General features: G+C 40.2%; 1 protein-coding gene across 3 annotated transcripts; it reads right to left on the reverse strand.

Annotated features, from left to right (window-relative positions):
* Nucleotides 1–6183: 6183 nt before the first annotated feature.
* LOC126249054 (protein-associating with the carboxyl-terminal domain of ezrin) lies at nt 6184–118000 on the reverse strand. Of its 3 annotated transcripts, none has more exons than XM_049950688.1 (11): nt 117432–118000; nt 117130–117344; nt 116866–117051; nt 116699–116790; nt 111043–111212; nt 77367–77556; nt 75456–75595; nt 58488–58663; nt 25031–25171; nt 23294–23452; nt 6184–6623 (listed from the first exon to the last, which is right to left on the reverse strand). In XM_049950688.1, the coding sequence occupies exons 2-11, from the start codon at nt 117316–117318 to the stop codon at nt 6252–6254; spliced, it is 1815 nt and encodes a 604-aa protein (XP_049806645.1). In that variant the 5' UTR covers nt 117319–117344; nt 117432–118000; the 3' UTR covers nt 6184–6251. The 3 variants fall into 3 exon arrangements, with proteins under 3 accessions (XP_049806645.1, XP_049806644.1, XP_049806643.1); XM_049950687.1 differs by having other exon boundaries at nt 117637–117999; XM_049950686.1 differs by having other exon boundaries at nt 117130–117999.
* Between the last annotated feature and the right edge of the window lie 26179 nt (nt 118001–144179).

Raw genomic sequence — 144179 nt, forward strand, 5'->3', positions numbered from 1 at the left:
CATTCATCTACTGGATTGTGCCTTGCTGAAACAGAAGCCCCCAACAAGGATGATTTGCAGGGCTAACTGGGTGCTGTTCAGCCAGTTGGCTTTCTTTGAACACCGTGCCAGCGCCCAGGAATAGGTGGACCACATCACGCACGTTATCCATCTTGTCGCTTACATTTCTATACCACAGTCTTTCAATCCTCTTAGGAGTTGACCTGTACCTTGGTGGACAGAAGAGTGCCGTTCAGCCATCCCGGCCAGATGTGTGGCTCTTCAAAAGTTTAAATGCCGCCCGACAGGAGACAACCTCAATGCCTTTCGAGTCGTGAGAACCGATGTTTGATGCTTCATTAAGAAGAGCAAAAAAAACGGTCATGGCAAGTGTTCCTGGACTCCATTAACCATTCCACTTATTCTATAAAAGTATGGGAAGCCATCAGGAGGATTTCCGGTAAACGCAGGCATTCACCAATACCGGCAATTCTGAAACAGGAGTCTCTAAATGCCCAGACACACCACTGCTCAGAGGCTGGCTGAACATTTTGCAAAAACTACTACCGACGCGAGCCAGGATCTGGCATTTCATCATTACCGTGCAACTGTAGAGAGGAGCAAGTTGGACTTCAGAGCCAACTGTTCTGAGGCCTACAAAGTTCCTTTCTCCATGTGGGAGCTAGAATCTGCACTGTCTGAGACTCACGATACTGCACTTGACCACGACCAAATCCAGTACTTCGTGCTTCGACATTTGCCAGTGGTGCCAAAGGAAATCCTCCTCAAATGTTTTAATCTGATATGGCAGACAAGCAACTTCCCCAGATCATGGAGGGAGGCAGTTCTGATACCTCTCCTGAAACTGGGAAAGGACCAACCGTCATCTGTCTGGTTGTTAGAGACCAGACAACTCCTTAACCGCTCTCAGAGTGGATTTCGGACCTGACCCTGCTAGAAGCGGCTATTCAGCAGTCCTTCCTACGGAACCATCAATGTATCAGCGTATTCGGAACCACCACTGTATCAGCGTATTCTTCGACATCAGTAAGGCGTACAATACTACTTGGAGATACTGCATTCTCACACAACTGCATCAATGGGGTTTTTGTGGCCACCTCCCCATCTTCGTATGGTCCTGTCTCCAAAGTTATTTGGAACCTGAGTTAGTACCTCACTCTCAGATCATTTGGAGCAGGAGAATTAGAGTCCCTCATGGCAGTGTTTTAAGTGTTACCCTATTTGCCATAGCCATAAACAGTATCACATCTACGGTAAGGAGCCCTCTACAGTACTGCTTACTTGTGAACAATTTTGCTGTTTCCTGTTACCCCTCCAGTGTTGCAACAGCAAGCTGTCAGCTGCAACTCAGCTGGTGGTGGTTAGAGGTTAGAGTGGGCTGCAAAGACTGGTTTTCTGTGGATAAGTGTGAGAGTGTTCATGTTAATCATTCCAGTTTTTTTTTTTTTTTTTTTTTTTTTTTTTTTTTTTTTTTTTTTTTTTTTCCTGGCTTGCATATGGGGGACACCATCCCACATTTTCGAGACCCAGTGTGGTTTCTGGGCCTTATTTTTTACTCTAAATTATTGTGGTTGCCACACCTGAGAGATCTGAAAACCAGAACCCTCAAGGCACTGAATATCTTAAAAGTGCCTTAGCCACAGGTCTTGGGGAGTGGACAGGGTACTTATGCTCCAGTTTTATAGGCCTTTTGTGCATTCATGGCTGGATTATGGGTGCACAGTGTACGGATCAGTGAGGCCTTCGTATTTGAAGATCATTGACACTGTCCACCATGAGGGGATTTGGCTAGCCATAGGTGCTTATAGGACCCAGCCTCTGTGCTGAGGCCAGAGAACTGCCACTTACCACCCGGCAGCAGCTCGTCATGGTGCATCAGGCATGTAAGATACCTGCAGCTCCGACTTTACCCAAACACCATATTGTTGCTTGTTTATTAGGAAGATAATAAACTCTCTCAAGAATAAAAGCTCACATGGAATTGATGGCATTTCCAGCAGAATAATAAAAGCTCGTTCCCAACAGATAAGTGGGATTCTTAGCCACATATGTAATAGCTCTCTGAAGCAGGGTATTTTCCCAGAGAGACAAAAGTATGCCATTGTTAAATCACTGCATAAAAAAGGGGAAACGTGTGACGTCAACAACTACCGCCCAATCTCTCTTCTGCCTGCCTTATCCAAAATTCTTGAAAAAGTGCTGTATTGTAGAGTAGCTTCACACCTTTGTAAAAATAAAGTTTTAACAAAATGTCAGCTTGGTTTCCAGACAGGTTTTTCAACGGAAAATGTTATATATACTTTCACTAAGGAAATATTTAATGCTCTGAGTAACCGGAAGTCACCCATTGGGATTTTTTGTGATCTGTCAAGGGCTTTTGATTGCATAAATCATGGAATACTTCTAGATAAGATCAAGTACTGTGGTATGAATGGGACAGCACTCAAATGGTTTAAATCGTACCTAACTGGAAGAGTGTAGAATGTTTAAGCAGTTCATATAATATGCAAAAAACTGGTGATTTCTCAAACTGGGGAACAATCAAGAATGGGGTGCCGCAAGGTTCGGTATTGGATCCTCCGCTGTTCTTAATATATATTAATTAATGACTTGCCATTCTATATTCTTGAAGATGCAAAGCTGGTACTTTTTGCCGATACAGCTATCACACCCAACAGACAAGAATTAACTGGTGAAATTGTAAACGGTGTTTTTCAGAAAATCATTAAGTGGTTCTCTGCAAATGGGCTCACATTAAACTTTGACAAAACACAGTACATACAGTTCCACACAGTAAATGGAAAGACGCCATTAATAAATATAGACTTCGGTCAGAAATCGGTAGCTAAGGTAGAATATTCAAAATTTCTAGGTGTATGCATTGGTGAGGGGTTGAACTGGAAAAAACATAACAAAGATTTGCTGAAATGTTTGAGTTCAGCTACTTATGCTATTAGGATCATTGCAAATTTTGGCGAATACATCTCAGTAAATTAGCTTACCATGCCTATTTTCATTCTCTGCTTTCGTATGGCATCATATTCTGAGGTAACTCATCATTGAGTAAAAGTGTGTTCATTGCACAGAAGCGTGTAATCAGAATAATTGCTGGAGCTCGTCCAAGATCATCCTGCACACACTTATTTAAAGAGCTAGAGATCTTCACTGTAGCCTCACAATATATATATATATATATATACACTCAAGGTTAAATCTAACTTTGGCACAGAAGGGGATATATTAAGCTGCCACAAAAGTCTTTGGTCACTTACCTAATAGCATCAAAAGTCTGACAGATAGCCATGTAGCATTTAAAAGGAAATCAAAAGAATTTCTTAATGGCAACTCCTCCTACTCATTAGATGAATTTTTGGATATAGTAAGCAGGTAATTTCCACAAAAAAAATAAAAATAAAAAAAATTAAAAATATTAAGTGTAATGTAGTATTTTGTGTAATGTAATATTTTGTATGGACACCTTTTATTAACCTGACACGTTCCACATCATTACAAAGTGTTGTATTCATGATCTATGGAACAAGTACTAATCTAATCTCACCTCTGGAATGCCTTTTGTTCAACCGTCCATGAGCCACACTGCCATTTGGAATCCACGTGCAGCACGTGCTCAAGTCACTCGGTGTTGAGCAAGTGCAACCCCAAACCCAGGATTTTAACTGTCTACTACCCTGGTTACTGCTGAGGCCCAGTGTCATTTTACATTTCATGCAGTACAGGAGGGATTGCACTCTTGCTTGTTTTTAATTCGACATTTACAGACATTTTACAAGTGCACTGCAACTATGTAGCTGTCTTTACAGGCGGGTCTAGTTCTTAAAGTGCTAAATTTCTTGTCTGAGCGCCTTTAATTTCTCAAACATTTGTACCCAGCAGATAAAGTCATCCAGAATACCCAGAATGCCCTGCTCCAACTAAAATAACTTGGAAATGAGGTGTCTTTCTGCCAGGTACCTGGGCACATGGGAATTGTGGGGAACAAAAGGGAGGATCATGCTCCCAAGGAACTGTGTCACGATCCTCAGGTATTTCAGTGTGCCATCTCCCTGCGTGCTGTCACTTCGCTGTTTAGGTAAAAGATCATGTGTTGATGTGAAGATGAGTGGCTGGAAGTGACTGACAACAAGCTCCGTGTAGTAAAGCCCACAACTCAGCCACGACATACTTCCAGCAACGACAAAGGGACGAGGTCCTTCTTACTCATCTTCACATAGGCCACAGTCCCATGACTGATGGATCCTTACTCTGACAAGAGGACCCTCCAATGTGTAGTGCTTGTTGTGTGCAGATCACTGTGCGCCACATTTTATTGGACTGCATTTTATTTGCCAACGAGAACTGTGGCGGGTTTGCAGACAGATCTGCCCCTTATTTTAAGCAATATTCCAACAAATGTGGTTAAAGTTTGAAAGTTTTGCGAATTGTCCATTTTTAACAAGATTTTTGGGAGATGTTTTTACTGTGTAAACAGGGTGACTGGTTCATCCAAGTTTTTTTTGTAAGTGTCAGCCAGTCACATTTCCCTGTGTTTTCTCTTAGCTCTTCTGTGTGGTAGTTTTATGTATAGCTACTTTCTCTCCTAATTGGTTTTAGAGCGTGTGACACTGAGTGACTGTATAGTCATTTCAAGTGCATGAGTGTACAACAATTTTGTTTATCTCCACATTCGTTTCTTTTGATAAATGCAAGGGCATTTTGATGACCTCGCTGTTGGGTACGCCTGAGGGAGATGTTTACTCTTGAAGTTGTGAGAATGCTTGTTCCATGAAGAGTCGAGAAATATGTAAATTCCTCCCACAAATATCTTCTGAAATGACTGCAACAGTAAAATCAGAGAATTCAAGCTCATAAAAGCAGTCAGTCTTCCAACAGACCAGACATGAATGCAACAGGAAACAGTGAAATGATAGTGGTAACACCACACACCATATGGTGGGTCATGCTGTATAATTTAGTTGTACTACTTGTATCGCTTCTTGTTGATTGAGTTGTTGCTGCACAATGACACTGCAAATATGATTGGCCTCATTGCTGTTAACTCAATTTTTATGCCATTAATCCCAATTCTGTACATTACTTTTTGTGATTCATCTTCAGTCAATAATTACTGAAATACCAAGAAATGGGAGGAAAACAGAACACACTGATCACAGTAGATAGTAGGTAACACAGTGGTTTCAGTCAATGGACATACCACAAGGCTGAAAATAAAAGAGAGCTTGAGGTTTGGCATTCTGTCTAGAGTGTGGTCATTAGAGGTAGTGCAATAGGTGGATTTGAATCCAAAGCCTCCCCATAATGTGTCCACTGAATCAGCTAACCTGCCACCTTGCTTGGTCACAAATGAGGCTACAGCCTTATGCATTTCTTTTGGGACTTGAGAGGCAACATTACACAAGTGGATGTGGGATGGTTTTTATTTACATTCACCATCAAAACTGAAGCTATTATATAGTATCTGTACAAGTTCTGGCAATTTACATGTGACCAAATAGTCACAACACCACCTAAATAAGTTGGAACTATACTAACTTTTGTGCTTAGTCTTAATCTTCTGACCTCTGCAATAACAGCACATTACAGATGTATTAATTGGCATAATTATACTGATATTACCATCTTCAATGCACCATGAACTATCCTCTTCACTAGACTGTTCTTGCACCGTAACTACAAATCCAATACCTTATAATGTTGGAGACTTTTCTTAAGATTATTTCAAAATTTTGTTTAAATTCACAGTACGCTAATCACAGAACGACATTTAACTTTTTTGAAGTAATGATGTGTTTTTATCTCTGTTTAACAGATGTAGTTCACACCTTTAAGAAAGACATACATTCACTTAATAATAAGGCACTGGATCACTTTTGGCTGTTTACAGACACTTATTAATGCACTGCCTGGAACACTTCATAAAATAATTAAAGAAAATGTTGACACAACATTCTCACAATAAGCAGTAGTTCTCTCAAATCCAATTTCTTTGTTTTAGCTATGTTGTTCAAAAATATGATTTTCATATATCTCAAATTCACACAAGGAAGTTGTTATTACATTGCCAAACAATTAGGAAATACTATCATGTCTTAACACAAGCAACCACTTCTGCAATTAACAAATCATACGCACACTTTATGAATTTTTTTAAACAAATGGCAGTCATTACATCTGGAGGGTTTATTTGTAGCACAACATACATTTACAAAACTATGTTTTCATCTGTTTTGTAACTAAGTCACAATTGTATTTTCTAGGTCATCTTTGTGACTTTCATTGTTGTCCCAGTCAACTATGTCATCACCCCAACCATCACTTTCGGCCAACCACTTATCATGCTCTGAAGTATCAACAGCAAAGAGCCTGGAAGTAATCCCATGAGTCTGTACACCATGTTCAATGTCCTGATCTATCTGTGCAACTGGTGGCTTCGATATTACTGGTTCCATATCCTGGAAATAGTTGAATTCATCTTGACTGCTGGTAGGAGCACTTTTAATATCCAGGAACGAGATATCATGTAATGTCTGTGATGGTTTCTCTTGATGCCTAGTGGATGGCTTTGGTTTCTCTTCTAATACAGAATCTGGAACATTACTCTCTCCCTGAAACAAAATATTTCAGTCTTATCAACATAGTGCACAATCTCTTCATCTTAGATTACATTTAAATGCAAAAATAACCCATAATGAAGGGTAGTTGGCCAAGTACAAAGAGAAAATGTAATTGAATCTTTATCAGTAAACAGTACAGAGTTAATGTGATTCATCAATTTAGGGTAATTATTAAATCCATAAAACGCTTCAAAAAATCTGTACATACAATCGTCAAGTACAATGTAACATATGGTACAGTATGTGAATGTTTATAAATGTTCTGGGTGTGTCTACACTTCTTCACACAGCACACATCTAATCAGACCAATTCTGCTCACATTCGACCCCGCAGTGACAGTGTGAACTGCTGCAAAGCGGTGTAGCAAATCTTCAAAGTTCTATGGTCGACGTGGAATATAAATGCTATCCTTGATGTAATCCCACAAAGGAAAAATAATTCAAAGCATCAAGTTCAGGAATGACAGTGGCCACTGGAGTAGTGCCAGATCAACAGCCTCAACATGACTTATCCAGCAATGATTTTCATTTTCTAGCTTCAGTGTGCGTATTGTCGTATTTTCACGTGCCGTCGCGGGACAGACATTCTACCAATTATTTAGCGTGGCGTTTGATGAAATATTTTCATCAAATTATGGCGAGCATTCTTTTTAACATTTAATTCGGACATTTATAGTTGCATCAGCGCATTAGACTCTGAACTGCTCTGTTAGTTAGGTTGAAAGGATACTTGTGTTTTACCAGTGAATTTGAGAATATACTCAACTATTTTGGAAAATCATGTTTGATTATACATTCCGGACAATCTCCTGATTCCTCAGAGCTACAAGCTGCAGCTATAATAGATTTCTCAGGTGAAGTGGGCACTAGGAACTCTTTTTACAAGCTTCACGTTTTGTTAAATCGCTTTCTGGGGGCTAACACGTAAATAGAGAGCCAGTGTTGAGAACGGCGAAAGACAGCTTTAACAATATTCTAATAGCCAGAAACTGATTCAGCAAATGCAAACTTTTATATAGCAGCAATCAATATTTCCCCTCTTCTAACTCGCCGCCCCACATATGGTGCATCGGCCGGGAAATAAACTAAGTGAAAGTGATTTGTAACTATTCGGATTCGCGAGTGAAATGCGACATGCAGCTGAGTAATAGAACAGTGAAAGTGTTACGTGTGCATGTGGACGACGCAATTGGATTAACAACGCATCTGGATTGACGGAGCTGGCACTGAGTCTAGAGGTGCTGCCGGCATCGCGAGTAGCCAGTTTCGCCGCACCGCAGTCATCAGCCGCAGCAGCCGGAGCCGAGCCTGTAGTTACGGGCCACGCAAACACTCATCAGCCGTCGGAGTGCCGTCTGCAGTTCAACGTGCCACGTCGCATCAGTAATCCTGGTACGCCGCGCCGACATCGTCGTGCAGAAGGAACTAAGTTAAGTGAAAAGCTGTTAAAAATTTTACTAACCTGCACTAAAAGACTGTCGCGATGGAACCGCCAAAAGAAACCGAGTTTAAACTTAAATTAGAACCTATGTCTGTTGAGGGAAATGTAAATCCAGACAACGGTTCAAGTGTAAATATGCATGAAAGTAATAATGTTAAAGTAAAATATGAAGTATTGTCTCCTGACAGTAGTGTGGGAAGGGGCAATGGTTCAATAATAGAGACCCCTGTAGTAAAGAAGAAAGTAGAAATTGTAAATTTATTGGATGATAGTTTCTCTGATGAATTAAAAATGAAACAGTCATCAGAGATAGTAGAATTTAAACAGGAGAAGTTAGATATGACTAATCAATCTGAAGTTTCATTTAGTTTTAATGATTCTGGTATTGGAGCTAGTTTTTCGTCACCTGAGTGTGATAAAAAGCCAGCTAATAAGCAACCCAAAGATGCTGGGGCTGTTGATCTAAATGTTATATTACAAGCAATAGCTGCCAGTAATGCTCAAATGACTGCTGATTTAAAATCTGATATAATTGAGGTAAATAACAGGATTGTGGCCAGCCAAACAAATTTTAATAAACGGTTTGAGGCAATGGACAATAAATTAGAATCCAATAATGCGGAATTAAAGTCTGAGATTATGGCCAGCCAAACTAATTTTAATAAACGATTGGAGGTAATGGACGATACCTTCAAGGCTGGTTGCAATAAGTTGAAAGAGGATCTAGACAGTTTGAATCATAAAATTGATTACAATCATGAGGATATTAAGAAAAAGGTTGCTCAACAATTTTCTGAGATGTATAAAACAGTAAAATCCGAAGTTGCTGAGGTTCGCAAAGACTTCCAAATGGAAGATGCGAAGCTGGAGCACAAGTTAACAGAAAAGATCGAGGCGGAGTCTGAACTGTGCTCAGATAGGTTTAAAGATGTTAATATAAAAGTAAACATATGTCAAGCTGACATAGATGCAATCAAAACTGATACTACTCATATTGTACAAAGAGTAGATAATGTGGAAATGAAAGTAGAAAATATCAGTGCTAACCTTGAGAGTAAAGTAGCTTCAGTAGCTTCTGGTAATGGTAGTGTACAACAATTTGTAGCTGCAAACGCCGCTTTTATCGGGTGTCGGCAGTTCTTGCGGTTCGATCCAGATAAAAATATCCACCCGCTAGATTTCTGGAACGATTTTGAAGATGTGATTCCACCAACTTGGTCTGAACGAGAGAAAATCTCATTTATTAGAAGCCATTTAGCAGGTGACGCCATGCGTTGGTCAGCTGATATTATGTTGAAGTGTAAAACATTAGCGGAGTTTAAAACAGCTTTCATTAATGAGTATTGGTCTAGTAATAAGCAAAATGAAGTGTTGAGAGAATTTTGGAGTGGAAAACGCTTCAATGCAGGCAAGGAATCCATTAAAGAGTTTGCTAGGTCATGGATTTCACGTTTGTCACATTTGGACGAAAAGCTGAAACCTGAAATGATAATACTGGGTCTTGAAGCCAAACTGCCATGGTATTGGCAAACTAGAATTATATCAGCCCCTAGAGACAATCTGGATCGTTTCATTGAATATTTGGAACGTGTAGAACGTGTTGCTGCCAATGAGGAGCAAGCACGTAATAACAGAAATGCTAATAACAATAGTAGTAATTTTAGGAACGAGCAAAATGGCAATGTAAACATCAGAACAGTAGGTGTTCGCCATCCTAAGGGAGGTAGAAATTTGGGAAATAATTATCAGAACCAACAATGGCGTCCAAGGGATAATAATTTTGTTCCAAACAGAAATATGCATGTAAACAACAGTACGGAAAGTAATGTTATGCCAGCTAACTATAATGAAACTAAAGGAAACAGCAGTAGGCCGAGGCAGGAAAACTAGTTCCCGTCTATGAGGACACTGGCGCTCACCAGGCGGTTACTTTTCCTAAGCCAGTAGTTAAGGGAATTGGTAAGACAGATCAGAATACTCAAACCGAACATGTGGATGAAGAGTTGGTAGCACCTAAGGATACAACAGAAATATTAGATCACTCACAGTATTTGATAGATACCGTGTTAGAGACGCTTTCTAAGTGGGAAGAGAAAGAGAAGGCGCAGCTGTGTAATGATAGGGAAGAGCTACAAAATATTGAATTGTCAGGTGAAGAAGCAGAAGAAATTCACGCTTATATTTACGATGAAGATGATGTGCTCTTATCTAAAGTGCCTGTGCAGGATGTTGATAATGTACTAATAGATTTAGGACAGAAGATAAGTGGGAATGTAGAGGGTAGGCTGTTGGGGGTCGATGAACCCGGTAGCTGTGACCAGTTGTCACTTGAGAAGCAAACCGACGATAATGGTGAAAGTGGTTTAGCTGTAACTAATGTTATGCCCGGTCTGGAGGCGCAGAATCGCTCAGACTACAGTAATTTGGGTCATGTTCAGCAAACTAAATGTAATGAAGTCGTGCGGTGTTTCGATTTGAAATTAATAGACCGACTGGAAAAGGCAGCTGAAAATGTAATTCAGGAAACCCCTACACACTGTGACCTAAATGTAATGAAGACAGATGTCGATCACTTTAGTTGGAGACAAATCCAAAAGGAACTATTAGATGAATTTGAGGAACCACCTGTACAACCTAGAATAAGCCACCCTATAATAATAGTGAATATATTGGGTATCAATGTGCGTTGTCTCTTAGACAGTGGAAGTGAGGTGAGTGCAATATCTCAGTCCTTCTTTGATGCATTACCTGGTAAAGACCAGCTTACAGTAATGAGGGTATCAGGACTAAGAATAATTGGTGCTACTGGCAAGGTGTCAAAAACAGTAAAGCAAGAAGCTTTACTGCCCTTTAACATTAATGGTAATTTAATTGATCATCCATGTTTAATTGTAAACGATCTCAGTATTGAGGTTTTAATTGGCATAGATTTCTTGTCAAAATATCAGAGTGTTGTTGACTTTGAAAGAAGCCAGTTAAAAATGGTCTTGCCAATAACCGGAGTAATTATAGTACCTTTTAGTGATAAACATGTAGTAACTGATGATGTAACTTGGGAGCTGCCTATACGAGTTCTGAAAAATAGGAGGTATTGGGACGAAAGTGTTAATCTTAGTAACAGTAAGCTGAACACAGAAGAAGAAGAAGAAGAAGAAGAAGAAGAAGAAGAAGGAGCAATTATTGTGGACAAAATAGAAGCTAAATTGCAGGAAATCGATAAGATTTCAGACGATCAAAAGGAAGAACTGAGACAGGTTCTAAAAAGGCATCATAAGGTATTTTCAGATCGACCTGGCATAGTCAAAGGTTATGAATGTCAGTTAAAGGTGAAACCCGGCCAAGTGTTTTTCAGGAAGCCATACCAAATACATGTAGCTAGGAAGGAGGCAGTTCGAAAGGAAATACAGAGAATGCTGGAGTGGGGTGTAATTGAAAAAGCTGACAGTGAGTACAATAATCCTCTTGTAGTTGTACCAAAAAGAGACGGGAGTGTCAGATTGGTCTTGGACGCTCGTTGGTTGAATGAAATAGTGGTTAGGGAAAGTGATAGACCGCAGAACATGGACGAGTTATTGCAAAAATTCCGGGGAGTAAAATTCTTAACTTCTATGGACATCATGTGTGGATATTGGAATTTGCCACTGGCGGAAAGTTCAAGGAAGTACACAGCTTTCTTGTACGAAGGAGTTTGTTACCAATACCGTGTGGTACCTTTCGGACTTAATATCTCTGTTTGTGCTTTCGTACGTGTGATGTGCCATGTTTTAGGACCAGCGTTAAGTAATAAAATAACAGTCTACGTAGATGATCTGTTAATAGCAACTCCTACTTGGGAAGAACACATAGCCTTATTAGAGGAAGTGTTAGAGGCTATTGAGAGAGGTGGCATGAAACTAAAGATTGAAAAGACAGAGTGCGTTAAAGAGGAAATAGGTTTCTTGGGATATAGGATAAGTGGAAAAGGTATTCTGCCTGACCCAGGAAAGCTAGCAGTCATTGAAAAATTTGAGGCTCCCAGAAACAAGAAGCAGTTGAGATCGATGTTCGGTCTTTTCGGCTTCTATAGGCGTTTTGTTAGTGATCAGGCTTTTAATGCTCCCTGTCTTCACCTCCTGCTGAAAAAGAATACCCCTTGGGTTTGGACAGCAGAATGTCAACAGGCGTTTGAGGTGCTTAAACAATCTTTAATTAATAGTCCAATTTTATATCATCCTGATTTTGAAAAACCATTCTGCATGTCTGTTGATGCTAGTGGCTATGGTATAGCTGTGGAGATATTCCAAGTAGAAATAGAAAACGAACAAGAAGTGCACAAGACTATAGCTTTCGCAAGTCGATCGTTACAGGCAACAGAGAGAAATTATGGCATCTCAGAACTGGAAGCATTAGCAATTGTATTTGGGGTACAAAAGTTTGAACAGTATCTATTAGGTCACAAGATAATTGTTTACAGTGACCACAAGGCATTGACCTTTTTAAAGACCTGTAAGTTGAGGAATTCTCGCTTGGTAAGATGGTCATTATATCTCCAGCAGTTTGACCTTGAGGTTAGATATATTCAAGGGAAAGACAATCTGGTAGCTGATGGGTTATCTAGAAGTGCGGAGCTCTGTGATGACGCGGGAATTACAGCAACAGACCTAAATGAAGTTCGAATGTTTGCATTGCACGAAGTAAAGGAAGAAAGTGCCTTAAAGAGAGTGATTAAGAACTTGAGACGTGAACAGAATGCAGATGACCAACTGAAATTAGTGAAGAGCTATTTAGGAAATGCGAACTATCCTAAGGTTTCGCAATACTATTGTCTGCATAAGGGTATTCTGTTTAGAAGAAGAAAGGTAGGTGCTTCTGAGTGGAAGCTGTGCTTTCCCTCACAACATGTAGACTTACTAATCGACTATGTACACCTGAGGTATGGGCACTACGGGGCAAAGAAGTGCATTGCAAAATTACAAGAGAGGGTTGTGTTTGACAACATGTACCGCCGGGTGGCCAAGCGCCTAGCATCTTGTGTAGTGTCCCCAAAAGTCCGTGCTGCTAACACCAGAATACAAGGAGATATGCATTCAGTAGAGCCAACTGAAACCCTAGAATTACTGGCCTGTGATTTGTTTGGCCCTCTTCCTGTTTCGAGAGGTGGTTGCACCCATGTTTTTGTTGTTGCGGATGGATTCAGTAAATATGTTAAGCTATACCCAATTAAAAGAGCAAATGCAAAAACATTAGTTGAAAAGTTGGAAAAAGATTTCTTCGTGAACGCTGGCGTTCCGAAGAATTTGCTGTCAGACAATGGGCCTCAATTTACTTGAGTGAACGTATTATGAGGGAATTGAATAAGCTTTGCAGAACTTATTGTGCTCGGAAACACTCAAGTTGGGCAGAGCACATTAAGTATTTTGAGAATGTAATTAACAACTTAAGACATGATGCCACTGGTTTTGCACCTTGCGAATTGATGTTTGGCCAAGAACCGCACAATGTAATTGCAGATATGGTAGAATTCCCTATTCTAACGCAAATATCCACAGACGAGAAGAAACTAAAGGCTAGGGCAAATATGAGAAAAAGAGCGTTGGAAAGGAAGAAGCGTCATGACGCAAAAGCTGTACCTACTAGCTTTGAAATAGGTCAATTAGTTCTTGTCAAAACCAAAGAAAAATCAAAGAAGGTAAATGCAGAAACAAAGAAATTCATGTTCGTATACCAAGGACCTTTCAGGATCATAGGAAAACCACATGCCAATGCGTATAGGCTAGAGTACCCTAAAAGTAAGAAACTATTAGGTCTCAGGAACGTGATCGACCTAAAGAAATTCATAGGTAGTGAATGAATGCTGTAGGGAGGAGGTTGTTCTGTAACCTCTACATAGTGTGGCAGCTGTGCAGTCCCAGCTGTGTGAGATCTTCTTTCCCTTTCAGGTCTCACTCATTCTTCATCTTTTCTGTCCACAACCATTTCGACCTCTTCTTTACAACATTAAATTTTCCGGTATGGCTATCAAGCCATCAATTATGTAACCATTCTATCTACCGATTAGTGAAACAAAATACCTGATGTGACAAACCTAATAGTGACAAACAATAGAGAAGTATGACGTAATTAAGAATAAAAATGTATTTGAGTAACAATTATGTATAGTACCCTGGTAATATTGTAAGTACAAAGTGTTGTTGTATTGGAAATGGTCCCACAATAATAATTTAAGAAAGATGTACAAATTCATGTACAAGCAGGATCTGAAGTGGTAGTGAAATCTAGTGTATGCATTAGAACTAACTAATAAATAGTAAGAAAGAGATTGCTTAGTGTTACAGGAAAATTATGCAGATAAGTTGTAAGATTAAACTCACCTGGTGTAGCAAGGAAAGACAGTGTAATAGAATTGAGCAGTGTTTGTGGTTGAGACGTGAAGGACACGTCCCTGAAGTATTTATAAGGTTGGAGCTGGCCATTATTTTGGTGTAGTGTGTGACAAGATACACCTACACGTATTGAGGTTATGAGTTGGAGGCGTGAATGCGGCCATAGGTACCCTTATGTTAGATGAGACAGAGCAGCTCATGGTGTCCTATAGGTTTAAGGAAATTAGCATTACGCACGTCCATAATTACTTGATGCATTTTAGTGGTAGGTCTGAGAGAGACTACCTGTGGTTTCAGCGTCCGATCGAGTGGAAATGGATTGCCATGTGAGCAAACTAATCAGCTGCAATATACTATGAATATGAAATAAATGTGCTATCCTATGCTTTAAATGTTAATACAGTGAGTGTCAAATAAGTTCATACACTAGCAAAGTAAATAAGTAACATAATGGCAGACGTAAAACATTATTTTAGCTCAGCGTAAATACACTTCAAAGTAAGTAAGTAAGTACCTAATTGCAGATGTGGAACTGACAACAGCAGAGGACCAATAAGTGGATTTTGTAGACAACTAAACGTAGTGTGTTTTGAACACTCACAACTGTACTATTACCAAAAGTTACTCACATGTACAAAGAAGCCGAGAAAACAACCACTAATCATACTCATACTATCTCTAAGAATAAGGTAATCAAAGATGAGTCAGCTAAGTGAATAAAATACAGATTTGTCAGGAATGTACCGAGCATTGGTTCAGTGTTCCGGCCCAGAAATAATAAATTCAGATTGAATAAGATTTATGATTATATGCCTTGAGCATAATTTTTCTCTAGTACGTGACTAACGGCGTTTTCAGCCATTTGTTTACCGATTTTATGACAATTAAGTAACCGCACGAGCAATACTGAAAAAGTTCTGTTAACTTTGTTCCAGCCAAATATTGAAGGATAAAATGTATATATCCCCATTTCATTGTGACCCACCCTTAGATGTTAAGTGAACAGAGTCTGAGGCACTCTTTTTGTTTTTGTTCTACAGGACAAACCAGATAATGGCAGCCTGGTAGCTGCGTGAAAGCGTGGAGTGACTTGGACACAACTCACAGTGACCCCTCCTCTTTCCCCATGCAATTTAGAGAGATCGAGAAGGACGCACACCATAGCAACTTTCCCTCCTCTACTCTTGTGAATGGAAGTGTAGGACGCCAGCCAAAGCGGCTACAACCACGTGTGTAAAAATTATGTGTGAACTTTCTTTCAGGTTTAGAAAAGACTGCTAAGAGATAATCATCTGTTTATGTATCATGTTATTTTCTTTGAATTTGTGTATGTAAAAATGTATTTAATGTATTTAATGGATCTAAGATTTTCATAATTTTTCAATTTGCATGTGTTTGTTTGTCTAAGGCAATATGTATGCCAAAATATTTCATTGACTTTGCTTAAAAATTTGAGTAATGACATTGTTTAAAAGGCAGTGAACATGCCCACAATTTAAATAATTAATGTAGGTAATCAGTTTTCTTTTAATGTTTCTATATGTTTACATTCCAATTTTGATTTTTCATAGGGAGTTAAACTGTACTCTTGCTTCCCTTTTTGTAATTAATTTTTTTTTAAATTCATTAACATTCATAAAAAAAAAATTTTATGTAGAGGGTGATGTAGGGAAGCAGCCTACTCACGCTGTAGTAAATTCACATCAGTTTCCATTGTGTGCCAGCCAGTCTGCTGTTAACTAGCTCTGACGTCATAAATGTTGCGCAATACTTTAATAATCAAGCAAATAACATAAAACTTTTCTGGCATGTCAGAAATAATACTAGATTAATATGTGTTAAATATCAGTTCGATAACTTCAGCCATTTCCGAAATTTGGACGTTTTTCTGAAAAAATCATTGGCGCAACAGAAAAGAGCTAGAGACTTCAAAATTTATATTTAGATTCATCTTTCATAATGATTTAATAAAAACAGTACTTTGGATTTCACAGATTAAGATTTTAGTGGAGATTCATGATTTTGTGGTTTTCGTCTCAAAACTGAAGGAAGCAAGATAGATTAAGTAGGCTAGTAATTAAGGCTAGGATGTTTAGATTTAAATAGGTTGGAGGTCCGCTATGACTAGGAAGATGTGTGAAGTTTCTTTTGAATACCTATAAAATTATAGCGATAGCGGATCTCAAAAGGGACAGTTCAGAGCTCATCTGCTGCGTGCAGTGCAATTAAATTAATTCTCTCGCCCACAATACCCAACTTAGCCACGTCAAAATTTTATTATCAATACTTAACTGCGTGCTGAATGCACAGTTAAATTAAGAGCTTCATCGGCCATCAGCAAGAGAAGCTAGAATTTATTATGTAACTTGAAGTGGTGCGTTACTAGCCCAGCGGCTAGTCGGGACAGCCGATTTGATCAGGCGTTCCCTCAGCCGTCCGCACCGCGGCTTTATATAAAAGAGCGCTGCGCGAGGAAGCAAGGCCCAGTTCTCTCCAGATGCTGAATGACACGCCATCTGTGTCGGCAGCCGCGTCGCGTCGGTATCACTGCTGCTAACAGCCTCGGATGCCGTATTTAGTTACTCTTGATGCGCGTAACCATGAAATCATTTCAAGTGATTTTCATTTTCTAGCTTCAGTGTGCGTATTGTATTTTCACGTGCCGTCGCGGGACAGACATTCTACCAATTATTTAGCGTGGCGTTTGATGAAATATTTTCATCAAATTATGGCGAGCATTCTTTTTAACATTTAATTCGGACATTTATAGTTGCATCAGCGCATTAGACTCTGAACTACTCTGTTAGTTAGGTTGAAAGGATACTTGTGTTTTACCAGTGAATTTGAGAATATACTCAACTATTTTGGAAGATCGTGTTTGATTATAAATTCCGGACAATCTCCTGATTCCTCAGAGCTACAAGCTGCAGCTATAATAGATTTCTCAGGTGAAGTGGGCACTAGGAACTCTTTTTACAAGCTTCACGTTTTGTTAAATCGCTTTCTGGGGGCTAACACGTAAATAGAGAGCCAGTGTTGAGAACGGCGAAAGACAGCTTTAACAATATTCTAATAGCCAGAAGCTGATTCAGCAAATGCAAACTTTTATATAGCAGCAATCAATATTTCCCCTCTTCTAACTCGCCGCCCCACACCACCAACAAGCAACAGTACCTCCATTACGACAGCTGCCACCCATTCCACATCAAACGGTCCCTTCCCTACAGCCTAGGTCTTCGTGGCAAATGAATCTGTTCCAGTCCGGAATCCCTGAAGCATTACACCAACAACCTGACAACAGCTTTCGCATCCCGCAACTACCCTCCCGACCTGGTACAGAAGCAAATAACCATAGCCACTTCCTCATCCTCTCAAACCCAGAACCTCCCACAGAAGAACCACAAAAGTGCCCCACTTGTAACAGGATACTTTCCGGGACTGTATCAGATTCTGAATGTGGCTCTCCAGCAGGGATACGACTTCCTCAAATCCTGCCCTGAAATGAGATCCATCCTTCATAAAATCCTCCCCACTCCACCAAGAGTGTCTTTCCGCCGTCCACCTAACCTTCGTAACCTCTTAGTTCATCCCTATGAAATCCCCAAACCACCTTCCCTACCCTCTGGCTCCTACCCTTGTAACCGCCCCCGGTGTAAAACCTGTCCCATGCACCCTCCCACCACCACCTACTCCAGTCCTGTAACCCGGAAGGTGTACACGATCAAAGGCAGAGCCACGTGTGAAAGCACCCACGTGATCTACCAACTGACCTGCCTACACTGTGACACATTCTATGTGGGAATGACCAGCAACAAACTGTCCATTCGCATGAATGGACACAGGCAGACAGTGTTTGTTGGTAATGAGGATCACCCTGTGGCTAAACATGCCTTGGTGCACGGCCAGCACATCTTGGCACAGTGTTACACCGTCCGGGTTATCTGGATACTTCCCACTAACACCAACCCATCCGAACTCCGGAGATGGGAACTTGCTCTTCAATATATCCTCTCTTTCTGTTATCCACCAGGCCTCAATCTCCGCTAATTTCAAGTTGCCGCCACTCATACCTCACCTGTCATTCAACATCTTTGCCTCTGCATTTCTGCCTCTACTGACATCTCTGCCCAAACTCTCTGTCTTTAAATATGTCTGCTTGTGTCTGTATATGTGTGGATGGATATGTGTGTGTGTGTGTGTGTGTGTGTGTGTGTGTGTGTGTGTGTGTGTGTGTGTGTGGGCATCTGGAGATCGCGCGCGCAAGTGTATACCCGTCCTTTTTTCCCCCTAAGGTAAGTCTTTCCGCTCCCGGGATTGGAATGACTCCTTACCCTCTCCCTTAAAACCCACATCCTTTCGTCTTTCCCTCTCCTTCCTCTCTTTCCTGATATATATAATCCAACAAAGTACATAGAAATTCCATATGCTACATCTTCGAGTGTAGTAGCCTTTCAAATATTCGTAGCAACAGAAATAAATTTCTTTACACAAAAATACCAACAATGCACAAGGCTTTAGGATTGTTGCACGAGTTGATATGCTGGGGCTCATTAAGATTTCACATAGCGGCACCTATTGCTTCGTGGAGTTTTGTGAAGAACTTTCATTAAGGTGCCAAATTCAAGAGGGGAGTTATTTCTTTTGCGGAACAAAGTTCTAATCATGCTGCAGGTTTGCAATATGGGATTGATGAGAGCAACGTCAGGCGATGGTGACTGCAGAGACACAAATTATTTGAATGTTCAAGTAGCAGGAAAGCATTTAGTGGGCCAAAGTGTGACCAATATCATGCACTAGAAGTGATTTTAAATGAATTTGTTAAGGAATAGCGTCAGAAATTCCTGCCCGTGAATCCCGAAATTTTAAACATTAAGGCACATGAAATTGCCAGCGAGCAAAAAATCGAAAATTTTAAGGCTAGTCGCAGCTGGATTGATCTGTTTATGAAGTTCTGGGCTTTTTCACTTCGGAGGTGAACTTCAGTTGCACAGAAGCTGCCGAAAAATTATGAAGAAAAACTTGTGGAATTTCAGCGCTTCATAATTAGGCAGCGCACAGAAAAGCATAGGAAATGCTGACCAAACTCCTAGTGTTTCTAAAACAGTAATTGTATGAGCAAATGAAACTGGGTGGTTTTTGGAGGACATGGTGCTGGAATGGATTGGGCGTGTGTGGAATCTTTGTCCTGGCACAATGCTTGGTTTACGCAGTCTGTTGGTATTAGATGGGTACGCAGGTCATACAACACCTGTAGTAAAATGAAAATTAGAGGAAAGCAAAACGGACTTGGCAGTAATTCCAGGTGGGATGACTTCAATTCTGAAACCACTTGATGTCTGTCTGAATAAACCATTAAAGGGCAAGCTTAAATGCATGTACACAGACTGGCTTTCGAAAAGCGACAGACAACTGACACCAACAGGACGTGTAAAACGTGCAAGTTCGTCAAAAGTGCATCAATGGTTTTATGATGCATGGAAGTGTGTTCCAAATCAGACTGTGCAACAAGCATTTAAAAAAATGTTAGATATCCAATGCACTAGATAGTATGGAGGACGATGCTCTGTATGAAGAAATGAGCAACAAAGTATCGAGTGATAGCAATTCAGAATCATGACTGAGATTTTAAACATTTCATATAAGATATATTACAAACCTAATAAAATTTTGTTTTAAATTTCATTGTTTAATTTCTAAGTGATTTTCATTCTTATTTTATAAGTGTTGCACAGGATAGAAAAGTGTGGAGAGCTGCATCAAACCAGTCTACGGACTGAAGACAACAACACACACTGCATTTGAACTAATCACTAAAAATCTACTACAAAAATCCGACTGGCAAGGCTGTTTGTGATGTATGTCAACATGGCCAACTCTACGTTCTGAATTTTTTCCTACTTGTGACAAGAGACAGTTGCTAATAGGAACTTTTATGAATCGTGAATCGCATGCCGTATTCTCTTCACTATAAGAATAATACGAATGTAAACATTATGCCACGTATTCTTTCGTGTTTACTGCTATCTCATTTAAATTCTGTCTGCCTAATAAACTACGAAACTAGAGTGAGATAACAGCAAATGCGGAAGAATATACATATCATGTCATGTTTATATTCGTATTATTCTTATACTGAATAGTGATACAGTCAAAAATGAAGCACGAGAACTGACTAGATTTTTAAATCTAAGATGACTAATTTCTGTGCAGAATGTAATGTACTAAAGCGGCATCTGCAAAGATTTTCAAACGGAGAAACATTTTCGCTAAACTCTCGTTCAGAACATCTATCATAAGCAGTCTATTATTTGGTTTTTGTTGATCATTATCACAGAAAGCAGCAGTGTAAGTAACAACAAATAGCAGTCTCTTGTCATTGTTTCACTAATGAGACAATTCCTCTCTTTTTTTTTATTGTAAGCAGCAGTAGCACGCACAAAAGTAAGCCATACCGCAAGCAGCGACAGGTCGTAAACACTCATTGTCAGAATGTGACAAACAACGCATGACAAGGTACGATAGTGCATTTTCAGTTTAGAGTGATGTAAACACATATAACAAAGAGAATGGCACTTATCACATCAAAGCAAAATAAGCAATCGATTCAAACCAGACAAAGCACGTGAAAAAGGAAGGGTACCCGTATAAATACAGACGAAGCACCTGATGCATAACAATGGCTACCTGGTAAAGCTTAAATGCTAAGCTTACGACTTGAACCAAACTACTGTAGCTGTATCTTCATCCATTCGACCTAAATTGTGTCTCACGCTACAATGGACTAGCTTTGTTTCGATTTGGAGGTGCGGTCTAAAACTGCCCTTTCCCCTTGAGAAGCAACTGATGCATAACAATGGCTACCTGGTAAAGCTTAAATGCTACGCTTACGACTTGAACCAAACTACTGTAGCTGTATCTTCATCCATTCGACCTAAATTGTGTCTCACGCTACAATGGACTAGCTTTGTTTCGATTTGGAGGTGCGGTCTAAAACTGCCCTTTCCCCTTGAGAAGCAACTGATGCATAACAATGGCTACCTGGTAAAGCTTAAATGCTACGCTTACGACTTGAACCAAACTACTGTAGCTGTATCTTCATCCATTCGACCTAAATTGTGTCTCATGCTACAATGGACTAGCTTTGTTTCGATTTGGAGGTGCGGTCCAAAACTGCCCTTTCCCCTTGAATTTCGAGTCTCAAATTTCAGGTGAGGCTTAGATTTGGGAAGTTTTTCCCCTTGACTTTGAGTCTTATTTTTCAGGTGTGGCTTAGATTCAAGTGCAGCTTAGATTCAAGTAAATACGGTATGTTATTATATAACATGTATGTACATAATTAATGTGGTGTCACCGCCAGACACCACACTTGCTAGGTGGTAGCTTAAATCGGCCGCGGTCCATTAGTACATGTCGGACCCGCGTGTCGCCACTGTCAGGATCGCAGACCGAGCGCCACCACAAGGCAGGTCTCGAGAGACGTACTAGCACTCGCCCCAGTTGTACGACGACGTTGCTAGCGACTACACTGACGAAGCCTTTCTCTCATTTGCCGAGAGACAGTTAGAATAGCCTTCAGCTAAGTTAATGGCTACGACCTAGCAAGGCGTCATTTGTACCATTGCATGTATCATCAAGAATGCTGTATACCAAAGGACGATATAAAAGTTAAGTGTTCTAGTAGCTACGTTCTTTTATCACATTCATTACGAATCCTGTTCCAGACTTAACGCCAGACGGCGTGAGTTGACGCATGCCCTTTCGGCTACTTCACTGTGGACTGGCTGCCTTAACAGTCCACTACAATTAAAACAAAATGTCATGGATATCAACAGCATTTTTATGACAGGCCTGTAAAGTTTCTCCTTATCATGTGTACAAAACATAACAATGAAAGTTACAAATAAAACCTAAAAAACATAGCTGGCAGTGCTGTTATTTCGAATCTTCACATAAAGTAGCTCATGAACAGACAGAAAAACATTTTCATAGCTCATAATTAAGTATACATTTTTCATTATTTCTTTATCATCAAACATCAAGCTTAATGAATGAGATTTAAGAGAAAATTTAAGTATAATCACAGCCTGCAGTTGATATTATTAAAGGAAATTACTTAGGATGTGGTAGAAATAGCTCCCACGTTTTCAGAGGCTGCTGACAAATTGTGGAGGTCAATAAAGTAATGAAAAAAGAACACAAAAATTTCTTTTATTTACCAGGAGTAACACATACAATTCTTATTATAGGCAATTTTAATACAAACATTGCCCAAGGGGCCTTCATTGTTAATGTATGCAGCAACAAACAAAACTTTTGATACATATTGTCAACATCCACTCTGAAGACCCCTTGCACATGTCCAATGTACAACAAGTATTTAGTCCTTACTTTAAGAAATGGTGTTACAGCAATTTTGACCTAAGATCATGATTGACCATTGTTTTGTGTGCAGCGCCCAACTGAATTAATCTGCAGTGAACTTTTAGTGCAATATATGACTGTCATTGTATGCATTTCTCATAATTAATTCTCAGTTTTGAGTTAAATGTTCCTTGGTCACATGACCTGTCAGCATGTTGATATTACTAACACAGCCAGTAGTTTTTCTTAGACAAAAACAATTTCAGTGAAGTAACAAATTCTTCCAACATGAAAATAGAGACTGAATATTTGCAGTACTAATAGCTAAGTATGAAAATATTATCTATATACGTAGCAATAAATTGAGGAAAATGAGTTAGTAAGTTATATATGAGATATGGATAAATAAAATAACTTACAACCCTCATCCCTACACACACACACACACACACACACACACACACACACACACACTGCAAGAGCACAGTATAACTTACATTGTTTTCCCAGTCAGACCAAACAGCAGTTTCCTCATCTGAAGAGCTATGATCTTCTCCACCGTCAGGGGAAGGTCTCTCAGAAAGCTGCACATCACAGCTAGTAATACCATTTGGATCACACTGTAGCTGTGTGGCTCTGGACTGATGCCCCACAACCTGTGTAAATTAAAAGATAATGCAACCAGGTTCACTTCACACCCACACTATCCACCCTTTTCTTAGAACAAATAGTTCAAGCTTAAGCAAATGTAAATCATCATTCCTTTAGAATATGCATAATGTAAAATTGTACTTTACCTATTTTAAATATCACCAGAGAAACTGTACATAATTCCTCATTTTTATAGATCTGAAGGCTTGTATTACACATTTCATGGGCTGAAGGTGGTGGTATCCCACCATTCAGTAATACTGATGTGTAAAAATATAGTTAAAAATTCTTGTAAAGGATTTTTGGCTTTTGGCTTCTGCATCCAAATAGCCTGCAAAAGAATAATATACAGAAGATTTCTTTCTTCTTTTTTATTTGGGAAGGACCTCATCAACCAAAAGTTTGTTTCACAAGCCTTTTCCATCTCTTTCTGTCTAATGTGTCCTAGTACCTTAGAACCAAGGAACATGTACATGTGTCTGCTATCCATAGTTGCTTCAGATACCAGTAGAGTGCCACCAACCTCAACAAGAAATTGTGCGGCAGCCTCTACCAAATGCTTTATATCCTCCACTTAGCTTTGGGTTGTGCTTATTGTTTTCTTATTCTGAAATAAGTGAAGAGACTGTTCTGGCAAATAACAGGATTCAAGTATGATTCCCACAACACCAGAAATGACTAGCAATTCCTATTACGATGTGAGAGTCCTGCTTTCAAAGAACCATAATACATGGGTGTAGGGTGCCTGCCCTATGAGAGGTGGCAGATATTATTCTCCCTCAGATCTCTGGTCTGAGTTCTCATTTGTTTATGCTTCTGGCCAACTGCCTCTTTATGGTGTCCGCACCATAGCAACTAGAAAAAAAAATCTATCAATATGTTTTGAATGTCTCAAGAATCTTCCTGTAGAGCATGAATAGAGTTATTTATGGTTCTATTTCTACTCTAAATACCTTGTCAGTTCTATCTGTAGTGTTGTCACATGTGAGTCACATGGCTACAAATGCCAACAAAAGGTCACTGCACTATGTCAATCAGAGCTTTGATGTTACAGATTCAAAATCAGTATTCCACAGATTCTGCAATTATCACAATGGATAGAAAAGAAAAAAAAAGTGTCAAGAAAACTTATATAACATCAGGAACAACCTTAAATCAGAGAAGCACACTGTTTTACAGAGGGAAAATGCTGATTTCTTCTTCTTATTATTATTAACAAAAATATTCATTTTCTTGCAGCTTAATTAGAGCCAAAAGAAGAAAATAAGCAAAGAACGTCTCAGAAAAAACTTTGTTGACAGTTTTTCAAAAGCAATCATTCCAATCAAAAACCTCTTATTATACAGAATAAAAAGTATTTATTCTCTTTCAACAGTATTTTTAAGTTTCTAATATTGTTACCAGGGCAATGATTATGTGGTGATGTCCACTTAAAACCGGCGAAACCCATTATAAAATCAAATTGAGTGTGGCTTGAAGTCATTTTATCTGTATATTATACAATAAATTTTCTCTGTTCAACTTTTATAAAAGATTTTAACCAACTTCAACATTAGTGCTAACACATGTTGATGTATACACACCAGTGGCCGACCATCAGTAAACAGCCGGGCCCGTTTTCCTCCTATGACAGCTGCTGCACCCAGTACAGGAACCAATTCAGCAAGTGCACAAAGTGTTGCCGTTACTAATAGGTCATTTGTATCCTTTATTCCTACCAACAACTGAAAAATTATAATTTAATTCACTTACAGTATGAGGACAAGAGTATTAAATTATACACTTATGAAATTTGTTATTAACAATCCGAACGAATTCAAAAGTAATAGCAGTGTACACGGCTACAACACTAGGAGAAAGGATGATCTTTACTACTCAAGGTTAGATTTAACTTTGGCTCACAAGGGGGTAAATTATGCTGCCACAAAAATCTTTTGTCACTTACCTAACAGCATCGAAAGTCTGACAGATAGCCATATAGCATTTAAAAGGAAATTAAAAGAATTTCTTAATGGCAACTCCTTCTACTCATTAGATGAATTTTTGGATATAGTAAGCGGGTAATTTCCCCACACACACAAAAAAATATTAAAAATATTAAGTGTCATGTAATGTTTTCTGTAATGTAATATCTTGTATAGACACTTTTTATTAACCTGACACTTTCCACATCATTACGAAGTGTTGTATTCATGATCTATGGAACAAGTACTAATCTAATCTAATCACACAATATTAATACAATAAAAATTTGAATTGTAAGAGAATCATTTTGGATTGTTCTCTACTCTACAAACAATTTATAGATACAATTGGGAAGGTGAAAAATCTAAGAATTTAGAGCTAGTGACCATATGGTTATGAACACTCATTTATAGACATGGATAATTATTATGAAATATGACTTTTCTCCCTACACACTTCTGTAAAAGAACACAATAATCAAAAAACAACTTTAAATTTGAACTTAATTGTTCTAACTCAGGCAGTAACAGGTATCCAATTTCTGTAAATGCAATATATTTCTCTAAAATTTATCACACTTAGCACCTTACAGACTGCACAGGCTGACATAGAAGCTGAGATACCACCAGTACTACATACAGCACTATTTATCAGTTCATACCTCATTTCCCTAATGATGCACAAGTCTTCCATAAACAGAACACATAAATCATGCAGATAAACAGCACTGCATGCTGATAACTACAAAAATTAGCTCCCAGTTTCATACAGGTGGGGTGCCTTTACCAGTAAAGTAATAGTTCAAATGCAAACAAGTTTAAAACAAAGTAAAACACATTCTGTTTGTAAGGAAAGATTGCACAGCAGGTTTCTCATTCAGAAGCATGTACCAGCAGGTGTCAGAATAAATAGTGGCAGGATTTTGGTCTACTGAGACTGTGTCCGATGCTCGCATTGATCAGGATCCCATTTCTGACACCTTCAGGGTGAGGGCCACGACCTTGTCTTCAACGTCTCCATGACATTATCTTTACACAAGAAAACACCAGACCAAATGTTGCCCACAATGCTCTGGCCAGCATGCCCTCTACATATTTCACCCATTGAAAATGTGCTGTTATGGATTGTTAGGAGACTGGCACACCACCACTCACCAACCACTACAAAAAATGATATCTGGTATACATTTGAAATAGCACAGAATGATGTATCAGACTTCAAAGCTCAGTTCAACTCAGCACACAACAATGTTAGAGTCAATGTTGCTACCAGAGGTGGCAGCTCTTGTATGCAAAACTATGCACCCAATACATCCCCAAATAACCAAAAAAATTTATTGTTTATCCTTCCTACTAAACTACATACACGTAATAAGTAACATCATGTTATTCACTATTCTTCCTGGTGTTGCAATTTTAATGGGCAGCAATGTAGAAGTATGTTCACTTTCGAACTGCTCCAACAGGCAGCAAGAGTCTATCTCTCACATCAGTTTCTCCCTATTTCTGTCAAAGTGAGATCCTTTAACTTTAAACTCATAGGTATATCTACTATCCAGGAGCTTCCTTCACTCTTTCCTCTCAATTTTCAACAACACTTTCCCCTTATTCTTTCTCTTCCTCTCCTGCCATCTACTTAATTAACATTGTGTTAACTGGAGACGGAGTAGGAGCAGCTACTCATTTTGGGTGATGATTCATCCTGTCGCATGCCAGAAGTAATTTCTGGGAATCGTACATTCATCCCACTGCTATGAGTAGATGCATTAATGCGTGTGTGTGGCTTTGTTTGCCTGTGTCCACTTACACTAAAAAAAAACCTGCAAGCTCAGGAGGTAGTAAAGTTCTTGTGCTGTTACTTGTGACTGTGTGTTGCACATCAATTATCAGTAGATGAGTTGTGCCTCTCCTTACTATGACTAATGCTTTCTATCCTGTAACAAAAGCTAAAGTATAGTAACAACATGGAAATCAGACTGTAACCTTGAAATATATTAGTCTTATTGAAGCCCCACCTAATTAGGTATGCCGATACATATTTATACTCTACTTTCACCACATCACAGACTAACTGCAGTAGTCCTTGAGAAAAATTTCTATAATCCCTTCTTTACCAGACTGTTAATCTTTTTGCTCATGAAATAATGCAACTGACAAAGTAACACACTTCTTTAACAATGTTATATCTACAAAAGTTTTACTTCCTAAAACAGTTTGCACACAGTTTTCTTGATGAAAATTCAGTATAATATTCTCTAGTATAATGCCACGCTTTGGTGATAATATACTTTGTAAATCACAGTGTGGACATGAAATAGGTTGCTCACATGAAAATGCCATTTACACTTTCACTCATAAAGCACTTAATGTTTTAAAAAAAACAGGACTACATTAGGCTTTTTTTACTTGTTCAAAGCACCTGACAATGAATCACATCTGTTTGTCAAACAGAGGCTTTCATAGCATTTGTGATTTACCAGAAGACTGATTCACATTGAAACTGGTAAGTGAAATGAAGAAAGCTGCACTAATTATATCACCTAATGTAGACAGGAAAACGTTCTGACTAAGCTGAAAAGAGATGGATGGCTTTAGTTTCAGGGATGGAACAGCATGATAAACAACCCCCATTTCTCAAAGTAGTGGGATGAATGTACTTAAAATGGACTAAATACCTACCAGACCTATTATTAAATTGTCACCAGAATGAATCTCTCAGTCTGCAGAATAAAACACTGTGCTGGACTAGGACTCTAAACTGGAACCTTGCCATTTGTGGGGTAGTATTCTTATTAACCGAGGTATTAACTCTTAAGCTCATGAAATAACCACGGTGTTCCAGTTCTGTCAACACCTTTCTCCTACTATCCTAAGTTCACAGAAACTGAGCTAGCTCTACTAAAAGAAAGAACATTGCAGAGAAATGGCTTAGCTGTAACCTAGGGATTATTTGCAGAATGAATCTTTGACTTTGCAACAGAGAGGAAATTCCCATATGCTTTTAAACATAACTCAATAAAACCCCTACCAAGGAAAGGCATTCTAAACATCCCTCCAATAGTAAATCAATACCTATTCTTGCAGCATTGTCAAAGATACTTTTGTACAATGAATAAATGCTTGTGGATGAGTGAGACATTTACTATCATTCAATCAGGTTTTCAGAAACATCACTGTGCAACAACTGATACATAAAACAAAACTTGCTCTGGGTTGATAAAAAGCACTGTATGTGCCACTCAACTTCAGTAAGTCTTTCAACATTATCAATTTGAACATAATAACTGTAAAATTAAAACTTAATGATTCTCTATTATGGGTTATAATAGTATCCACATTTAGCAGGTTTTCATCATAACATAAGGAAAATAATACAAACATCACTATAGAGGGACAAAACAATAGTGCGCCTCAAGGCAAAATAAAGCAGAGAAAATCAAAACAGTAACTCACTTCACTTATTTTCGAATCCTGCTAACTACAAAACAGTGTTACAGAAGAAATAAATGGAAGAACACAAAAAAGATAATATGTTATTTTGCTTTACTGGAAGTATTAAAAAGCAAACTTATTTCAAAAAGTTCAGAGATTTGCATACAAAACTCTTATCATAAGTGCTCTGTCATAAGTTTACGAGACATGGACATCGACACTGACAAAATCAGAAGGAGCATCTACACCTACATCTACATGATTACTCTGCAATTCACATTTAAGTGCTTGGCAGAGGGTTCATCGAACAACAATCATACTATCTCTCTACCATTCCACTCCCGAACAGCGCGCGGGAAAAACAAACACCTAAACCTTTCTGTTCGAGCTCTGATTTCTCGTATTTTATTTTGATGATCATTCCTACCTATGTAGGTTGGGCTCAACAAAATATTTTCGCATTCAGAAGAGGAAGCTGGTGACTTAAATTTCATAAATAGATCTGGCTGCGACAAAAAACTTCCATCCCAACTTGTGTATCATATCTGCCACTCTCTCTCCCCTATTACGTGATAATACAATACGAGCTGCCCTTTAAGAATCTTTAAAAGGAAAATTTTGAGGAGGATACTTGGCAGGATTCAAGTTAAGAACGCAGTGGACTGGAGAATATTAACAAACAAAGAAATATTATGCCCTACACTGAAGTGCTAAAGAAACTGGTATAGGCATGCATATTCAAATATAGAAATATGTAAACAGGCAGACTACAGTGCTGTGGTTGGCAACACCTATATAAGACACCAAGTGTCTGGTGCAGTTGTTAGATTGGTTACTGCTTCTACAACGGCAGGTTATCAAGATTTAAGCGAGTTTGAACATGGTGTTATGGTAGACGCACGAGGGATAGGACACACCATCTCCAAGGTAATGATGAAGTTCAGATTTTCCTGATTTTCACAAGAGTACCGTGAATATCAGGAATCTGGTAAAACAACAAATCTCTGACATCGCTGTGGTCAGAAAAAGATCCTCCAAGAACAAGACCAATGATGACTGAATAAAATTCGTTCAGTGTGACAGAAGTGCAACCCTTCCACAAATTGCTCTGCAGATTTCAATACTGGGCCATCAACAACTGTCAGCATGTGAAACATTCACTGAAATAACATTGATATGGGCTTTCGTGTACCCTCGACGACTGCACGATACAAAGCTTTATGCCTCACCTGGGCCTATCAACACTGCAATTGGACTGTTGACTGGAAACGTGTTGCCTTATCACACGAGTCTTGTTTCAAATTGTATTGAGAGGATGGACGTGTATGGGTATGGAGACCACCTCATGAATCCACGGACCCTGCATGTCCGCAAGGGACTGTTCAAGCTGGTGGAGGCTCTGTAATGATGTGGGGCATGTGCAATTGGAGTGATATGGGACCCCTGATATGTCTAGATATGACTAACAGGTGACACATACATACACATCCTGTTAGATCATCTGCCCCCATTCATGTCCATTGTGGATTCTGACGGACTTGGGCAATTCCAGCAGGACAATGTGACACCCAAGTCCAGAATTGCTACAGAGTGGCTCTAGAAACACTCTTCTGAGTTTTAACACTTCTGCTGGCCCCTAACTCCCTGGACATGAACATTATTGAGCACAGCTGGGCTGCACTGCAACATGCTGTTCAGAAAAGATCTTCACCCCCTCATATTCTTACAAATTTATGGACAGCCCTGCAGGATTCATAGTTTCAATTCCCCCCAGCACTAATGTAGACATTAGTTGAGTCCATGCCATGTCGTGTCCAACACTTCTGTGTGCTCGTGGGGGGGCCTACAAGATATAAGACAGGTGTATCAGTTTCTTTGGCTCTTCAGTGTATATGGATAACCAGACATTCTCTATAAAATTAAAGCTAGGAGATTTCATTGAATTGGATATGCACTTTGAGCTCCATGGAGAAAGGACAAAGGACAACCGATCAAGTATGTACAGAATATCCTCAAGGAAAAAGATCTCTTGGAAGACCAAGACTATACTACTATGACAACAAAAGAGAAGATGTGAAAATATTACATATGGTGAATTGGTAAATTAAATGCCAAGCAAAAGCTGGCAGAGCATTGTGACATTAGTAGCAAATAGTTTTCATAGCTTGTGAAACTTGCAGCTGCTAATAATAATAATAATAATAATAATAATAATAATAATAATAAGGCCCGGGAAAAGAATAGGCCTCCGGTATGTTCTGCCAGTCGTAAAAGGCGACGAAAAGAACAAACCACTAATAGGGCTAACCCCCCTTTAGTGTGATTAGTTGGTTCAGGACAGAACTAAAGAAGCCTCGGACAAGCGCCGTCATGGTCGGGGACGACGCTTGAACCCTATGCCCGCCCACAATGGTAACGACACTGCTAGCCAACTGGAAAATGATTTAAATCCAAATAGAGGTGTTTTGCAGGATATGCTTCCTGCAACCACCCTAGAAGGAAAACAAAGACAGAGGATGAGATGGTCAGATGAAGTTAATCGACACCTCATGTTCTGTTATTACCAAGCAACAAACCTAGGAACCAACACAACTGGATACAGATCACAAGTATACACAACATTTATTACCAGATACCCAGAATTAAAATTTTTAACAGAACAACGACTAGCTGATCAGATCCGTGTAATAATCAAAAATAACAGGATACCCCAGTCAGAATTAGAAAACATCAAACAACAAGTACAACAAATACTGGAACAAAATAATGTGCAATCAGAAGAAGAAGAAAATACAGTAATGGACTCAAACATCCCAGAGCAAACAAACAAAGAACAACACGCACCAATTAAACAATCAGAGGAAAACGAAATCTTAAGACAGCCACCAGAACAAGCACAAATAGAACACGAAGTGACACACATGTTAGATATAAAAGAAAAATTTCAGCTGACATATATAGAATACAAAGACACAAATACAGACATAAGACCATTCTTGCATAGACCACCAAATAACCCACAAGTCGAAACAACAATAAAAACTATCAACACAATCATACACAACAAAATAAATGAAAACACAACTATGGAAGAGTTACAACTACTGGTTTATATAGGAGCACTCACTACACTAAATATACACACTAGACAGAGATCAGAACCAACCAACACACAGAAGAAACCCACAAAACCAGCATGGCAACACAGGCTACAGATCAGAATAGAAAAACTGAGAAAAGACATCGGACAGCTAACACAATTTATAAGAAATGAAATCTCGGAAAAAAAACGAAAAAGGTTAGGTAAAATCTCACAACAAGAAGCGACAGAGCAATTAGATGAAAAGAAGCAGAAATTACAAGCATTAGCCAAACGACTCAGAAGATACAAAAAAAGTGAAAATAGAAGGAAACAAAACCAAACATTCAACACAAACCAAAAGAAATTTTACCAGACAATAGATAACACACACATTAAAATAAACAGTCCACCAAACATAACAGACATGGAACACTTCTGGAGCAACATATGGTCTAACCCGGTACAACATAACGGGCATGCACGGTGGATACAAGCAGAAACAGACACATACAAGATGATACCACAAATGCCTGAAGTGATAATTTTGCAACATGAAGTCACCCAAGCAATTAATTCTACTCACAATTGGAAAGCCGCTGGAAATGATAAAATAGCAAATTTCTGGTTAAAGAAGTTCACCTCAACACATTCACATCTAACTAAATTATTTAACAGTTACATTGCAGACCCATACACATTCCCTGATACACTTACACATGGAATAACTTATCTGAAACCTAAAGATCAAGCAGACACAGCGAACCCAGCTAAATATCGCCCCATAACATGCCTACCAACAATATACAAAATATTAACTTCAATCATTAAACAGAAATTAATGACACATACAACACAGAACAAAATTATAAATGAAGAACAAAAAGGCTGTTGCAAAGGAGCACGAGGATGTAAAGAGCAACTGATAATAGATGCAGAGGTGACATATCAAGCTAAAACTAAACAAAGGTCGCTACACTACGCATACATTGACTACCAAAAAGCTTTTGATAGTGTACCCCACTCATGGTTACTACAAATATTGGAAATATACAAAGTAGGTCCTAAATTGATACAGTTCCTAAACATAGTAATGAAAAATTGGAAAACCACACTTAATATCCAAACAAATTCAAATAATATCACATCACAGCCAATACAGATTAAGCGTGGAATATACCAAGGAGACTCATTAAGTCCTTTCTGGTTCTGCCTTGCTCTGAACCCACTATCCAACATGCTAAATAATACAAATTATGGATACAATATTACTGGAACATACCCACACAAAATCACACATTTGCTATACATGGATGATCTAAAACTACTGGCAGCAACAAATCAACAACTCAACCAATTACTAAAGATAACAGAAGTATTCAGCAATGATATAAGTATGGCTTTTGGAACAGACAAATGTAAGAAAAATAGCATAGTCAAGGGAAAACACACTAAACAAGAAGATTACATATTGGATAACCACAGCGACTGCATAGAAGCGATGGAAAAAACGGATGCCTATAAATATCTAGGATACAGACAAAAAATAGGAATAGATAATACAAATATTAAAGAAGAACTAAAAGAAAAATATAGACAAAGACTAACAAAAATACTGAAAACAGAATTGACAGCAAGAAACAAGACCAAAGCTATAAATACTTATGCCATACCAATATTGACCTACTCATTTGGAGTAGTGAAATGGAGTAACACAGACCTAGAAGCGCTCAATACACTTACACGATCACAATGCCACAAATATAGAATACATCACATACATTCAGCAACAGAAAGATTCACATTAAGCAGAAAGAAAGGAGGAAGGGGATTTATCGACATAAAAAACCTACATTATGGACAGGTAGACAATTTAAGAAAATTCTTTATAGAACGAGCAGAAACTAGCAAAATACACAAAGCAATCACTCATATAAATACATCGGCTACACCACTACAATTTCATAACCACCTCTACAACCCTTTAGACCACATAACATCAACAGATACGAAGAAAGTAAATTGGAAAAAGAAAACACTTCATGGCAAGCACCCGTATCATCTAACACAGCCACACATCGATCAAGACGCATCCAACACATGGCTAAGAAAAGGCAATATATACAGTGAGACAGAAGGATTCATGATTGCAATACAGGATCAAACAATAAACACCAGGTATTACAGCAAGCATATTATTAAAGATCCCAATACCACAACAGATAAATGCAGACTTTGTAAACAACAAATAGAAACAGTAGATCACATCACAAGCGGATGTACAATACTAGCAAATACAGAATACCCCAGAAGACATGACAATGTTGCAAAAATAATTCATCAACAGCTTGCCTTACAACATAAACTTATAAAACAACAAGTTCCTACATACAAGTATGCACCACAAAATGTACTGGAGAATGATGAATACAAATTATACTGGAACAGAACCATCATAACAGATAAAACAACGCCACATAACAAACCTGACATCATACTCACCAATAAAAAGAAGAAATTAACACAACTAATCGAAATATCCATACCCAATACAACAAATATACAAAAGAAAACAGGAGAAAAAATTGAAAAATACATCCAACTGGCTGAGGAAGTCAAAGACATGTGGCATCAGGATAAAGTTGATATCATACCAATTATAGTACCAACTACAGGAGTCATACCACACAATATCCACCAGTACATCAATGCAATACAGCTACATCCAAACACATATATACAACTACAGAAATCCGTAATTATTGATACATGTTCAATTACCCGAAAGTTCCTAAATGCAATATAACACATACCGTACAGTTAATAGGAAGTGACGCTTGATCAAGGTCCGCGTCAATTTCCATTCTCAACCAGACTTAACGTCTGAGAAAGTAAAGAAATAATAATAATGGAAATGGCACTTGTACCCTCTCACTGAACTATGTGGTTGACCTTGACCATATCTGGATGTTAGATCATAAAACGTAAATGGCCCTATAAACAATATTACTGATCTTCAGGCTTTTTATGACTGGGCCAGAAAACAGACTTCAGCTGAATCCTACCCAGTCACAAGCAATCCTTACAACTCAACAAACACTCATCAGCTTACATTTGTGAAAATTCCTTTCCCATGTCATTCTGAAGAACACAAAAGCCATGTTTTAGTTTATATGTTAGATACCTTGGTGTACAACTGGACAAAAACTTGAACTTCAGTGAAAACAGCTGCTGTGGGCTGGAAGGTACAGGGTGTTTCACATACACCATAAGTACTACTTCCAACACTGCATGACTATCTGGCCCTTTCTCAAACAGTTTAGCAGGTGTCGTATTGATTTTAGCTAAGAATAAACTAAATAACTGAAGGGTGGTCTTCTGAAAAAAAAAATAATAATAATAATAAAGAAAATTGTTGCATTCATGCTGATATCTGTACTGTAATTAAAGGCACTGTAAATTTCAATCCCCATAGCATATTTTCCAACTTTTTTATTCTTTAAGTAGTTTAGGGGCTTGACAAGATGTCATTGCCTCAATTACCAAGGTGCAACTACGCAATATTTTAAATGATTTAAGCAGCTCATCTACCCACTGTGTGTGCTTTTCTATTATCATCATCATCTTTTTCCAGCTCCAGTTTCCCGGGTGTGCTCGCCATCCCCTTCATGTTCTGTTCCAGGACAACTTCTCACTTCTGTCCTTTCTTTTCCACATCTGACCTTACAGTCTCTCTCCAGTGTTTTCTTGGTCTTCTCCGTAGTCTTCTTCCTACAAGGTTTAGGTTGAAATATTTTTCGGCAGGTCTTTCACTGTTCGTTCTCATTATGTGCCCGTACCACTAATGCCAGCATTTCTTTATGATACTGCTAAAAGTAACCTCAATACCAGCTACTTTCTATTCACCTCATTCCCGATTGTGTCCTTTCTAGTTCGACGTATAGTTCTAACGAATCTCATTTCTGTTGCCTGAATTCTGCTGAGGTCTTTGTTCACCAGGATATGTGTTTGTAAACCCTATTTAGGGATTGGTACGAAATAGGTGACGTATATGGTCACTTTTGCTTTCCGTCCCAGAGAAAATTTCTGATTTGACTGTAAAAATTGGTCAGCTTTCTGTGTCCTGCCAAGTACTTCCTGTTTAATGCATATGTTCTAGAATCTGTTCTGAATTGAGGAAACACGTGCAATCCTAAAGTAAAGCTCTTGTTAAATATTGAAAAATTTAAGTTCTGTTACAGCATTCTGCTCCATCTGCTTCGTGGACACGTACAATTTATTTTTCTTTAAAACATTTTTATTAACATCCTTCTCTTTCTGCTTCACAGACATGTATAGTTTGTTTCCTTTCTAAATATTTTACTGCATTACCCCTTTGTTTTAGTACTGATTATAAAACATGCTACTGTGTCTGCTTCATGGACATGTACACAATGTCCTCTTTTAAAAACTCGGATTAATGGTTCTGCTGTCTGCTTCGCAGATGTGTATAATTTTTTTATTCTTTTTAAGTTTTGAGCATTAATGTTTCACTCGTGTGCTTTGATAAGTTATTGAATGCACTGTTGGGTCTGCTTCACAGATGGGCACAATCTGCTGCCTTCAAAAATTTGTTTGCATTTATGGTTTCACTACATGCATCATACCTTAAGTGTCAGCTATCTGCTCCTGTCAGTTATGCTGATACTTGTAATCGAAAGTTTGCCCATTGTGGCAAATCGATTTTACTTGTTTTGATACTTGAAAGATGGGCCTCTGTTGTAAATAAATAATTATTTATTTTAAAAATTATTTTGTTTATGCTCAGTACCTTGCTATTCCCACACCTTAGCTCCCCACCAGTTCATCAGCGGCCAACAGAAGAGAGCCCCACATATTTGAAAAGGCTAATAAAACTGGGTTGCAGTAGCTGCCACAATGGTTGCCTGTTACAAATTTTTTTCCTCGACATTTATCACCTTGCCAGCACATAGATCATCTCGAGCAAAATGGGGCTTAGCTTTTACCGATACAGCTCTTATGTTCTCCTCACTTTGTACATCGTGTGCTGTTTAGCTTTGAAGGTAGCAAAATCCTTTACTTCAGCTACCTCATTGTCACCAATTTGGATGTTACATTTAATGCTAATCTCATTTCTGCTACTCCTCATTACTGTCGTCTTTCTTTGGTTTAGTTTTAATCCATATTCTGTATGCTGAGAACTGTTCATTCTATTAAACAGATCGTATATTTCTTCTTTACTTCCACTGAGGATATCAATGCCATCACTGGATCTTATCATTGATGTCGTTTCACCCTGAATTTTAATCCCACTCCTAAATCTTACTTGGCTTGGAGATTTTCTGTGCTGCTCGTATTTGCTGCCAACAGAACAGTAACATGATCTTTGACTTTCCTAGAAGAAAAATGTCATGCGGGCAAATTAAGCAAAGTTTTGTCTGAAAGATGTTTGTAAAAAAGTTCAAGATAATCTGCATTAAAAACATCATCTGGTTTGTAATCCTGAATGATCCTCTGCAATTCTGACTTCTACTGATCACAAATTTTTCTATCTATACTGGCACTTTCCCCACTCAGCTGTTGCAAAATAATTTACCTTTTCTTTCAAAATAAGTCCACCAAAATTCATGTTATTGTTCTTCTGTTGTCGGAACCACTGCACTAAACACTCTTCTAATCACACAGTCTTCATTCTCGATTATTGTCGGCAGTGTGCTTGCCACAACCCCTGACTCTGCAACTATGTCTTTCTTTTTCTTCACTCCTGCTTTCACATCAGCAATTAACTTTTGCTTTTCAGCTACTGTCAGACATTTTCATGTAGCGCTCATGGCTGACACAGCTAACAATCGAAACAAACACTGCCTCAAATCACACCTGCACGAAGGGTGAGGGAACTTCCACCACACAGATCTCACTGACACATCGATGCAAGGAGCAGAGGGACTGGGATTTCCCTATTTGCGTGCAATTTGAGACACAGACGTACCATATGAAAAACTTCAATATATAGAGGTGATTTTGATATTAAGAGTTTTTGTCCATAGAACTTCAATATATAGAGGTAAAATCTGCCCTTCTCGAACCTTCCAAAAACTTCGATACAATGGCAGGTTTTCTTCACAGTATCAAGGTTTTGGGCTTCAAGAGAAGAGAATGAAGAAAAAATTTGATAGAGACAGGTCTTCGATATATCGAGGTTTGACTGTATTTAATGCAATGGATTCCATTGCCTTCTGCATCCTCATGCTGTTAATCACTGTTAATTCTTCTTCCTTTTATGGGCAGTTTCCTACCCCAAAAGCAAAAGGGTGTCCTACATCTCTGTTTGCTCCTCTGCCCTCTTTTAAAAAGCCTTTGGCAGAACAAGGTTGGCTACTTATAATAGAAGTCTTCAGTGGTTACTGCTTATGATTTTTATTCTAAATTCAAGCAGTCGCTGGGATCAAACCCAGGACTCGGGAAGATATGATTATGAGTCAAAGACCCTACCCCTAGCCCACACCAGAGATGAAATCAACTTCCGAGTTTCAATTTTACTGTTCATCAAGAGATCTACGATGAATGCATGTGGAGACTTTAGTGACAATTCAACCATCGCAGTGGAGTACTGGTTTTATGTCCCTATTTCATAAGATGCACAGATGAGGAAAAAAGTGGGGTTAAACCAAGACACAGTGAATGGTATACCGTGTTCAAGATTAACATCAAAGTATTTATCCAGATGAGTATGCTGACAATAATGTTGATGCTTTACATCATTGGCATTTAAACTGTTAACTTTAATATGAGTACCAATACTGATGCACGATTTAATTACAGAAACTCCACCAACATATCAGTCATTTCCTCAGACAATACTTCAAAAACTTTTGAGTGTGCTTGCACTGAAAACATATTATTTTTTTTTTTAGTATGGATGTGAGATAGTAATTCCTACCCAGAAACTTTTACAGATTACAAAAACAGAAAGTCTTCTGCAGAACAGACAGATTTATCAAGGACAAACCGTTTCAGTTTGTTTCCAAATTTAACTTTGCTGTCTGTCAGACATTTTTTATATAAGTGATCAAAAATGTTGACTGCAGCATTGTGCACCCCTCTTTGTGCTGAAGAAACATTAATGAGGAGTAATGAAAGCCATTTTCTCTTCTCGTATTTTAATTATGTACATACTTGTTCCTTTGGAACTGCATTTGGTTATTTACAGCAAACTTGACGAGGGAATAAATATACTGTCAAGCAATAGTCAAAATGGCTAACTACTTAAACAAATGACTATACAATGATCATGGGTGAGCACCACATATTATTCTTATAGCACATTTTTGAGTAATGAAGACATTTTTCCTGAAAGATGAGTTACCACTGAAGATCATTCTTTACGACATTCTTGAATGAAAACATTCAAAATGTCAACCAATTGATTTCTCTCTCCCCAAGATCTGCAATTATTTGAAATGCAAATATTGCTGAACTAAGTTGTTTTAGAAGTTCCAAAATGTATTCTTTCCACTTTAAATTCTCATCACTTTGGATACCTAAAAATTTTAGAGTTTCCAGTTTTCACCGTGTCCCTTATTCCCTTACCATGTGTTACACTTATCATTGTTGTCGTACCTCCAGTTGTGCCCAACTGAATATGTTGTAATGTTTGAGAAGTTTTTCATGGAAAACAGCAGTCTGGCAAAAAGTACTTTAAAAATGGCCACAAACAGTCTCGACAGCAAAAACATTTATTCTGATGGTAACCAGTTTTGGTCAGTTTTTTACCTTTCTCAGATCTCCATACTGAAATATGAACACACATCGTAGAATGAATTTAGATGGATATCTGATAACAGTGGTAACATGTAAGATACATCATATATAACATTATAACAATATATTATACACGTTACTACTATTATCAGACATCCCTCTAAATCCATTCCATGTTCATATTTCGGTATGAGGGTCTGAGGCGGGTGAATAACCGACAAATTGGTTATCATCAAAATAAATGTTTTTGTGGGCGAGACTGTTTGTGTCCATTTTTAATAAATATGTTGTCTTTTTTTGAAACTGAGGAAAGATTGTTCACAGGAAACCACTTGATAATACTTTTAAGATTTCTATTTACCATTTTTTCTGTTGCTGTACATACATTTGAACTGATTACAATATGCTTGTTGCATATTAAGACGAAATGATGTTTCATATATATGAAACAATAGTGGGCCTGAGACAGAGCTCTGTGGAATGCAATAATTTATTTCTCCCCAGTCAGAATAATATCTCCTGCTTATATTGGTTGACTTATTAATTACAACTTTTTGCAGTATTTTGGTTAGGTACGACAGTATCCATTGATTGGCTATACGATCAATTTAATAAAACCTAAATTTATCTAGGAGAATATTGTGATTAACACAGTCAAGTGCCTTAGATAGGTTACAAAAAATACCAACTGACACTATTTCATTATTTAATGCTTGTAACATTAAGTCAGTGAATGTGTAAATGGAATTCTCTGTTGAGCAATTCTTCCAAAATCAAAACTGTGGTTTAGTGCAGATATTATTGCTGCTCAGGTGGGATACTATTCTGGAATACCTAACTTTCTCAAAAATTCTGGTGAAGAGGCGTTTCATACTGGCACATTTTAACCTCTTCAGAACAATGCCCTAAATTAGGGATGCATCACACATTTCAGACAAGACTGCACTTATTATATGGGAACACATCTTTAGTACCCTCCTGAAAGCAACATTGAATCCAGGTGAGCTATTTTTGAAAGAATACATGATTTTCTTAATTTCAGAACAAGAAGTTGGTTAGACATCCATTAACTGAATTTTATGTGAGTTGCTTTATCAATACACTGCTTTGATTCATCTCTGTAACTGCTTGTCCTTATATTTTCTACATTTAAGAAATTATTAAATGTATCTGCCACCTGTGACTTATTTATAGCCCTTCCATTTAAATCAATAGTGGAATTTCCTTGTTTTGTGGCCTGTTGCCATTTTACTACATTCCATACAGACTTGTTTGTTGTCAGAGTTACTGATTTCTGACATAGTGTGCATGTTTATTGGCTTTTTAATATTCTAGTAATTTTGAGTAACTTCTGTAGTGTGCAATTACTGTGGGATCTTTAGTTGTTCTCACCAACAGATACATTTCCCTTTTTCTTTCATAAAATACTTTAATCCCTTTCATGATTCATGGTTTGTTAAATGGCTGTTCAAGGTCTTCTCTGATCAGTTTATTTGGAAAGCTATTTTTAAACAATGATATGAATTTATGAATCTATCATGGATGAGATTAAATTTTATGGTGTATGTAAGGCAGCATTTGGTTCATTATAAATTTCATCCCAGGTCATCTCTTGTAAACTATTCTTAAAAAAATTTGTCTTAAAGTCATTAGTTATTCTAACTGATTTCTACTGAGTAATATCTATCTATACTGTCACACACTATATTATTTATCCTAACTAACTGTGCATCATGATCAGATGAAGCATTTGTTACTGGGCATACAGTTATTTTCTTGCATTGAGCTTCATCAAAGAAAAGATTAGCAATTAGTTTTTTGAATGAAAACAGTCTCAGTTGCAAAACTATTTTTAATAATAACAATTCCACATCAGATTATCTGGAGACAACAAAACAAAAATTAGTATGACAAAATGGGAAATACAATGAGACATGGTTCTATGCTGTGCAGTCACGTGTACAAGGGAGAGTAATATATCTCTCTCTCTCTCTCTGTGTGTGTGTGTGTGTGTGTGTGTGTGTGTGTGTGTGTGTGAACTCGTGTAAAAATGTAGTAAGATAAGCTTCATTTGTCAACTGCTGCTGAAGGGTATTAAATAAAGTAAGAAGCAAGTGGATATAACATTATTATTGTTGTTGTTGTTGTTGTTGTTGTTGTTGTTGTGGTCTTCAGTCCTGAGACTGCTTTGATGCAGCTCTCCATGCTACTCTATCCTGTGTCAGCTTCTTCATCTCCCAGTACCTACAGCAACCTACATCCCTCTGAATCTGCTTAGTGTATTCATCTCTTGGTCTCCCTCTACAATTTTTACCCTCCACGTTGCCCTCCAATACTAAATTGGTGATCCCTTGATGCCTCAGAACATGTCCTACCAACCGATCCCTTCTTCTGGTCAAGTTGTGCCACAAACTTCTCTTCTCCCCAATCCTATTCAATACTTCCTCATTAGTTATGTGATCTACCCATCTAATCTTCAGCATTCTTCTGTAGCACCACATTTCGAAAGCTTCTATTCTCTTCCTGTCCAAACTATTAACCGTCCATGTTTCACTTCCATACATAGCTACACTCCATACAAATACTTTCAGAAATGACTTCCTGACACTTAAATCTATACTCGATGTGAACAAATTTCTCTTCTTCAGAAACGCTTTCCTTGCCATTGCCAGTCTACATTTTATATCCTCTCTACTTCGACCATCATCAGATATTTTGCTCCCCAAATAGCAAAACTCCTTTACTACTTTAAGTGTCTCATTTCCTAATCTAATTCCCTCAGCATCACCCGACTTAATTCGACTACATTCCATTATCCTCGTTTTGCTTTTGTTGATGTTCATCTTATATCCTCCTTTCAAGGCGCTATCCATTCCATTCAACTGCTCTTCCAAGTCCTTTGCTGTCTCTGACAGAATTACAATGTCATTGGTGAACCTCAAAGTTTTTATTTCTTCTCCATGGATTTTAATACCTAATCCAAATTTTTCTTTTGTTTCCTTTACTGCTTGCTCAATATACAGATTGAATAACATCGGGGAGAGGCTACAACCCTGTCTCACTCCCTTCCCAACCACTGCTTCCTTATCACGTCCCTCGACTCTTATAACTGCCATCTGGTTTCTGTACAAATCGTAAATAGCCTTTCGCTCCCTGTATTTTACCCCTGCCACCTTTAGAATTTGAAAGAGAGTATTCCAGTCAACATTCCAGTCAACATTGTCAAAAGCTTTCTCTAAGTCTACAAATGCTAGAAACGTAGGTTTGCCTTTCCTTAATCTTTCTTCCAAGATAAGTCGTAGGGTCAGTATTGCCTCACATGTTCCAGTATTTCTACGGAATCCAAACTGATCTTCCCCGAGGTCGGCTTCTACTAGTTTTTCCATTCGTCTGTAAAGAATTCGTGTTAGTATTTTGCAGCTGTGGCTTATTAAACTGATTGTTCGGTAATTTTCACATCTGTCAACACCTGCTTTCTTTGGGATTGGAATTATTATATTCTTCTTGAAGTCTGAGGGTATTTCGCCTGTTTCATACATCTTGCTCACCAGATGGTAGAGTTCTACATCTACATCCATACTCCGCAAGCCACCTGACGGGTGTGTGGCGGAGGGTACCCTGAGTACCTCTATCGGTTCTCCCTTCTATCCCAGTCTCGTATCGTTCGTGGAAAGAAGGATTGTCGGTATGCTTCTGTGTGGGCTCTAATCTCTCTGATTTTATCCTCATTGTCTCTTCGCGAGATATACCTAGGAGGGAGCAATATACTGCTTCACTCTTCGGTGAAGATATGTTCTCGAAACTTTAACAAAAGCCCGTACCGAGCTACTGAGCGTCTCTCCCGCAGAGTCTTCCACTGGAGTTTATCTATCACCTCCGTAACGCTTTCGCAATTACTAAATGATCCTGTAATGAAGCGCGCTGCTCTCCGTTGGATCTTCTCTATCTCTTCTATCAACCCTATCTGGTACGGATCCCACACTGCTGAGCAGTATTCAAGCAGTGGGCGAACAAGCGTACTGTAACCTACTTCCTTTGTTTTTGGATTGAATTTCCTTAGGATTCTTCCAATGAATCTCAGTCTGGCATCTGCTTTACCGACGATCAACTTTATACGATCATTCCATTTTAAATCACTCCTAATGCGTACTCCCAGATAATTTAAGGAATTAACTGCTTCCAGTTGCTGACCTGCTATTTTGTAGCTAAATGATAAGGGATCTATCTTTCTATCTATTCGCAGCACATTACACTTGTCTACATTGAGATTCAATTGCCATTCCCTGCACCATGTGTCAATTCGCTGCAGATCCTCCTGCATTTCAGTACAATTTTCCATTGTTACAACCTCTCGATACACCACAGCATCATCTGCAAAAAGCCTCAGTGAACTTCCGATGTCATCCACAAGGTCATTTATGTATATTGTGAAAGCAACGGTCCTATGACACTACCCTGCGACACACCTGAAATCACTCTTATTTCGGAAGACTTCTCTCTATTGAGAATGACATGCTGCGTTCTGTTATCTAGGAACTCTTCAATCCAATCACACAATTGGTCTGATAGTTCATATGCTCTTACTTTGTTCATTTTGTCAGGACTGGCTCTCCCAAGGCTGTCAGTAGTTCCAATGGAATGTTGTCTACTCTGGGGGCCTTGTTTCGACTCAGGTCTTTCAGTGCTCCGTCAAACTCTTCACGCAGTATAGTATCTCCCATTTCATCTTCATCTACACCCTCTTCCATTCCCATAATATTGTCCTCAAGTACATCGCCCTTGTAAAGACCCTCTATATACTCCTTCCGCCTTTCTGCTTTCCCTTCTTTGCTTAGAACTGGGTTTCCATCTGAGCTCTTGATATTCATTCAAGTGGCTCTCTTTTCTCCAAAGGTCTCTTTAATTTTCCTGTAGGCAGTACCTATCTTACCCCTAGTGAGATAAGCCTCTACATCCTTACATTTGTCCTCTAGCCATCCCTGCTTAGCCATTTTGCACTTCCTGTCAATCTCATTTTTGAGACGTTTGTATTCCTTTTTGCCTGCTTCATTTACTGCATTTTTATATTTTCTCCTTTCATCAATTAAATTCAATATTTCTTCTGTTACCCAAGGATTTCTACTAGCCCTCGTCTTTTTACCTACTTGATCCTCTGCTGCCTTCACTACTTCATCCCTCAAAGCTACCCATTCTTCTTCTACTGTATTTCTTTCCCCCATTCCTGTCAATTGTTCCCTTATGCTCTCCCTGAAACTCTGTACAACCTCTGGTTCTTTCAGTTTATCCAGGTCCCATCTCCTTAAGTTCCCACCTTTTTGCAGTTTCTTCAGTTTTAATCTACAGGTCATAGCCAATAGATTGTGGTCAGAGTCCACATCTGCCCCTGGAAATGTCTTACAATTTAAAACCTGGTTCCTAAATCTCTGTCTTACCATTATATAATCTATCTGATACCTTTTAGTACCTCCAGGGTTCTTCCATGTATACAACCTTCTTTCATGATTCTTAAACCAAGTGTTAGCTATGATTAAGCTGTGCTCTGTGCAGAATTCTACCAGGCGGCTTCCTCTTTCATTTCTTAGCCCCAGTCCATATTCACCTACCAAGTTTCCTTCTCTCCCTTTTCCTACTACCGAATTCCAGTCACCCATGTCTATTAAATTTTCGTCACCCTTCACTATCTGAATACTTTCTTTTATTTCATCATACATTTCTTCAATTTCTTCATCATCTGCAGAGCTAGTTGGCATATAAACTTGTACTACTGTAGTAGGTGTGGGCTTCGTATCTATCTTGGCCACAATAATGCGTTCACTATGCTGTTTGTAGTAGCTTACCCGCACTTCTATTTTCCTATTCATTATTAAACCTACTCCTGCATTACCCCTATTTGATTTTGTGTTTATAACCCCTCAGTCACCTGACCAGAAGTCTTGTTCCTCCTGCCACCGAACTTCACTAATTCCCACTATATCTAACTTTAACCTATCCATTTCCCTTTTTAAATTTTCTAACCTACCTGCCCGATTAAGTGATCTGACATTCCACGCTCCGATCCGTAGAACGCCAGTTTTCTTTCTCCTGATAATGACATCCTCTTGAGTAGTCCCTGCCTGGAGATCCGAATGGGGGACTATTTTACCTCCAGAATATTTTACCCAAGAGGACACCATCATCATTTAATCATACAGTAAAAATTACGGCCGTAGTTTCCCCTTGCTTTCAGCCGTTCGCAGTACCAGCACAGCAAGTCCGTTTTGGTTATTGTTACAAGGCCAGATCAGTCAATCATCCAGACTGTTGCCCTTGCAACTACTGAAAAGGCTGCTGCCCCTCTTCAGGAACCACACGTTTGTCTGGCCTCTCAACAGATACCCCTCCGTTGTGGTTGCACCTAGGGTACGGTTATCTGTATCGCTGAGGCACGCAAGCCTCCCCACCAACAGCAAGGTCCATGGTTCATCATCATCAAATGTCTTACCAGATGCGTGAAGGATCTTCACAGGAATTAAAAGTGGAATGTAAAATTAACACAATTACTGGTGGGTGGCAGAAGAAATGGGAATCTAAAATACGTAAGTACTAGACCAGTTAGGTACATTATGTGTACTAAAGCAGGCTCAGCATGGTGTACACAGCACAGAGCCATGCGTACATGTGATCAGCTACATAGGTCTGCCAAACAGAAGAACAGAACTAACTGTGAGGTGTGCTGCTGGATATGCCGCACTTGTATCATGGACAAAGGCTTTATGGCACAAAGGCTCAAATGTAACAGATTGCACTAATTGCATTGCTTAATGTCAACAATCTAAAAACTTATTAGATATATGTGAGACCACTTAAAATGAGAACAGATCACATTACTGTTACAACTCGTGGTTAATTTAACTTTTCTACTTTTATTTCCCACTTGGGTCCTTCACGTATATGATAAGACAGTTGATGATTGGATGTTATATCCATACACTCCTTATTGTTATTTAATGCCCTTCAGTGGCAACTAAAGGATTAAGCTTATCCTACTACACTTTTATGTGAGTTTTTGCATATATTACTGTCCCTTGTACGTGTGGCTGCACAGCTCAGAACCCTGCTCATTCTATTTACTAGTTTGTCATATTAGTTTTTGTTCTATTGTCTCCAGATAGTCTGATGATGCCTTACAAGTACAAAGCACATAATTGTTACCAATGAAAAAAATTGCAACTGAGATTGTTTTTGTTCAAAAGTATTTGTTGGGATTGAAGAAGAGAAACCAGGATAGGAAAGTGGTCGCTACCACAGAGGTCGTCGTGGACCCTCCAACTGAGGTATGGAAGAGGACCTGGGCTACCAAGAGAGAGGTCAATGGCCGAGTATGTTCCATGAGTCAAGCTAAAATATGTGGGAGCACCAGTGTTAAGGAAGCAAATGTCCTGCTGTGCCAAGAGAGCCTCGACGTTCCTACCCTGGTCCAAGATCTGGGTCCCACCCCATAAAGGCTGGTGGGCATTAAAGTCCCCCAAAAGGAGGAATGGCAGGGGGAGCTGGGCGAACAAGGCAGCGAGGTCAGCAAGAGTGACAACCTCATCCGGGGGAAGGTAGAGGGAACAGACGGTAAGCTCCATTCCTGCCCGGATTCTAACAGCCACAGCCTCAAGAGCCGTGTGAAGTGGCACTGGGCCACTAGGAACAGTGGCAAGAACATAAACACAGACACCGCCAGACACTCAGTCGTATTCTACGCGGTTCTTATAGTAACCCCAGTAGCCACAGAGGGTAGGGGGTCTGCCGAACAGGAAACCAGGTTTCCTGTAGGGCCAGACAAGTGGCAGGGAAGCGGCACAAAAGCTGTTTCAACTCAGCAAAGTGGTGGAAAAAACCACGGCAATTCCATTGATGGACAAGGGTATCCGACTGTGAAGACATGAAAGAACCTGGTGGAGGGGGGGGGGGGGGGATAGGTTACGCCTTGGAGGCGCTCGCCGCCAGCGATTGGGAAGTAGCCTGATCAACTTCCACAGGAGCTGCAGGTCGAGCAACACCTAACTCCTGAGCGGACACTAGATGCTCCACATCATCTTCAGGTGCAGTGGTGAACTCCTTTTCTGTCTATGTCCTTCTCCTTTTGCTTTTCTTCTTTTTGGTAGGGTCCCATTTGTCCTCTGGTTTATCAGGCTGAGTGGGCTCTTTCGACCCAGGCTCATGGGCCAAGGAAGACCTGGAAGGCCTACGGCCCTCAGGTGGTGGCTGTTTCAGCCACTGGCTGACATCTGGAGGGGCAGTAACCGTGGAAGGAAGGGCACCAAGCGATCCCTTCCGCGCGAGGGGAGCTGGAGGAGGCGGACACTTCTCCGGCTCAAGGGTGGGGACTGAAGTCCCCAAAGAAGGAGGGGTTGTTACTCCCGATGTTGATAACTGGGGAGCAACGTAAGAGGGTGTTCCCACAACTAGCTGGGGGGCAGGAATAGACGGCCGGGCTGGAGGGACCACAAAAAGTGGCTGATCTTGGGGGCTCATCGCCAGGGATGGCAACATCGAAGCTGCTGCAGCAAATGTTGATGAAATGCGCACAAGGTGAAGTCGGTCGTACTTGCGTTTAGCCTCTGTGTAAGTGAGCCTGTCCAAGGTCTTATACTCCATAATCTTCCATTCTTTTTGATAAACCACGCAGTCTGACGAGCAAGGTGAATGTTTCTGTCCGCTGCTGACACAAACAGGGGGTGGCGAACACGTGACATTGGGGTGGGAGGCACGTCCACAATCCCGACAGTAGGGTTGGCGTCACATCTCGATGACATATGCCCAAACCTCCAGCAATTAAAGCAGCGCATGGGAGGAGGGATGTAAGGCTTAACATCACATCGATATAGCATCACCTTGACCTTCTCGGGCAGGGTGTCTCCCTCGAAAGCCAAGATGAAGACGCCGGTGGCGACCCTACTATCTTTAGGTCCCCTGAAGACACGTCAAACAAAGTGGAAACCGCGGCGTTCCAGATTTGCACGGAGCTCGTCGTCAGACTGCAACAACAGGTCACAATGAAAAATAAGTCCCTGAACCATATTGAGGCTCTTATGAGGCGTAATGGAGACTGCAACATCACAGAGCTTGTCACAAACAAGCAATGCCCATGACTATGCTGGGGATGCTGTCTGTGTGAAGACTGCTCCAGACCTCATTTTAGACAGGGCCTCAACTTCTCCAAACTTGTCCTTTAAATTTTCCACAAAAAACTGAGGCTTTGTGATCAGAAATGAGTCCCCATCTGTTTGGCTGCAAACCACAAATCGAGGAGAATACGTCGCACCAGGTAATTTGGACTGCCGTTCCTCCCCTGGTGTGGACAGGGAAGGGAACAATTGGGGGTCATACTGTAAAGCATTGAACTTTCCTTTCATAGGGACTCGTGCTTGCGCATTACTCGTATTTCGTTTCATGGTGGTCCCACGAGCAGCTAGGGGAAGGAATGTCCACCCAGACAGAGTCCCGCTTGCCTAGGTAAGCCTAATACAAACGGGGGGCGGCAGGTTCCCCAGAGGTCGCCCGCTAGCAACTGTTCTACCTCAACAGCCATGCGTCTCCTTGGCGCGAAACACACCTTGAGATTGAGGGTTTTTTTATACAGGTTTATACCATCCTCGCGACCCAGGCAGTTAAGCCAAGATCCTCTGGCTCTGTACCGTACAACGTTCCACCGTCGCGCCTTACGGTGGTTGTTGAAGCACGCTCAGAGCTTACGGTATTGAGAACTGGTGGCGCTTCCCAGTCCCCAGCTCAGGGACCCCGGGGTCGCCAAGCCCGTACCCAGCAACTAAATGCTGAGCCCCCTGAGGGGGGAAATCCTGGACACATACTTCAGGAAATGGTGCCTCCGCCTAAACCCCCAAAAAACTGTTACTTCAGTATTCCACCTACAGAACAGACACTCTGACTATAAACCAGAAGTTAAACTCCGAGGCCAAACCTTGAAGTACTGCAGCACACCGAAGTACCTCGGAATAACACTCGATAGGTCCCTAACTCTCCGACAACATCTCTCCAACATGGCCTCAAAAGTGAAGACCCATAATAATATCAGTAAGAAGCTTGCTGGTACCTCCTGGGGTTGCAGCGCTCAAACCCTAAGATCAACTGCTTTGCACTATCATACTCTGTCGCTGAATACTGTTGTCCAACTCGCATGAACAGTGCTCACTGTAGCAAGATAGATGCACAACTCAACCAGACAATAAGACTTATCACAGGCTGCATACATAGCACTCAAACTGCATGGCTACCAGTTTTAAGTAACATCCAACCTCCAGCTCTACGAAGATCAGATGCTCTCCTGAAGAAACATTCAGAAGAACCCCCAGCTACCTGTACACAGCGCTATATTAATAGCAGAACATCAGCGTCTGAAGTCAAGAAAGCCACCTTGGCGAACTGCACGGCATTTTGAAGCCTCCAACTTTAACATCAACGAAGTATGGAGCAGTCAGTGGGGAGAATCGTCAGTGTTCAACGGTCATCTGGTTGAAAAGCCTTCCATGCGAGTTGCGAGTTCCAGGTTTCACAGTCCCCAGATGGCAGTGGAGAACCATCAACTGCATCCGAACAGAACAAGTGAACTGCGGATATCTAAAGCACAAATGGGGCTGGGCAACATCTCCAGAGTGTGACTGTGGAGCTGCCCTGTAAACAATTAATCACATTGTTGGTGAATGCCCGAAATGAGCCTTTGGGGGATCAACAAATGACATCTACCACGATCACCTGAAGGGCTCAACTGGGTCAACAGATTGGACTTAGAAATCTAAGAACTTCTGTAATGTGTAGGTAATTTAGCATAATACTTTGAACATTCGATTCTGTACATGTATTTTGTTTGTCATTTCTTACACTGTATACTCTTAAAATTATGTATTTGATCCAAGCTCTGAATCATCATATGATAAATAAACTTCTGTATGCTGATAGCTACAAAATCTACTTGTTTCAATGCTTTTGAACTTGTGTTCTGTCTTAAATACAACAACAATTCTTTTTCCCATATTAGTTCTACATGAATAAAATGTTAGTTTTATATTTAACTTCTCGAATCCTGTAGTTATATGGTGCCCAGGTAGGCACAGGACCTCTCTATCTTTTCAGACAAGAAACTCTTCTACCTTATTCCTCAATCCTCTAATATTCTGATGAAATAAGCTAACATTTTTCTGTTTATTCTTGAGCATTTTGTGCAGCTCTTCTGTTATTTTAGTTTATTTAGCAACAAGTTGCCAAATCCCAATCCTAAGCTAAAAATGGTATCCTCAGACACCAGTAACCACAGGAATCTTGCTTTGTGTGAAGCTGGCTCCCTGTACACACTCTGCAAGAAGCTCAAGCAACCTGTCTTTCCCTCTCTAGGACATGTCTAGAACATCACCATCTTCCAATTGTAGCAACACGCACAGTACTCTTATGAGAATTCATTTCAGTTAGCAGCAGTCTGCTCAACTCAGTGGTCACATGGCTCACAGCAGTGTTAACCCAAGACCAGTCATGGTGCCATCAAGACCTCCACAAAATTCACACTTGTGTGCATGATTCTACTTCAATTTCATCCAGGTCATCACTAATCCTGTAATTTCTGCCTTTAGCCACACTGTTCCCTATTTCACCTACTGCCAAAGTCTTTGCACTAATTCCCTATGTCCTCTGTCACTTGGCTACACAATACTTGTTATTTGGTACCCTATTTATTTATTTATTGCAATACGTATTCCGTAGATCCAGTTCTGCGTGTTAACGCATGGATGCAGAAGAAGTCAAACACATTTAGTTCATTATTACATTAGTTTACATAAGGACAATAAACAAACATTAATAATACAAGTTAGAAACCCAATCGGTAGGATAAAATTACACTCACAAGCAGAGTTCCAGATACAACATTCTGATTTTGTCCAAGCAATTTTTTACAGATCACCAATTAATCTCAAGTTTTTACAGATCACCAATTAATCTGATTAACACAGCAAGATATATTGAGGCAGGAATATTCAATAGTATTTGGGAAATAAAACTAGCTATCTCTGCTATAGAATTCTTCTAGAGAATAGAAGCTTTTTTCAAGCAAGAACTCCTTTAGCTTATTTTTGAGCAGTACTTTTTTATCTCGTAGACACTTTATATTACTTGGAAGTGCATTGAAGATTTTTGTGCTTGTTTATTTCACACCTTTTTGCACCAGGGACAGATTTTTCAGGTCACAGTGCATGTCACATTGCCTCCTTGTGTTATGGTGATGGTACATTTCATTTGTTTCATGTTCCATATTGAGAAGGCTTGTGAAGCATGAGTGCCACGGTTGAAAAGATATATTGTGAAGTAGTGGTTAGGATCCTTATTTGCTTAAAAAGATTGCGACGTGAGATTCTTGGAGACACTCCACACACAATTCGGACAACCTTTTTCTGACTTGTAAAAACCTTTTTCGATAGTGGTGAATTGCCCCAGAAGATTATTCCATAACACATAAGTGAATGAAACGAATGGCAAATGTTGCTGAGCTGAGCCTTTTTCAGGGTTTGGTGGATGTGTTGTTCCCAATTAAGCCTGATTTCAAACAATCTGCTCTCCGGCTCTCAAGTATAATGTTTATTTCCTGTGGACTTTTGTGACCAGAATGGAAATGAATATAATTAGTTTTGCTTAGGTTTATTGATAAAGAATTTACTGTGAGTCAGTTCAGAACATCCTCAAGTAAATGGCCGGCATTTAATTCTAGATCAGAGGGTATCTTACTGTCTATCACAATACTTGTGTCATCTGTAAACATTGTAAAGTTGCTTGCTCTGTTTGAGGACAATGGTATATTTGAGGATATATAGAACGAAAGCGCTGGCAGGTCGATAGACACACAAACAAACACAAACACACACACAAAATTCAAGCTTTCGCAACAAACTGTTGCCTCATCAGGAAAGAGGGAAGGAGAGGGAAAGATGAAAGGATGTGGGTTTTAAGGGAGAGGGTAAGGAGTCATTCCAATCCCGGGAGCGGAAAGACTTACCTTAGGGGGAAAAAAGGACGGGTATACACTCGCACACACACACATATCCATCCACACATATACATGTGTCTGTAATTCCAATCCCAAAGAAAGCAGGTGTTGACAGATGTGAAAATTACCGAACAATCAGTTTAATAAGCCACAGCTGCAAAATACTAACACGAATTCTTAACAGACGAATGGAAAAACTAGTAGAAGCCGACCTCGGGGAAGATCAGTTTGGCTTCTGTAGAAATACTGGAACACGTGAGGCAATACTGACCTTACGACTTATCTTAGAAGAAAGATTAAGGAAAGGCAAACCTACGTTTCCAGGATTTGTAGACTTATAGGAAGCTTTTGACAATGTTGACTGGAATACTCTCTTTCAAATTCTAAAGGTGGCAGGGGTAAAATACAGGGAGCGAAAGGCTATTTACAATTTGTACAGAAACCAGATGGCAGTTATAAGAGTCGAGGGACGTGAAAGGGAAGCAGTGGTTGGGAAGGGAGTAAGACAGGGTTGTAGCCTCTCCCCGATGTTATTCAATCTGTATATTGAACAAGCAGTAAAGGAAACAAAAGAAAAATTAGGAGTAGGTATTAAAATCCATGGAGAAGAAATAAAAACTTTGAGGTTCGCCGATGACATTGTAATTCTGTCAGAGACAGCAAAGGACTTGAAAGAGCAGTTGAATGGAATGGATAGTGCCTTGAAAGGAGGATATAAGATGAACATCAACAAAAGCAAAACGAGGATAATGGAATGTAGTCAAATTAAGTCGGGTGATGCTGAGGGTATTAGATTAGGAAATGAGACACTTAAAGTAGTAAAGGAGTTTTGCTATTTGGGGAGCAAAATAACTGATGATGGTCGAAGTAGAGAGGATATAAAACGTAGGCTGGCAATGGCTAGGAAAGCGCTTCTGAAGAAGAGAAATTTGTTAACATCGAGTATAGATTTAAGTGTCAGGAAGTCATTTCTGAAAGTATTTGTATGGAATGTAGCTATGTACGGAAGTGAAACATGGACGGTTAATAGTTTGGACAGGAAGAGAATAGAAGCTTTCGAAATGTGGTGCTACAGAAGAATGCTGAAGATTAGATGGGTAGATCACATAACTAATGAGGAAGTATTGAATAGGATTGGGGAGAAGAGAAGTTTGTGGCACAACTTGACCAGAAGAAGGGATCGGTTGGTAGGACATGTTCTGAGGCATCAAGGGATCACCAATTTAGTATTGGAGGGCAGCGTGGAGGGTAAAAATCGTAGAGGGAGACCAAGAGATGAATACACTAAGCAGATTCAGAAGGATGTAGGTTGCAGTAGGTACTGGGAGATGAAGAAGCTCGCACAGGATAGAGTAGCATGGAGAGCTGCATCAAACCAGTCTCGGGACTGAAGACCACAAGAGAGCAGGGGACCAAGGATAGAACCTTGTGGAACTCCATATTTTACTGTTCCCCAGTCAGACTCTACTCCTCCTATGTGACTATTGTTATCATCTAGCACTGTTTTCTGTTGTCTGCCCTGTAGGTAGGATTTGAGTCAGTTGCCCATTTTTCCTCGGAGTCCATAGTGGCATGCTTTCTCTGTAAGTATTCCATGACTAACACAAAGGCTTTAGACAGATTGCAAAATACGCTCACAGGCAATGTCTTTTTGTTGAGGCATTCCAAAATGTCATTCGTAAACTAAAATATTGCTTCGATTGTGGAGATACCTTCTCTGAATCCAAACTGGTTTTTACTAATTATTGCATGTTTTTCTAGGTGACCGACTATTCTGGCATACATTAGCTTTTCAAGAACTTTAGAAAATGTAGTCAAGAGAGAGAGAGGCTGATAGTTTGTACCATCTGAGGCATTGCCTCTTTTGTAGAGGGGCTTTATAATAGCATATTTCATCCTTTCAGGGAAGATACCTTGTTTGAGAGAGACATTGAATATATGAGCTCTGACTTCACTGAACTTGTTGCAGCAAGCTTTTAGCAATTTGCTAGAAATGTCATCAACACCAGCTTAATTTTTTGCTTTTAAAGAAATAATGGTTTTTCTTACTTCCTGTACTGTTATAGAGGTTATATCTATCTGCTCTATGGAGTTTGGGAAATGATCTTTCAGTATTTTTAATGCTTCTTCTATTCCTACTTTGTCTCATACCATCTGCCCTACATCCCTGCTATTGTTACTACCTAGCAGCAAGACTCTTCTTCCTAATCTCTTTTGGTATCTATCTACACTCAGTTTCTTTTCTAAAAGTCTGCTACACCCTACTGTGACCTGCAACTGTATGAGGCCCTTCCCCTCCTATTTCAGGTAATAAGTCAAACTTATTAGATATTGTAAGCTCAAAAATAATTGAGGAAGCTGAAGAGCTGTTACCCTTTCGCCTATTACTAGTTACCTGTACCTAGTTCTCATGGTCTTCCCCCAACCCCACCCCCCTCCCACTACAATTGCCCCAACCGAACACTAACCCACAATCTTCACGTACCACCCTGTTGGACTGCCCTGCACCAACATCCACACTTATCACACATGGCAACACAGCTTAAACACTTAAAACAGAACTAAGTCTCTTAACACACTTTATACTGCATGAATTGTTGTTTACAAGCCACAAAAATTAGGTCTACAGGTTAGAGCTTCAGATCTTTGATATCATGTAAAAAAATATAGAAAACATCGAACTAACAACAACGCCAGGAGACAAGAACAATCGCATTCCAGTGAAGAGTGTTGCAGCCCACGCCCTCGTCCATGGACCCTGTGTATTTCTTGGATGTTCCCTTAATTTTAGTTTGGACATAAACGATACCTTCTCACATGGAAATGGATGGTTCACTATTGCCACAGTAAGAGGTGGTAGCGGAACTGCAGTATCTGCTAATTAACTTATTCATAATAAAATGTAAGTTTTCATTACTACATATCACAAGTGTCACTTGATATTAGACAATGTTTATTATCGGCAAAATATGGCCTACTATGTGGATGCAATTTATGTACAGAACTTCAGATCATGAATTCTTCAACTGCTCACATGTAGAATATATAACGGAACAAACTTGTGTATAAAGCATGCTTCAAACATTCATTCTTCCCTATGAACACTGTCTATGTATCGCTACTAACACAGATGTACCTACAACAGGCATCAGTGCGACCAGCCTCAATACATCATGAAGGTATGTGGATATTGAACATTCATTATGGTATTAAAACACCTCGTATTTCATAATAATTTAATTCCCTCTTCCTTCATTTGTCTCCATTGACATCTACGGCTTGTCTGCAAATGAGCTGTCTCAGCCCTTGAGTATATGTCCTGTTTCTCCCCCATCACTGTGGGTTCATACAATTTGTATTGGAAAACACAATTCCAGTTACTTTTATATTAAATTCTGTGCCATATAGTTTGTTTACTCAGTTGCGGAACTGGTGCTCTGAGAACTGTCTTCTGATCTTTTTAGTTAATATAGTTGTTAACACTAAGAAATGCCTTACATAAAATTATTTCACAAGAAAGTATAAGCATGAACTGATTAATCATCTAGTTTCAGATAGAGCAAAATTACAACTTCACTGACACACAGGACAAAACTTCCTCTAATTGGATTGATTTGGGGGAAGAGACCAAACAGTGAGGTCATCAGTCTCGTCAGATTAGGGAAGGACGGGGAAGGAAGTCGGCCATGCCCTGTGAAAGGAACTTTCCTGGCATTTGCCTGAAACGATTTAGGGAAATCATGGAAAACCTAAATCAGGATGGCCGGACGCTGGATTGAACCGTCGTCCTCCCGAATGCGAGTCCAGTGTGCTAACCACTGTGACACCTCGCTCGGTAAAACTTCCTCTAACTGTTCCATACGCCTATTTGAAAATCACACACAACAGAAATATTTTACACTGAAAGAAAACAAGAAAATTAGTGTTAGACATCCCATCCCCAATTATGTCATTAGAGATGTACAAGTAATTCAGTTATTACAATGAAGGGAAGGAAATTGAGCATGTCATCCTTAAAGGCACTTTAGAAACATGGACAACATAAATTTGGATAGCCAAATGGGGATCTGAATTCCAGTTCTCTCAACCGCAAGCCTAGTGCATTACCCACTGTATCACCTCACGAGTAATTTTACATTGGTTGGTGACAAACAGATGTGACCCCAATACTGTTAATACTGAGATGTGTTCTTATGTTCTGTAGGACATGTTAAGTGACAATATACTTTCCCCTGGAGTTGTAAAACTTATCAATCCTTTGAATGGTGAAGATTTTATACACTGGCGTAGAACTCCCCACCACCTTACTAAACAAAATCCAGCAAAAAACAATGTGTTTTGGAAAGATATTTGATGTGTGGCAATGTGTACACTGCATATTTTCATATTACAAAAGTAGAAATACAAATTCCAGCGAATAGAACATGGTGGCTTCCGAAGAATTGAAATTGAATTTACACTGTGTGATATGCTTCTGTCAACCAATCACAGCTCACATCACATGATCGCACCAGACACTGACAACATATATTCAGAGCATATGTTTTTAGGCAACAGCAACAACACTTAAGTAGTGTGAACACACAAATAGCAAAAGTCAATGGTTCAAATTAATACACACACCATATAGCTAGAAGAACAGCTAAGCTTTCACACATATCAAACAGAAATGAGCCTGTAAAACTTTAAATAATGGCATAAATGGCTGATCTGGGCCCAACATTTTTCTAAGTGGCCGATCCTCAAAGTGTTATGTTTTGAATGAGAGTCAAACTCTCTGCAATTTAAGAAATTAATCACACATTGTCACACATAGCATAATTCACCTTATGTAAAAGGAAATTTACTTTGAAAGTAATGCTTCTCGAACCATCATTTGCAATATTTTCCCCGGCAGACACTTGTATGTGCACTAAGCTTTGCTATCGTAAATGGCACATTTCCTTTGCAACTAAAGTTTTCAGCTCTTACCAGTCAAAACTATAAAAATTTAACTGAAAACTAAACGTAAAACAACGAAAAATTCCTGGAATTTTACAAAATTTGAGGGTTTTTCCTGGAAGACTAATTCCCGTGCTTTTTTCCAGATGTCCCAGTTGTCTTGTGGTGTCTACACCCTGTCATATACATGTTTTTAAACAACAATGTACAGGTTTTCTGTTAAAACTGACTGCGAGAAAGAAAATGCTGTGTTTTGTTCTCCTGTGAGTGTGTTACATATAATTGTATACACAACAATGTGCTGTTTCATTTTCTTCCTCACTGTTAGTTTTCAAAGAAGACAAACAAGTTTTATTTATGACTTATCAGCTTATAATTAGAATACTATTATGGAATCTGAATTTGCAATAACAATAAACAGGGCTCAATACCAGAAATAGGGGGAGAAGTAGATGAACGAGAAAGGGGGGGGGGGGTGAAATGGACATAGCTGGAGGAGGAGATGGGCAGAGAGGGGGGGTGGGGGTGGGGGTGGAAGACAAGATGGGCAGAAATAGGGTGGAGAAGGAGATTAGTACACGTATCCAGTTTCTGTACATATTTAGCAATTTTGAAGCACTGGCAGGTACACTAGTCAATAAATACAACTGTGAACCAGGTACACAGATGAAATAAATCCTCCAAATTGTGTATCATAGCTTCTTTTCTCAAAAACTAATAAAATCTATAAATTAATATGAAGGCTAAACTAGTTTTGAAGCCACGGAGCAATGAAATAAGTAGGCAGAGAAAATTACCCCAATAAATTCAAGTATGAGCAAGAGAAGCAATTTGAGTCTTGAACATACCTCAGGCAGTATTTGATTCTTCAACTGTTCCAAAGTAAACATGTGAAAGTAGTGCTTGAAATGCTTCAACAGAACCAACCGAATCTGTGCATCACGCACACAGAATATCTGTACTAGCTGTGGTACGATATATTGTCTGTACATATTTGGTGACAGGAGACCATTCCCTCCATTCTCTGCACAAAGACACATGAAAGAGTGGTAAGCTCTACTGTGTACCAAGAATATAAAACTATTTAAATAACACTTCAGTGAAATAAAAGGTAACCACAACTGAGTAAAATAGTTTTCACAGAAAAGTGTCACCGATATCAAACATTTCCCAGAAACATTCTGCTTCCTTAACACTACAGTGTAAAAATAACACATTGCAGATACCTGAATAGAAAAGTCACTAAACATCATCAGCAACAGCTGCTGCAGGAGACAGGGGGGGGGGGGGGCGGCAGCGAGGAGACGGTGGGCCGAGGATACCGGGGGGGGGGGGGGGGGGAGTGTGTCAGTGTGTAGATTTCATCCACTAAAACCACAGGGGCAAGGAGAGTGTGTCAGACGGGGGGTGGGGGTGGGGGTAGATTTCATCCACTAAAACCACCTTGTTGCTGTTGACAATTGATAACATCCAACACTGTTTATGTGCTAAATGGTGTCTTACAAGCTTATGACATCTACATACAGGGGCAGGTAATAATATGGAAATATCCACAACACAACACACTACCAGGTCTATTATGGTGCATGAAAACTGTTGGCTTTCAGATCAGCTTCCAGTAGTCTCAGTTTTGATGACTACAGGTCCTTTATGGTGTTCGAGGGAATCTTATACCATTCTTCATACAAAATAGTGGCATGTTCATGTAATGATGATGGAGGTGGATAGTGATCATGCTCAGTTCTCTACAAAGTAGACAACAAGAGCTCAATAATATTGAGATCTGGTGACTAGTGGGCACTGAAGACGTGACATTTATGTTCAAGCATTCATTTCTCGTAGTGTTTCCATATTTCTGTCCAATCCCCTCTTAGTGCTCTACAAATCTACGGATTATGTGAGAAAAGGTAAAATGATAGTTTGTGTGCCTCTAAACAAGCTGTTAGTCTAATTGTATCTTCATAGGATCACTAAATAGGAGGCTGAAGTGAACCACAGTTAAACCCTAGAAGCTGGTTCTTGAAATTTTCAAAGCAACTTTTTGGGAGAGAAAATGCCTTTCTTTAACTGTCTGTCAGTTAAGATTTTTCCATCACTGCAGTTACACTTTCATGCCAGTCCAACTAGCCCGTGACAATTTGTTCCATTCTTCTTTGGAGAGCTCCTATTTCCTCTATTATGATAACCTATAGACAGGGACATGAAAATTTACTGAAAATTCTAACACGAAAGGTAATGCAAAGTAAGTTGTTTTTGCAAAACAATGCAAATTTGCCAAATTTATGAGATATCACAAAATTTGTAATTGTTCCTTCTCAACATGTCATATATCTGAGTATGGCAGTTTACTAATATTCATAATTGATAGTTATTGAATGTCAAAATTGAATTTTGACTTCTAATCGCCTCAAGGTTGAGATTCATGTGTACAGGTAATCTTAAAATTACAGTTCATTTCCCACGTAATGAACTTTGGACTGACAAAGAAAACAGCACCAAAACTGGAAAAACCACTGATTTGGCAAAAAAACAGCAACAAATATGGCAAAAACATAATCCTGATTTTGGCTAAAATAACACTCACTTTGGCACAAAAACGAATTTGAAAACAGTAGCAAAAAGGAACACCAAATTTGGTAAAATGTAACACCAAATTTTGACATAAAAATTTTTTCCTATCACTACCTACAGACCCTCTATCTACATCTACATACCATACTCTGCAACCCACCATATCGCATATGGTGGAGGATACCTTTTACCACTACCAGTCATTTCCTTTTCTGTTCCACTTCCAAACGGAGTGAGGGATAAATGACTGTCTATAGGCCTCCATACAGACCCTAATCTCTCTGATCTTGTCTTTGCAGTCCATACATTAAATGTATGCTGGCAGCAGAAGAATCATGCAGCAGTCAGATACAAACGCTGGTTATCTAAAATTTCTCAACAGTGATTTGTAAAAAGAACACCATCTTCCCCTGCAAGGAAGAACACACAAAGCATCTCCGTAATTCATGTGTTGATCAGACCTACTGAAAACAAATCTAGCAACAAGGTTCTGAATTGCTTTGATGTCTTCCTTTAATCCAACCTGGTGGGGATCCAAAATATTCTAGTTGTACTCAAGAATTGGTTGTGCTAGTGTTCTGTATGCAGTCTCCTTTATAGATGAGCTATACTTTCCAAAAATTCTTCCAATAAACTAAAGTCGACCAGGTGCCTTCCCTAACTCTGTCCTTACGTGTTCATTCCATTTCCAATGTTATGAAATGCTACTAGACATCTAATCAGCTTGACTGTGCCAAGCCACAAATCACTAACACTGTATTTGAACATTAGAGGATGGTTTTTTCCCTGCTCATCTGCATTAACTTATGTTATTGTTGCGGTCTTCAGTCCAGAGACTGGTTTGATGCAGCTCTCTATGCTATTCTACCCTGTGCAAGCTTCTTCATCTACCAGTACCTACTGCAACCTACAGCCTTCTGCATCTGCTTAGTGTATTCATCTCTTTGTCTCCCTCTACGACTTTTACCCTCCACGCTGCCCTCCAATACTAAATTGGTGAACCCTTGATGCCTCAGAACATGTCCTACCAACTGATCCCTTCATCTAGTCAAGTTGTGCCACAAATTTCTCTTCTCCACAATTCTATTCAACACCTCCTCATTCGTTATGTGGTCTACCCACCAAACTTATACATCTCTGTATTAAGGGCAAGCTGCCATTTGTGGCACCATACAGAAATTCCATCCAAGTCTTCTCACAGTCACACAATGACAATACTTTCCTGCTCACCTCATGTGTCAGATTATTTACATGTGTAGAGAACAAGAGGGATCTCATCACACTTCCCTGGGGCAATCCTGGCAATACCCTTGTGACTGATGAACACTTGCTGTCGAGTACAATTTACTTGGTTTTATTACTTAAAGGCACTGTTGAGTCATTCACATCTCTGGAAACCTATTCCATATGCTCAAACCTTTGTTAACAGATTGCAGTAAGGCACCGTGTCAAACATTTCCAGGAAATCTACAAACATGCAATTTGCCTGTTACCTTTCATCCATGGTTCCCAGGATATCAAGTGAGAAAGGGGCAAGCTGTACTCTGCCTTTCAATTTTCAGTCCAGTTGCAGGTCTGATTAGATACTGCATACAAATGAATTTTCTTAAGTAACTGTTGGTGTGGTACTGTAACAACAGATTTAAGCAAATCTGGACGCCCCGAACTCCACCAGGAAACCTGTACCCATTGTTCTTAAGATATTGTGTGTAGAAAGTGCAAGTCAAGTTACACAATAGTTGTGGTTTTGAAGTCAATATTTCTTTCCAAGGAGAAAGAAATTCAGTTCCAAGAAGGACATTTTGTTTGAATTCAGAACATGTTCCAGAATTTTGCAACAACAAATAGTGTCTCATCTACAACAGTATTTCTATGAATTGGATCTACTGCATTTTATGCAGACGACTTTGGCCAGAGCTGTTTTGGAATTGCTTGGGAACTGTTCTCTACTGGAGAGAACTGCTCTGAAGTTGCCATGGAATATATCACACCAGTCATAGCAAGTAGCTTCAGTAATATGAATATGACCGTCACTACACCAGTAGAAGTAATGCCCACCATAAAATCTTTAAAACAAAAAATTAAAAATGTTTCTCATTATGACAAAATTTCAACAAAATTACTTAAAGAGTGTGCTTCTGAGTTTCATAATATATTATGTTATTTGTGTAGCTAGTAATTTATCAGTGGATCATTTCCTGAATAGTTTAAACATGCTGAAATTAAGCCTTTGTTTAAGAAAGAAGATGAAGAAATACCTTTAGATTTCCCTTCAATTTCACTTTTTCCAGCATTCTCAAAAATTTTAGAAAAGGCAATATTACAACTGGCCTCATAAACATGACAACAAATACAATGTCCAGTCACATTAATGTGACCATCTGTCAAAAAGCCTGAACAATCACCTTTTGCAATGCAGGCCACTGCAAGACATGCATGGAGAGAGTAACTGAGGTTCTGGAAGGTACTGACAGGGATATGGAGCCATGCTGACTCCAGTGTCACAGCCAGCCACACTAGGTTTCTCAGCTAAGGATCCATGGCGCAAACAGCCCAACTGGTGTGGTCCCACAGATTCTTGACTGGATTTAAATCCGGGAGTTTGGTGGCCAGGGCAATACAGTAAACCCATCCCGGTACTCTTTAAACCGAGCACATACACTGCGAGCTGTGTGATACGTTGTAGTGTCCTGCTGGTAGATTCCACTGTGCTGAAGAAAAACAACCTGCATGTAGGGGTGGACATGGTTGCCAACAATAGAGCCATAATTATGTTGATCCAATGTGCCCTCTACAGCAGTCAGCACGAGTGCACGTACCAGGTGCCTACTGTGAAGGACCATACACAGCAATGCTCGCTGAACAGTCGTACGGGAGACACTGTTGGTTAGTGCCCTGGTTCATCTGGGTGGTCAGTTGCTCAACAGTTGCATATCTATTTGCCACATCTCCACAACCATCGTTCACACATCATCTGTGGCACGGGGTGCACCACAGTTACCTCGGCATTGGTTTTGGGTAGCACCATTTTGCCATTCACAGTATACATTAACCGTGGTGGCATGTGAACAGTTGACAAACTTTTGGAAATGTTTCCACCCTTGGACAGAAAGCCAATGAAAGATCATGCCCTTGAGGATGCCAGGTAAATCATCCCGTTCCTGCACAACAACAACTGCAATGTTTTCCACATCCCAGAGACACTTAATATACCCTCCACTGCTTATTTTGATCTGCTATCTGTGAGTGCTTACTGCACATTGTCACTGAACATAGGCAATGGTCACATTAATGTGTCTGCACAGTGTAATATATTCACCATGCCACAATTTGGATTTCTAAAGAGTTCAAATATTACGAAGGATATCTACAAGTATAGTGAGAATGTACTTAATTCATTAGAGGACAAATTAGTGGCTACTGTGTCAAAAACATTTGACTATGTAAATCACAACTTTTTTAAAAGTAGATTACAATATTATGGAGCCACAGGAAAATCTGCAAAATAGTTCAAATTGTGTAGCTCTGACAGAAAACGAAGGGTGTCAATAGGAAAGAGATGTGCATTAACCTTCCAAGAATCATCCAACAGGGAACTAATTAAATGCTGAGTTTTACAAGGTTCCATCTCACGGCCCTTACTTTTTATTGTGTTTATCAATGACCTTCCATCAGTAACATTACCAGATGCCAAGTCTGTTTGGTTTTTCAGATGATACAAACATGGCAACAAATAGCGAATCAAATATAGTCTTACAAAGATCAGCTGATGAAATTTTCATGGCTAGTAATGAATGTTTTCTCACCAATTCTATGTAACTAAACTTTGAAAAACACACTATATGCAGTTTAGAACTTTCCAGAGGTCCCCCTTGTATATGTCTAAAATATGACAAGCAGACAGAAGAATTTGACACTTAAATTCTTGAGATTATAGATTGCTGATAAATTCTGCTGTGAGGAGCACACCAAAGAATTGCTAAAGCACCTTACTTAATCTCTACGTGCAATGTGTTGTCAGAAATGGGTGGTATAAAAATAAGTAAAGCTAGTCTACTTTGCTTACTTTTGCCCCATATTTCATACAGTATATTTTTGCAATAACTCATCAAGCCAGCTAAAGTTTCCATAGACCAAAAACTTATAAAACAAATTACTTGTGATGTAAACTCAAGAATGTCCTGCAGAGGCCTCGTTTAAGGATCTGTGGATACCAACTACTGCTCCCCAATGTATTTATTCCATAATGAAATTTATCATTAAAAATAGTACATTTAACAGACTGTAAGATGAGGTTTTTTTTTTTTTAACCAAAATTCATCTTTTGAAAAATGCAGAGTCATCTTACATTCACAGGTTCACCTATTGCTGTTGAGATCAACATTACACAATATAATAATGGATTAATACACGGTATTCAAATTTACAGATGAAGCTTTAGCAATTAAGATCACATGCAGACTTATTTTAAAGAATATTGCTACATTATCACATTGTGATGCCACCATTAAAAATTAAATAAATTTTTTTAATATTTTTTTAAACTTTTGTTTAGGGTATTGGTATGCTGAAAGATCGATATTAGGTGTTACAGAGAGATGTAAAAGAAGTCAGCAAATGAATGTGTAAAAGTGTTATGTTTGTATGCAAAGATCTTTGACATAAAAGTAGTACTTCATACCCAATTGTTAATTAACGATAAGGAAAATTTTATTGTCATTCAATGAGAAACAATTGTAATGACTGTAACCCCCTCAGGTCAAATTTTCATGGTTACTATGTTAAACAAATGTACAGGATAAGATGAGGGAAAGTACAAAGGGTTTTACATGACCAGTTTTGGTGACCTTGGCGAGAGGAGCGCCAAGGGAAAATACAGTGGAAAGAAAGGCAGTTGTGTGGGAGCCTTCACAGCGTATCAGGCTGTGATAGGTCCGCTAAAGTGAGGCTTATATGGTGCTAAAGTTGTGAAAAAAGTGCAACCAAATATTCGGATGGCAGCAGCTTTTGTGCCCCAAAGTCGTCTCCAATGTGTATCAATTCGGAAAGCAAGATAATCCGAATAATTTTATTATGGAATGCGGCCAACACACTGATGAGTAAAGATGGCTGCTGCTTGTGATGTGGCTATCAATAAGGAAGTCCATCACTGGGGATGTGAAGAGCCAACCGAAATTGTACCAACAGTACTATGAGCCCTCCAGCACGCAACTCAAGGCAAGCACTAATTTTGTAGACTTGTTTGTTTGATCTCAGAACATGTGAGGGGTTACAGTCAACTTACTTTGAAACGAAAAAATAGAAGATGTGCAAACTTATTCTCTGAAAATTTCAGCCCCAAGCCATCACCAGTCATGTGTCCTGGCCATGTTTCTTGTGTAATGATGGTTTGAAAGTTAAATTGTTTGTTTGTTTAATAATTGAGTAAAAGGTACAATAAGTAAATTTATTATTATCACGAACTGCTTCATAGTAGAAAGAGGGAGACATTCAATTTAAGAAATTGCTTTGGTTTATAACACCACCTTTAAATGTGGTCACTTTGTTCAGAGAAATAAACTACATTCCACTGAATAACATTAATTTTGCTACAAATTTAAATTTGCCTTGCTAGCTAATTCATGATTTACGTAACAAGTTTTTCAAAAGTAAAGATGGCTGCCACTTGGCCAGTCCCAGTTGGCTTACATGTTGTTTCAAAGTAAATTCACGTTACAGCCATTGAAAGGCACTGTCACCACTAAAAGTAATTAAAAGAAAAACAACGAAGGTAAGGTTTCGAGTCTACTGTGGTGTGCTACTGTGGATGGATCCTGATAGCACGTAGGTCAGACACTGTACAATCCGGTGTGCCCCACCGAATCTGCGCATCAAGCCCCTTCATCCACATTGTGCTTTAGGTAGAAGCCCACATTAAATGATCGCCAGTGTAAAGCCCATTGGGTTACACCGGTCATAGGTTTTGTTTAACTTAGAAAGTTTATTAACAATATTTGCAGTAACATTTTTCAGTGTAAAGTTTACGTTGGCGGGGGTGAGTGAACGGCTGTATTGTGTCTTGAGAAAAGCAGCGGAACGCGGCCACGGACACATCGTTAAGATTTTTTGTGCCAGTGTTCACTAGGCACCAGAGGAGAGGCGGCCACTACCCACTTCCAAAGGGCATTCGCTTTCGTCCGGACGGCTAGCACAGGACTTTCACTCAGCAGCAAACAGCTAACGTTATTATGTGTACTGAAAATGTATTTATTTAAACAAAATTAGTAGAAAGAAAGACGTAACAGTCCCCCCCCCCCCTCAACTATGTTTCGTAAAGACAGTATGATTCTGCATGATTTCGTACGAGAATTATTTAATACTACAAATCTGTCACACGTGGAATCAGCAGGTTCGGTCACAACATCCCGTTTGCTATGTGCAGCTGACGTGTGGTCAACCTGTGAGCATTAGACACACCAATGTGAATAGTGGTGAATACAACCAAGACTTTAGCCCAGGAGACAAATTAATGCTACCAAAAATACATTTGCACAGAATACTTGAAACAAATGGCGCATGAGCTTCAACAATGGCACTAAAGCTGTCATTGCTCTACAGCACCGTTGATTTTGAAGACTGGCTAACTTGTTAATCTGAAGTTGTACAATTTCTGCCAAATCAGCTGTAGGGAGCAGGGAAGAAAACATATTGTTGTCAATCAGTTCACTCATATTGTAAGTGGTGTAAGACCTGTAAACTGTAGCAGTCAATAATGGATGCAAATTACAGCCCAACCAGTGGTGATTATTATTATTATTATTATTATTATTAATATAAATTTCAATACCACAGTAGGCAGACAAGAAAAGAAGATAAAAATTGAGGTAAACCATGTATTTTAATGTATTTTATATCTCCTTGGATTATTAAAATGTTGAAAGTAAATAAATGGCACCAGTTTAGAATATGTTTAATTTTATCTTTTTACAGAAACTTAATACAAACAAAAGCCAGTTTGTAATTTTGATTAGTCAGAATACATTAAAAATAAAATCTAATGAACCCAAAAAAAGGAGGTATCATTGTATACTCTGGTAAATACGGTACATCTCTTTTTAAAACCAACAGCTTAGTTCATAGAATGAAATCAGAATAATCTTCACCAAGATTTAAAGTCTCTTACTTTGGTCCAGAAAGGTGTCAATTATTCAGGAACACACATTGTCAATAACTTGCCATCAAATAAAGTTTAACTATTAATAAATTTCAGTTGAAGAGGATCCTAACGGATTTATTGGTGGCAAACTCCTGCTACTCCACTGCTGAATTTCTTAGTAGGACAGACTGATGCATATATGTTATTAGGGTGAGATTGTGTGTATTAGGGTGAGATTGGCAAAATAGGACACACAATGTTAAATTATCAAAATTTGTGAACCATTATCTTGGAAAGTTTTTAAGACACCAGCTTCCAATTTTCCATAATTAAGGAATGTACTTTGGTGGATATGCTGATCTAGAATTATTGAAGAAATAGAATTATTAGGTGTGTTATGTTTTCTCCAACTCTTAATTTTTCTGGCAGAATTTTGTAAATGAAAGAACAAAAGAACTAAACAACATAGGACATTTTATTTTTCTAGTTCCATGTATGTTGAATCTTATTCTTGGAATGCTGTGAAAATTTCATGTTTCTCCCTTTAGTACTTCTTGACATAGCAGGCTACTTATTGCACAAACAGTTTTGAGATATTGAGGTTCAAAGTTTCTTTTAATCATAAACTTTTATACAGATTTAAAGTTGTGACTCTTTCGGGCACCAGAATTGTCCTGGCCCATTATCTGTGTCCTTGTAAGTGTCACAACTGCTCAATGGTTTTCTTTCTTTTATCATTTGCTGAGCAGCAAATTTTGCTTGGCCTACATGAAGCACAAACAGTTCTCACAGAGCTCTTGCTGTGTTTTGCCCTATCCGCACACCTACCTTTTCCAGGACCTTCAGTCTTTTGTAGTTTCCACCTTTAAAAGTTACTACATCATCATACACTGCTAACTATAGAGTCATGAGGCCAACAGAAACATTTTTAGGCACATGGCACCACACAACATTATTGAAGGATTCATTCAGATTCTGGGTCTTATGTGAACATTTCTTTAGTAGCTCTGCATTTACCAAATCTTTGAATATATGTTTGATAGCATCACTGCTACCAAAGATTACCAGAAAATTCAGCTTGTCTACACTACACTAGAGGGTGTGGTCGCTTCAGACATATTAATCTGGTTATTTACACTTCCTTCACTGTCTGCATACATTTTTTTCGAAAACTTAAGACACAAATTCGTATGTGACGTACCTGTCAACCCCAATCTTGACTTTGTTAAACATACTTTTACTTATGTATAAAAGAACAATATATGCAATTACATTACAGAAATTGCTGGCTAGCACACTATTTTTGTACAAACTAATGCCAGAAACAAAGGTCTGATTTGTTTATTTGTAATGGCAACCTCTGAGATGTAGCAGTGGTAACAAAACAGGCAATTCACAGCCTTCTAGACTGTTGGGTTCCCAAGATATGTCTCTTCAACTCTGGCACTGTATACGAGATGCCGAAAATTATCTATAGTGTGTCACATTTAAACTATTATTTGAAGGACTTAAAAGTTGTCTCTTTATAGAGTCTGATATACCAAACTGTTCAGCACAGTCTAAAGTACATATGGAATAAGAAACAGAAGTCTAACGTACATATGGAATAAGAAACAGAAAATGTCCAATTTTATACAATCTGACTTACAATTTTTCCTTAACAATATCAAAAACACAAGCATTATGTATGGCCTCACTTCTATACCAATTCAGAGCAGTAATGTAGTTAATATAACTAACAAGGGAACCTCCCCATCGCACCCCCTCAGATTTAGTTATCAGTTGGCAGAGTGGATAGGCCTTGAAAAACGGAACACAGATCAATCGAGAAAACAGGAAGAAGTTGTGTGGAACTATGAAAAAAATAGCAAAATATACGAACTGAGTAGTCCATGCGAAACATAAACAACATCGAGGACAAAGCGAGTTAAGGAGCGCCGTGGTCCCGTGCTTAGCGTGAGCAGCTGCGGAACGCGAGGTCCCTGGTTCAAGTCTTCCCTCGAGTGAAAAGATTGCTTTCTTCATTTTCGCAAAGTTATGATCTGTCCGTTCGTTCATTGACGTCTCTGTTCACTTAATAAGTTGAGTGTCTGTGTTTTGCGACCGCACTGCAAAGGCGTGCGATTAGTAGACAAAAGGACGTGCCTCTCCAATGGGAACCGTAAACATTTGATCGCAAGGTCATAGGTCAACCAATTCCTCCATAGGAAAACATGTCTGATATATTCTATACAACACTGGTGACGGCATGTGCTTCACATGACAGGAATATGTTGTCGACCCACCTAACTTGTATACTTGGCGAATGGGTAAAAAGATTCTTCTACCTTGCCCGATTTAGGTTTTCTTGTGGATGTGATAATCACTCCCAAAAAAGTGATGAAAACATAATGGACGGACAGATAACAATTGTCTGAAAATAAAAAATTAAACTCTTCACTCGAGGGATGACTTGAACCAAGGACCTCTCGTTCTGCAGCTACTCACGCTAACCACGAGACCACAGTGCTCCTGAGCTCACGCGATCCTTGATGTTGCCTACCTTGCACATGAACTACTCAGTTTGTATATTTTGCTTATTTTTTTCATAGTTCCACACAACTTCTTCCTGTTTTCTCGATTGATCTGTGTTCAGTTTTTCAAGGCTTATCCACTGTGCGACCTTATAACTAAATCTGAGGGGGGTGCGATGGGGAGGTTCCCTTGTAAGTATTGTAAAGTAATTTTGTAGTGCAACTACAACAGCCTAAGAATTATCATATGCACCTAAATCTGTTAGACATTTACAGGTTTTGTGACAAGTTTGTTACTACCTTTTAAATGAAAACACTTAAAAGATTTTTTTACTTATTCCATATCCATCAGGAAAATTTCATTTGGGACCTGTGGGAGGTACATTAGCATATCCTTTTTTTTCTTTGCAAATGTTTTTTGTGCGTTCTCATTTTCTGACATACTCTACATCCTGTATGATCTCCTCACTATGGATCTTTTGGAACAGGAAGTCCATCAAATCTAACTGCATGAAGCTCTCATTTTACAAATGTTAAGACTTTCTAGTTAGACATGTCACCACTGGCATCCAGCGTATCCTTTCGACATAAATGCCAACCGGAATTTAAGATTTCACTTTATCTTGTGCTGTTACTTTGCATCCATGTTTTCTAGTAATAAAACTATTAGATTGCTCATTACTTCATAAAGTACCCTTGCTTTTAGTTGTCCAACGGGTTTCTGGCCATCTGCAGGTACTGTTGTTTCTTCATATCCATTTTCTTGCTGTGTTCCTTAGTCACTTCACCATGCTTCCTCCAATCTTACACAAGAGCTACACCTTCTCATGTTTACCAACTTAATCCAAATTTATGGTATAAGCCAGGCCAGAAATGAAGTATATAAATGTGTGTTAATTTGGTAAATTTATTATGTTGGTGGAGGAGGAGGAGATTAGTGTTTAACGTCCCGTCGACAACGAGGTCATTAGAGACGGAGCGCAAGCTCGGGTGAGGGAAGGATGGGGAAGGAAATCGGCCGTGCCCTTTCAAAGGAACCATCCCGGCATTTGCCTGAAGCGATTTAGGGAAATCACGGAAAACCTAAATCAGGATGGCCGGAGACGGGATTGAACCGTCGTCCTCCCGAATGCGAGTCCAGTGTGCTAACCACTGCGCCACCTCGCTCGGTATATTATGTTGGTTCATGAGCTTCATTGGGCATGAAAGAACACTTACTAGTACTGTAAATGCATTTAAAAGTGGCATAAAAATCAGTACTAAAACCATCACAGTTTCTCATCTTCACCGCGACTGAAGTTAATGCAGACCACAAAATCGAATACATTCTGACAAAGAGCATACACTGATAAAAACTATTGGTTACTTTATTATATGCCTAACACTTATTGCCAAATTGAAGTAATTGTAAATGTACATTCAGTACACACACACACACACACACACACACACACACTCTCTCTCTCTCTCTCTCTCTCTCTCTCTCTCTCTCTCTCTCTGTTCTCAGGAGGTCGTGGTTTGTCCCTGTAAGCGTATAATTGGCCATGTCTTAAAGTCACACCACACTTACTAACAAAGTATGGCTGAAGTAGTTGTGGTTCACTGAAGTGTTTTCTTTGTGAATAGCCACTATTTACTGTTGTTATTTTTCTTTCTCTCAATATTCTGCTATTCATTTTAATGCTCTCTTTTGAAACTTCCCTCTCCTCTTCAAATTGTTACTGACAATAGCTGCTCCTCTCCTGCTGCTTTCTAATTTTCTGCCCAGTTTATTGTCTTATTCCCCTCACTTTCCTTACTTCAATCTGTGTTGTTGTTATTGTTGTTATCAACATCATCATCATCATCATCATCATCATCATTTGTAACATCAACAAGCAAAATTACCCTAATTGTTTGATGTGTAATAGTTAATCTGAAAAGTTGCATATGTAAGTGATAGTGCCATAGCCACTCTAGATGAATTGAACAAAGGAATTTAGCAATCAACTAAGCCAATAAACCATTAAAGTTGATTGAAACCTTTCTTGAATATATTTACTTGTATTATTCCCCTGAGCAAGATCTTTATCGAACATGACTAAAGCTGGAGAACATTAAAATGAGAGTAGCTTGATTTGTTACAAGTGTGTTTAGCTAAAGCAAATTTTTACACATATGCTCCACAAACTCTAGTGGGAGACATTAAAACATCGAGGTTGTGTTCTCAGACTCTAAGAACTCACATATTAAGAGGAGCCAAGGAATACATTACTATCAACCTCATATGCATCATACAATGACAATGAGGGTAATATCACAGAAGATTGGACCCATATGGTAGACTACAACATCAAGCAATTTTGCTTTCCAAGGAACATGTGTGTGTTAAATATGAGGGCGACTAATGATACTGATACTCTCAGCCACAAACTTCCTCCAGAAATTTTACAGTTTAAAAGTTGCTCAAAGTATTCTTTCTACCATTCTATAATTCTGGTCCAGCAAGTAATTAGATTCCATACTTCTAAATTCCTGGAAAGCATTCAACACGGTGCCCCATTGCAGGCTGTTAACGAAGGTACAAGCATACGGAATAAGTTTACAGATACGCGAGTAGCATGAAGACTTCTTAGAACTGCAGTTGTCTCTATATGCCTAAATGATTTGGCAGACAAGGTGGACAGCAATCTGCAATTGTTTGCTGATGGTGCCGTGCCATACAGTAAGGTGTCGAAGTTGAGTGACTGTAGGAAGACACAAGACAAAATTTCCCATTGGTGTGATGAATGACAGCTAGCCTTAAATGTGGAAAAATGTAAGTTAACGCAGATGGGTATAAAGATGAAACATGTAATGTTCACATACAGTATTACTAGTCTCCTGCTTGACACAGTCAAATCATTTAAATATCTGGGAATAACACTGCAAAGCGATATGAGGTGGAACAAGCATGTGACAACTGCGGTAGGGAAAGTGAATGGTCAACTTTGGTTTATTGGGAAAATTTTTGGAAAGAGAGGTCCACCTGTAAAGGAGACCACAGACCTATTTTTGTGTACAGTTAAAGTGTTTGGGATCCATACCAGGTCAGATTGATGGAAGATATCCAAGCAATTCAGAGGCAGGTTGCCAATTTGTTACTGTTAGGATCGAACAACACGTAAGTGTTGCGGAGATGCTTCGGGAACTCAAATGGGAATCCCTGGAGGGAAGGTGACGTTCTTTTCAAGAAACACCATTGAGAAAATTTAGAGAACAGACATTTGAAGCTGACTAGCAAACGAATCTACTGCCACCAACATACACTGTGCGTAAGGACAGCGAAGATAATATATGAGAAATTAAGGCTCATACGGAGGCGTACAGACAGTCGTTTTACCCTCGCTGTATTTGCGAGTGGAACAGGGAAGGAGGTGACAAATAGTGGTATAGGGTACCCTCCGCCATGCACTGTATAGTGGCTTGTGAAGTATCGATGTAGATGTAAATGTAGATCATTAACAAGTATCACAGAAGAGTAGTATCTGTTTCCAATTCCCTTATCTCCCAAACACATGATCACCATTTCCTTCAAAGGTTTATTCTGCTATCATACTAAAGAAATAATCAGGTAATGAAGAACAACAGAAGTCCAGAAGATGGAATCCAGGCAGAAGACATTCAAGCTGGAAGAGAGAGACCCCACAAGAAAATTCACTGACTTATCTAGAGGATCTGGATTTTGTAGGGGATCCCAGAAGACTGAAAAACAGTGGTCATCTGCCTAAACACAAGAAAGGTGACAAATTGGACTGCACGAACTACAGATAAATTGCCTTCCTGAGTGTTTATTATAAGATCTTGTCAAACCATATACTCGATAGAATCCAGCCGTTTGCAGAAGAAGTGATCAGTGAATATAAGGGGTTTTTCAGAAAGGGCTTTTTGACTGTCGACAACATCTGTAAGCTATGAAGCTATGACAACTCACTAAAAATATGTGGGAATATTTTGCAAAGATCTGCATGTCCTCGTCACAGATTTTAAGATGGCATATGATTGCATCCACCGGGAGAGCCTGATGGATTGCCTAACTAAGTTTTGAATACCTAAGAAACTTTTACCCATAGTTTGTCTCTGATTCAAAAGTCGAAGTGAAGAGATTTGACGTAAACGCTGGGTTGAGACAAGGAGATCGCATGTCACCGACATTGTTCAACCTAGTGCTTGAAAAGATAATGAGGGAAGATTTCTTTAATCCAAGGGAGAGGGTGAAAAAATCGCACATCTTGCATTTGTTGACAATTTGGCCCTGATGTGCAGATCTATGGAAGAACTGATGCAGATGAGCGACAGCGTGGAGGCGGTAGGGAACAGATTCAGTCTCCTTGTGAATGAATCGAAGTCCAAGCAGCGTCTGGTAGTCTGAACGTGACAATAGAAAAGGGTTCATAATTTTAAATATCCAGGGGGGGGGGGGGGGGGGGGGGGGAGGTTAATCTTTACAGGAGCCGCATCATGTGAGGCATAAATCATAGTGAGGATTGAAGCCATAAACCGATCATACATCAGTCTGGGCCAGCTTTTTGAATTGTGCAGTCTCTCAAGGAATTTCAAACTCCAGTTGAACAAAACAATGATCAACCCGAAGGGCTGTATGGTTGCAAAACTTGCAGTGTCTGGAAAAAAGACTTGCAGTGTCTGGAAAAAGATTTTAATCTTTTCATTTATAAGCAAAAAGTGTTAAGGATACAGGATACAATCACTGGAGAAAGGAACTGCATAATTGTGAGCTGGATGAAATTTACAATACACCAAACACTGTAGGCTTGATAAGAAGCAAGCGGCTTGTATGGGTAGGACATGCCACTCGGATGGACAAACACTTATGGCCTTTGAAATCCCTGTTGAAGAAGACCACTAGGAAAACCAAAGAAAAGGTGAAGAGATAGAGTCCATGAGGACTTGTCACAGATCATCATAGAAGGTACTTGGCAACATAAGGCACTAAACAGTACACGGTGGAAAAGGAACCCTGTAGCTGTGCACAGTACTCTGGGCCTGACACTGTAAAGTAAGAGCCTACCGAATTAAAAGGGTCTTGTACCATCTCTATCTCCTTTCTCATTGTTTTTGCAGAGTGATGACAGTTTTATCATTGACCTGTCCATGAACAACAGCTTTAAATCAGCCGAGAGACAGAATTCTTCACAATAAATCTCAAAGTATGCTTGTACTGTTACCACATAAATACAAAAATTTAACACCAGCCTCTACAAAATTTAAAATATCAAAAGCACATCATCATGTTGCTTTGAGCAAAATAGCCACTCGAAGAAAACATAGAAGTTTCAGTCACATAAAAGGCTTTAAATCTCAGTGCATCAAACAGTCATTCATCCTAAATTTCACAAATATGTGACAACTGCATAACATAAATGATAACAATATACAGTAAAGCAAAAAAATCGTGGAAGAATGAAAAATCTATAAAAGTAGCAACTGGAGTACAATTAAGCACTTAATTAAAAATGTAACTGAATGAACAGCTGGCAGTAAAGAACGTTAGGCATTTGTTCCTTTCCTATATATCCATCAAAGCAGATAAATCAATAGAATTCAGAATCCAAACTTACCACTCCTAGGGTGCAAAATGTGAGGAAGAAGGCATTCCTGTGCTGCTGAATCCAATAACACAAGACGGGCCAACAATAAACCACTAAGCTGTTTTGCGACAAGAGTTTCTGGAAATGTCAGTAGTTGGTCTACAAGACAACTGAAAAACAAAACATTTGAAAACGGTAAATTATTTAAATAATTTTTATTATACAACTATCAAAAAACAAACACACACACACACACACACACACAAAGTGCATGGAAAGGGATGGGATAATCATAAATTTGGAGTAAAAATAAGGAAATTAGCAAGAGGTGGGTGGAAGCTGGCTAGTGTGACTGGAGGCTGGGGGAGGGAGAGGGGGGGGGGGGGTGAGGGTTTTGGGAAGCTTTAGAGGAGTAGGGAGAAATCGTTAAGTGGAAAACCACTTATTTAACATTAGAGTATATATTTTTTCCGGTGCTGTATTTGCATTTGAATTGCTTGTAATACCCGAGTCTCTTGCAAAAATGACTAATTTGCTTCTTATATTACTTTATGTGGAAGGTCTTTCTTGTATGAAGAACTAGGCACATGTGAAAAATTTATGTTCTTATCAGAAAACACTCACTAGGAGAGTTATTTGCATTGGAATCTCTGAAGAGGAGAAAATGACAGGGGAGTTAGTGTATGAGTTTCTCAGGAGCCCCATTATACACAAGTTCATAAGGTGGGACTAACGTGGAGCACATAACCCTGTGATGCAGACTGTTTATGGAGGATTGATCTATTTCATGAATCCAGCTTTGTGACTGAGCATTGTTTCTGTAATTTGTTAGTGACCTCTGCTGGAACTGGTTCAAAAGCTGCTGTGGACTTGTTAGCCAGGGCACTGTCATATGCACACTTGCATGTACATGTACATTATCTTCATTTGCATGGATGCACTGACTTTTGCCACAGCTTTTCTCAGAGTTGTAGTGTAAGGAGCCATGAAACAAGAGCTTGCAAGGTCTTTTATTCTTTACTGCCTCAATATGAAATTACTTTGATCACTTTTTTTATTTTATTTTCTCGTAAAAAATATTAGGCAATTCTTGCTCCAAGTAGAGCTGTTACCTGCACAATTTTCACAGTCGGTCACTGAACATGATGGCCTTGTGCTGCCTGTTGCCTTGCCATTACAACCTACTGTGGTGTGACCATATCTTTGGCATCCATAGCATCACATCAGATTGGACACATAAGGTCTTATCTTGAAACGAATAAATCCAGCCTCGATTGAGATTTGGAAGTATAGGCAAATTGAATGTTAGGATGAAGAAGACAGTCTTCTGCAGCTCACTATTCCCTCTGCTCATGATATTGTCAACTTCGTTAACCTTCGACTTCCCATTCTTTATACAGTTGGGTGAAAAACAGCATTTTTCAAACACAAGTGTTCCTTTACATTACACTGACAGGTTTTTATAGTTACAGAAATATTTTCAAAAGTGTTATTAATGTGAAAGGGGGAAACTTGAAATGGAAATCATTACACAGTAGCCACACTGCAACTACCATTTCAATACCTCAAATAAATAAACGGCAATGATTTATCTATTAAAAGATACCATAAATCAGGAACTACATCTCATAATCCATATGTTTGAAGTCACCAAATTACAGTTGAACACTATTCTGGAAATGTGCTACAAGTAAACTGTCACCATTTGTCAAAATGCTTGCTTAAGTGGGATGGATATGCCACTCAATGAACAGTTTCTTTTTTGACACAATGGCTGAAGAATATTAAATGTCTTCTAATACCTATGAGAACAAACATTTCTGAATGTTTACATCCAATATAATTATGACACAGACAATAACAAAATAACGTTACATCATTAGAGAGCATTTTCATTACTCTAAAGGAAGAAAATAAGAAAGAATGCAATATTTTCAGTACCTGAAGAAAGATTTTTTTTCTTCTTCTGTTTTAACAGGCAATTCCACAAGAAAACTATAAACTCTAATGAAGTCATGACTGAAGAAATCATGAGTCAATAATGTAGATAATGTAGGACGTGAAGTATGTCTCACATTCTGAAGCTGTGTCTTTGCTAGTTCAAGGAACTCTTTCAAAGCTGGTACTTCATCTGTAAACAGCAATTTTTTTTTTTTTTAAATACATATCACGTAAAGATGTTATACTGCAACTTATATTTACAGGACCTTTTTATTATGCGTTCTATCACTCATTCACATGTACATCACATCATACACCGATACATTTCAACAGCAGTGTTAATCAAAAGATAATTTATATAACTTTCCTTCCTTTCACTTCTTCATCCAAATTCTTTTCCTGATTTGATTTATACTCGGGAACACTTAAGCTTAATCAACAAAAACCATCTATTAATACTTTCATTTGCTTAAAGAGCATCTGATCAATCAACAGTTTTGTTATAGCACAGCTTCTGATGCTTTCAAGTAATGCCGCTAGTCAGATGTGAATAACTGTAAAACTATATTGCCAACGTCAATCTATAGCAGAAAGATGAAACATTTTATGCTCATATTTTGGGGAGTAAAAATCTCCTCTGCAAGACTCAGTATGTATCCTGAAAACAGTTATCTTTAGAAAAATAGTTCATTATGTTTGTCCAGGAAATCTAGAAGGCAGTAAATAGTGTGAACCAGTATCATGTGGTGTTCTTCAGCCACCAGTAGGCATTAGTTACAATTCCCCACCAGTGGACAGTAATTTGAGAATACAGAATATCAAACCTTTTTTATGACTGACTTGAAGACTTTCTAGGAAACAGAAATAAGTACTTTGTTCTTAACAGGATAAATGGTCATATAAGAAATTAGTTCTGGGAGGACCACGAGGAAGTGTTGCCATTCGCCATATACAGAGTGAAGCAGCTAGAACATGCCATCCTAAATATATCAAGAAAGAGTCAATATATCAAGGTGCAGTTTCGGCTAAGTTATTGTGGGGAATGAAGTGAATGTTCTCATTTATGCAAGAAATGTTTAATGTTTACAGCTGCCAAATTATGACATCAAGGGCTTTTTAATAGAACTTTATCCTGATATATTCATAAAGAACTATACACTATTTTCTGTGGAATTTGAAAGGACTTCAATAAAAAAACTTGGATGGAGCTTGATCAAACAGTAAAAACACAACAGTGCTGCAGTTCACTTCACCACTGTCCTAAGAAGAGAAGCTCTCTGGTCTGTCCACAGGCCAGGTCCCTTTGTGTCTGGGAACAAATTGGTGGGTTCTAGTTATTTATTCATGGACCCAGGTCTGCTGTGCATGCACGACAGGTCAGAGGTCACGTGCAATTCATTTCAGAAGTTGCTACTGTGTCTCACTGCAAGTACATTGCACGATGTGACATTTTACAATCATTTTACTTACTGCAGTACATTTCTGCACTTTGAAAGTAGTTCATATCATCAAGACAAAGTATGAACGATGCTAGAAAGAAAACTGTGGCAGTCGCTGACTCTCTGAGGCTTTGTTAAGTATAGAAATTCATAATACTTGTAAAATAATGGACATAACACAGTGATGGGTAGTAGCCTATAATAATGAACATAGTACAAGAAACATTTTATTGGTGCTCACTATAGCATTGCTTTATATTACTCATCCCCCCCCCTCCAACCACCATCTTTTACGAATCTTTCAAGGCACCTACATCTTTCTGAGATTATTTCCATAATTACTGTCGGAATTTTAAATTTTTCTTTGCAACTACAAGAAAATGGGTATTTTTGTCACCAACAGCATTTCATTTTGTTAAAATAAAGCATCATCAGTGATCTGTAATGAAACTTTTTTACAATCTGGCTTGCCTTCTGCACCTTAAAAGATGTTTATGTTACTAATAATACATTATGTCCTATTTTTGCTCACATCAGGAAATGCTGTCTACTTGCATATTTTTGAGGTATTCTCTCATTTGGCAATGTTGTTGGTTTTTATAATTCTTTGGTCCACAGTTGGAATAACATCTAGTAATGTTTTAACAATCTCTCAGTACACCATATGTTTTTTTCATATTCTTGCTTGTCTAATATCCATGTGTCAATTTTCACAAACAATATATTTCACGCGGTACAGATGTATAAGTTTTTCAATGTGTTCATTTTACTATACTTGTAGCAACTAAAACTTGCTGTAACCTGAAAACCACACACTCATCAGTTGGTTGGATGGTTGGTTGGTTTGGGGTGTAAAGGGACCAAACTGCAGGGTCATCAGTACCTACACCCATTAGTGGCAAATTTCAAGTATCACCTACATTTCCTTGTTGCTATGTTACAATTTGCTTCTTTTGTCAGAATAAAGAGCAATTTTCACACTGTCACCTTGCTAACATCCTAATGAAGTTGCAAATGCAACGGAATCCTGAAACAATAGTTTGTTAAATGAGGAACTGAGGACAAATCAGGTCAAAAGCTTATACAAAAGTACATTCTTGGTATAAATATGCAATTTCTTCACTTACCTTGTTGCATAGCCACAGTAACCCTTATTTCACCAGCTGCAGATGACCCAATAAATTACACCATTCCATTGCGAAAGTCTGTAGTTACTCATATATTGCAGTACATAGGAAAGTTCCACTTGTCTACCATATGGCAAAATACTCTTCTCTTTGTGCATTGTCATTTGCCAAAATGTCGTTTCAATATCTCAAACCATTTCTGAGATATGAGGGGTGTTATGAGCATTTCATTCTAGCTTCATTGCCTGCGCGCGTAATTGCAAATGAGTCTGATACGTAAAATCACTATTTTCGAGATCGGCAAGGACACCAACTCTCAAGTCTAAAGATATATCCAGTACATAGCAGAGATGCTGAGTCGCTACAGGCACAACAAAAAGATACACACAATTATAGCATTTGGCCATTAAGGCCTTTCTCATCAACACACACACACACACACACACACACACACACACACACACACACACACACACACACACACAGAGAGAGAGAGAGAGAGAGAGAGAGAGAGAGAGAGAGTCTCAGACAACTGAAACCACACTGCGAGCAGCAGCACTAGTGCATGGCGGGAGTGGTCATTGGTTGGTTGGTTGGTTGGTTTAAAAGAGGGGGAAAAGGACCAAACTACAAGGTCATCGGTCCCTTGTTCTTAATAAAACAATGCCACAAGTCTGAGAATAAAAAGGATAAAACAGCAAGACATATAACACAAAACGGAAATAAAGTACAGACAACAAGAACGAAAGAAACGCAATGAACACTAAAAGGAGCAAAAGAGGACAAGAAAACAGAGAGATGCAAGAAACAGTTAGAAGAGAGTAAAACAAGGAAGCAGATTACAGTGACTGGCCAACCACGAAAATAAAAATGAAAAGCCAGTCATCCTGCAACACATTAAAACCTTCACCCTAAAAGCACTAGGGTGGAGGACACAGAGGGACAAAGGACACGCACTAAAACTCAGATTGAATGATAAAACCCACCCACATGGATGAAACGTAAAACCAAATCAGCCGATGAGGCATTGTCTGCTAAAATCAATGATAACGAGTCCAGAACCGGAGATGAAGTCGCAGGGAGGCCAAAGAAGGACAGAGCAGAAGAATATGGGCTACTGTCAACTGTGCACCACAACAACACTGAGGTGGGTCTCCACGGCACAAGAGGTAGCCGTGGGTCGCCCAGGCATGGCCAATGCGGAGCCGGCAGAGAACCACGGAGCCCCTGCGAGAGGCCCTCATCAAGGACTTCCACACATTCGTGGTCCCTTTAATGGCTCGCAGTTTGTTGTGCGTACTGAGATTTTGCCATTCCGTCTCCCAAAGCTGAAAAATCTTGCGACATAATAACAAATGCAGGTTAGTTGTGGGGATGCCCATCTCCAGAAGCAGTTTCTGTGCAGCCTGTTTGGCCAGCCTGTCAGCAAGTTCATTTCCTGGGATTCCGACGTGACCAGAGTTCCAGACGAACACCACTGAATAACTGGACCATTCCACGGCACAGATGGACGCTACCAAAGAATGATGAGGGTAGCACTCGTTGATAGTTTTCAGGCTGCTCAGGGAGTCAGTACATAAAAGAAAAAGACTGCACAGGGCATGAACGGAGATACTGAAATGCACGAGAAATGGCCACCAGCTCTGCAGTGAATACACTGCAGCCATCGGGTAAGGAATGCTGTTCAATATGGCCGCCATGAACGTAGGCAAAGCCAACACGACCATCAGCCATTGAGCCGTCGGTGTAAACCACTTCAGAGCCCTGGAACATGTCAAGAATGGAGGGGAATTGACTGCGCAAAGCCACAGGGTCAACAGAGTCCTTAGGGCCATGTGAAAGGTCCAGACGAAGTTGCGGCCGAGGTGTACACCATGGAGGCATAGTTGAACAGACCTCAAGTAGAGGTGGTAAAGGGAAGGACTCCAGTTCGGAGAGAAGGGACCGCACACAAACTGCAATCGTTACCCCGACCTGGGCCGCCGATGTGGGAGATGGACTGCCACAGGGGGGAAAAGGAGACTGTAACTCAGATATTCAGGAGAACTACGAATATGTGCAACATAACTGGCAAGCAGCTGTGCACGTCTGATCTGCAACGGTGGGACCCCAGCCTCCACCAGTATGCTGGTCACTGGACTCTTCCTAAAAGCTCCTGTTGCTAGTCGAACCCCACAGTGGTGCACAGGGTCACTTAAATGCAATGCTGAGGACACTGCTGAGCCTTAAACCACACTCCCATAGTCAATTCGGGATTGGAAAAGGGCTCTGTAGAGCCACAGCAGCGTACAGCGATCTGTACCCCAATTGGTGTCGCTCAGGCAATGGAGGGCATTGAGGTGCTGCCAGCACTTCTGCTTAAGCTGACGAAGACGAGGAAGCCAAGTCAATCGAGTGTCAAAAACAGGTCTTAAGAATCGATATGTCTCCACTACAGTGAGTGGATCGTCATGAAGGTAAAGTTCTGGGTCCGGATGAACGATACGACACCGACAGAAGTGCAATGACACACGACTTTGCGGCTGAAAGTTGGAAGCCGTGGGCTAGAGCCCATGTCTGCATCTAGTGGATGGCTCCCTGCAGGCGACGCTCAGCAATACTAGTACTGGAGTAACAGTACGAAATGCAGAAGTCGTCTGCATACAGAGAAGGTGAGACGGAGGGCCCGACAGCTGCTGCTAGACAGTTAAGGGGGGTAGGACGTCAAACGAACCGACTTGGAGCAGGAGAGGCACCACAGGACATTTTAATTTCCACTGTCTATAAATTCATAAAACTTTGTCGGCACGACCAGGTAGGATTCAGGATTCACTCTCATAGCAATGGAAGTTCAAAAACATAACAATTTTTTTTTAACACATGAAATTTAATCATTTTTTTCACTTACTACTGGCTGCATTTGTTGCTGTAGATACACTCTTCTTCATAAGTAAGAGATTCTTTGATGAATTTTGCACAGAATCCAAACCATACTTACAGGTATATGAAACTCTAGAATTTTCCAGATCTATTAAAAACTGTGGTAAAAACTGAGATAACTGACTATAAAATTTGATTCTTTTATAAACATGAAGTTTAAAATGTAACACCTCATTCATTTTCTCATAAATTAAATAAATTCTAGAGTTTCAGACACCTGTAAGTATGATTTGTATGCTGTGCAAAATTCATCGAAGAATCTCTCTTACTTATGGAGAAAAGTGTACCTACAGCAACAAATGCAGCCAATAGTAAGTGAAAAAAATGATGAAATTTCACACGTAAAAAAAATTTATTTTGCTGTGTTTCTGAACTTCCACTGCTCTGAGAGTCAATCCTGAATCCTTCCTGGTCATACTGTGTTTCTGAACTTCCACTGCTCTGAGAGTCAATCCTGAATCCTTCCTGGTCATACTGACAAAGTTTTATGAATTTATTTATAAAAGTGTAGACAGTGGAAATTAAAATGTCCTGTGGTGCCTCTCCTGCTCCAAGTCAGCCCGTTTGACGTCCTACCCCCCTCAATAGCCACTAAAAATGGAGACACGTGCAATACTGAGCCCTGCGGGATTCCATTCTCCTGGATATGGATGGAACAATGGGAGGCACAAACTTGGACATGGAAAGTACAGAGTGACAGGAAGTTTTGGACAAAAATTGGGAGCGGGCCGCGGAGGCCCCACTCATACAATGTGGCAAGGATATGATGTTGCCAGGTCGTGTTGTATGCTTTACATTAAGTCAAAAAAGACGGCAACCAGTTGTTGGTGTCTGGAAAAGGCTGTTTGGATGGCAGATTCGAGGGACACAAGATTATCAGTGGTAGAGTGACCCTGGCGGAAGCCGCCCTGACATGGAGCGAGTAGGCCATGTGACTCCAGGACCCAACCCAACCGCCGACATACCATACGTTCCAGCAGCTTACAAAGAACGTTTTTGAGGCTGATGGGCAGATAGCTATCCACATCAAGCAGGTTTTTACTGGGTTTGAGCACCAGAACGATTGTGCTCTCCCACCATTGCGATGGAAAGACGCCACCGCTCCAGATCCGGTTGAAAACGACGAGGAGATGTTGCCTGTAGTCAGATGAGAGATGTTTAATCGCTGGCTGTGGATCCGATCAGGCCCAGGAGCTGTGTTGGGACAATGTGCAAGGGCACTGAGGAGCTCCCACTCTGTAAATGAGGCGTTATAGAAGTCACTGTGGTGTGTAGTGAATGAGAGGACGCTCCTTTCCAGCCGTCGTTTGAGTGTGTGAAAGGCTGGGGGGTAATTCTCCGACACAGAGGATCGAGCAAAGTGCTCGGCAATCGTGTTTGCATCGGTAGATAACATGCCATTTATGGTAACACCAGGAATACCTGTTAGGGTCTGGTACCCAAAAACACGTTTGATCTTTGCCCAGACTTGGGAAGGTGACATATGGCCCCCAATGTCGACCAACACTCCTGTGTCCATCTTTTGGTAAGTTGGCAAACGCAAGCACGGAGCCATTTAAAGGCTATGAGGTGCTCCAGGGAAGAGTGCCACTTATGCTGCTGTAGAGCTCGCCGATACTCCTTAATTGCTTCATTGACTTCCGGCGACCACCAAGGGACTGCCTTATGCCTCGGGCACCCTAAAGAGCGAGGGATTGCGTTTTCTGCTGCAGAAACAATTGTTGTAGTCACCTCCTCAACCATGACATCGATGTTACCGTGTGGAGGAGATTCAACAGTGACAGCAGAGGTGAAAGTTCTCCAGTCCACCTTGTTCAAAGCCCATCTGGGCATGCATCCGTGTGCCTGACACAGGGGCAGTGACAGGAAGATGGGGAAGTGGTCACTACCACACAGGTTGTCATGTGCTCTCCAGTGGATAGATGGGAGAAGTCCTGGGCTGCAGATTGATAAATCAATGGCCGAGTAACTATCATCAGCCACACTGAAATGTGTGGCTGCCCCAGTATTTAAAAGGCAGAGGTCAAATTGAAACAGTGAAGTTTTGATATCTCTGCCTCGGCCAGTCTGAATCAGAGGCTCAGACGATTCTGCGGCCGTGTAGGCTGCAGATTCCTTGACTTGCACCGTAGGGTGGTGGGGTTTCGGGTTCCGCTAATAGATCAGGTGTCCACTACACACAGGAGGCGGCTACACGGGTAGCAGGGGCTGTGTGGCGTGGACTGGGCGTTTTTTTATTTATTTATTTATTTATTGTTCCGTCGGACCAAATTACGGAGAAGTCTCCACGGTCATGGAACGAGTCAATACATGAAATTATAACACGATAGTAGAAACAGATAAAATGAAATATAAAAAACATATTCAGGCGACAAGTCATAAGTTTAAATAAAGAAAATCAACAATGTAACACTGGAATTTGCTTCATTTTTTAGCTCTTCCAGGAGCTCCTCGACAGAATAGAAGGAGTGAGCCATGGGAAACTCTTCACTTGACGCAAGGTCTGTTCCTAAAGACTGGAAAGTAGCACAGGTCACACCAATATTCAACAAGAGAAATAGGAGTAACCCACTGAATTACAGACCCATATCACTGACCTCAATTTGCAGTAGGATTTTGGAGCATATACTGTACTCTAACATTAAGAATCACCTTGAAGAAAATGACTTAGTGATACATAACCAACACGGATTCAGAAAACATCATTGTTGTGCAACACAGCTAGCTCTTTATTCCCATGAAGTAATGAGTGCTGTCGACAAGGGATCTCAGATCGATTCCATATTCCTAGATGTCCAGAAGGCTTTTGATACTGTTCCTCACAAGCGACTATTAATCAAATTGCACGCATATGGAGTATCGTCTCGGTTGTGGACTGGATTCGTGATTTCCTCTCAGAGGGTCACAGTTCGTAGTGATAGACTGTAAATCATTGAGTAGAACAGAAGTGATATCTGGCATTCCACAAGGTAGTGTCATAGGCCCTCTGCTGGTCCTGATTTATATAAATGATCTAGGTGATAATCAGAGCAGCCCCCTTAGATTATTTGCAGATGATGCTGTAATTTACCGTCTAGTAAAATCATCAGACAATCAATTACAATTACAAAATTATCTAGAGATAATTTCTGTACGGCGCGAAAAGTGGCAGTTTACACTAAACAAAGAAAAGGGCGAGGTCATCCACACGGGTACTAAAAGAAATCCGATAAATTTTGGGTATACGATAAATCACACAAATCTAAGGGCTGTCAATTCGACTAAATACCTAGGAATTACAATTACGAGCAACTTAAATTGGAAAGACCACATAGATAATATTGTGGGGAAGGCGAAACAAAGACTGTACTATGTTGGCAAAACACTTAGAAGATGCGACAAACCCACTAAAGAGACAGCCTACATTACACTTGTCCGTCCTCTGCTGGAATATCACTGGGCGGTGTGGGATCCTCACCAGGTAGGATTGAAGGACATCGAAAAAATGCAAAGAAGGGTAGCTCGTTTCACGTTATCGCGCAATAGGGGCGAGTGTCACCGATACGATACGCGAGTCGGGGTGGCAGTCGCTGAAACAAAGGCGGTTTTCTTTGCGGTGAGATCTATTTACGAAATTTCTATCACCAACTTTCTCTTCCGAATGCGTAAATATTTTGTTGACACCCACCTACGTAGGGAGAAATGATCATCATAATAAAATAAGAGAAATCTGAGCTCGAACGGAAAGATTTAGGTGTTCCTTTTTCCCACACGCCATTCGAGAGTGGAACGGTAGAGAAGTAGTACGAAAATGGATTGATGAACCCTGTGCCAGTCGCTTACGTGTGAATTGCAGAGTAACCGTGTGGATGTAGAATGTGCCACCCCACAAGAGGTTATGGGAATTGAAATCTCCCAAAAGTAGAGAAGGTTTAGGGAGTTGATCAATCAGTGCAGCTAATACATTCAGGTGTACTGCACCATCTGGAGGAAGATATACATTGCAGACAGTTATTTCCTGTGTCATCCTTATTCTGACAGCCACAGCTTCAAGAGGGGTTTGAAGGGGCACAGGTCACTACAGACTGAGTTTAGGACAAACACAAACTCCACCTGGCACTCAATTACAGTCACTACGGTTCCTGTATAATCCCTTATAGCCGCAGAGGGGAGGGGTCTCCAGGTTTCCTGGAGGGCAATGCAGATAGCAGGTGTAAAGCTTAACAACAGTTGCCACAGCTCAGTCAGGCGGTGGAAAAAACCACCACAATTCCACTGGAGGATGACGTCATCGTGAAACTGGGAGAGCACGGAACATTCAATGAGGCAGTTTACACCTCAGAGTCACCTGCTGCCACCGACTTATTGCCTGAGCAGTCTATATCCACTGTGTCTGAGGGTCTGGCAAGCTCTAGGTCCTCAGCGGATGCCAAAGTCTCCACCCCGTCCTCAGACACAGAGCGTGCAGGTAGCAATAGTGTGGGTGCCACTGCAATTTCCTCGGTCTTAGGGGTTTTCTTTTTGGGTTTCTCTCGGTGCTCCTCGGGTTTCCCTGGCCAGGAGGACTTCACTGGCTCAGCCTCCGGGACTGAGGACGAGCGTGAAGCCCTATGACCGGCCGCTTTTGGGCTCTTTGGCCACTGGCGGGTGTCACCTTTCCCTCTAGCAGAAACCTGGTAAGGGAGTGACCCGAGGGACCCCTTCCTAGCTAGAGAAGCTAAAGACGACTTACGCTTCTTCGGCTTAGAAGTGGGGACGGACGTCCCTGACGGTTTGGGGGGGTTGGCACGGGGGGGGGGGGGGGTTGTTGCTCCTAGGTGGTGCGGGAGCAATGGGGAGGGAAATGCCCCCCCACCATCGAGAGGGCAGGTGTAGTCTTCCGGCTCTGAGAGGTGACTGGGGTTGGCAGAGCTGACGGTTCCAGAACTGTTGTTGTGGCGGCATACACACAGGATGCGGGCATTCTAATTTTCTCTTAGCGTCAGTGTAGGTCAGTCAGTTCGGGGTCTCGTACTCCACGATTTTCCTTTCTTTCTGGAGAATCCTGCAGTCTGGCAAGTAAGGTGAATGGTGCTCTCCGCAGTTGACACAGACAGCTGGCAGGGCACATGGAGTATCGGAATGCGACGGGCGTCCGCAATCTCGACATGTGACGCTGGAAGTACAGTGGGAAGACATATGGCCGAACTTCCGGCACTTGAAGCACCGCATCGGGGGAGGGATACGGGGCTTTACATCACAGCAGTAGACCGTCACCTCGACCTTCTCGGGCAATGTATCACCTTCGAAAGTCAAGGCGAAGGCACCGGTGGCAACCCGATTATCCCTTGGGCACCGGTAGACACGTCGGACGAAATGTACGTCTCACCGGTCTAAACTGGCATGCAGCTAATCGTCAGACTGCAAAAGAAGGTCCCCGTTAAATATATACCCTGGACCATATTTAAGCTCGTATGTGGCGTGATGGTTACAGAAACATCCCCCAGCTTGTCACAAGCGAGTAACGTCTGTTTTGATCAAGACTGACCCAGATCACATTTTGAACAAGCCCTCTACCTCCCCAAATTTGTCCTCTAAATGTTCAACAAAAAACTGAGGCTTCGTTGTCACGAAAGATTTCCCATCAGCTCACGAACATACGAGGTACCGGGGCGAGTAAGATCCATTGCCATCCTTAGCCTGACATTCATACCATGGTGTGGCCGTGGAGGGGAACGATTTGGGGTGATACTTCTGTGCATTGAACTGAGCTTGTGAACGCTTAGAGACTGCCAGCAAGAGATGGACTACGCTTCATCGCATGTCATCCGCCATTATGCCACCCACTCTGACCAGGGGCCCTTCCCACGGGCGCCAACCAGTCACAGCAAAGGCCACCTGACAGGATGGTCATTGCCGGGAGTTTCGACGCCCCAGGGGGGTGGGCATCTACCCCTTGGCATACATGGGGCATTAGCATAGCGATCCCTGTGTGGTCAGGGGGCTACACCCAACACGGTACATGGTGGCCCAATCACAATGGACTAGCTATCGTGCTGGATATCAGGTGCAAAGAAGTCCACGGTCATCGTCAATGCAGAAAGTGATAGTGCATGGTGTAAAATGCTCCCAGGAAGGTGTCCTCGCCCAAGAGATGGAGAATGAGCAGGACTGAAATGCGACAACAAAAAAGTGGGCTAAAGATCTCAATGCACGATGGACACAGTGCACCACCATGTAAGGCACAGTTCCCCAATTGGATCGCTCTTTGGGAAAATTTTGAAGAATGGAGGTCAAACCCGACAGGGGAACATCACATAAAGGCAGAAAGGTGTGAGACTCCTTTTAGTCGCCTCTTACGGCAGGCAGGAATACCTCGGGCATATTCTAACCCCCGGACCCGCAGGTGGCGGAGTGGTGACTGGGTGAGGGTAAGGAGGAGGCTGGAGCGGGGAGGGGGAGGGATGTTATGGTGCGGGGTGGCGAATAGTGAAGTGCTGCAGTTTAGAGATAGTGGGGAGGGGTAAGTAGTGGAAAGGAGAGAAATAAAAAGAAATTAAAAGACTGGGTGTGGCAGTGAAATGAGGACTGTAGTGGTGGAATGGGAACAGGGAGGGCGTGGATGGGTAAGGACAGTGACTAACGAAGGTTGAGGCCAGCAGGGTTACGGGAACGTTGGATGTATTGCAGGGAAAGTTCCCACCTGCGCAATTCAGAAAAACTGGTGGTGGTGGGAATGATCCATTTGGCACAGGCTGTGAAGCAGTCATTGAGATGAGGGATATCATGTTTGGCAGCGTGTTCAGCAACAAGGTGGTCCACTTGTTTTTTGGCCATAGTTTGTCGATGGCCATTCATGCAGACAGACAGCTTTTTGGTTGTCATGCCTACATAGAATGCAGCACAATGGTTGCAGCTTAACTTGTAAATCACTGGTTTCTAAAAAACTTAAAAAGCGAGCCACAGCTTGCAAGTCATCCGCTAAAATGTCCAGCAAATAGGGCAGCAGCCCGAATCTGAGACATAGATGGCTAAAATAGGAGCAGAGGATGAGGAAATGACTGACTGTTAATGGCTGGCTACAGAAAGGAGAGCTGGGTGCAGGGTCGCCACTCAACAAGTGGCGGTGACTAAAGTGGCAGTGCCCTATTCGCAACCGAGCTAACATTACTTCCTCACAGTGAGACGACCGGGAGGAAGTCGACCAGGCTTTTGGGAGAGGTTTGACTTCTCAGAGTTTGTTCCCACGAATGAAGCACCAGTAGCCATCCCAAAGTTACTTGATACGCCAACAGAGGGAAGTACAAATATCTTTCAAGGGAACAGAGTAAGAGGCGGGCCGACTGTGACGGACTGCGGCCTTGGCTGCAGCATCAGCAGCATCATTCCCAGGCACACCAACATGGCCAGGAACCCACACGAACCACACTTGGGCTCCCCCATCAAGGAACAAATGGAGGCAGCCCCAGATCCGTCGAATGATGGGGTGGACTGGATCTGGATCATCCAGACTCTGAATGGCACTGAGGGAGTCAGAGCAGATCACACACCGAGTGAGTTGGTGCCTCCGGGTGTAGTAAACAGCACGATAGTGGGCAAAAACCTCTGCAGTAAAAATTGTGCACTGGTCGAGAAGCCGGTGTTGAAACTTATCAGCCCTGATGACGAAAGCACAGCCAACACCGTGGGCGGACTTGGAACCGTCAGTGTACAAAAATATGCTATCGGCAAGTTGTGAGCGAAGTTCGAGAAATTTGCAGTGATAGGTCAGCTCAGGAGTCGAATCCTTCAGGAACGAGCTGAGGTCAAAATGAACACGAACCTGTGCCGGAAGCCAAGGTGGTGAAGGTCTCCCACTCATTCGGAAAGTGGCAGGAAGTGTGAACTGCAGCTGCTAAAGCAGGTGACAAAAGCGGACGCCGGAAGGCCGCAAAGAAGAAATGTACATCTCGTATTGGCAGTCAAGAATGTCATAAAAAAAAAGGGTCAAAGGTAGGGTGGCCTGGCATGGAAGAAAGCCGACACGCATACATACTGAGTAGGATGTCGTGTCGATATGACTGTGGTAGTTCACCGGCTTCTGCATAAAGACTCTCAACTGGGCTAGTACGGAAGGTACCAGTGGCGAGACGGATCCCCATATGGTGGACAGTATTTAGACGGCGTAAGATATATGGCCGTGCAGAGTAGTAGACAATGCATCCGTAGTCCAACTTGGAGCGGACAAGTGATCGACAGAGGCGAAATAGGACAGCCTGGTCAGCTCCCCAAGAGGTACCACTCAATACCCGAAGGACATTGAGGGACCGGGTGCAGGGTGCAGCGTGCAGCCAGGTAGGACACGTGGGGAGACCAACTGAGTTTCCTATCGAACGTAAGCCCTAAGAAATTCGTCGCATCCACGAACGGGAGAGCATTTTGGCTCAGGACGGTGGAAGAAACGCCTTGTACCACCAGAAGTTGACACAAACGGATTTGGTTGCAGAAAAGTGGAAACGATTTGTGACACTCCACTAATAGACACGGTCCAGACAAAAAAAGGCAGCGATGCAGGAGGCACGTCCGCTGGAAGCTGCAATAAATAGCAAAGTCATCAAAGAAAAGAGAGCCGGAAATGCCAGCTGGAAGGCACTCCATAATTGGGTTGATGGCTATGGCGAAGAGGACGACACTCTGTACGGAGTCCTGAGGCACCCTGTTCTCCAGTGAAAAGGTGTGGGATAAGGAGGAACCCGTACGCGCCCGGAATACTCAGTCTGTTAAAAATTCCTGGATGAAAGTGGGAAGACGACTGCAAAGGCCCCATATGTTCTGAGTATGTAAAATGCCTGTCTGCCAACAGGTATCGTAGGCTTTCTCCAAATCAAAGGAAACAGCCACTGTTTGTTGCTTCTGCAGAAAATTATTCATGATGAATGTCGACAGGGTGACGAGATGATCAACTGCTGAGTGGCATTTTCGGAACCCACACTGAGCATTAGTGAGAAGATGGTATGACTCCAACCACCACACTAACTGACCATTATCAGGTGTTCCATCACCTTACAAACGTTCTGGTAAGGGAAATTGGACGATAGCTGGAAGCAAGAGATTTATCTTTACCAGGCTTAGGTAGGGGAACGGAAATACACCGTCAGTCCAAATACGGTTGCAGGTATCGAGGAGAAAGCATTTTCCGGCAGCAGGAAGATTCTGCAGCATAGCGAAGTGGATTGTATCAGGCCCAGGAGCAGAAGACCTGGATGAGGAGAGAGCACAGTCGAGCTCCCGAGTATTGTAGCATTCTCAATTCAAAGAGAGAAAAGAGATTGCACGAGCCTCCTCTGCCTGTTTCCAGGGAAGGAAGGCAGGATGGTAATGGGTGGAGCTTGAAACCTCCACAAAGTATCGGCCCAAAGCGTTGGAAACATCGACACGGGCGACTATGACGTTTCCCACCAGTCAGCCCAGGGATCGGGGAGTGGGCAGTAGTCCCGGAAAGCCGGCGCAAGCCACCCCAAATGAGAGAGGACGGAGTATATCTGTTGAACGAGCTGATGAAGGAAACCCAGCATGCTTTCTTGCTTTCTTTATAGTGCGACAGCACTGCGCACGTAGTTGCTGGTAGCAGATGCAGTTCGGTAACGTAGTATGACGGTGAAAGAAACGAAGTGCATGTCGTCGGGCACGAATCGAATTGCCACAGTCCACAGTAGTACGAGGGATAGAGGAATTGGCAGCTGAGCAATCTTCCCAGGAATAAACCTTTTTGAATTGACGGTTCACTGCCGGTGTTGCAACCGTCGTCGTCGGCAAGGGCGAAGAACGGGGACCAGAATCTACAGTCCGGGAAGCAGGAGACAGAGTGTCAGCTTGAAGGTGAGGCGACTATGCCACCATCAAACTGAACTGTAGAAATGTAAGTCACAAGTTTGCATAGCCACATTTTTCGTGGGACGGGGAGAGGTTAACACGGTGCTGTAGCTTCCAGACGAAAGGACATTCGATTTACTGCTTGCCAACAGTTTCCAGGCAACACAAAAAGGTACCTTCTCCTTCACCCTTATCTCCTGAACAGCCCGCTCATCTTGATAGACTGGACAAGAATCAGAAGAAGCAGCATGTTCTCCATGACAATTAACGCAGTGGGGTGAAGGAGGTGGACAGGCGCTCTCATGTGCATCCCTGCTACAAGTGACACATTTGGCTGCATTTTTACATGACGTGCTGGTATGATTGAACTGGTGGCATTTATAACACCTCAACGGGTTGGGAATGTAAGGCCGCATAGAGATCACTTCATAGTCTGCCTTAATCTTGGTAGGAAGCTTTAATCGATCTTAAGTCAGGAACAATGTGCGAGTGGGCACCAAATTGGCAGCTTCCTTCTTCATAACTCAATGAGCAGCAGTAATGCCCTGATCCGATAGATAATTAGTTATTTCTTACTCCGCCAAACCATTCAACAGCCGGGTGTAGATAACACTGCGGGATGAATTAAGTGCCCTGTGAGCCTCCACTTTTATAGGATATTCATGGCAGATTTGGGCCCTGAGTAGTTTCTGGGCCTGGAAGCACTATCAATTTCCAAAAGCAGAGTACCATTGCGGAGACAAGAGCATGACTTCACAGGGCTGGCGATGCCATCCATGCTTTTCTGTATAACAAAGGGGTTAACAGTAGTGAAAGTCTGGTTTTCGTCCAAACATGAGACTACTAGATATCTAGAGCGCCTTCACAGGTAGCCCTGGCTTTGATGGGATAGGTGATGTTAGAGACCAGACTGGAGTAAGTGGTGGTAGGAGAATGTATGGAACAGGTCTTGCATCTGGGTCTATTACAGGGGTATGAGCCATGAGGTAAAAGATTGGGAGCAGCGGTTGTGTAAGGATGGACAAGTATATTGTGTAGGTTCGGTGGACGACGGAATATCACTGTAGGAGGGGTGGGAAGGATAGTGGGCAGGGCATTTCTCATTCAGTCACTCTGCCCCCCCCCCCCCTACTTCATGCTTATCTCCACTCAAACCTGCTACCCCCAGTATTATACACATATTTATTAATTATTAGCTATTCCCTACTTTGATCCTTGTGACTTTTCACCAATTTTAGTGAGTTTTCACCTTTCGCTATAGTCATCTTCCTCAGATTTTATCTCGTCCCCCCGTCCCCCCCCTTGTGTGTCCATTTCATCCTTCTCGTGATTTTTCACATGTATTTGGGTGTATTTTTGCATAATTTTTCAGGTGTGATTATACTTTTTTTATGTAATTTTTCGCATTTTTTGCACCAACATGGATCCTTGCTCCTTCCATCTGCATCAACACAGAAAAGTTTCCTTATCCCTAGCCAGATCCCAGTCTCACATATTGTTCCTGTGTTGTTGCTTGTCTCATTAAATCCCCCCTAATGACCTTACCATCAAATTACCCATCTCTGGTTGCCACCCCTCCTTCCACAGTGACCTCTACCTGTTCAGATTCTGCCAATCCTTAGCCCTCATCAACACCAGTCCTGCAAAACCATATCAACCAAGCCCAATCCTCCCTGCAGTACCTTCTCTCCATTCGCAAAATTCTCCTGCTATATAATCCTAAATTCCTGGAACTCATAACACACACTGAAACTCTTGCCCTGCAGGAGCTTGAGCAACATGTACAATGTCACCTCAAAAAGCTCTCCATCCTGCTCATTTCCTATTCCCAACTCTGAGTACCCCTGTCCACCACCTCTACAACAACATCCCCCACGTCCTCTCATAGCTGACAAACCCTGTCTCGCAGATCTATTACACTTACCCCACCCTACAAAACTCCCTCCCACCACCACACAGAACCCAGAACCAGACAGACCCACAATACAAGTCATGAACCTTTCCTCCAGAAGCCTTACCAGGTGTACCAGTATGAAATGAGCGTTAAGATACAAATGTGTTTGTTTGGTATGACACCTGTCAAAGATATTTAGTATACATCAAATCATGGAACACACATCATCATATGTTTTCATCATGTTAACAATGTTGAATTTTGTACCAGAAAGTAATGATTTGCAGAAAGCATTAATTTTTTGTTTCCATTTGAAAAAAAGTGCTGCAAAGTCGCATCAAATGCTTGTCAAGGCATATGGTGATCATGCTCTATCAGAAGCAACATGCAAAAGATGGTTTCTACAGTTCACAAATAATGATTTTGATGTAAGAAATGAAGAATGTGGAAGACCACCAAAAAAGTTCGAAGACGCCAAATTGCAAGCAATATTGGATGAAGATGATACTTTGAGTCGGAAGCAAATGGCAGCAATGCTAAATGTTGCACAACAAACAATTTCTGACCGTTTGAAAGCTATGGGAAAGGTCCAAAAGTGTGGAAAATGGGTGCCATATGAATTGAATGAAAGACAGACAGAAAACTGAAAAACCATTTGTCAAATTTTGCTTCAAAGACATAAAAGAAAATTTTATTTTAAGAATCCTAAATGGAAAAAATCATGGGTTAATCAGGGACAACCATCAACATCGACTGCAAAACCAGATCGATTCGGCAAGAAGACAATGCTCTGTGTTTGGTGGGATCAGAAAGGTGTGGTGTATCATGAGCTTCTCAAACCCGGTGAAACTGTGAATACTAATCACTACAGACAACAAATGATAAATTTGAACTATTCACTGATCGAAAAAAGACCATAATGGGCCAGAAGACATGGCAAAATAATTTTTTTACACGACAATGCATCTGCACACAAAGCAAAACTGGTTCAGGATACAATCAAAACACTTGGCTGGGAGGTGCTACCCCACCCGCCGTATTCACCGGACTTCACCCATTTGTTTTCATCAATGGGACACACATTGGCTGAGGAACACATCGATTCCTACCAAGAAGTCGAAAATTGGGTGTCTGATTGGTTTGCTTCAAAAGACGAACATTTCTATTGGCGTGGTGTCCACAAATTGCCAGAAAGGTGGTCAAAAGTATAGAAAGCAATGGTCAGTATTTTGAATAAAATGTTTTTACTTTTCAATTCAACATTAGTGTTTCATTTTCACAAAAAAAAAAAAAAAAAAAAAAAAAAAAAAAAAAAAAAAAAACCACCACGCCAATTTCATAGGGGTACACCTGGTAGTCCCAAAGTTCTTTGGTGTGACGTCACGTGTGTTGCAGTGCTGTTGAAATTGCTTGTTAATATTTTATAAAATTTTAGCCTTCAGTTACTTATTTTAAAGTTTATTTGTGTTAATATTTGCTGTAAAAGTAACTTATTAGTGGATTTTCACATTACTCTCAGTCTTTCTTCCTGTGTTATTGACTCAAGGGGTCTATTATTCATGAGTGTGCTTACGTCGTTCATCTAAGCCTCAAGCCTCAGTAGTGTGTGTACATTTTGCAGTGTGCACTGCAGCTGTAACGGCTATGAAGCTAAGTACTGAAAAACTTATTTGTGCACTGTTATACAGTTATTAGATTTAATAGTTTTCAGCAGTGTTTCGTGTTGTTTGTGGAGAAATAACTATTTAATAAACTTTTGGAAATGTTCACTCACTGTGTTTTTTAGAGTTTCCTGTGGATTGAAGTCTTTTAGTAAATTTTGTGCTTTATTTTTCAACTGACATTTCTTATTGTTTCTACTGAAATATTTCAGCAAAATTTTCATTCAGTGTTTTAACTTTGTTTAGTGTTCCAGTGGCCGTTTGAATTTTTTGGTTTTAGCTAATAATTTTGTGAAGTTTTGTTGGTATTTGTATTGGCTGTGGTGTAGTAGTATTAATACAAGTAGTTGCTTTTTTAGCAGGCAGAGAATTTCGAGACGATTACTGTTAGTTCTATAAACAGTTCTACTGGTGTAACTGAACTTTAGTAACATAGATATACTTTATTTCAGTAATTGTAAAATTTTACCATGTGTGAGAAGTGTGGGCTCTGTCGTAGGTTTGTGAGTAGTGGGTTACGGTGTGGGATTTGTTCAAAGTATTTTCATTGAGGGGAATGCAGTGGGGAAACCAATGGTCATTTTAGTGAGATCCTCTCCTGGGAATGCAGAATCTGTAGTAGAAATAAGTTGATAGAGGAGCAGGAGCGTAAGATCTGTGCCCTTCAGGTGCAGTTACAACGCGTAAAGGAGGAACTAGATAGGTTGAGGATGGTGAGGGGAGGTGGGGAATGGGAAATGGCAGTTGGCAAGAAGGCAGCTACGAAGAGGAGGTATTCAGACAGTTTTACTTTGCGTATATGCAATAGATTTGATCAACTGTCAGAGTTGAGTGGAGAGGAGCCTCATGTAGCCGTAGATGTAGGGAACATGCAGCAGTCCTCAGCAATTAGGAGGCCTAGGTTAGTTTCCAAGTCTAACAGAAAGAACAAGGTTCTGCGGTTAGGCAGTTCTCATGGTAGAGGTGTGGGCCAGCAGTTGTAGGAAGTGTTGGGGAGCGAGTACCAGGTCACTAGCATTGTGAAGCCTAGTGCAGGGTTGGCTCAAGTGACTGACAGCATACGGGAGTTATGTAGGAATTTTACGTAGGAGGATCAGGTAGTGATAGTGGGTGGAGCAGGGAACAGTCTTGATAGGGACAGGGAATATGATGTACGTGGTGATCTGATAAAGATAGCTACTCAAACTGGTGGCACTAATGTGAATCTCGTGCCACTGTCTTAGTGCCATCGTCAGCCTCACCTTAACGCGGCTGTTAGGCGCATTAACATGGGGCTGGGGAGGGCGCTGATGGCAGAGGGCATGGGTCACATCTCAGTGGTGCCAGCTGGGTCTATTAGTAGATCGAGTTTCACTAGGCATGGCCTGCACCTCAATAGGTATGGAATCACCTTCAGAGGTGGTCAGGTATCCAAGAAGAGAAGGAATTAGCATACTTCATCAAAATATAAGAGGTATTAGAGATAACATTAGTGAACTGCTTATAGATGTTGACTCTGAAATTATTGGTACATCAGAGTACCACTAAAACAATGACAATTCAGACCCTTCCTTTACCAGGATACAGATTAGCTGGCTGTTTCTCAAGGAGTTCCTTGCGTGGTGGGGGAGTGGCTATGTATGTAAAAAACAGTATTCCATTTGAGTCCACAGACGTATCACGACACTGCACTGAACAGGTATTTGAATGTTGTGCAGGGGCAGTTAAATTTAGTGAAACTAAACTTCTAATTGTTGCTGTTTATAGGTCCCCTAACTCTGACTTCAGAGCATTTCTGCTCAAGCTAGAGAAGGTTCTTGATTAACTTTGTAGGAAATACCAGAAATTAGTTGTATGTGGTGACTTCAATATTAATTTTGTATATGATGGTGCAAGAAAAAGGATGTTGGTAGATCTAAACTCACATGATATGATGCAGATTGTGTTTTTCCAACTATGGTGCAGAGGAACAGTAGCACAGCCATAGACAATATTTTTATTCATTATTCATTACTAGATGGGCATTCTGTTAGTAAAAGGGTGAATGGCCTTTCAGGCGATGATGCACAAATTTTAACACTAAAAGGCTTTTGTACTCAAACCAATGTCATATTTAATTACAAACTATGTAGGAAAGTTAATCCAACAGCAATATAGAGTTTTTTAAACCTTGTCAAGGAACAAGAGTGGCAGGATGTTTATAGTGCCAATAATGTAGATGATACTAAACGGGGTACTAGGAGTAATAGGCAGCCCGGGCGGCTGACTAGTGGGATAAGGATATCTTGTAGAACAAAGTGGGAATTATATCAAAACGTTAGAAGTAGTCACAATCAAGCTACAGTAGCCCATTATAAACAGTATAGTAAGGTGCTTAAAAATGTTATTAGGAAGGCAAGGAATATGTAGTATGCAAATAGAACAGCTAATTCACAGGATAAAATTAAAACCATATGGTCAGTTGTGAAAGAATTGTCTGGTCAGCAGCACAAGGTCGACAATATAAAGTCAGTTCACAGTAAAATTATTTCTGTTACTGATACATCAGATATACGTACAGTATTTAACAATCATTTTCTGAGCATTGCTGGTGAATTAATTAAAAATTTAGTTTCTACAGAAAATCATATAACTTTCTTCGCAAATGCCTTTCCGAGATTGATGTCTGAACTACTCCTCTGTGGTACAGATAAGGGGGAGATTGAGTCAATAATTAAATCACTAAAGACTCTGACTCTCATGGTTATGATGGAGTGTGTAGCAGAATATTAAAGTACTGTGCTGCACATGTTAGCTGTGTATTTAGCCATATTTTTAATTTTTTCCTTTAGGAATGATCAGTCATTTAACAACTGGAAATGTTATATTATCTTTCCTCTTTGAGGTACTGGATGGGTTAAACAAAAGGTTTCAAATGCTAGGCATGTTTTTTGTTTTAACTAAGGCATTTGATTGTGTTGATCACAAAATATTGCTCCAGAAGTTGGACCATTACGGAATACGGGGAGTAGCTCACAATTGGTTCAACTCTTACTTTAGCAACAAGCAGCAAAAGGTCATTATTCACAATGTTGATAACGGCTGTGATGTGGGGGTCTGAGTGGGGTACTGTCAAGTGGGGTGGGGGGTGGGGGGAGGGGGGGGGGTGCCCCAGGGATCAGTAGGGATCAGTGTTGGGGCTACTCCTGTTCCTTGTTTATATAAATGGTATGCCCTCTAGTATTACGAGTAACTCTAAAAGATTTATGTTTACTGATGTCGTTAGCTTGGTAGTAAAGGATGTTGTGAGCAACATTGGCTCGGTTTCAAATAGTGCAGACCTAAGTTCATGGCTTGTAGAAAATAAACTAATACTAAATCACAGTAAGACTCAAGTTTTTACAGTTTCTAACACACAATTCAACCAAACCTGACGTTTTACTTTCACAGAATGGGCATATGATTAGTGAAAGTGGACAGTTCAAATTTCTAGGTGTTCAGATAGATAGTAAGCTGTCGTGGAAAGTCCACGTTTAGGATCTTGTTCAAAGACTTAATGCTGCCATTTTTACTATTCGAATGGCATCAGAAGTGAGTGATCGTTCGACACAAAAATTAGTCTACTTTGCTTATTTTCATTTGCTTATGTCATATGGTATTATATTTTGGGGTAACTCTTCCCATTCTAAAAGGATATTTTTGGCTCAGAAACAGGCAGTTTGGGCAATAAGTGGTTCAAGTTCACGAACCCCTTGCCGACCCCTGTTCATGAGTCTGGATATTTTGACATTGGCTTCTCGATATATATATTCCTTGCTGTCATTTCTTGTTAACAATATTAGCTTACTCCCAAGAATAAGCAGCTTTCACTCGGTTAATACTCAGCAGAAATCAAACCTGCATTTGGATCGGACTTCCTTAACTAATATGATGCACAACCTTAGCAAACGTTGGAACCACACTATGATTTCGACACGTCAGTAAAAACGATAATGCACATTCCAACCTTACTCTACTGCTGTGAAGTTTATCCAACCTCCGCAGGCAACAATACATTTCCTCCCCATAGAGGTAAACAATGTGAGACCTTAACTCTTGTGCAGAAAGGTGTGCAGTATACTGCTGCATCCATTTTCAATAAGCTACCACTCAAATTCAAAAATCTTAGCAGTCTTCCATGCACTTTCAAATTGAAACTGAACTTTTCCCGGCGAATCGAATGTTAAAATAACTTACAGGTTTGCTGCCGGCAGCAGTAGAGTAAGGTTGGAATGTGCATTATCGTTTTTATTGAAGTGTCGAAATCATAGTGTGGTTCCAACGTTTGCTAAGGTTGTGCATCATATTAATTCTCCTGCCGCCAATCGCATCAAGCAACGTGCTGGTTTAGCTCTTGTTCGTGAAAGGATCCACTATACTCGCCGTCAATTAGATTTTGTTTCTAAGGAATTATTTCAGCTTCATTTAATGATGGCGTCTAATGTTTCTGAATTTTCTTGGGATTGGGTGGATGGTGCCTCTTGGTCGCAGTCTGACTGGGAATTTCAATCTGTAACTGCTCGTCATTCGGTGAAGTTTGAACGTTTCCTTGGCTCAGTGCCTAATTCTAATTCTCGACATTCTGTGATCAATCTCATGGAGAAAACGTTTGACGACGCAGCTTTGTCTGTGCTGGGGAAAGGTTTGAACTTCGCACCTACGCCTAAGAGTTTGCCAGTCGTTGATTTTATTAGTTCTATCGAACAGGCTGTTTATAAACTACCTTCCGAGGCTGTGGAAGAGGTTAAGAGGGAAGCTTGTCGTGTGTTGACAGGGGCCCGTCCACCCCAGTGTAACATTACAGTAGCTGAGGCGGCTGCTTTACGTTCACTTAGAATGGATCCTGATATTGTTATTTTACCTGCGGACAAGGGTAACGCCACCGTTTTGTTGAACAAGCATGATTACATTCAAAAGATGCAGTGTCTACTTTCTGATTCGGCGTATCGCAAAATCGGTGCTGACCCTACTAAGAGTGTTGAGAGAAAGACAAATAGCCTCCTGAAGAAAAGTTCTTTGTCACAGGAGACTATAAAGAGTCTTAATTCTTACTGTGCTGTACCACCTAGATTATATGGCCTCCCTAAGGTCCATAAAGAGGCTGTCCCGTTGAGGCCTATTGTTTCTAATATTGGTGCTCCGACATATCATGTAGCTAAACATCTTGCTAGTTTGTTTAGCCCACTCGTAGGTAGGTGTGAACACCACATTAAGAACTCTGCAGATTTCTTACGTCGATTGCAGGGATTGCGTTTGAATGACTCTGATATTTTAGTCAGTTTTGATGTGGTTTCTCTTTTCACTTGCGTTCCTCTCTCTGATTCGTTGCAGCTAATTGAGGTTAAGTTTGGTGTCGAATTAACAAATTTGTTTCGACATGTGCTGACTTCCACTTACTTTTTATTCAATGGTCAGTACTACGAACAGACTGATGGAGTTGCAATGGGAAGCCTGTTGTCACCTATTGTGGCCAATAAGTTTATGGAGGACTTTGAGGAACGTGCATTGGAGTCAGCGACCTTGAAACCTGCGTGTTTTTTCAGATATGTAGATGATACTTTTGTTGTGTGCCCTCATGGTAGTGAGAATTTAACCTGGTTTTTGGAACATCTGAATTCAATCCACCCGAATATTCAGTTCGCTATGGAGGTGCAAAAGAATGGATGCCTTCCCTTCCTTGATGTGTTGGTCAAAAGGAAGACTGATGGTACGTTGGGACATTGTGTTTATAGGAAGCCCACCCACACTGACTTGTATCTGCGAGCTGATAGTTGTCACCATCCAGCTCAGTGTGAAAGAGTGCTTCGCACCTTGGTTCACATGGCCCACGTTATCTCAGACCCTGAAAGTTTGGCAGCTGAGCTAGCACATCTCGAAGTCACCTTTCGTTAAAAAAAAAAAAAATGGTTCAAATGGCTCTGAGCACTATGGGACTCAACTGCTGTGGTCATCAGTCCCCTAGAACTTAGAACTACTTAAACCTAACTAACCTAAGGACATCACACACATCCATGCCCGAGGTCGGATTCGAACCTGCGACCGTAGCAGTCGCACGGTTCCGGACTGCGCGCCTAGAACCGCGAGACCACCGCGGCCGGCTCACCTTTCGTCAGAATGGCTATAGTGAGAGGAAGATCAAACGTGCGTTGTGCCATCAGCCTTCTGTGCAACGGGTGAGTGACGATAGCAACGAAGGAGCCTAAGTCTACGGCCTTTTTGCCTTACGCAGGAAGCATTTCCAACAGGACTGGCCGTATTTTACGGAAATTTGATGTGAAATGTGTTTTTCGACCACCTTCCAAGATTAAGGCCCTGTTGGCGTCCGTAAAAGATGATCTTGGTTTGCGTAAGGCTGGGGTCTATCGTATTCCTTGCAGTTGTGGCATGTCATATATTGGTCAGACAATCAGGACTGTGGAAGACCGGTGTATTGAACATAAGCATCACACACGCTTACAACAGCCGAGCAAATCTGCTATTGCAGAACATTGCCTTGCACCGGTCATCCTATGGAATACAACAACACGGAGATTCTGGCTTGCACGTCAAACTATTGGGATAGTGTTAGTAAGGAAGCTGTTGAATCAGACTATCAAGCAACCTTATTAACAGAGATGGTGGATTTTGTTTAAATTCTGCTTGGAATCCGGCTCTCTCTCTCCTCAAAAAACAGAGGGACAAAATTAGTGCTACCTCCTGTTGATTAATAGTAACCATCAATATTTCCGATGTTGGTTATCTTTGGTTGTGTTGACACTTGTTCTGTGTGTGGTATCTTCCTCGTTTCTCCTCTATGAACTGAGGTATTAAATTTGCTTGCACATTTTTCTTCCTTGCATTTGTGCCTTGAGAATGGCAGGGTGTGCTCCTGTCGAAATATCGGCAGTTCTGACGACGTCACCCGGCAGCAAATTCGTAGGTTATTTGAACATTCGATTCGCCGGGAAAAGTTAAGGTCTCAAATCTCCCATGTCTTATCTTTCCACTCTCCCACCACCTCCGAAAGGACCACAGTCCGGCCACAGAGGAGCATTCCCCTCATAACTCAGTACCAGGTGGGGCTGGACCAACTGAATTACATTCTCCGCCAGGGTTTCGATTATCTCTCGTCATGCCCTGAAATGAGAAATGTCCTACCCACTATCCTTCCCACCCTTCCTGAAGTGGTATTCTGCCATCCACCGAACCTATACAATATACTCGTCCATCCTTACACAACCCCTGCTCCCAATCCCTTACCTCATGGCTCATACCCCTTTAACAGATCCAGATGCAAGAACCTGTCCCATACATCCTCCTACCACCACCTACTCCAGTCCGGTCACTAACATCACCTACCCTAGCGAAGGCAGGGCTACCAGTAAAACCAGTCATGTGATTTACAAGCTAAACTGCAACCATTGTGCTGCATTTTATGTAGGCATGACCACCAAAAAGCTGTCTGTCTGCATGAATGGCCATCGACAAACTATGGCCAAAAAACAAGTGGACCACCTTGTTGCTGAACACGCTGCCAAACATGATATCCCTCATATCAATGACTGCTTCACAGCCTGTGCCAAATGGATCCTTCCCACCAACACCAGCTTTTCTGAATTGTGCAGGTGGGAACTTTCCCTGAAATGCATCCTACGTTCCCGTAACCCTGCTGGCCTCAACCTTCGTTAGTCACTGTCCTCACCCATTCAGCCCCCTCCCTGTTCCCATTCCAGCACTACACAGCCGTCATTTCACTGCCACACCCAGTCTTAATTCATTTTCATTTCTCTCCCCCCTTTCTCTCCTGCCCTCTATCTAAACTGCAGCACTTCACTGTCCGCTAGCCCCACCATACTATCCCTCCCCGTCCAAACCCCAGCATCTTCCTTACCCCCAACCCAGTCACCATTCCCATCATGCACTGGTGCTGTTACTCGCAGTGTGGTTCCAGTTGTCTGAGACTGCAGACGCGTGGGTGGGTGGGCGCGCGCGCGCGCGTGTTGCTGACAATTGTGTGAATCTTTTTGTTGTGCCTATTGCAACTCAACATCTCTGCTATATGGTGAGTAACAACTTTCCTTCTCTAATATTGTTACAGTCCCTCCTGGATTTTCCATTGCTTGAAATATCCAGCATGTTAGCTAAATTTTATATGCAGCAATAAAAGTCTACTATGCACCAAACATAAACTCATAGTGGCCCCTTTCTTTCATTGCAAACTTTTCAAATTACTTACATGCAAAATATCATAATAACTATGATCACTATTTGGGGAATCCATGTGGTACCAACTTGACAGTTGGAAAGCCATGTGGTCCCAGCATGACAGAGGTCCCACTTATTGTCCACAGACAATTATAGACCTTATTAACAGAATGTTTGGAAAGCATTGGATCATTCAACAGGGAAACAAAATGGCTTGCATGCTCATCGGACTTAACACCTCTTCATTTCTATCAGTGGGCAAAGTTAAAATAAGATGCCTATAAGAAATATTAATCATTCCCGAGGACTTTAATGCAGTATAACATGGACATATAAGTTTCTAACTAAGTATTACAAGGGGCTAGGAAGTGGTAAGGCCTGGTGAAATTCAAGGTACAGTATTGTGAATCCAGAATCACTTTATAGCATATAAATGCTATTGGGATAATACTGCCTACTGCATGTGATACAATTATACATGATTATTTACATGCAAAATCTTAGGCCAAGAAATTTTTAATTATCGCAACGATGAAGATATAAAGGGAGTTCATTTTTCACTAATAACAAAGATGCAGGTACACACAGGGTCCAGAGCAGCCAACCTCATTGCAGTTGCATATCTCTGATCAGCTGCTATTTTTTATGCTGGATTTTATTTTCTTCACACTTACAGTTTCCTGAAGTGTTTATGTGATGTTCACAAAGACAGACCATGAGGGCTTGGCATGATCAGGATGCCGTTCAGAATACAGCTACATGAATGTTTACCTTCACCACAAATAGAAACCATATTCACTTTCTCAACTGCTGTACACACTGCAAAAGTCTGAAAAGCATCATAAGCAAGTTGCCTGATCACTACATCAGCAGAATGGACTCGTGGGCTTCAAGTGCATAGGTAAACACATGAAATGTGCCTGAGTTATGTGTCTGCATATATTTAGTGTAGTTGGGTAGACATTTGTGGAAGTTTCTGTCATGCCAGTGGGGCACTGGTTTGTGGTACTCAAAGGGCTCTTTCCAACAACACAGAAAACAGTATATAGTTCTTTTCTTAAGTTGGTGTCATAAGTTGCCAGCTATAAATGTTGAAAAATTTCTTGTGTATATCAGAAAATTCGCAACATTGTTAACCATAACTTGTCAAAAATAAACACACCTTAATAATATTTTTTGTTTTGACAGTATTTTGGGTGACCTGTCATAGCTTCCTCACTCTCTATACACATAAAACATATGTTGGATAACATTAGAAGCTTCCTGATATATAGAGATGCAAGTTGTGATGTCAGAAAAGTATAACATAATGTAGGAAGACATAAGAATCTATGCTTGGTGCATGGACCGACAGTTGACACTCAACATAAATAAAAGTTACTTATTTCTCAACATAAATAAAAGTTACTTATTTCACATAAAAAGCATGAAATGTAAACAATGAAAACCTTTGCATATGACATATGAAAGAGTGGTTATTTAAAGTGGAGTATACACACAAAATTACTTGGAGGAAAGGCAGATGCCACACAGATTCATAGGAAGAATACCGAGGAAATATAATTCACTAACAAAGAAAGTAGCTTACAAAATATTCATTCAACAAATTCTCAAATATTGTTCATGAGTCTGAGATCCTTAGCAGGTAGGATTAATAGAGGACATGCAGAACACCTTAGCATGCAAGTATTGCTGAGTTGCTCATCCGCCTCCATCATCATCATCATCATCATCATCATCATCAGTAGATGTTACAACAGAGGTGTTGAGCGTCACAGAGAGGTTTACTGTGAAAATTTCACGATGCAGGTATCGAGACCGGTTCAGCAATATTTTACTTCTTCCCACATGGATTTCACAAAATAGTCATGATGGCAAAACCAGAGACATCTCATTCTACATTCTTCTTTTCATCGCAACTTTCACTAACAGAAAAAAAAAAAAAAACTGGAGTGTGTGTGTGTGTGTGTGTGTGTGTGTGTGTGTGGTGGTGGGGAGGGGGGAGTCAAATTACAGTGGTGAATCAAGTAGAGTAGTGTAGTGTATGGAGTGTAGCTGTTCATGCAGATTACAAATGGCCATCATTACCTTCAAACACTACGACAAGGCTCTCAAAAATTTTCAGGTAAATTTTCTACTGTCAAACGAATGAAGTCTTCCTCAAGCAGCATATTATCAAACACTTTCAGGGAATATTATGAACTGCATCTCTCCGTTTACAGTAAATAAAATAAAGTCAATTCCTTGTTTCTGGTAGCAACAACACACAACATTTTCTGAATTAATATGATCCTCTAAAATCCTTGATGGAACAGCACAGCTAGACTGTTTAGATATCAGAACCCTAACTGTATTATTCCATCAAGGTGGGGGGGGGGGGGGGGGAGGGAGGGAGCTAGTTGTGAACTGAGCCATTATGTTAAGTCTTCGTTTGCATGCTTATTCACCATGGAGCACATTCACCAAATGGTGAAACTCTACATCTACATCTATACTCCGCAAGCCACCCAACGGTGTGTGGCGGAGGGCACTTTACGTGCCACTGTCATTACCTCCCTTTCCTGTTCCAGTCGCGTATGGTTCGAGGGAAGAACGACTGTCTGAAAGCCTCTGTGCGCGCTCTAATCTCTCTAATTTTACATTCGTGATCTCCTTGGGAGGTATAAGTAGGGGGAAGCAATATATTCGATACCTCATTCAGAAACGCACCCTCTCGAAACCTGGCGAGCAAGCTACACCGCGATGCAGAGCGCCTCTCTTGCAGAGTCTGCCACTTGAGTTTATTAAACATCTCCATAACGCTATCATGGTTACCAAATAACCCTGTGACGAAACGCGGCGCTCTTCTTTGGATCTTCTCTATCTCCTCCGTCAACCCGATCTGGTACGGATCCCACACTGATGAGCAATACTCAAGTATAGGTCAAACGAGTGTTTTGTAAGCCACCTCCTTTGTTGATGGACTACGTTTTCTAAGCACTCTCCCAATGAATCTCAACCTGGTACCCGTCTTACCAACAATTAATTTTATATGATCATTCCACTTCAAATCGTTCCGCACGCATACTCCCAGATATTTTACAGAAGTAACTGCTACCAGTGTTTGTTCCACTATCATATAATCATACAATAACGGATCCTTCTTTCTATGTATTCGCAATACATTATATTTGTCTATGTTAAGGGACAGTTGCCACTCCCTGCACCAAGTGCCTATCCGCTGCAGATCTTCCTGCATTTCGCTACAATTTTCTAATGCTGCAACTTCTCTGTATACTACAGCATCATCCGCGAGAAGCCGCATGGAACTTCCGACACTATCTACTAGGTCATTTATATATATTGTGAAAAGCAATGGTCCCATAACACTCCCCTGTGGCACGCCAGAGGTTACTTTAACGTCTGTAGACGTCTCTCCATTGATAACAACATGCTGTGTTCTGTTTGCTAAAAACTCTTCAATCCAGCCACACAGCTGGTCTGATATTCCGTAGGCTCTTACTTTGTTTATCAGGCGACAGTGCGGAACTGTATCGAACGCCTTCTGGAAGTCAAGAAAAATAGCATCTACCTGGGAGCCTGTATCTAATATTTTCTGGGTCTCATGAACAAATAAAGCGAGTTGGGTCTCACACGATCGCTGTTTCTGGAATCCATGTTGATTCCTACATAGTAGATTCTGGGTTTCCAAAAACGACATGATACTCGAGCAAAAAAATGTTCTAAAATTCTACAACAGATCGACGTCAGAGATATAGGTCTATAGTTTTTCGCATCTGCCCAACGACCCTTCTTGAAAGACTTCTTGAAAGACTTCTTGAAAGACTTCTTGAAAGACTTCTTGAAAGACTTCTTGAAAGACTTCTTGAAAGACTTCTTGAAAGACTTCTTGAAAGACTTCTTGCTTATGTTGTTTGTTACTTTTAAATAAAACACTTTATTTCCATTATTTAGTGATTAGCTAATTTCACCAACATGGACAGTATCAAGCTACATATCCCATTTAATCGCCAGTGTCATACCATGTGACAGGCTGAGATCCTTCACAATGCTCACTCACCATTTTATGTATTGCATGCTCATTATATGCCAAATGAGATCATGTAATGTGATCATGCATTGTGATAGCTGTTCTAGCAGTAACAGATAATTGCAATTCGAATAAATTACATATTAACTGATGGTATGTGTGTCTGGTATTGTAGATACAACAGACAATTACTTCAGTGTCCAACGTTTTTTTCTATGAGTGTACATGTTTTGATTTACATCAGCATGGAAGAGGTACTTTTTGTTATATATATTTGACTAGTGATCTACCCTAGCTTCTCACGTGTATCACTAAGTATATATGGTTCGACAATTTGAGCGGTGTAACAGTAAATTTGTATGTGGGTCTCTGCGTAGAGTTACGCATAAAATTCTAAGAATAATGTTACATAACTGAACATCATAACTTTTATACAACTTAAACAATTTAAGCAGTACATGCCAGGAAAGGTGTTAGGAGGCATGAATGTTATCTGTTCCTTATTTAATTCGTATTTGGAGCGACATCTTGTGGCAATGATGGAAGCACAGTGTGATTTAATCAGTATGTATACAGCAAATGTAACCACGAGCATAAGCACGTGGGCACAATCAGATATGTCTTAAATCGTAGCATAGCATTTTTTGGAGGCTGGTTGCGTGTATCATGTATGAACGCCACAAACAAAACAAAAGAAAGGAAAAAACCTCCACAACTGATCAGATGTGTATCCCATGACAGCACCCCTCCTTTAAATCTTAATAAGCACTTAGTCAATGTTCAGACTGGCGCAATTCTTTGTCGGAGACTCTTTGCACAATACTTTTGAATCCGGTCATGAAAAGAATCACATCCATATCCAGGCTTGATGGTAGAAAGCAGAAAGTTGAGTCATCTGCTGTGCTGCTGAAAAAACTTACTTTATGTAAATGAATCAAAGCTACAAACTTTGGTGAAGCACTGTTTTGGAAAATGTTTTACTTTTGCACACAATATTAAACTCCACTGATTTTGAATTTGCATGTTCCTTTGCTACATAACTGTTCTCAAATGTCTGCTTACAATACTTTGACGTTAAGTAAATCACTGCCCATTGTTCGAAGACTGTGCAGTGAATTATGAGTACAAATTGCAATTGCTAATCTGAGGGAAGCAGCAATTGACAGTCTGAAATTCTCAACTTTTTTCAGAATGTGTCCCCCAGCTGTCTGTAGAAGTCTTTTGAAATCTTTTAGTCATCCATTAGGAATTTCTGAATCACTTTCCATCCTCTATTTTTAAAGTGCCGCAAAGATGATACCCATGTCTGTTTCCTTCTTTGAGATTCCCATGAACCCATCATGATAATAAGCAATGCTGCTACTTTTCAATTGATGCACTTTAGGTTTACATTGCTGCATACCAAATGTAGCTAGCATATCTAAATACTTTTTGTTTACCAAGCTTACACATAATTTCAAAGTGTCCAAACAAATACTATCCGAATATGTTAAGTCTCATCCACACTGAGCGCACTGCATTGAACACCTTCCACTTGTTGTCGGTACATCGAAGGAAGAGGAGTGTTCACACATGCTTGGTTTGGTAGTGGCTGCGTTGTGCTGCACAGAGCTGCGATTCCAAGGAGTTCTGCCATTCACCGCTAGATGGCAATGACATTTTCGAAGTGGAGAAATTCATGTAGTTCACCCTATTTGCATGAAATAACTATAAAATTATGTACTGAAACCTTCATCATAAATGAATGTATGTATTAGTGAAAACCTGGGTGATTTAAATTTATGTTTCTATAGATATTACAGTTCACACTATTTTTAGAACACTGCATCAATGCAGTGCCCAACTGTAATGAGACACTTGTAATACCATTCTGGTAAATTTACATGAATGCACATGCATTTGATCACAAGCCCAGCATTTTGTTGATATTTCATGTTTCTATCCTACACTCACAACAAACGAAACCAAAAACGCATGAATTTATATTATACAGAGTGAAACAAATGTATCAAAGAAGAGCTTTCAGGAATAGAAAGATTAATGTCTTGTGGACAACAAAGTCATTTGGTACAGGACATCGGTGTAATTAGGACGAGAATGGAGAGGATATTGGTCATGTCCATTTTAGGACCTCCCGAATTTTTGTCCAGTGCCTTAACCACTGATCTACCTCTCTAAGGAAGAGCTTCCAGTTTGTATTTTTAACTCTCGTGATTAGTCATGTGAAAACATACTGGAAATAATTTTTACAGACTACTTCACATACACTGAATAATAAGTACACATTTAATCCCCACAAGCTCACAAATTCTCTGGCTTGTGTTCACTAAATACAGCACTTCCTGTTCAACAAATGTTATCAATAATAAATCCCATAAGAGTTCAAATACATAGTGGTTTTGTAAGAATTCACTGACACAGGTATATAAGAATCACAACTTTTCACCATAATATATGGCCCTGATGACTCAATTTTGCACAGGAACATAGTAGAGTCACAGAGTTATATCTTATAATACTGAAAAGTGAAACATTATTCTTGCACTTATCTGCTTGAGTCACTCCTTCCCACTGCAAACAGCATTAGAAACAGAACAATTGATATTTCAACTAACCTTCACTTTCACAGTTCAGAACTTCTTCAACTAGAACACCAAAGGCAAACTGGTCAATTGAAGTAGGCAAACTGAGTAAACTTTCTGGTGACTCCTCCTCTGGTGCTATAGCTTTCTGATACCTGCTATCACTTGCTTTTTGCAAAAATGCATGGCTTAGTTTTGAAAAGCTGTGGAAATAAATTATATTGATAATTCAAAGAAAAATCTGCATGTCAATGTGTCATTAATTACAGTCGGTTTTTAAAACAGTGCTAGTTACTAGGTTCATCTTTCTGTACTACAAATGGTCCCGAACTATGAGGAATCTACTATGGGAAGCACATTCAACATTGCTCTCATTTTGTCTGTGTGTGTGTGCATGGGGAGGGGGGGGGGGGGCAGGTGTGGCATGCAATCTTTGAAAAATTGAATTTTTTTTTTTTGGGGTAAATGTATTGTATGCCATACACATGGAGGGAAAAAGAAAAAAAAAAAGTAGTACAGAAACAGTAAAACACACCAATCAAGTATTAAGCTGTTTGTTCATTTTGTTTTCTGATCACACAAGCATAGTTCACAAGTGGCAGGTATGTATTATTACTATTTTAGGGTCAAGGAAAGTGTCCAATTCCACTCATCTGCTTGGACCCATGACATAAGTGTGTTGTGTTGTGTGACATCATTGTGGCGTGGCGTTTTCAATCGAGTCATGTTTGTATACAGCGTGTCGTCGTATTTGGTGGTGTGTGATTGTGTTGCATGTTCATGTTTGAAGTCTGTTGTGTTGTGTGTGATAGTGGGTCATTTGACTTTTTACAATCATTCTTGTGTTTGCAAGAGTGTGCCGCTTTGCTAGGGAGTTAATTTGATTTCTTTTATTGGGGGTCATGAATTCACATTTGGGTAAGGTAAGATTAATGCTGTGTGTTTTTTGATGGTCTGAAATCTAATAGTGTTTCTCCTTTTTGTTAATGTTGGATATGATTGAAAATTTTAAGTCATTCACTCATGATTGCACTGGGGAAAGATGTGATAGCTACCACAAAGTTTTTGCAGGCACTTGGCTGCATTGCCAAGTGTGTGTGACGATGTGTATGTAATAAGCATACGAAGTTCACTAGAGTTCCGGCTTCTCAGACCAGAGACCTGTACATGTGGTGTTGTTCCCATCATAACAATGGGCGATCTATATGAAGAGAGACCTAGTTTGAGAAATTTAGGTTGACCATCAAGGAGAGAGTTTTAGTGCCCTATAAGTTTTGTTATTGTTCACCTATTCAATTTTGTGTGCATGAGTCAGGAGCGAGTGTGCAAAGTGTGTTGGAATGATTTTCATTTTGCAGGGAAGGGTGTAGTTAGAATGTGCAGTGTAAGGAGAAATTTGGGGCGGAGGGCTGAGGTAGGAATGGAGATTGATAAGTCACAGTTTGAGAAGAGGAAATATGGGAGCTGTGGTTCCCATGTTTGCTAGTGTGTGTGTGTGTGTGTGTGTGGGGGGGGGGGGGGGGGGGTGTCTGCGGAATCGAACTGAGAGAGTACCTGTGGGGTTGATGGGCGAATATATTGAAGAGGGGAGTACTGAAGTGTGTGATGCCGTTTCATCCTATACAGGGAAAGGGGTTACAATCATTTGATCATGAATCTTAGTATGGAATCTACAAATAATTCCACCAGGGCTTGTACTAATACAACAGAGGGGTTTTGGAGGCCCACCAAATCTGTCACAGGGAGCGGAGAGAGGCGCTCTTCCAATTTGCAACCTCTTATAGATCACTACTGCTCACAGACAATTATGGAGAATGTCTAGGCTACAGGCTGTAAGTCGAGTTACGTGAGTGGGATTGGAGAAGGGGGTTTTATATGGGGTTTAGGGAGTAATGGGGCAGGTTCTGAGAGGTGGGTAGGGCAGGTTGAAGAGTTAATTTGTTTTAAAAATAACGGAAATTTCTGGATGGAGCAATACGTAAAATAAGAGAAAGGTAATTTATAGCACATCTTTGGAGCACAGTAGAACACAACAGAAAACAGCCTTCACACTAGCTTTTGACCACTAGTCCCCCCCCCCCCCATCAATAGTACACACACACACACACACACACACACACACACACACACACACACACAAATGCACACTCCCCTGGTCAAGAAAAGCTCCTTGCCTATCCCTTATTTAATTTTTGTGGGTTGTGTTTAGGAGTGGGGTTTGATTTATTGGGAGGCAGGGGGGTTGGAGTTCTTTGGAAAATTTTGTTTTGTTTTTATAGTGTGTGTGTGTGTGTGTGTGTGTGTGTGTGTGTGTGTGTGTGTGTGGTGTTGGGGGAGGAGGAGGAAGAAGGGTACCAACAGAGAGTGTGTGTGTGTGTGTGTGTGTGTGTGTGTGTGTGTGTGTGTGTGTGTGTGTGTGTGTGTGTGTGTTGGGGGAGGAGGAAGGGTACCAACTTAGTTTTATTTTTCCCATTATGTATGTTTTTTTTTTTTTTTATTTTGGCTTACAGGTGTCAGTGTGTATTTTAATTGGTCAAGTGAATCTGTGGGTTTTCTATTTGCATGTTGTTGTTGTTTCTCCCCCCCCCCCCCCCCCCCCACTGGCTTTGGTTGAGCTACATAAGTCAAGCGATACTGGCTTTTTGAGTTGTGGGTTGTTTGTCAATCCAATTGTTTGGACTATATAGGTCAAGCAAAATTTACATTTAGGAGACGAGGTACTGACAGAATTAAAGCTGTAAGGATGGGGTGTGAGTCGTGCTTGGGTAGCTCAGTTGGTAGAGCACTTGCCTGCAAAAGGCAAAGGTCTCGAGTTTGAGTCTCAGTCCGGCACACAGTTTTAATCCGGCAGGAAGTTTCAAAATTTACAATTCCAATGGTTTCCTTTTTTGCATCTTCGTGTTGTATGTCGAGAATTTTTTGTGCTTGATTTTGTGGATAACTTTTATTTTGGGATGGTGCTGGCATTCACATTGTCATACATTTAGCTTGTCCCTACCATAAACCCTCTATTTCCTTTGGCTGTTCTGCTAGTTTCATTTTACTGCTTGAGTGAAATATTGTCAAGTTGTTTTTATTTTCGTTCATGTTTGTATGTGGTGATGTTATGGTTATCATATTGTATATGGCGGAAGAGGGTCTGTCCGCTATTTTGGTGACATCATGAATCAAAGCAGACAGGTGGAATCAGATCTCTCTGTAATTCCCTGTTTTCAAAAAGACAAGCTGTTAAAAGTATTTTATGCAATAAATCCTGAACTGTTCACCATTAAACGTGTAGAAATTTTCTCGTAACATGAAAGAATCTGGTTCTGTCATAAGTACTGTAAGGAAGACATTAACAATGTGAATGTATAATATGAGGCAGATATATTTTCTAAATCAGTTCAAAACGAAGTGCAATTAGCTGCACTGCAAGCAATTTGAAATGAATGACTGATAGCTTCAGTGTTCCAACAAACAAGTCATGTAGGATAAAAAATAAGTGACAAGAATGGAAAAATCTACAGCTACACCTAAACTATGACTGATAAAGGACTCGAAAACAAAGGTAAGAGCAAAATAGTGCTATTATCTGACAGTCATTGATACAAGGAAAAAAAACCATGTGTCATATATACAGACTCATACAACATTAAACCAGCCAAAGTTGCAAATTTAAATAAATAAATAATTTTTTCCATTTACTTAATGACTAGTTTCCGGCTGGGACCCATTTTCAAATCATCCAAATAACAAAATGGTATTTCAAAAAATACAAAAACCATGTCAAATATATATATTTTATGAAGTGCAAATGAACAGTACAGTGTATACAGATATATGCTGGAAGTTCGTACATACAGAAGTTCGTATAAGGAAAAGGCATGTTGAAAGAACCATTCTGGCATTTAGTGTAAGTGAAGCTACATCAAGATGGTCACACAGAGCAGGAGCCTTCATCCTCCAAATCTGAAGTCGGTCTGATGTCAGTGTCTTAACAAATGCACCACCTCATTGAGTTCGTACATACTATAGTGTACAATGCTCTTATGTTTAAATATACTTGAAATAATTTAGCTTGATAAGATTGAAAATAATTATAAACTGTTCTTTTTGTCCCTCAATAGTTACAGTATCATTTGTACATTGAAAATATAAAAACCTAATAGTAACGAATTTGCTCTTGCTGTCTACCAATCATATTCACATTCAATACTTCGCTCAAACACAGAAATTGTAAAAGTGTTATATAATTAAAATATACTATAAAAAAAGAAAAACGAACAGAGACTAAAATAAAGAAAAACTGTATTGTGGTTTACTGATCACTTATTCAATGAATAATTAGCCAGCCAAGCTTACAACACTACCTAATCTCCACACTAACAGCAGTAGCAGATTATACATTAAATTGCAATGCATGATATATTCATCTCAACGTCAATGTCCCAGGTCAACTATGATTGTCTTCATTTGGGTGTTTAAATGTGTGCACTTTTGTTAGAAAACAAGTGAGAGTTTGAATATTGTTTTCTATTAGACGTATTTATGCACCACACATCAGTGCATTATAGGTGAATGGTTGCCTTTCCCTTATTTTATGTATTGTTCCATCTGTGAATTTCCATTATTCTTATAAATGTTAGTTAACTTAGAGGAGTAACACCACCTCTACACACCAGTTCAGTTGTTGGTACCAACAAGATTTCAGTAAACTGCAGTCTGTCTATGAAAGAGTGTAGAACAGGGGAACTAACACAGTTAGGCCTGCATGACTTACAAATCAATGCTGACATCTCTCACTGTAAGGCATGATAGGAACAATATGGAGTATGACAACAGCTAGTTGGAAGGATCCTACAAGAGAGCAGCAGGCAAATTGCGTGTTTCATACAAAATAATGAACTGGTAACCTATGTATCATAGACTAAAAGCACCCTGAATGCTACTGCCCCTATTCTAAACTTAGACCTGAAAGAGCTTCCTTCAACTTACTTATTTATCTTTATTTGTCAAAGTATCATCTCACAATGATATGAGATTTGTCAGGGTGATACAGTGTCAATCAGCAGGCCAAAATATAATATGCGGCATACATATCATGCTTTAAGAGGAGAGTGCTGGTGGCCTATGGTGATAGGATGGGCATTCGGTCATGGCCTAGATTAAGAAATCATACCAGCATTTCCCTTAGCAGTCCAGGAAAACCACAGAAAACCCTAATCAGGTAGAATGGGCAGAGCAACTCCATCTTCCTGAATATGAGGTCAGCACCCTAACAGCTGCTCTCTCTCATTCAACAATTCTCTATTGTATAATGTAAATTGTATTGTATATACACGTAAGGTAAGACCAATAAACATTTATAACACAGGCAACTGAATGGCTGCAGGGTTGTTTAGCATGCAGACTAAAAACAGGAATGGTTAAAAAAACTCCAAATGCTTAATATCTGGTGAAAATCTTAGAAAATCCTAACAACTGGTTTTCTGGGCAGAATCTGCACATATATTGTACCCTACTAGATGTTGCTCCTGTAGATATCAAAAACATAAAATTACACTAATAACAGCATGCACAGTCATTCAAAAGATACCTGGTCGTTCATAAGTAAGAATAGTGGAAGTAACAAAGCAAGCAGTGGACATTTGCCCTCTGAAATAAGAGCAAACAACTACGAATTAAAAAAGTAGCGAGTTTAACTTACGGGCACATGTGTTCAAAGCCTCCTAGCTTCCACACACCATCAGGGCTAACATATACAGCAGCACGACACAAATTATTGTGGCTTGCTTGTGCCTGAAAACAGATACTATTAAAGAAATATACAAAAACTGATGGCAGTGCCACTGTAGTATTAAACATTTGGGTTACCTTCCGATGTAGAAAATTTATAGCCTTTAGAATAGAATGCAGTCCAACACAAATCTGCAAAGGAGACTGGCTTTGTAGTACATGAGTAAGTGGTTTTGCTACTTCTGTCGCCAAGTAGAATGAACCTTTTGACCAATATGAAGAAATGTACTTCAATATGCATGGATGGCGGTACTTTAGCAAATTCTGCAAGACATCAAAATGAAATGTATCTGAAAGAACTCAGCTGAGTTTCTGTAACATTGACGCAGATAAAGGACTCACTTTTGCACAGCGTTCCAAAAGAACTGTCTTCTTCACATTCACGTCATTACTCGGTTCAAATACAAATAACGATACACTGTAAGGTTTTTCTGAATACACGTGCGCTCTATGCATTGTCCAGTCAGCAGTAACTTCCACATTTCTCTCTTCAATTTCAAGATCTGGTAGTTTACTCGTTTCTGACCCCATTTTAGTGTATGCTACAGTAATGCGTCCTGTGATAAAAACAGGTACCCAGATCTATCATTTAATGCTCTATTTGCAACAAAAAATATTCGGAATAGCACATCTGCATCACATACATTGAATCTAATACACATTTCACTGACACTATATTCAACGGTTCATACAGGTATTTATAATATTTATACGATAATATACTGATGGCGAATCTTCGCTTGCCTAATATTACAGATTGCGCTGCCAAAATAACTTTCGAAACAGAAAGCTTTACCGAATTTTGGAACAAGACACAAATTACTTTCTTTCACAGCTCGAAAAACTTACACAACATTTTTTTCTGGCACGTACACGGCGCTTGTCTGCAAACGCAAAGATCACTATAATTGGCAAGAAAACTGTACTTGAATGATAACACAATACCCAGCAGTTTATTGTTGAAGTGTGAAAACACCGGTATGCTCAAATGTTAGTCAGCCTAAGCCAACGCAAAAACTGTAAAAGTCAGTACTGGCCACAAAAGAATACTGTCCCATGTATATGAATCAAGCGCTTGGCAAATTTTGCCAAAAGCGTGTAATATGTTTATTGTCAACAATAGTTCTCTGCACTCGTTCTACGTGCAAAGAAGTTCTTTTGATATTCCTGCATACCAGATGACAGTTAAAATAAATATCTTTGGTAAACATCTTTGTCACAACTGACAACTATAGCTATAGACCTATTTCTCTTTCTTTCTGTATCAGTAAAGCTTTATAACGCCTGGTAAGAAATCGCTTGGAATGGTGGTTGGAGTCAAATCAGACACTGTCATCGAGTCAGTATGGGTTTGGAAAAGGCAAGGGAACAATAGATTATTTAAATACCGTAACCCCAGAGATCTATGACGCAACAACTACGAAGGAGAATGTAATAGCTATATTCCTGGATATAATTGGAGTGTATGATAATGTTCTTATACATGTGTTGCTACAGAAGTTGGAAACCATTGGAATCCCGCCACAACTGATTAATGGAATCGGCACTTTCCTCGCTGAAAGACACATATGGGTTCGGTTCCAAAATCAATTAACTGGACCACGTCGTCTTACAACAGGCTATCCTCAGCCCCTACTCTTTGCACTATATACTAACGAGATGGCGAGGATTATCCCTTTTCCAGTTAAAATGCAGATGATATTTGTATGTGTCGACCAAAGAAATGGATCACGCTGTGTGTGGGCTATCAAAGGTGATGGGCACACTGGATCAAACATTATGTAGCGGTGGGTTACAGATTTCAGCAGAAAAATTGGTACTCGTTCCTTTCACCAACCAAACTATGCCAGGGTTCTTGGATAGTGTAAGACTTTCTGGTCATAAAATACCACTAAAATCCCAGGCGAGGTTTCTTGGTGTCCTCTTCGATTCCAGAATGAGTTGGATGCCTCATATTCAAAACGTTGTCACTACATGTGGAAAAGCATTGAACCTTATCAGATCAGTGACAAGAGTATGGTGGGGGGCTCACCCCAACACTCTGCTCACTCTCTACTGCACGTTGATACGTTCCCGTATAGACTATGGATGCACATCACACTGCTGCTAACAATTACCTAGCACTACTGGATAAACTGTAGTACAGAAGCTTACCCAGCTGCCTCCGGGCTATGCATTCTCTCACCAAGGCCCTTCTCCTGGAAGCATCAGAAATGCCTCTTCATATTCACATAACAATTATGTGTGATCATTATATCTTACAGTGGATGGCAGATACTAAACATCCACAGATAAAAAAGTGCGAAACGCTCTCTCAAATCAGGAATAACAGAAATGTCAGGAAACAGCAGTTTTGTATCTACAAGCGGTACGACGACTGGAAATATCTCCAAAAGAAAGTATATCGAAGTGAGGTTCTTCCAGTGTTCCTATATGACTATCACAGCTCTTATCTCGATATTCCTGTAACATACGTCGACTATTCAAGCAAAGGAAAAGGATATGGGCAGTTTTCACCTACATCGCACCTGGCAGAAAAGTGGGCAGCATATCTTAAACTATATACAGATGGCTCAAAAATGGGGAAGGAAAATCATAACAAATGTGCTTTCATCTGTCCAGAATCTGCAGAAGAAAGGAAGTTTCAACTACCAGTTGATGCTTCCATATTTCTTGCTGAAACTTTCGTTGTTATAGAGGCAATCAAATATGCAAGATCTCTCAAAATCCCAAAATAAGTAATAATCACTGACTCTAAAAGCGTTCTGAAATCCATTAGTTACAGGAATTGGGACAAAAGAACTAGTAAATACACCCTCGACATACTGGATCAATACCACAAAGCTAGGAAGACTGGCCAAATTATAGAATTCGTATGGGTCAAATCACATTCCGGCATTCTATTCAACGACAAAGCAGATCAACTAGCGAGAGATCCGATTGACAGTGGAAGACCTATGGGCATTAAACTACCTTACACAGAATACCTCCTAAAAATAAAACAACAAGCGATTATCTTATGGCAGGAAGAATGGAACGAAAGCCAACAAACGAGAGGTAAAAGCTATGCACGCATACAGACATTCATACCAAGACAGCCATGGTTTGCGAACTTAAAACATTCAAGAAAAATTATAACGTCCATTGTGAGAATGCGTCTCAGTCATGGATCTTTCCCTGCCCACTTACATAGAATCGGCGTATCCGAGACACCCTACTGTCAATATGAAGAGGATATAACTGGAGACGTAAGTCACATCTTATTTCATTGTAGGCGCTATGAGAAAGACAGAGACGACTTTTTAAAGGAGCTCTTAAGACTTGGTCACTGACAACCGCTTTGCATGATCCCAATTCTCGGAGACACAACCAGGAGTACATATGATGCCGTATCCCGGTTTCTAGCGAAAGAAGACATAAAAATCTAAAATGAATTGAACTTAAATAAGAACTTAATTAACAAATAAATTTTTAGCAGTCAACTGTGTTTTGTAATCTGATTACAATAATTTTGATCTGAAAAGATATGAATGTATGCCCTAAACAGTATGTATGACGAAGAAAAAAAAGTTACCTTGTTATGTGTGTCAGTACATTTATTTGTGGCGGCTAAAAAGTTTGTGTGGTAGAAGTCAATAAAAAAAAGACAACTATAGTGGTGTGTGGATTGGCCTTCAGATTATCGTTTGCTAAAAGGGGACTTACAGTTTTCTTCTTCGCAAAGCAGGCCGTCGCTCCACGAGTTAGAGTGATTTATTCATTTATGATATTCTTCCGTCTTCTCACCAGAGTGAATTTACTTCTGAACAAGTCGGGTTACAATATCGAAATTTTACTTTGATTTCGGAAGAGGTAAAAAAAAATCTCTCGACAACCTGAAGATTGATTTAATCACTGCAGTCCTTACTGGGCATGTTCCTAGATGGCGTATGCCCTTGGAGTACTCCAGCCTTTGAACTGAATTATCCATCCAGTTATAGGGGGGCCCACAGCTCAACGTGGACTTTGAACTACAGTGCAAATCGGAAGTTTTTCACAGTAACAAACATTGACAGAGGGGGAAGAATTGATACCTGACATATCAAAATTCTGGGACAGGCTGGGGATCGAACATATGACGTTTAGATGCATAGTTTGGCACTTTACAACAGGGCTATCAAGGGGGATGTGAAACACGAATACGATAAAATTTAAGCAGTGTAACAGTCAGTGTGATAATGAAAGAAACAATGCTCTATTGCTACATAACGGTACGTAGACGTGTGGAAATAAATGTAATAGCATTTGTAAACCATGTGGTAAAGACGCTAAAAGTGGTATTGTGTGTGTTGTGACACAAAAGCGGACGTCCTGTTGAAAGAAAACGAGTACTTCACGAAAAATTGAAAGTGTAATGTGTGTATGAATATTTTAAATAGGCCTGTAAATATTTGTTATCGAAGAGATATGAAGTGCCCAGTGACGATGGTGTTCCTATATATCATACTGAAGGTACTCAGATAACGCTACCTCAAGCTGCAGTAACTGTTCTCCAAAACACTAGTACATCATAAATTCAGAATGAAGATATGAGAATTCCGCGTGCTGCTGTTCACCAGAATATCCATCAACATGATTCAGATTCTAATCGTCTGAGAAAGCTTGTGATTCTTCCCAATAACTATGGGCATTTGAAGACTTCTTTGTAAATAAAGTGGAAACTATAATGGCAACTAGTTTCGTCAAGACTGCGGCTTCTCTCTTTGAAATAAGAAAGGATGTCCATTTGGAGTAAACCGGAAAGTTGTCCAATGATGTCACCGTTCTATTTGGCGGCTAAAACGACGTGTACAGTAATGGAACGTCAGTAGCCTACCAAGAAGACCAGACTGCTTGGGATAGAACTACTTGACATGAAGCACCGCTAAGACTAACAGCCTGGACCTGTGTGAATAAAGTGGTTAGTGCTGCAAAGGAACAGCTCTCAAATATACAGGGTGGTCCATTGATAGCGACTGGGCCAAATATCTCACGAAATAAGCGCCAAACGAAAAAGCTACAAAGGACGAAACTTGTCTAACTTGAAGGGGGAACCCAGATGGCGCTATGGTTGGCCCGCTAGATGGCGCTGCCATAGGCCAAACGGATATCAACTGCGTTTTTTTTTTTAATAGGAACCCCCATTTTTTATTACATATTCGTGTAGTGCGTAAAGAAATATGAATGTTTTAGTTGGACCACTTTTCTCGCTTTGTGATAGATGGCGCTGTAAGAGTCACAAACGTATAAGTACGTGGTATCACGTAACATTCCGCCAGTGCGGACGGTATTTGCTTCGTGATACATTACCCGTGTTAAAATGGACCGTTTACCAATTGCGGAAAAGTTCGGTTCGTGCCCGAGTAGGTGTTTTACCTGCTGTCGCGGGTGTGTGTGCTATGTATGCTGCTCGGTATCCTGGACGACATCATCCAAGTGTCCGGACCGTTCGCCGGATACTTACGTTATTTAAGGAAACAGGAAGAGTTCAGCCACATGTGAAACGTCAACCACGACCTGCAACAAATGATGATGCCCGAGTAGGTGTTTTACCTGCTGTCGCAGCTAATCAGCACATCAGTAGAAGACAAATTGCGTGAGAATCGGGAATCTCAAAAACCCGAGTAGGTGTTTTACCTGCTGTCGCGGGTGTGTGTGCTATGTATGCTGCTCGGTATCCTGGACGACATCATCCAAGTGTCCGGACCGTTCGCCGGATAGTTAACGTTATTTAAGGAAACAGGAAGTGTTCAGCCACATGTGAAACGTCAACCTCGACCTGCAACAAATGATGATGCCCGAGTAGGTGTTTTACCTGCTGTCGCAGCTAATCAGCACATCAGTAGCAGACAAATTGCGCGAGAATCGGGAATCTCAAAAACGTCGGTGTTGAGAATGCTACATCAACATCGATTGCACCCGTACCATATTTCTATGCACCAGGAATTGCATGGCGACGACTCTGAACGTCATGTACAGCTCTGCAACTGGGCACAAGAGAAATTACGGAACGATGACAGTATTTTTTGCACGCGTTCTATTTAGCGACGAAGCGTCATTCACCAACAGCGGTAACGTAAACCGGCATAATACGCACTATTGGGCAACGGAAAATCCACGATGGATGCGACAAGTGGAACATCAGCGGCCTTGGCGGGTTAATGTATGGTGCGGCATTATGGGCGGAAGGATAATTGGCCCCCATTTTATCGATGGCAATCTAAATGGTGTAGTGGATGCTGATTTCCTACGTAATGTTCTACCGATGTTACTACAAGATGTTTCACTGCATGACAGAATGGCGATGTACTTCCAACATGATGGATGTTCAGCACATAACTAGCGTGCGGTTGAAGCGGTATTGAATAGCATATTTCATGACAGGTGGATTGGTCGTCGAAGCACCATACCATGGCCCGCACGTTCACCGGATCTGACGTCCCCGGATTTCTTTCTGTGGGGAAAGTTGAAAGATGTTTGCTATCGTGACAACGTGCGTCAGCGCATTGTCAATGCATGTGACCACATTACGGACGGTGAACTACTCGCTGTTGAGAGGAATGTCGTTACACGTATTGCCAAATGCATTGAGGTTGACGGACATCATTTTGAGTATTTATTGCGTTAATGTGGTATTTACAGGTAATCACGCTGTAACAGCATGCGTTCTCAGAAATGACAAGTTCACAAAGGTATATGTATCACATTGGAACAACCGAAATAAAATGTTCAAACGTACCTACGTTCTGAATTTTAATTTTAAAAACGTACCTGTTACCAACGGTTCGTCTAAAATTGTGAGCCATATGTTTGTGACTATTACAGCGCCATCTATCACAAAGCGAAAAAAGTGGTAAACTAAAACATTCATATTTCTTTACGTACTACACGAATATGTAATAAAAATGGGGGTTCCTATTAAAAAAAAAACGCAGTTGATACCCGTTTGACCTATGGCAGCGCCATCTAGCGGGCCAACCATAGCGCCATCTGGTTTCCCCCTTCAAGTTAAGCGCCATCCGGTTTTCCCCTTCAAGTTAGAGAAGTTTCATTGTTTGTAGTTTTTTCGTTTGACGCTTATTTCGTGAGATAGTTGACCCAGTCACGATCAATGGACCACCCTGTATGCAGACACTTTCCAAACGTAGGAGGGTGGTTAGATAAGTCTGGTAAATTTCCATGAAGGAATGGAATATTTTTGTTGTGCCTTCCTTGTTGCTAAGCTTGACTATTCCAAGGATCATGTAAACAATTTCAACAATGTACGGCATACAGTTCATCGTTGACAGCTGTCTGAATTGATCAGTGTATCGACTGAAATTGAAAATCGAGAAAACCGAGTTTCGTGCTGTTACTAAACATTTCCTTTGATGTGCTGGACCGCTGCACGAATCAAAACAGAATTTGATTAAGTTATCATGGTTGGGATTCACAGACATATCATATTTCTTAAAGGACATCATAGTCGCCTTTGACTTTATGAAATATTTATTATTAGGATTGCAATTTCGACCTTAGAGCCATTTTCAAGTAACACTGTAAAAGTTACCATTTTAGCTCGCTTTGCTGCTGTAGATGTCCTCTTAATTTTGACATTGATATAATTAGGAGTTACATCGTTTGCTTTACATGTCAAAATTAAGACGACATCTACAGCAGTAAAGCGAGCTAAAAAGGTAACTTTTGCAGTGTTACTTGAAAATTGCCCTAAGGCCGAAATTGCAATCCTAATAATAAATATTTCATACAGTCAACGGCGACTATGATGTCTTTTAACAAAACAGAATTGTCTGAAGTTCACGCAGGCTTTGCAACATCGTTGAAGACCATTTACTTTTGGATTAATGAATTTAGACGTGATCAGACAAGCACTGTATGCAAAATACGCTCCAACCATCCAACTGAGGTCACCACAAAGGAAACCATTGACAGAATCCGTGATATGGTAATACAGAACCGCCAAATAAAAATCTATGAGACTGGTAAGACTATACTTGCAGGCCTCTCAAAGGAGTGAGTGCATAATATTTTACATGTGGAACTGCCTATAGAGAAGCTATTTGTGAAATGGGTGCTGCGACTGCTCACAGTTGACCAATAACGCATCTGGCACATTTCACCACAATATCCGCTGACGTTTAATCGCAAGTTGCAAAACGTTTTGCGCCGATGTATGACTGTTCACGAAACCTAGATCCATTATTACACACCTAGAGTCAAAACAGCATTCAAAACAATGGACAAAGGCTGGTGAAAGTGCACCAAACAAGGTAAAGACCATTTTGTCAGCTGGTAAGGTGATGGCCACAGTTTTTTGGGATTCCTAAGGAATAACCATCATAGATTACTTGAAAAAAGTAGAACTACAAGTTGATCCTAGTATATTTCATTGTTGGATCGTTTTAAACTTACATTGACTGAAAAAAGAGTAAGACTGGCATGCAAAAAAAAGCCCTTTCACCAGGACAGAGCACCATTCCAAACATCGGCGATAATAATGGCAAAAGCGCATGAATTGGGCTTTGAATTGCTTCCTCATCCACCCTACACACCAGACACCAGACTTAGTCCCAAGTGACTGCTTCCTGTTCCCTAACTTGAAACTTTGGCTTGCTGGGGAGAAAGTTTTTTTTATCTTATGGGACTTAACTGCTAAGGTCATCAGTCCCTAAGCTTACACACTACTTAACCTAAATTATGCTACGGACAAACACACACACCCATGCCCGAGGGAGGACTCAAACCTCCGCCAGGATCAGCCGCACAGTCTATGACTGCAGCGCCTTAGACCGCGAAGAAAGTTTCATCAAATGAGGAAGTCATTGTTGCTGTCAATAAGTATTTTACAGAGGTTGACGGAACCTTTTTATATGAAGGGATAAAAATTCTGGAGAATCGCTGGAGCAAATATATATCCCCAGAATGAGACTGTGTGGGGAAGTAAGGTGGTTGTTTATGAAACAAATATTCATCCTTGCTTTCTACCAGACTTATCAAGTAACCCTCTTATTCCGAACATCAATGGTGATGGTGGATGGTTCCACACTACATATGTTCTTCATCTAAAAGTTGCTGGAAAAAATTTTAGCGTAAAAAAGTCGAAATGATAGCATGAATTCGTTTTGGGTCAGGTGCTCAGCATATGAATGGGTTGTGGAAAACCATACTTAGCAAGAAGAATTGCAAGTCGCTAGAGACAGAGCACGTTGTGCCAATAAAGCACTATGTAAACTGCAAAACTCAAAGCAGGCAAGCTAAAAACACTGACCAAGTCCAACTCCAACTGCTAGACTTGGTCAAAACAAACTGTAATTCTATGTAATATGGAATACCTAAAAGGCATAAGTAGCGAAGTAACAGATATTGGGTCCCCAAAAGCAGAAAATTGCAGTCCCCACAAAATAAGAATCAAAGAAAGGAGTAAAAATTGAGGTTGATCTATTTAGATGTGCAACATCTTATAAGTGTTTCTGACATTTCCCGAGGTAGTGTTATAGGTCCTGTGATGTTCCTTATCTATATAAAGAATTTAACAGACAATCTGAGGAGCCATCTTAGGTTGTATGCAGATGATAATGTCGTTTATCGTTTATTAAACTCATCAGGAGATCAAAACCAATTACAAAACGATCTATAAAAGATATTTGAACGGTGCAAAAATTTGATGTAAAGTGTGAGATAGCCACATGAGTGCTAAAAGAAATCCATTAGAATTCGTTTACATGATAAAGCAGTCTAACCTAAAGGCTGTAAATTCAACTAAATACGTATGAATTAGAATTACAAACAATTTAGTTTGAAAAGAACACAAAGAAAATGTTTTGGGGAGGGCAAACCAAAGACTTCGTTTTTTGGCAGAACACTTAGAAAATGTAACAGATCTAGTGAAGAGACTGCCTAGACTACACGTGTCCATCCTGATTTTGAATACTGCTGCATGGTATGGGATCCTTATCAGATAGGATTAACAGAATACATCAAGAAACTTCCAAGAAGAGCAGTGTCTTTTGTATCATCGCGAAATAGGGGAGAGGGTGTCATGGACATGATACAGGATTTGCGATGGACACTATTAAAACAAAGGCGTTTTTCGTTGTGACAGAGTCTTCTGACGAAATTTCAGTCACCAATTTTCACCTCCAAGTGCGAAAATATTGTCTTGACGCAGACCTACATAGGGAGAAACGGTCATCATAATAAAATAAGGGAAATTAGAGCTCACACGGAAAGATATAGGTGTTTATTTTTTCCAAGTACTATTTGAGAGTGGAATAATAGAGAATTATTGTGAAGGTGGTTCGATAAAGCCGCTGCCAGGCACTTAAGTGTGATTTGCAGAGTGTCCAAGTAGATGTAGATGTATATATGCTTTACTTAATACTGGTACTTGTAAACAAGTACAGTATCAGCCACATTTGTTTGTGATAGGAGATTAGAGTTTTAAATGTCATGAAATTAATTGCTATAAACTAAATGATTACATATTAGCAATAAATGACAGCAATAAATAAAAATAGCATTATGGCATGATAATTTATGTCAATGACTACATCTAGTTTAAGAAGATGTCGCTTCCTGACCACTATAACAAGGAGTGAATAAATGATATTAGTGGAGTTGTAATTCAGCTCAAAGAACAGGGGTTTTGAAATGTCCCCTTAGAAAAATTATACATGACTGTGCTTAAACTGACACACAATACTTTTTAGCGCAACGCAATCTGACTTTCAATAATCCCTACAAAAGAATGGCCCTGACTAACATTAACCTATTCCTTTCATGTATCACTTACCTCACAAAAATCTTCGTTACTCGAACTACTGCAATACAGCGAGCGCCAATACTGCCAGCTAAATAAAAGATTCTAACTACTGAAGTCACTAACTACTGATAGGCATAGTTAGCAAATGGAAGATTTTGATAGAGAACAAACAATGTATTTACCTTAATAGTGTTGAAAGGTCATAATATATATATATAGCAGTTCATGACATCTAGTCTTACAAATTTACTGTCTCTGTCCAGATCATCCGCTCTCAAAACTTCGCCATCTCACTCCCCACATCCACCACTGCTGGCGGCTCACCTCCAACTGCGCAACGCTACGCGCTGTTAACAGGCAACTGCCAAACACTACAATAGCAGTATTGCAACAATGCAGACCAGCCACAGACTTCGCACAGCACAGCCAGTGATTTTCATACAGATCGCTATGTGGCGTTACCAATATAAAAACCTAAACAGCCTACTTACAGTTCAACTTAGTAAAACATATTGGGATATCTCCGCCGCCAAATACAGATATATTCCATCTTTTGTAAAGTTTTATCGCTATAGTTAGGTAGACTGGCCCCAATGACCTTCATGTATTTCGGATTTTTAATATAAATACAATTTCTTGTAACTTAGTCAGCCGGCCGGGGTGGCCGAGCGGTTCTAGGCGTTACAGTCTGGAACCACGTGACCGCTACGGTCGCAGGTTCGAATCCTGCCTAGAACATGGCTGTGTGCGATGTCCTTAGGTTAGTTAGGTTTAAGTAGTTCTAAGTTCTAGGGGACTGATGACCTCAGACGTTAAGTGTCATAGTGCTCAGAGCCATTTGAACCATTTTTTTTAACTTAGTCAACATGAAGCTCATAGAGATACTAAGCTCATACAGTCTGATAAATACAGTTTGCCCAGACACCAGAGTAACAGACTCAAGTTCTAATCGGATGGATTATGCAATAACAAACAAAAATTCTCAAGGAGTGTTAAGTTCAACAGAGTACATACTTTGCTCAATAACAGGAAATTTTGCACCTAAAAAAATCGACAGTTTTAGAACGAAAACAACCTTCCAACAGCTTTAAAAATAAACTTGGCAAAGAGAGCTGGGATATAGTCCACCGTTGGGTGGCTTGCGAAGTATAAATGTTGATGTAGATACAAAAGAACATGACAAAAATTCAGAGGCATTTTAGAGAACTCAGTTGAGACGCCTTTACTACTGTTGGCTCATTAAAGAAACAGAGGGAATTCTAATACACAGTCACAATGTGGAAATAACATCAGATTCAAACTACCATTCAAATTCACTAAGCTTAGGCTGAATATGATTGATCTGGGTGTAGTGTACAGATGAACAAACTTACAGGTTTTCAAGCATAAATATAAGGCAGATAAAAAATTTTAAGGTAGAACTTAAAAATTTTATGAAACACATTCACAACAATCAAATACCACTGTCAACTAATCCAAGAAAAACTTATTGAATACTAATTCAAAAATATCACAACACCACTTCTGAATGGTGACAGCGAACCAACACATGTTAGGCTAATGCCAAGCTAGAAGATTTTTCTCTGTTCAATATTAGCAGTTGAAATAGCAAAGGGCGCCATACTTGAAACAATTAGAATCGCAGTGGATGAGTCGCACCAAATTAAAACTGCGTGTCGCACATACCACAAAAATCTGTGGCTTTTGTAGCTGTTTTACGACCGGCCTACAAGACACACCTTGCAACATGAGCTGTCATTCTTAAATTAGATATTTAGCTGCAGTAGCATTATATGTTGCTCATCGATGCAGAAGGCACCATTTTCTATGATAATCATGGATTCATAGAATTATTGTGAATCTTCCAACTGAAGATAAACACACTGTTAGGCGAGAAACATAGAGATTACCCAGAGAAATTCTACAATCATTACTATATGTCTGTAGAATCTTTCGATTTATTATCGAACAATAAAACTGTACGTCGATCTACAACAACGATCTGTCTGCACAAATGTACTTGCACATCATGTATGCCCAAACAGATCATTGTGTGGGAACAGGGCATTTTTGAAGATATGAGAATGTGCAATACAAACCTGTAAGTTGGCGCTGGGGGCTTGAAGAAAATTTCTCGAATCTGTGGGCACCAACCACTTCTGCACAGACAAATGGTAGTGTGTGGTGTGAATGAAACTTATTTGCGTCAGCTATTTTTTCAGTCTAGTGTTTCTTTCTGTGCATGAACAGTGAATTTCAAATTGGTACATATACATCAGTGCCCTAGAGAATTCATTGCTGCATTTATTGAAATGTTCAGGAGTCACATATGTTTGTGGAAAAATAAGAACAGGAAAGGCAGTGATATAGATAAGAAGGCAGCATCTTATAATTCTTTAATAGAGAAATGGAGTTTTGTATTGTGATGCAAAAGTTTATAACTTCAACAGAGAATTGAGAATACTGATTCAGAAACAAACTGAACTATTGTTCAGTCGCCAAGCATATAATTTCTGATAATATATTGAGTCTCAAACACATTTAAAACTGTAAAATTATCATCTGTAACTTTTCAGAGTAAATATATTGCACAGTCGAGGTATTTTATTTGCCCTCATGAAATTCTCCTTGAGGTCAGTGTTAATAGCTTTGCATGTGTTCAGTACGAGTTCATTTTATGCTTGTTTCGATACTCAGTAGAAAATTCAAGATCCTTGTATCTACTTCCTGTTGGCAGGAATTTAAAAGCCACCGTCACCTGCTCATCCTCATTCAAGCATTTTTTGCATTATTCAAAAGAGAATTATATGTTTCTAAAGTCATCTGCAAAGAGCAAATAATTACGTCAGTCGTTGGGTTCGCCCTACAACTCACGAGTATATTTATGTGCGAAAGTTGTATTCATTTAAGCTGCCACTGTTCAGACAATTTTGATCAGTCTTCCAGTTTCATGCAATTTGGTTTTGGTAAGACAAGTTGTGAACAGAGACCCTAATACAATTTCCTCCATTACTAACTTATGAATAACTGAAATAAACTTTGAGATTGCGAGAGTGTAGTCGCTTTCCACTGAAATTGCTGTTCTACATCGACATATGACACGTGAGCAGTAGATTGGAACTTGTGTCATGTGAACATACCGCATTTGCTGCGATATGTTGCATGCACAGACTTTTGTGCAGATATCTGCATGGACAAAACGTTGCGTTTGGATGGGCATTAATTAATAATAATAACAATATTTATTAAACATTGAAATAACCAAGTACAGTCCTTAGAAAAAATACAATTTCAGGACATCGTACCGATTATTCTTCTGAATATGTGACTTTACAAAGTTACAAACTGAAGATGTGTTTGTATTAATAAATTTTTCATTTTGATACATTTTACATTTGGTAATATACAAATAATAATGTTACAAACATGGTTGTTATCAACATTAGGTCAGTTGTGACTTACTTAAAACTATAAACGTGACACACTTACAAAGCAGTTTTCATAAAGATAAAATACTCATGTAGGAAATAAAAATGGTTTTCAATTAGAATTCTTTTTAGCTGGTCTTTTAAGTTGTTAGAAGAAAGGGCTGTGAAACTTTTTGGTAGGGCATTGGCTAGCTTCACCCCAGCATGAAGTGCATTTTTCTTTCATATAAAGCTGTTCTTTGGGTATTTACGTGGTATCTGAATTTTTATCTTGTTTTGTTCTGGTGCAGGTCACAGTTGAAATTTGGATTTATTGTTTTCACAAGCAATATAATTTCAATAAGTATACACCTATAATGGTACGCAAACCTAATTCTGGGAAGAGGTTCTGATATGATTCTCTTGGTTTGGCACCACAAATAATTCTGATAACTTTTTGTTTGTAGTGTTAATAATGTACTTAGGTTGGCTCGAGTCGTTGCACGCCATATTTCTACAGCATAGTTTAAATTTGATGAGAATAGTGTGTGATATGCAGTTTTTAGTACATACATATCCATACAATATTTGCTAATCATATTTATGGCACATACATTCTTTGACAGCTCACAGGCTAAGGAATCTATATGCATGTCCTATTTGAGCTTGTCCTGGATTGTGATACCCAAGAATTTTATCCATTTTTCCTTTTTACAGTGTCATTTCCTATGGATAATTTCATACCAAATTGTCTTTTTTCCTTGTGTTAAATTCCATTATTGCAGCCTTGGAGCATTTACATTTAGATGTCTTTCATTGAACACTTGACTATTTCATTGGTTACACTGTTGCACAGTATCCCCAGAAAGTCATAGGCTTCATGTTTGCCCACAATTGGTGTGCCGTCTGCATACAATATTTTTTTTTACAGTTAGGAGAACAATGGAAATGAGCATTTGGCATCATTGGCTGGGAGGTCCCTTGTGGAGCTGGTCCTGCTGCCTTGGTGCACGTCTTATTACATTCGACGCCACATTGGGCAACCTCTGCGTGGGATGGGGATGAAATTATGATGAAGACAACACAACACCCGGTCCCTGAGCGGAGAAAATCTCCAACCCAGCTGGGAATCGAACCCGGGACCTTAGGACGGCAATCCGTCACGCTGACCACTCAGCTATCGGGATGGACGGGAGAACAATACCATATATTATTAACATAAATCTAGAAAAGAAAGGGTTCCAGAACAGAACCTTGGGGCACTCAATATTCGAAATCAGTTCGATTGGATTGGAAAGACTCCCTCTTTGTTTTAAGCAAGACAAATTGTTTTCTATTGCTCATATATGATTTTATTAACTCATAGCCAGTTCCTCTAATACCCAGGTTCCACAGCTTGCAAAGTAATTGGGTGATGCTGACACAATCAAAAGCTTTTTCTACATCAAGGAACACTCCAGTAGCATACTCCTTGTGTTCTATGGCAGTTATTATTTCTTCTGTTATTTGTGCTGCAGCTACTGAAGTTGACTTCTTTTTCCTAAAGCCTTTTTGATTATCAAGTATTAAATTTTGTTGATTCAGGGATGTCATTAGTCTAGTATGAGTAACTTTCTCAGCTACCTTAGAAAACGCAGGTAAGATTCAGATGGGGCGGTAGTTTTCAATTTTAGATTGCTAAGATGGTCATTGATGGATTTTCCGACAGAAGAAAAGTACTCATTAAAAACATTTGCGATCTGATATTGGCATTTCATGATACACCCTTTGTGATTTATAGTAAGATCACTTTTTGATTTGTCTTTACAATCCATAAGGCTATTTATTACTTTCCAGACAGCTAAGCCATTGATAGTAGAGTTTCTTAACATTGTAGCTATTATTTACTTTTACTTTCTAGTAGCAGATCTTTATAATAATCATGATGGTTCTTAAATTCTACTTTTAGTCTATTACTATTGTTATTATTTAGCACTGCATATTGGAAAAGTCTAAGTTTTTCTCTTGCTGCATTTACTTCATGATTTATCCAGTTACTTTTTTTTGTAACTTTTTGCAGTCATTTACTGGAAAGGTAATTTCTGGGAATGAGACATTGAACCAATAATAATAATCTGATGCAAATTCATTGAAAGTAAAGCTGTTTTTCTTCACCCCATTGTAAGCTTTTAAGCTAACTGTATATCAATTGCTGCAATGGTATCCAACTGATTGTGCTTATTACTAAGACTTTGAAAGTTCTGGTGAATTAATTTGAATGTGAGTTTGGATTGTTGAACACTGGTTGGAGATGTCACCCAACCAGAGTGATTGTTTTTGGGGCTACAGAAGTCCTGTTGTATGATATTATGACTGAGTTTCTCCTGCTGGACCATACAGGGAGATTTAGAGCTACCAGGCTGTCCAGCAGGGTTTATAAGTTTCCCTTGGCTTCTCAGCAGTGGTTGTTTGTGTGGCAAGTCCTGTTTGGGTGGGTTGTGCCATTCCATGGTACTGCACTTATTTACACTGCTCTGTGAAATGTTTCGTCTGATTTCATAGATTGTTAATTTAGTCACAATATTTCATAGATTGTTAATTTAGTTACAATATTTTTACCTCTCTTATTCATGTGCATACCATGAGTTGTGTATAGGTCTCTTTCTAGGTTACTGGCATTTACCAAAGACACATTGCGAAATTTATTACATATTGCATTAAGCCTATCATTTGTTTTATGCACTTCCAAGTTCACAATAAATTGTTCAATCAGATCATGGCTCTATGGACTGTTAATGACAATTACTTCAGTGCCAGTCAACTTACTGAGTACTACTTTCATGTGCCTGGTAGGGTCATTGCTTGATTTTTAGTCACATAATTTGTACCACCCATCACAATCATTTGCTGAGAATTACTGTCTTGCATACATGGTTTCACCAAAGCAAAAAGATGCGCACCAGATTGAATTTTACCCACAGCTGTAAAGACGTCTTGGATACTCGCGATGTTTTGAGCTATTTCGCGTCCATGACTGTCCCCATGTATAAGAATCCGGACCTTCTAGTACTTCTGGTTTTTCTCGCTTCTTCTATTGTTGTTTTGGGCCAATTTTTTCATATATTTTCATGGCTTGCACTGTAATTTCTTTCACAGATTTCACTCTCATTTCACTGAACAGTTTGTTTAAGTCAGTCAGTTGTTCCCAACTGTTTTTAGACCGTTACCGTAGGGTGTCATTAGACATTGGCTAGTACCCCCACCCACCCCGTACCACCCATCATCTGTTACCCCACCCCCTTCTCCACATTATCACGAACTTTAGCATCTAACCAATGTGTAGAATAAAAGACATTTCCTCGAACTCATTTATTTTGAAAATGTTGAAACATGCATGATATTTAGTTTGTGTGTGTGTGTGTGTGTGTGCACGCACGAGTGTGTGTGTGTGTTAGATACACGCTTGTTACAAAACGTATTTCCCCTACATTACTCCTCTCCATTGCGACCATTGCTTGACCTACACACTGCAACTCCATTTAAAAGCAACCTAATTAAAACGTGTGCACTATACTTAACTGTCCCTAAATCACATGATTGCTGCACTCCTTACTTCTGAAGTGATAGAAATTGAAATACTTGAGGCTATTAATGCTTTGTGTCTTACCAGAGACACTAAAATAGTAATAGTGTGTACAGCACTATTGTAGCCCTTATGTTGTCAGTGCTGTGTTGTGCTGCCAATTAATTCATTTATCTGTTTTGAAGAGAGTAATGGAGCAAGTTTTGGATTACTGCAGGTAATATCTACAATTCTGAGAATATATTTTCTTGAGAGATTTAGTATTTGCTACGTACATGTCTCACTTTTATCATCAGCAATGTACAGGGCTAAGCACAACATATGGGTTTAGAAGGTGGACTGTATGAGGAACCTGTAACCTCCATCTCATAAAATGCTACTAATTGAGAAAAAAGTAAATATTAATAAATTATATAATCAATATTAGAATATTACAGAACTGTGATACTAGTAATGATCTTTTGAAAATTATTTAATTTCGTAACTGAAACAGAGTTGGGTTGTTTTGGGGGGAGGAGATCAGACAGCGAGGTCATCAGTCTCATCGGATTAAGGAAGGACGGGGAAGGAGGCCGGCCATACTCTTTCAAAGGAACCATCCTGGCATTTGCCTGAAGCGATTTTGGAAAATCATGGAAAACCTAAATCAGGATGGCCAGACGTGGGACTGAACCGTCGCCCTCCCGAATACGACTGAAACGGAATCGGATCGTTTAGTTTTTGCCCTCAGAAGATTTCATTTTAGCCCTCAGGGGGTAATTACCCCCCTCCCCCCGCAGACTGGGAACGACTGATTTCAGTGATTGTTTTGGTACAGAAGACAAACCTCAGTTTTTATTAGTAGCCTTAGTAGCCTACACTGTCCAAATGATCCGCTGGGACAACATTTTTCAAACATTAACGCACACAGATGAAACACAGAACTGCAAATATCGAGACTGCAGAACGACTGGCGATAAAAACAGCCTGTAATGTGGCAGGAAGGCCAGCGAAAATTGCTGCGAAGAAACAGGGAGTTACTCAGTCCACAGCGACAGTTACGGGTGGAAACTTCATGGAGCGACTAGTTCAGTTGCACATTCCGCTTAGATCAGCTACTTCTATTAGTGACACGACAAAAATCGTCCAACTACACCGCAGAAAATTGCCTAGTATGGCATTAGCCTTAGATAGGCAAACATAATCACGAAAGATGAAAACACATCTTTTATTAAACAGTTTACATCCACAGAAAGCAGTGCAGCGAAGGCTCTCAATCTCCATCTACACATGCCTAGGTATGTCATACAAGTAATGGACTTTATGTTTACAGAGGCGAATGAACATGAAGTGTGCGATACTGTTCACTCGTTATACAACAAATTACAGTGCGATAGGACGATATGTCGAGTGCTGTAGTTAAGAAATGTATAAAATGTAATGTAAAGGCATTCACCTATTTCATCAGCTGCTGCAATAGAGAGCACTCCTATCTAAGTTGTTTAAAAATGTCGCTGACGTCGGTCTGTTGCAGGTTTTTTTTAACACTTTTATGCTCGCGTATTACAGGGTGTTTCAGAAAGAATGACTTTATTTTGGACGGTAATAATTACGAAACATGGAACGTGCCAGCAAGGAAATGTGTGTTTTTTGAATGGGCGTGGCCTATAGTTGCAGAAAATCGCATTTAGATGTCAGTCAGTCTTCCCAGTTGGCAGTCAGAAGGAGCAGAGGGTGTTTTGTGTACCGCTGTTTGCAAAGAGTGAGTCAGTGATTTCAGTTCAGCGTGCTTTTCGTCGGCGTTTTGGAACTGATCCGCCTGCACCCAAAAACATTAGTCGTTGGTATCGCCAATGTGAAGAGACAGGATGCTTGTGCAAAGATAAGAGTGCAGGTCGATCCTGCAAAGGAAAGCACAGTGACTGAAATGAATTATTTTGAAATGCTGCAGAATTGGCTTTCTCCACAACTTCTGGAGGACTCCGATAACTTCACTTTCCAACAGGATGGAGCTCCACCACACTGGTACAACGATGTACATCTGTTTCTCAATGACGCTCTGCCTCTAAGCTGGATAGGGCACATGTGGCCCCGAGACACAGCCCTGAAATCTTGGCCTCCAAGATCGCCAGATTGACACCATGCGATTTTTTCTTGTGGGGATATATGAAGTAAAGCGTGTCCCTTTCCCCTTTACCTCGTGACACAGAAGAAGTGAAGAACGTGGCAACAGCCACCATAACGTCTGTAAAAGCATATACATTGTGTAAAGTTTATGATGAATTTCGCTCTCATCTAGATGTTGTTTGTGCTGCTGCTAGAGGCCACATAGACCATTTGTAGTAGCATAGTAAAAATTTTAAGATTTTGTCAGCACTTTGCAATTGATCCTGTGTTTGTGGTATATTTTCACCAATAAATAAGGAGTTTTATAATCAGGTCATTATATTTGAAACCTTATATTACATTTCTGGTGACCGAGAACCTCCTCTTTTGGAAGTAACATGGATCTCGCAAACGATGATCGTGTTCGTCCACAAGACCAAGAAGACACTAAATACCAGCATCCAGATTGGCGTCGTGTTTCTTGACTTCAAGAATGTATTCAATACAGTTTTGCACTGTCAGCTAATAAATAAACTAAGAGTGTATGGAATATCAAACTAGCTTTGTGATATGATTGAAGAGTTTCTTATATGATACTTGTCCAAAGTCTGTGGTGTAGCCTTGTTGGGAAGTGAAATGTGGATGATAAACAGTCCACACAGAAGAGATTAGAATCGCTTGAAATGTGGCGATACAAAGAGACCAAACTGTTACTACATTATACTAGCTCCATCAGATGTAGATAGCAGTAGTTATATAGATATCAAGAATCATGCACAGGACAGACTTGAACAGTCTCCTGACTGAAAAGCACAGTAACAAACAAATAACGATAGAAAATTTCTTTGCTGTAGCCATCATCTAACTGTAGTGTATTGAACCAAAGATAATAATAATGATAGTAACAGTAATAATACTACTAACTTGTACCCACTAACTGATATCAAACATCTTTTAGAAACTAACACTGTACTGAATTGCAAGTAGTTACATGTCCAGAGAAATCAATTAACAGTCCAGCTGTTTAAAACTTTTTTATCAGAGATAATTTTTTGTTAATCTATGTTAGTTATTCAAATTGGGACTGTGGCCTCTTCATCTTAATCAAGTACTACATCTGAAATAATTGCGCTTCTATTATTGTTGTAACTAATATGGCTACAATTTCCTGCTGCTGTTTGATTTTGTACTCAAAAATTTACCAATTTATGTAAATACAAGGAACATATTGTTGTACACTTACATTTTATGAGTGATTCACACCAGGACATACTATATATTAATCCAGGCTTCATTATAATTAGATTTTTTTGCAGTATTAATATTCTACTGAGAGTTGTGTCTGCTACACAGCCCTGAAGCAAAATTAAAACACCAGTTACATGTAAATTGTGTCACAGCACACTGTTTATTTATTTATTTATTCATCCAGAAATCATCTAAGAGTGATATGGGATTTGTCATCATAATACAATGAAAATAAACACCTCAGAATATGCATTTGTATAATATGCTATATATAAGAACGTTTGTGTGAGGATAGGACAGGTGGTTAGCTGTGGCCTTGCTGAAAGAACCACCCAGAAATTGGCTGAAACGATTTAGAAAAACATCAGAAAACCTCTCTAGTCTGTTCAGGAAGCTGACCCCAGGCCCATAAACATGCTACAATGCCCTGTGCACGTCCTTATGTCCTCCCTTCTGTATGTTTGGAACACTGACTCAGCATACCCCTTTGAGTGAGACATTAATCTCTGGAGAATGACAAGACCTTATTATCAAGACTTTGGCTCACTATTTTCTTTAGATTGCTGCCATGCATTGTAATGTGACATGGTATTCCACAGCAGTTGTCTCCTTTTCTCATTAACCACAACTCTGAGTCCTCTAAGAAATGTTCATCTGCATAGTAAGCATTACTTGTGAAGAAAGTTTTGACTCTCTTTTTAAAGTTGTTAATTCTAATTGACAGTTTAGTGGGTATATACCACTGCTAATTTTCTAACATGTAAAGTTAATTTGAATTTACTTATTGAAAGTTTCTGTTTAGGTAGACACCAAGTAATTTAATATTGTTTTGTTTTGCATTGCTAAGATACTGCATATACTGTCCACTTCCTTCAGATGTGAAATGACTGTTTTAAATAATAGTAACTGGTATTTCGTTATATTATTGTTTAAGTCTAGATGAAGAATATATGAAGTTACACCTGTCACACCACGACATGAAACAGGATCCAGTGTATTAAACTCTTTCTAATAAAACAGGAGATGCAGATCATTTCCATAGCTTACCATGGATGATGTGAGGGTTGTGCAGTATCATTAATGTATACTACAGAAAGAAAAGGATCAAGAATTGACCCTTGGAGAATAAACTGTGTTTCTGTATTACTGTTTTACTAGAAATACACAATCTCAGGGTCTTCTTTCTATGATATTTTTATGCACTGGGGTTGTGGTTCATTAACCTAATTGTATGGAATAACAAGCAGTAGTCGCAGAGGAAAATGAAGTGAAACTACATGGCAATGTAAAATGTGAGGCGTTGCTCTACATTCAGCGGTCTGTTTAGAGAACTACCACACAAAACAAATATGCTACATGATATATAAAATAATCATAGCAACTAATATGTATTAAAACTGGTTTTAGAGCAACCAGTAGGGAATTTAATTGCAATTTCACTGGGTTAAGTGGGTGGACAGTAGCTACATAGATAAACCCTTGATATTATATGCCTCCATTTTCTTCAGCAGTGATTCAGGGTTAGTTGAATCAAACACTTTTGGATGATTTAAAAATATGCCTATTGTGTCCACACCTGGATGTGTGGGGTTATAAATTTTATTGTGTTTTGTTGTGCATTTATTGATCGAGCTTTAGCATATGGTATATATTCTGGAAGTGCTATTGGATAGCACTCCTGGAAGAAAGGATATTGTGGAGACATGGCTTAGTCACAGCCTGTGGGATGTTTCCAGAATGAAATTTTGACTCTGCAGCAGAGTGTGCACTGATGTGAAACTTCCTGGCAGACTAAAACTGTGTGCTGGACTGAGACTCGAGCTTGGGACCTTTATCTCTCATGGGCAAATGTTCTACCAACTACTTCCTGGCAAGTTAAAACTGTGTGACACACCGAGACTCGAACTCAGGTTCCCTGCCTTTAGTGGGCAAGTGCCTGGTAGAGCATTTGGTCGTAAGAAGTAAAGGTCCTGAGTTCGAGTCTCGGTCCAGCACACAGTTTTAATCCGCTAGGAAGTTTCGTATCTGCGCACACTCTGCTGCAGAGTGAAAATTTCATTCTGAAATAGAATAGAGTTTTGAGAGCTTATTTGTCTGATGAAGTTATCCTCATAAATCGGAAGGAGTATGAGCAACTATGAGTTCCAGCCCTTAGTTGATATCTTGATTCAGTCGAGTCGACTGACGAAAGAAACGAATGAATAGCGTGTGGTCTGACTGGCGGGGGCGGCTGTTTGATGGTCTTCATGGGGACACCCAGCCTAATACTTATCATATTTGAATGGTAACTCATCTACAAAGAAAATGTTGTTTCTGATTTCATTCAGAACTTTCGACTCTCTGATATGAACACAGTCTGCTATGTGCTTTTCTTACTATTACCAGTCTGCATTTTATATCCTCTCTACTTGGACCATTGTCAGGTATGTTGCTGTCCAATAAGCAAAACGCATCTACCACTTTTAATGTGTCACTTCTTAATCTAATTTCCTCAACAACGCCTGCTTCATTCGTCTACATTCCATTACCTATCTTTTGCTGATGTTCATCTCATAACCTCTTTTTAATGCTCTATCCATTCTATTCAACCGCGCTTTAACGTCGTTTGACGTTTTCGAAAGAATTAAAATGTCACTGGTAAACCTCAAAGCTTTTATTTATCCTCGCAGAACTTTAATTTTCTTTACACATTTCTCCTTCGTTTCCCTTACAGACTGTTGAACATACACGTTGAATATCATCACCAAAGGGCTATAACCCTGTCTCACTTCCCCCTCAAGTTATGTTTTCCTTTCAGGTCCTGATGAGGCATGGAACTGCAATGCTATTTCCCAGTTCACACTCATTTCCGAACCTAACCTTAAGTAATCTCTTAAGTTGAGGAAAAGCAAAACTTCTTGTAGAGCATATCATAAAATATTTGGTGGAGCAGTGAGGTGATGAGGTGTTCCCACGGAAGACACGAGTTTCCTACGTGTGTGAAAGCTGTGTCCTGGAGAGGGGCAAAAGCGAGGCCATTCGAATGTTCTAGAAGCTTGGCGTACGATTACTTCCCTCAAAACTAAAAAAAATAAGATGCAGTTTGAAAGGCAAAACAGCTCTTGGCAACATTAGGATGGACTCGTCCCTGGTCCTGAAGCGTAGGAGAAACAAAATAATCCTTCGCTGAAAATGTTTTTTGCAGTAGATAGAAATTGTTACAAGAAGTCTTCTGAATAAGTTTACACATGAGTTACAGGTGTTACTCATCAAAGAGACTAAATTACGAATAACTGGAAAAGTGATGTGTCTCTTACTAGAACTTAACTAGTGTTCCTGGACCGTGACCCCACTTCCCTTTCTCATATCATTTGGGCTCATTCCTAAAATCTCATCCTCTCGATGCCTCAGACATTCATTCCCACTGCTCGACCAGCTCCTATAGTGTTGGGTTTCGCCCCGCCTATCACAAGGGAATGAGCAATCCTTAAAGAATTCCCCTCCAGGTGGCACCAAAAACAAGTTTTTTCTCTCTCTCGTTTCAGATCTGAGAGCACAAAGTACATGGCACCACTATCCTTCCAGGAGTTAATACTTACACTTTTCGTCCGCAAACTGTATATTTTCAACAAGGCTATTGGCTGCCCCATTCAGGACTTAAACCCCCTCGGCTCGCCTGTTTGATGGTCTTCATGGGGACACCTGGCCCAAAACTTGTGGCCTTGCCTCCCTCATCAGCGGTCCCTCCTATGAAGCAAACCCACGTCTTCCCCTTGGATTTCCCCACTGCGTCATCCAACCAACTCAGTGCCAGGGTTTCTAATAAAACCTGGAGGACATTATCCCAACATTTATCAATACATGTCTTAATTCTGCAGTTAGCATTAATTTTTACCAAGTCTCAGACACTATTCCGTATATTTGTTACTTGGACCTCCTTACACAGCTCCTGGGATCGAGTGGGGGCACAACATCAGAGAAACTCCATGTGTGATTGGACACAAGACAACAGTCTTTCCAAGATTTCACATACCTAGTCAATTCACCCACAGCCCCAGTGGTGATGACCAGAGGGCTTCCCAGCATCCCTTGCAACTACTGACGCATCTTTGTAGCACAGTCTTAGCACCACGAATGGCTAACTTATATTCAAGCTGGGCTGTTGTGAAGTATGATACGCCTAACATACCCCTTCGATCTGTGACACCATACCATTAACAGTAAACTGTAACAAACATTTTCTTGCATACACAGTATACACTGAGACCAATACTACCCTATCTCCTACAGAGGATCATGTCATAGCAGCCCGTTATCGGTTAGAGGTCCATACAACAAATAAACAAGGTGGGTTACCGACCTCCCTTCAAGAGCTCGCATGTGGATGTAAACATCAACAGACTTTCCACATAAACACGGCACTACTTCATGAAAAGCCATGTGACAGAGATACACCAATTGGAACTAATGTGACTACGTGTAGCACTCTGCCGAGTTGGTGTCATAAGCATACCAGCAGAGTCAGACCAGCACTGTGTACCTATAGCTATGACAGATCTGACCAATATCTAAGCTGGCTGTAACCTAGTAGACACTCGCTGTAGCCTTCAGTAGAAAGTTGTATCTTGTTGGGCGTAACGCCACTTTGTAATTTTGTAGCATGGTATTTTGGTTATTATTTCTTTTCGTTGTCTTGTACTCTTATCTGGCTTTTGTCGCCACAAGAATTGTTGGGTTTCTCGTTGTACTTGCGTTTGGAAATTAGTGCACGCCAAGAAGGCGTTTTAGGTAAATAAGGTGTGTTCAAACTTGATCGTTAGTTCTTTCCTGCCGACCGCAAGATACTACAGTTATTGGTGACGAGGATAAAACTTTCATTTTCGGAAGAAATGGCCTCCTTAGAGGAGTTTCTTCAGTCCTTGACAGAAACTCCACAACAGATTCAGGCACCCCTCACAAGATCAGAACATCGCCTTCACTCCCCAGCGTTGCAGGAGGTAGATCACAGCATTTATTCCATCACAGGTAAATTGAACACTTTGCACGTGGCTCCACAGACATTTCTTGCTTTGGTTCAAAAGGTTCAAATGGCTCTAAGCACTATGAGACTTAACATCTGAGTTCATCAGTCCCATAGAACTTAGAACTACTTAAACCTAACTAACCTGAGGACATCACACACATCCATACCCGAGGCAGGATTCGAACCTGCGACCCTAGCAGCAGCGCGGGTCCGGACTGAAGCGCCTAGTACCGCTCGGCCACACCGGCCGGCGTTTCTGGCTCTCAATAGGTCTGTCGAACCGTAGTCAAATTACGACGAATGGTTGGAACAACACTGACTGGCACATGGGATCCACGACGAAAACTGAAGTCTTGCACAGGTGAATCATTTAATTCAACAACTGAGCCTTGAGCAGTCCTCTCGAGATCTCTCTATTACGCATATCAAGGGCTGCCTTTTTGAGTGCTTTGATGCACAAATACACGTCACCTCTACCCATCAAAATTTATTTTTCTTGTCGAAAGTCCTCAGGTCAGACATATGGGGAATGGATTACGACGCTCCAGGGTCTCTCCCGCAATTGCAAATTCCGGTGCGCCAACGTTGCCTGCAAGCAATCTTATGCCTCTTCATTGATTCGCGATATGGTGGTGTTTCACACACCAGACGAGGGCCTTCAGGCTCACATTTTCAAGGTACAGGACGCGTCCCTCAAAACCTGTCTGCTGATCATTCGTGTTTCAACAGTCTCACCGGCTACAACCGCCGCGGCTCGCCAGTTGCCTAGCGCCGAGCGGGAGTCTCGTGGGTCTGTTGGTACATGCCATGACAGAAAGTCTTTCGCCCGTTTTCCATCATGTCCGACTGATTCCGGACTCACCAACGGCCGGAGTGCTCCTCGCCCCTCCCCCCTCCCCCACCCACCACCACCAGCCGTTGTGTTTCAGGCTTCCCAGAAACAGTATATAGATGCCAGGCTTCCTGGGCTCGTCAGCTTTGGTTCCGTACGCTCGCACCTTGTGTAGTTTCAGTAATCACCACACATCAGTCAACCGCGTGTTTTCAATACAAATCTCATACAACTGTCGTCCCTTAAACGCTCAGTTTTTGGTGGTTGGCTCCCCCGGCACTACTAACCTTCTTGGTGTGGACATTTTTGGTCGTCTGGGTTTGTCAGTGCAGAACGAGGTACTGGCGATTTCGATCCCATCCTCAGATACCCTCCTCGCTCTGTTGCTTAGCAAATACGAAACGTCATTTTCATCCTCCACACCACCGGTGAATGATTTCACTACACATGTTCAGCTTCTTCTCTCTGCTGTCCCT

The sequence above is a fragment of the Schistocerca nitens genome, chromosome 3, assembly GCF_023898315.1.
Source record: "Schistocerca nitens isolate TAMUIC-IGC-003100 chromosome 3, iqSchNite1.1, whole genome shotgun sequence".
NCBI classification, from domain to species: domain Eukaryota; kingdom Metazoa; phylum Arthropoda; class Insecta; order Orthoptera; family Acrididae; genus Schistocerca; species Schistocerca nitens.

Excerpts from the sequence above, each read along its gene's own strand:
- LOC126249054 (XM_049950688.1), bottom strand. The coding sequence starts at position 117,318 with ATGGGGTCAGAAACGAGTAAACTACCAGATCTTGAAATTGAAGAGAGA. Across the intron at positions 111,213-116,698 it reads GGCTTTGAACACATGTGCCC|CTTTTCAAAACTAAGCCATG; the intron begins GTAAGTTAAACT and ends TTATTTCCACAG. Across the intron at positions 75,596-77,366 it reads GAAAAAAAATCTTTCTTCAG|TTGTCTTGTAGACCAACTAC; the intron begins GTACTGAAAATA and ends TTTGTTTTTCAG.